This window comes from Quercus suber, unplaced genomic scaffold (genome assembly GCF_002906115.3).
Source record: "Quercus suber isolate HL8 unplaced genomic scaffold, Cork oak 2.0 scaffold_370, whole genome shotgun sequence".
Taxonomy (NCBI): Eukaryota; Viridiplantae; Streptophyta; class Magnoliopsida; order Fagales; family Fagaceae; genus Quercus; species Quercus suber.
In genome coordinates, this window is record NW_027069822.1 from 127,542 (window position 1) to 260,995 (window position 133,454).

General features: G+C 35.6%; 7 protein-coding genes and 1 long non-coding RNA gene across 10 annotated transcripts; 6 read left to right on the plus strand and 2 right to left on the minus strand.

Annotated features, from left to right (window-relative positions):
- Positions 1–7,217: 7,217 nt before the first annotated feature.
- Positions 7,218–22,131, plus strand: LOC112037212 (zinc transporter 8). Its single transcript, XM_065760496.1, has 6 exons — positions 7,218–7,846; positions 12,453–12,513; positions 14,548–14,814; positions 14,915–15,249; positions 16,353–16,502; positions 21,539–22,131. The coding sequence occupies exons 1-6, from the start codon at positions 7,238–7,240 to the stop codon at positions 21,620–21,622; spliced, it is 1,506 nt and encodes a 501-aa protein (XP_065616568.1). The 5' UTR covers positions 7,218–7,237; the 3' UTR covers positions 21,623–22,131.
- Positions 17,099–20,008, minus strand: LOC112037222 (zinc transporter 8). The gene is given in 5 exon segments (XM_024070035.2): positions 17,099–17,459; positions 18,167–18,204; positions 18,207–18,315; positions 19,366–19,682; positions 19,685–20,008. Coding segments are annotated over 5 exon segments (1,059 nt in total). The 5' UTR covers positions 19,974–20,008; the 3' UTR covers positions 17,099–17,153.
- Positions 22,132–25,659: 3,528 nt separating the features above from the next.
- On the plus strand, positions 25,660–26,259 carry LOC112037210 (uncharacterized). Its single transcript, XM_024070020.1, has one exon. It carries the CDS (start codon positions 25,660–25,662, stop codon positions 26,257–26,259), a length of 600 nt encoding a protein of 199 aa, XP_023925788.1.
- Positions 26,260–36,388: 10,129 nt separating this feature from the next.
- Positions 36,389–44,867, minus strand: LOC112037202 (uncharacterized). Of its 3 annotated transcripts, XR_010623832.1 has the most exons (9): positions 44,338–44,867; positions 43,001–43,093; positions 42,233–42,359; positions 40,505–40,615; positions 40,097–40,178; positions 39,852–39,917; positions 39,543–39,762; positions 39,273–39,327; positions 36,389–36,749 (listed from the first exon to the last, which is right to left on the minus strand). It is a non-coding gene; the product is annotated as an uncharacterized LOC112037202 (long non-coding RNA). The 3 variants fall into 3 exon arrangements; XR_010623833.1 differs by lacking the exon at positions 42,233–42,359 and having other exon boundaries at positions 43,001–43,105; positions 44,338–44,865; XR_010623831.1 differs by lacking the exon at positions 42,233–42,359 and having other exon boundaries at positions 44,338–44,863.
- A 4,338-nt stretch (positions 44,868–49,205) lies between these two features.
- LOC136061978 (zinc transporter 1-like) lies at positions 49,206–52,873 on the plus strand. The gene is made up of 3 exons (XM_065760497.1): positions 49,206–49,814; positions 50,919–51,068; positions 52,400–52,873. Exons 1-3 carry the CDS (start codon positions 49,209–49,211, stop codon positions 52,871–52,873), a joined length of 1,230 nt encoding a protein of 409 aa, XP_065616569.1. The 5' UTR covers positions 49,206–49,208.
- Positions 52,874–54,205: 1,332 nt separating this feature from the next.
- Positions 54,206–57,298, plus strand: LOC111992026 (zinc transporter 8). Its single transcript, XM_024023831.2, has 3 exons — positions 54,206–54,862; positions 55,279–55,428; positions 56,772–57,298. Exons 1-3 carry the CDS (start codon positions 54,257–54,259, stop codon positions 57,075–57,077), a joined length of 1,062 nt encoding a protein of 353 aa, XP_023879599.1. The 5' UTR covers positions 54,206–54,256; the 3' UTR covers positions 57,078–57,298.
- Positions 57,299–63,952: 6,654 nt separating this feature from the next.
- Positions 63,953–65,143, plus strand: LOC136061979 (uncharacterized). The gene has a single exon (XM_065760498.1). It carries the CDS (start codon positions 63,953–63,955, stop codon positions 65,141–65,143), a length of 1,191 nt encoding a protein of 396 aa, XP_065616570.1.
- A 7,018-nt stretch (positions 65,144–72,161) lies between these two features.
- Positions 72,162–74,868, plus strand: LOC111992025 (zinc transporter 8). Its single transcript, XM_024023830.2, has 3 exons — positions 72,162–72,890; positions 73,487–73,636; positions 74,326–74,868. The coding sequence occupies exons 1-3, from the start codon at positions 72,282–72,284 to the stop codon at positions 74,629–74,631; spliced, it is 1,065 nt and encodes a 354-aa protein (XP_023879598.1). The 5' UTR covers positions 72,162–72,281; the 3' UTR covers positions 74,632–74,868.
- The last annotated feature ends 58,586 nt before the right edge of the window (positions 74,869–133,454 follow it).

Consider the following 133,454-nt stretch of genomic DNA (forward strand, 5'->3'; position numbering starts at 1 on the left):
TTTGGTTTGATGCACACGTCATAAAATATACTTTCACTGACCAGAAACATTATAAGCACATTAATATAATAAAAACTCTATAATCAAAGCTTTAAGAGGTTTAAAATTGCTTTTCTTATTAGAATTATATTACAAAAAAATTCTATATATCTAAAAGAAATCGTTATTTATTTTAAATTATTTTGATCATTTATCATAATTTTTTGTAATAATAATAATAATTGGTCATTAAGCTTGTGCTATGCGACTTGACTTTTAGAATAAAAACTTTATTTTCAATTTTATTTTTACCTACAAATGAAGGATATGGGCTTGGTCCTCAAGGACCCCCTTTTTCATTGTGTTTTTTTTTTTTTTTTAAAGGGATATCATCAGATAATTCACATTTATATATAATTAAATTCATCCATTATTTGCATAATACTAAACAAGTCAACGAAAAACAAGAGTGAAGAGTGAGAGGGATGGTATACTAACCGGAATAGATCCATCGTTTCCAAAATACGAGCCGATTTCCACTTGGGAAGGCATCAGGCATACGACTCAGTGCATAAAAAGGGGAGTCACCATTTCTGTCTTTAGCAAGAACCAAACTTGGACAACGCTGGACTAAATGCAAAGCGATATCTATCGTGTTGGACCATGACCATGTGGATAAAGATATTAATCAATCGTACAAAATTATATTGCGAAAATTTTGAATAGGAAACAACACACAATGAATAGTTAAGACGAAGAGTTAATTCTTACCCCAAGCTTTGTATAATATAGCCTCGTAAATATTTGAAGCCCCCATGGTGCTATTTTCTCGCATTAGAATTTCTAGCGGAGTGTGCAAATAGAGATAACGAGCCAAAATTAAATGCCCATTGTAAAGTGCATTAAAAACTGAAATATCTTCTTCGTTGTCTTCAATTCTGATCAATCTCGCATTCCTTTCAAGCATGATTTCTGCCATACGGTAGTTTCCACGACAAGCTACACTAGCTAGAGCCGGGCAACCTCTATTATCTTTTATTTCCAAATTTTATTCAGACATTAGGTTCACCAACTCCGCCACAATATGCACCCGTCCAGCTTTAGCGGCAACATGAAGTGCGGTCTTCTCCTCAGATGTGATTTGTGCACTCATTGCAAGCGGATGACGATTAAGGAAACCCTGGGCAGCATCCCAGTCACCAATTAGCAAAGCTCTGTATAAGTCCAAATAAATCTCAACGCCGTCGTTGATGTTTCCCTCGTCATTTTCTCCTGCCAAGCTTTATTTTATTTTTATTTTTTTCAGAGAATTTTATTTTATTTTTATTTATTTTTTCAGAGAATGAAATGAAATGAAACCATTCTGACATCTACATGTCAACTATCAGTTGATATTTTTTGTTGATTCTGAATTTCATTAATTAAATACATAGAGACATTGATTAATCACAATTCTTATCAACACAATAATTATAAAGAGGAGTTACTGTTTAGGAATTTTAAAAAATCTAAATAAATGTGAAACGTTGAATCAGGAGAGAGAGAGAGAGAGAGAGAGAGAGTGTGCGGTGGTTACAGTCTAGAGAGGAAAATTGATAGGAAGAGAGTGCCAGAGGCACTGGCTGTTAGGGGTGGAGAAGGAGAAGAGAGAGGAAGAAGGTCCGGTACTCTAAGAGGTTGTACAAATTTCTTATTTTATTTTATTTGTTCGTAGAATAAAATTGGGTGTGAACCAAACTATTACTTAAGTTTGAAACATCTTATGTGGCATGCTATTATTGGTAGATGTATAAATATAATATATTCAACGTGTATCAAATTTAAACTCTTGAAAAAATATAATTTTTTTTTTATCGTTTGTATCTTTAGCCCATTCATTATTACTATCTCCCAAAAGTTTAAATTCCTTAAAATGTGAATAAGGCAATCTAACTAAAGTCAAGAGATTATCTTGAGGCTATCTTCGATGTGTGTGTGGGACGAGAGGACAAAACATACCTGGAGAAATGGTTTGATACTCGAAAAGATCTAGATATCCTGTTACCAAAAAAAAAAAACTAAGTTTAAGTGTGCTTACACAGCAATAATCCTATAGCAGTCTTCAAAGAGTTCAAATTTGATACTGATTGGGTTAAATGTTTACTATTAATTTTCCAATATTTAATGCACTTTCAAGAAATTTTACAAATCTTAGTGGAGAAAAATGCTCCTGTACTTTTTGTTTTCAAGGAAAATACTTTCATTCAATCATTCAAGATAATCTTGTGTTTATTAAATCATGCTGCAAGTTTGCTTGGAGTGCTGGTGGGCGTTAGCCTTAGCCATGCCGACTGGTTTTCTTTTCGATTCTATGCATGCCAAGCTAGGCAATGTGATATATTTTTTGCCTCTCTACGTAAAGCACTGAAGCTACACCTCTTAAACTGCATAAGCTCTAACGGCTATTTTGTCTTCAAATGTTCCATAAGCTCATCTACTATATGTTTCGCAATAAGTTAAAATTGAAAAAACAAATAGGGTTATTTTAATATATGTGAAAATTTAATAAGGTTATTTTTAATCTTTCAATTTGTTAAATTTTTACTTCAATAAATTTAATATATGTAATTAAATCACATAAATTACATCATTTAAAATGGATCGATTTCATGGTTTATATATTAAATATTACAAATTTTAGAGAATATCCAATAGCACATTCTCTAAAATTTTAAATGATGAAATAGTTTATAAAACACTGTCTGAAGAGTTACAAGATTACAAAGTAAACTGTCTGAGGAGAAAGGTTACAAGATTACAAAAAGGGAAGTTACAAAAGTCTTTCTGAGAGGGAACGGGTATTACAAAGGCTATCTAAAGGCTTTCTAAAAACTTGGACTTTGAAATTGGGACCTTAAACTATCTCTAGAAATTTTGGACCTTAGAACTGGACCTGTCTTCTGTCTTCGGAGTCTGTCCTTTTATAGATGAAGTGAACCATGGTAAGTCTTTAAAAGTAACCTGAGTCAAGTAAAGTGAACTCAAGTTAATTTGTCGGTAAAGTAAGTCTCTAAAAGTAACCTGAGTCAAGTAAAGTGAACTCAAGTTAATCTGTCGGTAGAGTAAATCTTGAATAGTAGTCTGTCTGATCTTGTGGAATCTGTAGAAAATCTGTCTGAGCACGCTTGTAATTAATATTCTGTCAAATATCTTTCTTGATCTTTTGTTTGGATCTTTCTGTCATGCCTGCTTGTGAATAGTTTTTTGTCTTTTTGTTTTTTCTATCACTTATCTGTCACATGTCTTTTTTGTCTTTTCTATCACTTATCTGTCACATATCATAGGGATCCTGAGAATCTTGAAATGCTTCTGGATGAGTCCTGTAATTTGGAGAGGATGATTCCATTATTGTGTCATCTTCATCATCTGATATCTGTGATGCCGCTTCAAGCAATTGCTTTTTAAGCTATCTTCTGTCTGAGACGGAGGCAAGCTGGCATTGGACTTGGCTTTTTTCTAAAAAGAAATTAGGATTTTCTGTCTGGGAAGGAGAGGTCCTTTCCGTAATTCTTGACAAATATGATCAAAATTAAACTTATTCCACCATTTTAATTTAAACTTCCTGGTGAGCATAGGAAAAGGATACTGAGGATGCTTTTCTATTTTGTATTCCCATCTGATGATCCATAGGAGATCCGAAAACCTGTAAAAGAATTGTAAAAGATGTGGAAAATCTTTAAGATGCTGTATGTTTGGTTCTTTCTTGAAACTTTCATAGGCTTTGAGGAGATCAGGAGGAAGAATCATAGCTTCAGGGCCATAAGAAGTCCCCCAGTCAATAAACCATTTGGGTATCATCATGTCTTTCTTTCTATACATATCAAATCGGAAAAACCAAGTGTGTCTGTTAATATTGTTTTGGAATAAAAGGAATCTGTCCCACGCTTCCATATAGTCATAATAATTATAGAACTGAGGCTTAAAGGGATGAGAAAATTTTCTGGGAATCCAGGGCTCTGCCCTCCACTGGGAAGGGGTGAGAATCTGTTTTATAACTACTTTAGAATAACCAATTCTGTTTGGGTCTTGGGAGCAAGGCATGTGTGACACTAGGATTGAGTCTGTGTCAACTAGAATAAACTCATAGAATGTCGGGTCTTTAATGTTTTTGTCTTAGGGTGCTCCCATCCTTGGGGTAGCAGCTGTCTAACTAGTGAGAGGGGGTCTGTAACATGCTGGTATTCTCTTTCAATCCATAAAATAAAATTCCAAGAATTTTTTGGGAGTTCAACACTGTGATCTTCTCTTGGGGTTTGGGTTTGAGTTTGAGAGGTAGAGGGTCTGTCTATTGATTGTTTAGAGAGAGAGGATAGTGGGGAGAAGGAAGAGGCAACTATATTAAATGGTGTTTTTAGGGGAGGAGGAGGAGGAGTTGAGGGCATGGCATAAGACTGTTTATATGTTGGATTGGAGCTTGGAGAAAGTGGTTGGAAAGGATTTGGGCTGCAGGTATTGGGGCTCTTTCTTGGGGTCTGTTTGAAGAGAAACTAGGTGAGTTGAGGGAGGGACAAGAGAGAAATATACTAAGGGGAGGAGGGATCGGTGGGGCAATATAAGACTGTCTAGATCTGGGTTTTAGGGAGTTGCTCTTTTCTGCAGGGGAGCTCATCTTCCCTATAGGAGTTCACAGGTTAAGAAATCAGGAATAGAATTAGATTCTCCTTTAATATATTCAATATCAAAATCAAAAACACTTAAAATAGCCTGCCATCTTGCAAAACTCTGTTTGGAAACAAGGTTTTGAACATCTTTCTGTAAAACTTCTTTAGCACTTTTACAGTCAACTCGAATTAAAAAACTTTTGGTTAAAAAGATCATTTTGGAATTTTGAAACACACAATATAATAGATAAAATTTCTTTTTTAATAGTACTGTAGTTTTGCTGGGTAGCTGTCCAGGAGCCAGAATGGAATCTAACAATCTGTTCTTTATCTTTTGTTACTTGTTTTAGGATTCCACCATAACCTATGTCTGAAGCATCTGTCTCAACAATCTTAAAAGCATGGGGTGAAGGACTAACAATGCAAGGAAGTTGTTTAACATATTTTTTAATCTGTCGAACTATCATAGTGTGTTTATCTGTCCATGCAGGGGGGTTCTTTTCTAGCCTCTTATATAAGGGTCTACAAATTTTTCTTAGTCCTTGAAAATAATCTGAAACATAATTTAGGCTACCAAGAAATCTTTGTAACTGATTTTTATCTTTTATTTCATCTGGGAATTTATCTGCAAATTGAATGGCTCTATCAATGGGGCTTAAGGTTCCCTTATAAATATTATGTCCTAGAATCGAATTTTATCCTGAAATAAGTTTATCTTAGTGGCTAAACAACTAGTCCATTGTGTTTAATTACTTTGACAAATATATCTAGATGTTTCCAATGGTCATCAATTGATTTAGAAAAATTAACACATCATCTATATAGACAATTGAGAATTCTGTAAAAGGTGTAAATATATCATTCATTATATTTTGGAATTCACTTGGTGCATTTTTTAATCCAAAAGGCATAACATTCCATTCATAATGACCAAAAGGAATGTAAAAGCAGTTTTATATCTGTCTTTCTCTCTATCTGTATCTGCCAAAATCCGCTTTTCATATCAAATTTAGAAAATATGGTTGCTTCATGAAGTCTGTCAAGTAAATCTTTCTTATTAGGAATAGGATATCTTATCCATTGTAATGCTGTATTTAAAGGTTTATAATTTATAACTAATCTTGGAACTCCTCGTTCCAATTCTGCCTGTTTATTAACATAAAAAGCAGCACAGCTCCAAGGAGACTTGCTTTTTCTAATTAAGCCCTTATTTAAAAGATCTTCAATTTCTTTTTTACAGTGTTCTAATAATTCATTATTCATTTGTATTGGTCTAGCCTTAGTAGGTATCTGTCTTTCATTGAAGTCTTTTTCATAAGGTAATTGTACTATATGTCGATGCCTATGCCAAAAGGCGGTGGGGAGATTAGAACAAATTTCTGCCTCAATTTGCTGTCTGAATGATTTTATTTTATAGTGTAGTATAGGGTCTGTTAATTGATCAGTAATTCTTTTGTATATTATTTCTGTCTTTAAAGATTCTAAATGTCTATTCTTTCTGTCAATTCTTTCTCTATCAATTTCCTTTATTATGGAAATGTTATCAAGGGAATAGATTTCTTTCGAGATAGGTGGCAAGATGAATTTAAAAAGTATGTCTTTTCCTAGCACATTGGTTTTAATTCCTTCTTCTGTCGTTAGAAAAGGGTAAAGAAAAGCCATGAAAGGATTTCCTAAAATGATTTTAGAAGAAAGATCTTTAATTAGAACAAAAACTATTTCAAAGCATACTCCATCATTACATATGTGGACATTAGGTATTTTATAATTAATTATTAGATTTTCTCCATTAGCTTGGGTTAATCTTTCTGATGTTTTTTCATAATACTTTAAAGGTACTACTCCTTCTTGTATACAGTTCATATCAGCACCTGAGTCTATTAAAGCAATTTCTGTCAAGGAAAATTCATTATTAATTACTAAAGTAATTTCTGTATACCATTTTTGGAAGATTACTCTATCAATTAAGCCCAAGAAATTTTGTTTATTACCATTGTCTTTTTCTAATAAAGGTGGAGGTTTAGATAATTCTTTTAAATTTATTATTTCTGCAATATTCCCTTCATTTATATATATATGATTGTCTTCTTTAATATCTTTAATTTCTTGTTTGAGTATTTTCGCTTCTGTCATTAAATCTTGTAAAGTTACTGATTTTATTTCTTCGTTATCTTTTTTCTTTTCTATCTTTTGTTGCTTATCTTTTTCTTTTTTGGCTCTTTCTTGTTTCCTACATTCTGTAACATGGTATCCATATTTCTTACATCTAATACAAGCAATAGGTATGTCTATAGATTCTTTCAGGCTCACTAAATAGTCTTTTTTGTCTTGATTAGGTAGCTCATTATTTCTTGACCATTAACAATCTTATTAGCTGAAATTTTTTTTTTTTTTTTTTTGAGAAGTGTTAATAACATTACTTTATGAATTTTCTTTTCCCAAAGCTATGAGAAGACAACAAACAAAACAAGACAAAGACAAAGTAGCCTAGTCAAATTATGGGACCTCAAATCGTTCTTTTCTTTTCAAGGAACTGTTTTTTTTTTACACATTCTCTGATTCACCCTCACACACAAACCCTCACACCCTTTTCATTCTCTCTCTAATTCCTTCACACAATGGCCAAGCTTCAACTTCTTCTCCTCACACTCTTTTGCGTTTTCCTCCTACTCCCTTCCTCAGCTTTTGGAGATTGCACATGTGACACTGAGGATGAAGGACGTGACAAAACCAAAGCTCTCAAATATAAACTAGCTGCTATTGCTTCCATTCTTGTAGCGGGTGCAATTGGGGTTTGTATTCCAATACTTGGAAAGGCCATACCAGCTTTGCGTCCCGAGAAAGACATCTTCTTCTTCATCAAGGCCTTTGCTGCCGGCGTGATATTATCGACCGGGTTCATCTATGTTCTCCCAGATGCTTTCGAGAGCTTGACATCGCTGTGTCTGAGTGAGAGCCCGTGGCAGGATTTTCCATTCATGGGGTTCGTGGTGATGGTATCCGCCATCGGGACTTTGATGGTTGATGCCTTTGCCACTTCGTATTATAGAAAGTCTCACTTCAACCAGGCTGCTCAAAATGGGGCTGGAGATGTGGAGATGGAAGGAGGGCATGAGGGCCACTTACACGTTCACACACATGCTACTCATGGTCATGCTCATGGTTCCACTTCCTTTGTTGATAACTTGGCTTTATCAGACTTTATTCAGCATCGCGTTATATCACAGGTGATTCGATTCTTCCTGTTTTTGGTTGATTTGTTATAATTTTGGTTAGAATTTTGGAATTAAATGTAAAAAATAAAATGATTAATTGTTTACTATTGATTTATTGTCTAATTGTATCTTGAGTGGGGCATGTGGGGCATGTGTGGGAGTGGGCAGTAATTATTAAAGGAAAAAAAAAATTAGAGTAACGCATTGAATTGTTAATAGAGTAGCACTAGTAACACAAACAAAATTAAAGTATTAAGAAAAATTCGTAATGATATACGATGAAGTGCAAATCGTCAATCTTTGTAAGTGCGTCCAGATGGAGTTGAGTCCTCGTCTGTGTCCTTGCAAATATGAAAAAATGGCTCCCTTAAGGTGGTCACTGGTGTGGTACCTGCTACAACGTCTCTGATGCCAAAGTTAGTATAAGAAAATCTTTTAAGAATATTAGAATAACTATGAGTAATTTTAGGTGTCTCTATTTCCCTTGTGTTGGTGCTGTGAGGTCTTTATATATGTTTCCACAGCTCCTAGCCATTGTGGTTGTTATTGTGATTTTTAATGCCTCTATTGGTAACGCCTCATGTTCAATAATGTGTGTTTTGATGGACTTCTAACAGTCTATACAGCTGGTTTTGTAACCGTTTGAGTCATCATTGACTGTATTGAATAGCTTTCTTACCTTCGTCAATGACGTGGATATACTGACGCAAATATTTGGTTTTCTCTTCTGTGAAAGAGAGATCGTTGGTCCTAACAGCTGCCCCCAAGCTCTGTGGTCGTTCGTGCAGTGACGATCACCAAGAGGCGAAAGGTTTTTTATTTATTTATTTATTTTTTATAATATGTCTCTTGGGATTTCCCTCCGTATTCAATGTGCAGTGGTGGCGCTGGGTATGTTGTGGCCACATGGCATAACTTGAGGGGTGATTTTAATGTGACACTCCGTGTGACTCTCAGTTTTCCTCCTTTGCTTCGTCAGCCTAAGGTATTTTTGCATTCTTTCCTCCTTTGCTTCATACTCCTCCTTTATTTGCCCTATTACCAACTTAGAATCGCTCTAGAGGAGCAAGTTTTTAGCTCCCAGTGCTTTTCTGACCCTTAGTCCCATCAATATTCCTTCGTACTCGGCTTTATTATTGGTGGCCGAGAATTTTAGTTGAACTCCATATTTAAGCATTTCTCCGTCTAGGGTGATGATGACGACCCGTACTCCGCACCTCCTTTGGGTTGATGAACCATCTGTTTGTATCATCCACCGTTTTGTCTCGTCGGTGGGGCTATCCCTGTCTAGAAGAGTGAACTCGACGATGAAGTCTGCCAAGGCCTACGCTTTGATGGCTGTCCTGGGATGGTACTCAATGTCGAACTGGCTAAGCTCGATTGCCCACTGGACCATCCTTCCTGCTGCCTCAGGCTTGTTCATGGACTTTTTGATGGGTTGGTTCGTCATTACCAAGATGGGGTTTGCCTGGAAATAAGGTCGCAGCTTGCGTGAAGCTACTATCAATGCAAACGCAATCTTCTCAGTCTTTGGGTACTTGGCTTCTGCCCGTTGGAAAGCTTGATTGACGTAGTAAACTGGGAGCTATTTCTTGTCCTCTTCTTAAATTAAGGCTGCACTCACGGTTGTGGTTGATACTGCTAGATAGAGATATAGGTTTTCCCCTTCCTTGAAACGGGCTTAGGAGAGGTGGATTGCTCAGGTAGTGCTTTAGTTCTTGAAATGCCGCCTCACATTCGTTATTCCAGGCAAAGGCTTGCTTCAACGTCTTGAAGAAGGGTAAGCATTTTTCCTTTGGTTTAGAGACGAACCTGTAAAGTGTTACTATCCTTCCTGTGAGCTTTTGGACTTCTTTAACGGTCTTTGGCGACATCATGCCGAGTATGGCTTGCACCTTCTCCGGGTTTGTCTCTATCACCATTTAGAACACCATAAACTCCAAGAACTTCCTCGAGGTTACTCCAAAGGCACACTTACTGGGGTTTAATTTCATCTGGTACTGTCTGAGTGTAGCAAATGTTTCCTTTAGGTTGTCTAGATGAGCAAGCTCTTCTTTACTTTTGATGAGCATGTCATCCACATATACCTCCATATTTCTCCCGATTTGCTTACTGAACATTTTGTTTACTAACCTCTGGTAGGTGGCTCCTGCATTTTTCAGTTCGAAGGGCATTACATTATAGCAATAGAGTCCTTGGCTTGTGATAAAGGTAGTCTTCTCTTGATCTTCTTCTGCCATTTTGATATGATTGTAACTCGAGAATGCATCTATGAACGTCAGTAGCTTATGCCCTATTGTAGAATCCACTAGCTGGTCTATCCTTGGTAGAGGAAAACTGTCTTTTGGGCAAGATTTATTCAGATCCGTGAAGTCCACGCACATTCTCCATTTCCCGTTTGTTTTCTTCACTAGGACGACATTGGTGAGCCAATCTAGATAGTAAACTTCTCGAATAAAGCCTGCTGACAACAACTTGCTAACTTCGTCCGTGATTACTTGATTCCGTTCTGGAGCGAAGGCCCATCATCTTTGCTGGATGGGTTTCTTTTCGGGGTCCACATTTAGCTTGTGTTCGATGACTCTTGGGGATATGCCTAGCATATCCTCGTGACTCCATGCAAAGACATCCAAGTTCTCTTTAAGGAACTGGACAAGTCTTGTCCTCATCTCGAGACTTAATGTCGTCCCTATCCTAGTCATCTTTGCTGTTTCTCCCTTGACCAACTCCACTGTCTCCAGGGCTTCCACTTTCTCTTATTCCTTCTCCTCAATCATCTATGTATGGTTTTCTTTGGCAGCTAGCACAGCCTGGTAGCATTCCCTGGCCAGTACTTGATCTCCTTTCACCTTGCTCACATTGTTCTCTATTGGGAACTTTACCTTCAAGCAATAGGAGGACGTGGCTACTTTCCAACGGTTAAGCATAGGTTTTCCGATGATCACATTGTAAGATGAAGGGTAATCTACCACCAAAAAATCCAACTGATGAGTCAACTGCCTCAGGTGAGTCCCCACTGTAACTATCAGCGTCACTATGCCTTTGGGATACATCCTGTCTCCACTGAAACTGACGAGGAGAAAGTTAAATGGGCGCAGCCTTCCTAGATCTAGTTTCAGCTACAGGAAGGCGGAGAGGTAGATGATGTCAGCGAAGCTACCATTATCCACTAGGATTCTCCTAGTATTGAATTATTCTATCACGAGCATTATGACCAAAGGATCATCATGAGGCTGCTTCACTCCCCTAACATCTTCTTCTGAGAAATACATGTCCTGGTCTATCCGTCTTTGCTTAAATGAGGGCATCCTGTGGACACTGTTCACTTGCCTGTGACACGTTTTCTTAAAGGATTTGAACAATCCACCTGTAGGTGGGCTACCTATGATCATCTTTATCTCCCCGATCACATTTGGCGGGCACTGGGACGTGCGATCCTCATCTCTAGGTGAAGATTTGTGTTGGTTTTTGCTATCGCCTATGAACCTGCTAGATTCTCCATTTTTCACATCTATAGTTTTCCTTTTCTTATAAGCTCCTTTATCTACTCATTTAGGTACCTGTAATCTTTTGTGTAGTGGCCGTGATCCTTGTAGAACCGGTAGTACTTCTTTTTGTCACGCACGTTGGGTGACGAATGTAATGGCCTTAGCCATTTGAGGTAGTGCTCATCCTTAATCTGCGCCAAAATTTTGTCAACAGGCATAACTAAAGGAGTGAATTTTATCGTTCGAGAATTTTTTTTTCATCTTTCCTTTTACTCCCGTCACTAGTTTGACGATCTGGGCGCTCCCTTTTTCGACCTCTACTGGCCTTTCTACATCCTTAATGGCGACTAAAGCATCTTCAGCATTCATGTACTTTTGTGCCTTCAATAGCATCTCTGCCATCGTCTTAGGAGGATTCTTCGTGAGTGAAACCACGAACTCTCTAGACTTCAATTCTGCTTTAAAGGTCGTCAATTGTACTTTGTCATCAGCTTCGTCCACTTTTGAAGTCTCCCAAGTAAAGCGTTTTACATGTGATCTCAGGATTTCTTTCTCCCCTTATTTAATGGTGAGTAAGTGGTCTGCTGGCCTCTTCGGGCATTGTCCCCCAGCGAAGTGGCGCAAAAAGGCATTGCTCAACTGCTCGAAGCTGTCGATAGACGACGTTGGTAACTTTGTGAACCACTCCCTTGCAACTCCTTTGAGAGTGGTGGGAAAAGAACGACACAATATTTCGTCAAGAGGCTGTTGAAGGCCTAGTGTCGTCTTGAAGGTGTTGAGGTGGTCTTAAAGGTCTTTAAGTCCATCAAATGGCTCAAGCTGAGTCAAGCGAAATTTCGACAGCACAGGGCATTTCAAGACTGTCATGGTGAAGGGCGAATATGTTGCCCTGACCATTCTATCTAGGCTTCGGTCTAGTTTTTTCCTAATAGTGTTCGTCAGCTCGTCAATCTCCTTTCTCATCTCCCAGAGAAGATCTGAATTTTGTTCATCTAGAGAAGTCGGCCCTCGACAGTCACTCCTTCTATGGTTATCTCCTTCATCCTCTTGATTGGCCCTAGACCGGTTCTCCCCCTGCTGAAGCCATAGCCTCATTTCCTGATTCTATCTAGTGAGCTTTTTGACGATAGTTGCAAGAGTCTGGACTTGTAGAGCTAATGTTGCAAAATCCTGGTTGGACTCCATCTGAATGTAGAAGTTAATTGGAAATTATGCTTTCGAACTTAAGTACGAAAATGTCGTCCCCACAGATGACGCCAAACTGATGAAGTGCAAATCGTCAATTTTTGTAAATGCGTCTAGATGGAGTTGAGTCCTTATTTGTGTCCCTGCAAATATGAAAAGATGGCTCCCTCAAGGTGGTCACCAGTGTAATGCCTGCCACAATGTCTCCGATGCCAAAGTTAGTATAAGAAAGCCTTTTAAGAATATCAGAATAACTATGAGTAATTTTAGGTGTCTCTATGTCCTTTGTGTTGGTGCTGTGAGGTCTTTACATATGTTTCCACAGCTCCTAGCCGTTGTAGTTGTTATTGTGATTTTAATGCCTTTATTAGTAACGCCTCATGTTCAGTAATGTGTGCTTTGATGGGCTTCCAACGGTCTGTACAACTGATTTTGTAACCATTTGAATCATCATGGACTGCATTGAATAGCTTTCCTACCTTCTTCAGTAACATCGACATATTGATGCAGATATTTGGTTTTCTCGTTTGTGAGAGAGAGATCGTCGGTCCTATCAATATGCATACAAAAAAAAATGCAACAACTAATATTAAGGTTGATTTGAATTCCCATCTTAATTGAGTAATGCTACAAACACAATATTGGATGAATGATTGCTAAATTTTGTATATTTAAGAGATGTAACTTATAGCATTAGTAATGAAACTATCATGTAACGAATTCAAAATATAAAAACTCATAAAATGAAATTATAAACTTTATTTATTTGCATGCATATTTTGTCATATTGATATATTCAAGTTTTTTTAATTAATTTTTTTTTATAATTTAAGTTTCTTAGTAACCATCGTAAAAAATTTCATAGAACCGCCACTACAAAGTTAGATTTAATAAATTTTTACTAAAACTTCAAAAATACTCCTATAAATCTAGCTATTCATTTTAAAATAGAGGTTTAATAGTAACATTGTCATAAAATAATTTTATTCATTTTCTTCTATATTATTTCCAAACAATAATCCTTAAATATATACAATTTCATTACATTCTTTTATAATAATTCTATTTCATTTTATTCCATTTTTTTTATAAGTCTTCGAAGAAAGTCTTTAAAAAAAAAAAAACTCATCTTACAAGAAGTCTAGTTTAATTAGCAGGTTGGCAAGAGAACTTAAGAAAATATTAACACATAATTTCATTTTCTTTTTTCTTTTTTTTTTTATGGTGAGAAATATTAACACATAATTGACAACAAATAGATGTGATGGACATTTATTCCTATGGCAGTTGTTCTTATGTCGACATTCTTTCAACACTTTTTTGACGTTTTGAAGGAACCTAGATTCATTTTTTCCAAGAAGATCTATCATCAGTACCATCTCCATAATTTTAGTATTTGTCAGTACATCAAAATTCAAAATTCGATTTCTCCGTTACCTTCATTATTTAAAAAAAAAAAAAAAAGACATATTCGGAAATTACAAATCTGCTTCTTGAACAATAGAGACGAATCTGCTTCTTAATTCTAGAAAGAAATGCTATAATTATAATATTTTTATAATTAATTTTATGTAATAAGTTATTAAGAATTGTTATTAATGAAAAAAAAATTTAGTAATAAATTTAAGTTAAAAATAACAATAACTAGTCACTCATACTTTATAATGAAAATGTTATAAAAATGATCTCAACGTATTATCTCTCTCAAATTGTGAGAGGAATTAGCTCATTATTTCTTGACCATTAAAAAGCTTATTAGCAGAAACTAATAACATTACTTTATGTAGTTTCTTTTCCCAATGTTATGAGAAGTCAACAAACGAAACAAGACAAAGACCAAGTAGCCTAGTCAAATCATGGGACCTCAAATCGTTCTTTTCTTTTCAAGGAACTGTATTTTTTTACACATTCACTGATTCACACTCGCACACAAACCCCTCACACCCTTTTCATTATCTCTCTAATTCCTTCACACAATGGCCAAGCTTCAACTTCTTCTCCTCACACTTGTTTGCGTTTTCCTCCTACTCCCTTCCTCAGCTTTTGGAGATTGCACATGTGACACCGAGGATGAAGGACGTGACAAAACCCAAGCTCTCAAATATAAACTAGCTGCTATTGCTTCCATTCTTGTAGCGGGTGCAATTGGGGTTTGCATTCCAATACTTGGAAAGACCATACCAGCTTTGCGTCCCGAGAAGGACATCTTCTTCTTCATCAAGGCCTTTGCTGCCGGCGTGATATTATCGACCGGGTTCATCCATGTTCTCCCCGATGCTTTCGAGAGCTTGACATCGCCGTGTCTGAGTGATAGCCCATGGCAGAATTTTCCATTCACGGGGTTCGTGGCGATGGTATCCGCCATCGGGACTTTGATGGTTGATGCCTTTGCCACTTCGTATTATAGAAAGTCTCACTCCAACCAGGCTGCTCAAAATGGGGCTGGAGATGTGGAGATGGAAGGAGAGCACGAGGGCCACCTACACGTTCACACACATGCTACTCATGGTCATGCTCATGGTTCCACTTCCTTTGTTGATAACTCGGCTTACTTCGTATTATAGAAAGTCTCACTCCAACCAGGCTGCTCAAAATGGGGCTGGAGATGTGGAGATGGAAGGAGAGCACGAGGGCCACCTACACGTTCACACACATGCTACTCATGGTCATGCTCATGGTTCCACTTCCTTTGTTGATAACTCGGCTTCATCAGACCTTATTCGGCATCGCGTTATATCACAGGTGATTCGATTCTTCCTGTTTTTGGTTGATTTGTTATAATTTTGGTTAGAATTATGGTTAACCCATATATTCTCTGTAATGAATTAATCATTTAAATATAGTACCAACAGTATTTTCAGCCTATTTAGTTTGTTTGGATAAATAAAAAATTTCATCAAATAGTAGGAAGCTTCAAATTTTTTAATTTTTTAATTTTAATTTTATTTTATTTTATTTTTTTTTTGGTGGGTGTTTCTGTATGTGTTTTTGGGTACCGTACTTGAGATATTTTTTGGCACAAAGCACAAAGTAAAAATAAATAACGTGTTCACCGATTTTCCTTGGAAATTATAGTATTATACTGATGGTCCACCGATTTTCTTCTCTCTTCATTTTTTCCATCCATACATTTTTTTTCCTTTTTCTTTTCTTTTTTTTTTTCTCCTCCACACTTCTCCTATTTATCTTCATTTTTGCTTTTCATTTTCTACCTCTTGGTCTCCCTCTATATGCTGATGTCTCTCTCTCTCTCTCTCACACTTGGACTAAAAACACTAAAACATGCCACCATTTTCTCAACACATAGAGGGGAAATCACTACTGTGCTCCACTAAGGAAAAAAAAAAAAATAGTCTTCGTCTTCTGTCCTCTCCAGATGTTGTGGGTCAGATTCTTTTAAAAAAAAAAAAAAAATTGTTCTAGTTTTGTTAGTTTTATGAGAAAGACTGTGTTCTGTGATTAAATTGCATTTTGTATTTTGCTTATATTGTGTTTTGGTGTCTTTGTAACCGATTAGCCGTTGAGGTTGAGGTAAATGCTGAAATTTTAATTTATTGTAGTAAATTTTTTATTCAGATTTATTTAAGTGTCGATTATTTTAAGTGAAGGAAATAGTTTGGAATTGCTACAGTATTCTCTAGATCAAGAGAACTACTGTAGCAACTTCAAACAAAATTTGGAAAAGTTTTGCTCTCAGAGAATATGTTGGAGCTGATTTTTTGGGTTGTTCTCCAAAAAAAAATGACTGGCTAATCTATAGGAGATTCTCTTATCATTTTATTCTATTAAGTATTGATTTTGATCATGGAAGAATTAGTGTTTAATTATGCTTCTGATTACATTAGGTTTTAGAGTTGGGGATTGTGGTACATTCAGTCATAATTGGAATTTCTCTGGGTGCTTCTGAGAGTCCCAAAACAATAAGGCCTCTTGTAGCTGCACTGACCTTTCATCAATTTTTTGAGGGCATGGGACTTGGTGGATGCATCTCTCAGGTAATATCACAGTGTATATATCCAATTATTCCTTTCCTAATTATAAAACTTAATCTAATTATTCGCTTTAAAGAAACAAAATTTTCAGTTTGGTTATTGGTTTTTGTTGACTTTCATCCAACTTTTGAATAACATTGAATAAGTTCGTTTGTCAAAGTTTTCAGCTCATATTTGGCAAGAAGCATTTTACAAGTGTCTTGCAAAATGCCTTGCTTTGATTTCACAGGACTCTTACTAAAACAAAGAGAGAGAGAAAAAAAATATTTCACACGACTTTGGTACAAGTCTATTTTATTTTGATTAGTATTGAATAAGTAATGATAGGGATTTATTTTATTAATTATATGATCAGTTTCATTGATAATTTTTAAGTAGTTGATTTTATCTTTGATCAAATTAGACTTTAGGAGTCCATGTTATATAAATTCAAATGTTGATAATGAATGATGAAGACCGATCAAGATTTCCTAAGTTGAAAATTATTAGCTATCCAACCTAAACAGAAATTATGTCCACAACAAACTATCAGATATTGCATGTAACCTGTGAACATTCTTAATGAATATTATTTTGCTTGTTAATCTGTTAATTGCACNTCAGGTCAGGGTGGTCCGGGGACCACCCTGTCATTAAGGTGGCGCTGCCCCTGGGTCAAGCCCATTTGGCCAAGAGAGACATAAGACCTGCCCCTAGAAGAAGTGATACGTTTACTCCTATCTGAAGACTTGCATTGGTTTGCACCCTCGGATTCATAAAATCAGCCGCAAGAAGATCTACAAGTGCCATATAGATTAAGATCCCAGCCGATGCCGCATTAAAAATCCCTTCTAAAATTAGAGCTTTGGGATCGTTCTCATTGTAAACACTAGATATTCCTATTCCAATTGCAATCCCAACTGGGGTTGTAAGAGAGAAGAACGTTGCCATAACTACAACAGCTCTGTTCTGAAATTTTGCCTATAAATGCACACGAGGAAAAGGACATGCATGTTATACGGATTAATTTAATACACCAACTACCATATTACTCTTTTTCTTCGAAAGATTCCACTAATGCACTCATTAATAGTGCAATTAATAGATTAACAAGCAAAATAATATTCATTAAGAACGTTCACAGGTTACATGCAATATCTGATAGTTTGTTGTGGACATAATTTCTGTTTAGGTTGGATAGCTAATAATTTTCAACTTAGGAAATCTTGATCGGTCTTCATCATTCATTATCAACATTTGAATTTATATAACATGGACTCCTAAAGTCTAATTTGATCAAAGATAAAATCAACTACTTAAAAATTATCAATGAAACTGATCATATAATTAATAAAATAAATCCCTATCATTACTTATTCAATACTAATCAAAATAAAATAGACTTGTACCAAAGTCGCGTGAAATATTTTTTTCTCTCTCTCTCTTTGTTTTAGTAAGAGTCCTGTGAAATCAAAGCAAGGCATTTTGCAAGACACTTGTAAAATGCTTCTTGCCAAATATGAGCTGAAAACTTTGACAAACGAACTTATTCAAGGTTATTCAAAAGTTGGATGAAAGTCAACAAAAACCAATAACCAAACAGAAAATTTTGTTTCTTTAAAGCGAATAATTAGATTAAGTTTTATAATTAGGAAAGGAATAATTGGATATATACACTGTGATATTACCTGAGAGATGCATCCACCAAGTCCCATGCCCTCAAAAATTGATGGAAGGTCAGTGCAGCTACAAGAGGCCTTATTGTTTTGGGACTCTCAGAAGCACCTAGAGAAATTCCAATTATGACTGAATGTACCACAATCCCCAACTCTAAAACCTAATGTAATCAGAAGCATAATTAAACACTAATTCTTCCATGATCAAAATCAGTACTTAATAGAATAAAATGATAAGAGAATCTCCTATAGATTAGCCAAAGTCATTTTTTTGGAGAACAAACCCAAAAAATCAGCTCCAATATATTCTCTGAGAGCAAAACTTTTCCAAATTTTGTTTGAAAGTTGCTACAGTAGTTCTCTTGATCTAGAGAATACTGTAGCAATTCCAAACTATTTTTTTCACTTAAAATAATCGACACTTAAATAAATCTGAATAAAAAATTTACTACAGTAAATTAAAATTTCAGCATTTACGTCAACCTCAACGCCTAGTCGGTTAGAAAGACACCAAAACACAATATAAGCAAAATACAAAATGCAATTTAATCACAGAACACAGTCTTTCTCATAAAACTAATAAAACTAGAACAATTTAAAAAAAAAAAAAAAAAAAAAAGAATCCGACCCACAACATCTAGAGAGGACAGAAGACGAAGACTATTTTTTTTTTCCCTTAGTGGAGCACAGTAGTGATTTCCCCTCTAAGTGTTGAGAAGATGATGGCATGTTTTAGTGATTTTAGTCCAAGTGACAGAGAGAGAGAGAGAGACATCAGGATATAGAGGTAGACCAAGAGGTAGAAAATGAAAAGCAAAAATGAAGATAAATAGGAGAAGTGTGGAGGAGAAAAAAAAAAAAAAAAAAAAGAAAAAAATGTATGGATGGAAAAAATGAAGAGAGAAGAAAATCGGTGGACCATCAGTATAATACTATAATTTCCAAGGAAAATCGGTGAACACATTATATATTTTTACTTTGTGCTTTGTGCCAAAAAATATCTCAAGTACGGTACCCAAAAACTCATACAGAAACCCACACAAAATTTTTTTTGAAGCTACCTACTATTTGATGAAATTTTTTATTTAAATAGGCTGAAAATACTGTTGGTACTATATTTAAATGATTAATTCATTACAGAGAATATATGGGTTAACCATAATTCTAACCAATTATAACAAATCAACCAAAAACAGGAAGAATCGAATCACCTGTGATATAACGCGATGCCGAATAAGGTCTGATAAAGCCGAGTTATCAACAAAGGAAGTGGAACCATGAGCATGACCATGAGTAGCATGTGTGTGAACGTGTAGGTGGCCCTCGTGCTCTCCTTCCATCTCCACATCTCCAGCCCCATTTTGAGCAGCCTGGTTGGAGTGAGACTTTCTATAATACGAAGTGGCAAAGGCATCAACCATCAAAGTCCCGATGGCGGATACCATCGCCACGAACCCCGTGAATGGAAAATTCTGCCATGGGCTATCACTCAGACACGGCGATGTCAAGCTCTCGAAAGCATCGGGAGAACATGGATGAACCCGGTCGATAATATCACGCCGGCAGCAAAGGCCTTGATGAAGAAGAAGATGTCCTTCTCGGGACGCAAAGCTGGTATGGTCTTTCCAAGTATTGGAATGCAAACCCCAATTGCACCCGCTACAAGAATGGAAGCAATAGCAGCTAGTTTATATTTGAGAGCTTGGGTTTTGTCACGTCCTTCATCCTCGGTGTCACATGTGCAATCTCCAAAAGCTGAGGAAGGGAGTAGGAGGAAAACGCAAACAAGTGTGAGGAGAAGAAGTTGAAGCTTGGCCATTGTGTGAAGGAATTAGAGAGATAATGAAAAGGGTGTGAGGGTTTGTGTGCGAGTGTGAATCAGTGAATGTGTAAAAAAATACAGTTCCTTGAAAAGAAAAGAACGATTTGAGGTCCCATGATTTGACTAGGCTACTTGGTCTTTGTCTTGTTTCGTTTGTTGACTTCTCATAACATTGGGAAAAGAAACTACATAAAGTAATGTTATTAGTTTCTGCTAATAAGCTTTTTAATGGTCAAGAAATAATGAGCTAATTCCTCTCACAATTTGAGAGAGATAATACGTTGAGATCATTTTTATAACATTTTCATTATAAAGTATGAGTGACTAGTTATTGTTATTTTTAACTTAAATTTATTACTAAATTTTTTTTCATTAATAACAATTCTTAATAACTTATTACATAAAATTAATTATAAAAATATTATAATTATAGCATTTCTTTCTAGAATTAAGAAGCAGATTCGTCTCTATTGTTCAAGAAGCAGATTTGTAATTTCCGAATATGTCTTTTTTTTTTTTTTTTAAATAATGAAGGTAACGGAGAAATCGAATTTTGAATTTTGATGTACTGACAAATACTAAAATTATGGAGATGGTACTGATGATAGATCTTCTTGGAAAAAATGAATCTAGGTTCCTTCAAAACGTCAAAAAAGTGTTGAAAGAATGTCGACATAAGAACAACTGCCATAGGAATAAATGTCCATCACATCTATTTGTTGTCAATTATGTGTTAATATTTCTCACCATAAAAAAAAAAAGAAAAAAGAAAATGAAATTATGTGTTAATATTTTCTTAAGTTCTCTTGCCAACCTGCTAATTAAACTAGACTTCTTGTAAGATGAGTTTTTTTTTTTTTAAAGACTTTTTTAAAAAAATATTTATATATATATATATATTTATATATAATAATTTTAAAAAATTTATGTCTATCCTTGAAAAAAAATTTGGGAACACACTCTTTTTTTTTATGTTTATGAAATTAAATTTTGCTCCATAATTTGTTCTATATTTAGTGAATAAATGATTGCTTGGTTATGAACATTGAAAAAGATATAACTTGTAGCATTGATAATGAGATTATCATGCAACGATTTCAAAATTTGAAAACTCATAGAAAGCAATTGTAAACTTTATGTATTTGCGTGTTATTATTATTATTGTCGTTGTCAATATTTAAATTTCTTTTTTTATTTTATTATATAATTTATGCTTCTTAAGAAACACCTGAGAAAAATTTCTAGACCGCCACTAGCTTGACCTTGTAATATTTTGTTCGAATATTTCTCTCTATTTTAGATTTTTTGTTGTGAAACAGTAAAAATGACATATATATATATATGCAACAGTTCGATAGAACCGGAACATTACCCTATGGGAAGTGCAGGTACATCAAAGGTAGAATTTATATCTCAGATGAAAAAAAGAAAAAGGATTGTTAAAAGTCCAAACAAAATTAAAAAGGCTGAAAATATTGAATAATATCTTTTTGAAATTTCAAGAACAAAATTAAACTTTTTGAAATTTCAGGCACTAAAATTAAATTTATACCAAATTTCAGGGACAAAACGTGCAGTTTACCCTAAGAAAAAGAAAAAGAACTCGAAAGATTCAAATCACTAGCAATGTGACTCGATGTAGCTGAATTAATGTCAACCAAAGAAGCCTGATCGAGCATGAGTTGCATGTGTATGAACGTGTAAATTACTTTCCTTCCTTCTCCATATCTCAAATCCCATGTTGAGCGCCTTGTGGAGGTGAGGTTTTTTGTAATACGAAGTAGCACGCAAAGACATCAACTATCAAAGTTCTAATTGTGGAAACCATTGCTAAAAACCTCAGAAAATTTCCCCACGGGTTCTCACTAAAGACAAAGCGACGTCAAGCTCTTGAGGAATGAACCCGGTTGATGATATCACACTAACAACAAAAGGCATTGATTGTAATTAAGATGTCCTTCTTGGGATGGAAAGTCGGTATAGTCTGAGAGATTGGTCCCAATTCACCAGGTTACTGGTCCAGCTGACCGGACGGATTGATGGAGCATGTGGAGGGCATAATGTTTAATTGTATTTTTCCCCTCTAAACAGTCTAATTTTGTGGTGCTACTACTTGTTGACGTTCTGAACACTTATTTTATGAATCCAAAGATGAAAGATGCGAAGTGTACGTCAATCATGTTCAATTGCTCTGCTGTCTTTTTTGGTAGAGCAATTGAACATGATTGACGTACAATTGCGCTGCTGTTAACCGAAAAAGACAGCAGAGCAATTGAACATGATTGCCGTACAATTGCTATGCTGTCAACATTGCTTTCCAGGACCATCCTATATCGAGTTTCCCTATCTCTTTTTTCTCGCTAGTTTTTTCTTTTTTTCATTTTTAACTCTCTTTCTACTCTTTGGCGTACGGAATGGAACTTTTTAACATAGCTAGTTCAAGACACGAAATAATGGAGCAAACATGTAGACTCTAAAATACTCTTACGATGGTATTAGTCTCTTGTGTACTTAAAAATACTTTTAAGATTGGTAATTGCCCTTGGCCCTTTGTGAAATTTTGTGTTAACTAGATACTCTATTATAGGAACGGATTGAGATCCTGTTGATGCAATATCATTCAAAAAATTAAGATTAAAAGTCAGCCATTGAATTAGAAAAAGTCAAGGTGCATCGAAAAGTAAACATCTACTTTATGCTGAATTTCAGTGAAGGGAAACTGTAAGAGTACGTTAAACTAGGAGGTCACCAAAATGGGGAATTCTAGCATTTTACTGTTATTTTTAAAAAAATTTAGCAATATGTCCCTATTTTGAAACTATATAGCTAAATGCCCCTATTTCGATCCTCGATTACCTTAAAATCGAGTTTCAATGAAATAGTCGATTTGTACAAAATCGAGTTATGCCCAAAAAAAAATAATAATAATAATTGCATAGAACTCGAGTTCCATTAAAAACGCCACTATAGGACAATCAAAACGTAACTATAGGTTATGCTTGAGTTCCATGCAAATTTTTTTTTTTTTTTTTTTTTTTGATCAGCTATAGCGGCGTTCATAACACCTATAGTGGCGTTCTGGAACTCGAGTTCCATGCAAATTTATTTATTTATTTATTTATTTATTTATTTATTTATAAGTTTGATCGGGCATAACTTGATTTTGTACAAATCAAGTACTTCAATGAAACTCGATTTTAAGGTAATCGAGTATCGAAATAGGGGCATAAACCTAAAAAGTTTGGAAACATGGGCATATTGCCAAATATTTTTTAAAATAGGGGTAAAAGGCTAGAATTCCCCACCTAAATGTTATTAACAACACTTTAAAACTTAAAATTCAAAGTTTTGTAAAAATAAATTTGACACTCAAAAGAAAAATATTTTGTCATATATTTTGCGATAAATCTCACCATACCTAAATAGAATAAACAAAGGAGATATCAATAAAATAGAAATTTTTGTTGATACTTGATACATTACACGCACTTTGCTACACACATCACTCACTATTTCTCTCTTACTTTTTCTCTTACACTTGTTGAATACTACTCTATGTAGAAATAACACTTATTGGACTATCACACACTTCTTGAATAGCTTATATGCATAACCGTAGAAGTTATATATAGCAAATTTATGAATTCCATTTCAATGATCATTCTAGTTTGCTTATTGGAATTGAATATTTGGTACAAGGCATTTCTAGTGTATTGTAACACGACGTCTCTCTCTCTCTCTCTCTCTCTCTCTCTCTCTCTCTCTCTCTCCTCCTCCTCTCTCTCTCTCTCTCTCTCTCTCTATATATATATATATATATATATATATATTGTACGGCATAAGGCTTCGAGCCCACTAGGCATTGGGCCTTGGCCCAAGCACATTACTAAGACATTCTCAAGCTGGAATCCAATAGTGGACTCATTCAGCTGATCGCAAGATAGATAGGCCCATACCGATTATGTATAGGTTGATCAAAGGTTGTATTTACCTGGAACAACCCATGACCTCAGCAGCCCGATATTGCCTTAGGGAATATTGCTACCAAGAAACCTTTTGGAGGCAAGAACTAGTTCCAAAGTGATCTCCACCATTTCCAAAGAAGCATATTCCATGTTAGGAATAATCAAATCGGACCCTACCCACACGAGTGAGACCAGAACGAAATCATGAACACTCCACCAACCTTAAGCTATAAATAAAGGAAGTGACTAAAGAGATGGGGTTGGTCATACAAAGCGAAAAGAGAGAGATAATACTAACCACAGAGAGGAGCTTAAAGGCAAGGGAGGGAGTTTCGTGAGGGCAAAGGAGTGCAATTAAGTGATCTGGTTGGGAGCGACCTGTAGTAGGAAACTCATAACCCACCACATAAATAAATTGTGAGCCCAACACTAGGCCCAATCCAGTGAGGAAAATTGGGCACGCACAATTGGTGCAGCCTGTGGAAATCTCCTATATAGTTGTAGTTCTGCCGGGGTTCGCGTAAGAAAGATGTCTAGGAGGCATTCGGAAAGTTATGCCGAAAGTGGCTCTGGAGGATCTTCTTGGGGCTTTAGTTGGTGAGAAAGGAGGCACAAGAGAGATGAAGACCGGAGATATGAGCAAGAAGAAGAACATTCTGGCTCAGGGGAGAGGTTGTTTCAAACGTACCGATCAATGAGAAGCACCTCCGGACACAAAAGTTTTGAAAAGAGGGATGAAGAACTCAAACGCTTTCGTAAATTGGTAAGAGATTTGGAGTTGAAGGCAAGAGGTAGGCGTTGGAGAAGAAACTACGAAGAGCACGCGAGGGGTCAACAAGTGTTAGGAGTAGTCATGGAGAGGCATCTCATCAATCCAGTTCCCATCGACACCGGGATCGGTCTTGGGAGTATGCAAATAGAGACTTGATTTCCCCAGAAGGGCGACAATCCAGGAATGCTGCAATGGATGCTATGAGCCGAGCATTGTGTAGAGCTGCTCGGTCACCGTTCTCGGGAGATATCGAATGGGCACTAATGCCGAGTAGATTTCCATTTAACTTTTATGACGAGAAGATGGATCTGGTAAAGCATGTAAACCATTATGTCCAGATGATGTCTTTGCACAGTCATAACGATGCGCGGATGTGTATGGTATTTCCTTCAAGTCTCAGGCCCATTACTCTAAGGTGGTTCAATGGGTTGAGGAAGGGCTCGATTCATAATTTTGCTGAGCTGATTCAAGAGTTTGGGGTCCGGTTTATGACCTGTAGCCGGGTACCACAACCAGTGGACGCGTTGCTATCTATGAAGATGGGAGCCGGCGAAATTCTTCGCAGTTACACTAGCACGTATTAGGAACTGTACAACAAGATCGGTGGGGGTAATGAAAAAATCACAACAAGCACTTTACGGTTAGGATTGCCCAAGGATTCTGAATTACAAGATTCACTAACGAGGAGGCCTCCTGAGGATATGAGGCAATTAATGAGGTGTATTGAGGAGTATAAGAGGTTAGAGGACGATTGGCAGTAGAGAAAAGGGAAGGAGCTTGTCATCAAAGAGTTCCAGCAAAGGGGTTTTCAGCCAAGACCCAAAAGGGACCTAAGGATCCAAGAACCCAGCACCAGGCAGGAGAAGTAAATGTGATGTTGAAGGAGTCGATGCACTGAATTTTGGATTGAATCAAGAACAAGCTGTACTTTCGGTGGCTAAACAAAATGGGGGGTGACCCTTCGAGAAGAAATCAGAATTTGTACTGCACTTATCACCGGGATAAAGGGTATATTACCAAACAATGCAGGGTGTTGAAATACCATTTGGAGCAGTTACTAAGGTCAGGTCATTCAAAGGAGTTTGTTGTAGAGCTAAGGAATCAAGAAGTTGCGCAAGGTACCCGACCCCAAGGGAATCCTCTCCCACCCCCTTTAGGTGTGATCGAAGTCATCCATTCTACTTCAACGGGAACCTTAGTGACCCAAAGAAAGAGGGTACTGACCATAGTCTCAGTGGAGAATGGTCGGGACGAGCAGCCCTCCGAGAAGAGACTGAAGTATACCCGTGAATCCATTACCTTCAATGGTGACAATTTGAAAGGAACAATCCAGCCACACGATGATGCGTTGGTGGTCACAGCTCGAATAAATGGTTTTATAGTGAAGAGAGTATTAGTGGACCAAGGGCGTGATGCCGAGGTGATGTATCTTGACTTTTTCAGAGGGCTTGGTTTGAAGAATGAAGATCTGTCTAAGTATGATACACCCTTAGTTGGATTTATGGTCAGATGGTGGTTCCTAAGGGTCAGATTTCGCTCCCCATAAACATGGAAGGAAAAAAAGTGATGGTGACTTTTATAGTGGTTAATTCGTTTTCCCCATATACGGCAATTCTTGGTAGACCATGGATTCATGCAATGGGAGCGGTTCCGTCCACATTACATGTCAAGGTCAAACTCCACACCGAACATGGTATCGCTACAGTAAGGGGAAACCAGCAAGTGGTAAGACAATGCCCGATGGTTGCTGTTATCCGAGAGATTGAACAAAAGGAGTCTGCCGAGGAGGTCCCATTATAGCAATTACAGGAACCCCCAAAGGAAAAAAGGGGCTAGTTGTGCCGAGCAGTTGATAAAGGTAAGTATATTGTCAGATGAGAATAGAGTTTTCAGGTAGGAGCAGGAATGTCTGACAAAGATAGGGTGGAGATGTTGTTGTTGCTTGTGCAAAATGTAGGCGTATTCGCTTAAAGCCCATACAAGGTGCCCGGGGTAGATCTAGAGTTTATAGTTCATAGGCTAAACATAGATCCACTATTTCCTCCCAAGAAGCAAAAGCCAATGAGGTCGGCTAAAGAGCACGTTGAGGCTATCAAGCAAGAGGTGAAAAGGTTAAAAGAAGCAGGGGCAATAAAGGAGGTTTTCTCCCTAGAGTGGTTAGTGAATACTGTGGTGGTGAAAAAGAAGAACAGGAAATAGAGGGTATGTGTAGACTTTACTGATCTGAATCAAGCATGCACAAAAGACCCCTTCCCTGTACCAAAGATTAATCAGCTGGTAGATGCAACATACGGACTCCTGAGGATGAGTTTCCTAGATGCTTTTCAGGGTTACCATCAGATTGCCCAAGCTGCTGAGGATCAAGAAAAGACAAGGTTCATTTCTCCTGATGCTAATTATCATTACACCGTGATGCCATTTGATCTAAAGAATGTTAGGGCTACTTATCAACAGATGATGACGAGGATGTTTAGATATAAGATTGGGCTTACAGTGTAGGTATATATTGACGATATGGTGGTGAAGAGTAAAAAGGAGTAAGGGCACATCGATGATCTTTAGGAAGTGTTTGAAGTACTCCAGCAACACAAGTTGCAACTCAACATCGAAAAGTATTCCTTTGGAGAAGGGGCTAGCAAGTTCCTCGGATATATGATTACTCATCGAGGAATAGAAGTTAATCCCAATCAAATCAGTGCTATAGAACGCCTCAAGTCACTTAGCAATCCAAAGGAAGTCTAAATGTTGACTAGAATGCGCTAAACCGGTTCATTTCTAAGTTTGTAGACAGGTGCCGCCCATTCTATCAGCTTCTGAAAAAATGAAAGGGATTCTAATGGACCGACGAATGTGAAAAGGCCTTCTAAGATTTAAAGAAGTATTTGATGTAGGCACCAATGTTGTCGGCTCCAAAACCCAGTGAGGATTTGTTCATATATCTTTCAATGTCCGAGCATGCTGTAAGTGCCATGTTGTTAAGGGATCAAGGGGTACAACGGCCAGTATATTATGTTAGAAAACCCCTGGTCGACACCGAGATAACATATTTTCCCCTAGAGAAGTTGGTGTTAGCCTTAGTGTATGCTGTAAAGAAGTTGTCCCATTATTTTCAAACTCATACCGTCTACATGCTGACCAAGTATCCCCTGTAGTCCTTGTTGAAGAGATCTGATTTTACGGGCAGGATAGCCAAGTGGGGAACCCGGTTGGGCTCTTTTTACATAAGGTATAGATATAGAAGTTCGATGAAAGGTCAAGTTTTAGCCGACTTTGTTACAAAATTTTCCTCGAGAAGTGAGGTGGAGATTGTTTGCCATGTGAAAGTCCAGCCGTGGAGAGTATTGGTGGACGATGTGTCTAGTGCACTAGGGGCTGGGGCAGGAATCGTTATTATCATGCCAGAGGGGATAAGGGTGGAACATTCCTGTAGGTTAGGCTTTAAGGCTTCCAACAATGAGACTGAGTATGAAGTCTTACTTGCCGAACTAAAAGCTATTTTGAATTTAGGTGCACAGGAAGTGGAGGTTTACTCGGATTCTTTGTTGGTTGTTAATCAGGTGCAAGGAAGCTTTGAAGCCAAAGATCCCTAGATGATCAATTATTTACGGTTGGTAAAGCATACTATGAATCGGTTTCAGAAGGTAAAAGTCGTTCAAATTGATAGGGGGCAAAACCGACATGCTGATTCTCTAGCCACCTTGGTGTCATCACTGACAGAGGAAGTACCTCGACTAATCAAAGTAGAGGTGGTGACAGAACCCAGTATTGATGCAAAGGTAAATGTTGCAATGGTAGCGATGTCTGAACCTTGCTGGATGGATCTAATCATTGACTTTTTGGTCGAGGATTGAGTGCTTACCGATGGAAAAGAAGCAGACACTATATGCTGGGTAATTGCTTGGAATTGGTTATCGGCAAATCGTAAATTGTACTGAAGGTCTTTTGGGGGACCGTATCTTTAATGCTTGCACCCTAGCAAGGTTGATGAGCTTTTCACTGAGCTTCATGAGGGGGTCTGTGGTAGTTATGTTAGAAGACGTTTATTGGCCCACCGAGTAATGACCTAGGGATTTTAGTGGCCACAAATGCACAAGGATGTTGTCGAATATGTCTGAAAGTGTGAGCAGTGTCAAAAGCATACCCTTTTGATACATCAGCTGGCAGGGTGTTTAAACCCTATCAGTAGCCCATGGCCCTTTGCACAGTAGAGGTTAAATATTATTGGTCCATTCCCTCAGGCTACAGGAAATCGAAGATTTGTTCTAGTAGCCGTGGACTACTTTACAAAATGGGCCGAGGCTAAGGTGCTAGCCAATATCCGAGATGTAGACGTTAAGAAGTTTGTGTGGAGAAACATAATAACAAGATTTGGGGTACCAAAATCCCTGGTATCTGACAATGGGTTGCAGTTTGACAATAAAGCCTTCCGAAAGTTTTGTAGTGATCTCAGTATGAAGAATAGATATTCCACTCTGGCATATCCATAGAGTAATGGCACAAAGGAAATGTGGGCCGAGGAGTTACCGAATGTCTTGTGGGCATACTAGACAACCCCCAAAAGATCCACGGGAGAAACTCCATTTTCACTGACATACGGAGGGGAGGTGGTGATAGCAACTAAAGTAAGATTATGCAGTGCTCGAGTCTCAGGATTTGTCCCTATTGAAAATGAAGAGCTAATGGTAAAGCAGTTAGACTCATTAGAAGAATACCGAGAATTAGCAACCATAACGTTGGCTGAGTATCAACAGATGCTTCCTCGTCGATATGACAAGGAGGTCAAGAGTAGAGAGTTCAATGTAGGAGATTTAGTGTTACGGAAAGCAATGGGGAATGCCTGAGATGCCAGTGCTGGAAAGTTAGCTCTAAATTGAAAGGGCCTATACAGGGTTATTGCCATTGCTGGAGCTAGGGCATATTACCTGGAGGATATGGATGAGAGGCCACTCCCCTATCCATGGAATGTTCAAAATTTATGAAGATTTTACCACTAATTGTAGGAGAAATTACAAGTTACATACAACTGCTGTGTAAAGAACAATGTTTATGCATGTAATACAGAGAAGTCGAATTACCGTCCTTATCTTTATTTTATCTAAGGATAGAAACCTGTGCTTGGTTCGATCCCGGTCACCGAACAGATGGAAACTTTATCTTTATTTTATCTAAGGACAAAAACTTGTGCTCGGTTTGATCCCAGTCACTAAAAAGATGGAAACCTTATCTTTATTTTTTCTTAAGGACAGATTCTGTTCAATTCAATCACGGTTTCCGACCAAGCAAGAGTATTACTTATTCAGGTTAGTTGAGAACGGAAGCCCAGTTAGGTTATATCCCGGCCATCAACCAGATGCACACCTTAACTCAGTTACATGATATATATAAATGAACATAGTAAAACTATAGCAGAAATAATTTAACTCCCACATAAAGCAATAGTGATAAAAAGAATTCGTAAATAAAAACGAATTTAATGTCTTGTCACCCCATCCCAGTGACTATAAGTAAATTAAGAAAAGCGAACAAAAAACCAAGGTAAAAAAAAATTAATTAAAAAAAAAAGAATGTCTTGTCACCACATCCCGGTGACCATAGGCAAACATACTAAAGCAAATAAAATAAAGAAAGAAAAAAGCAAAATTAAATATGAAGTAAAAAGATTTCTTTGTCTTCTTCAAGCCACCGGGCCTTCAGGTTAAGATGGAACAGTATCCATGGCAGGCTGAGCTAAAACATCCATGGTAGGTTGGGTAATAGGGCCTGGATGTGGTGATGGGGTTATGTGTGGCATAGCATCTTGGTTGCTGGTGATTTCAAGATTAACCAACTTCACATGAGAGTCAATTTCTTGCACCAGTTCCCTTATGCTGGGAGTATCTTCTTCTTCTTCAGAGCCAGTGGGATTTTGAATTGTGGGAAGAAGCTCTGGGAAGGGTATTTGCTCAAGTTCCTCAACGGTGAATCATCAGGCACTCCCATCACTTGTAGAGCAGTTATCCACGGTTCACCGAATCTATGTCGCTGTTATTGGTGACCAATTTGTTCAATGGAGTCCTCGACATCCGCAAAGCCTACGTTGTACCAATTGACCTCACAGGCTTCTAGGGCTGCCTTTAGCTCGGCAATTTCGTTGGCCTGTGCCAAATTCAAACTTTCTGCTTCAGCCAACTTGAGCATTGTTCCCTCTAGCTTCACATCCATCTCTATCAGCTTCTACTCTGCCAATACCTGGGCCCTCTCAACCTCCCGTGCTCTCTTTTTGGCATCCTCTATAGCCTTAGCCTTATCCTTCGCCATGGCCTTAGCAACATCCTTTAGGGCCTTTTCTCGGTCAGCCTCCTTAGCAGCTTCCTTCAATCGATCTTTAATTATGTAAGCCAATTGTGCTGCCTGTTACCACAATAATGATAAAAATGAAAAGGAAAAATACAAGTATATTCGTGCAACAGAAGAAGAATAAAATGTATTACTGTAATTGTGTGCCATTGCAACTGAGTAGCTAAGGATTCATCAGCGATGCCTGAGAAAAAGTGCACGTCCTCGGGAAGTTAAAGGCCTTACCCCAGACTTCAGGCGACCCGACCGCCCTCACCTTGAGCCCAGCTTCTAACACTGGTTGTCACTAGGAAAGGCTCATTCTCGAGCCTAAAGATTGTCTACCACCCTACAACTGGGTGAGAAGAGGAAGACACCACGTTGGACTCGACCTACATGGTTAGGCGGGTGCCACCAGTGGGCTCTCGGATAACTATGCCACCCAATGCCGGAGCTTGGGTAGTTCTCGAGGGAGCATCCCCTAATACTCTTGGTGGTTGGTCAGCGGTGCGCTGCCTTTTTCAAGTGTAGATGGCTAGAGGAGGCTGGTTCCTACCCTGAGTTTGTTGCTGTTGCGCAACCGGGCAAGCGCCGGGCAAAAACCGGTCAATAGTCATTGTCCTTTTTACTACCATCTCGCCTTCACCTTGTTTGGTTTCCACTTTAGAAGAGTTTACAGACTAAGCTGCTGCTTGATCGGCTAGCTGAACTTTAGCTCGGGGCTCCTCAACAGGTCTGTGAACGACACGACCTTTGAAGACAAAGTTAGCTAAGGCATCCCTCAAAGGTACCAGTGATTTTGCCCTAACTAACAGGGGGCCGAGATCCCAAGCTTCGCCCACTGTTATACTAGGAGGAAAGAAATTTGGATGTCGTACATCAATGTATGACAAAATGGGCCTGTCCAACAAAAAAGCTTGCCCGAAAAGTTGCTAGGTAGTGTAAACCGAAGTGCAACCGAGTATGAGATAGGATGCCCGGAGCTATCCGTCAAAATTAACAAAGATCTTTGACTGGAGCACAAAATTCAGATCCCTCACGTGTACAACTCTGATGTCCGACTTAAACCTCTTACCCTTTGCATCAAAGTAAAACGAAAATTGGTTAGTACATTTAAATAATAATAAAGATGAGAAGAGAACAATTACAAACAAAGTTAAATATGCACAGTATCGACCAACATCCCAAGGCAAAGTTTGGCAGGTGAGCTCATTGGCATGCCAATTGCCGCTCACCTGGACATATTATCTAGTAGAGTTTCTGTTAGAATTGAGAAGGCATGATATCAGCCATACCCGTACATCCCTAACCTTTAGGTAGTAGTCTGACTTAATATTACCACATAAACTATACATAAAATTTATATCATGATGGTCTAACTGTAGCCCGTACAATTGGTTTAATTGGTTGACATAACTCACTACTCGGTAAAAATTGAAGGGGAGTTGGTTGGGACATAAGCTATAAAATCTAAGAGTCCTAAGTATCAAAGGGTCCACGGGAAACCTAACCCCTCATTCTAAGATAGCCATTAAAGGAAAAAATACTACATGAGGGCGCCGCTGAAGAGCAATATCACCCTCATGACAATAAGCAACTTCTACATCCCCAAGGATATCATAAACTGCCTAAAGTTAGCTAAAGATGCCTTGGTGTTAAGAAGATGAGAGAAACCCATTCTTAACTCTAGAGTAAGAAAAAGAAATTGAAAAAACAGAAGGAATGGACAAAGAAACTTATTGTGGGCTCTAGGAATTGGTGGTCTTGGTTGGAGTATGCACGAGAAGAATATGCTCAGCAGAGAAGGAGTTAGAGGAGTAGGGACGTAAAAAATGATATGAAGAGTAAGAAGGTACTATTTATAGGGGGGAAGACATTTAATGAAAAATGAGTGGGAAAAATCTTTTTAGATTCCTTTTTTGTAACTTCCACATGCATGGCCTTGGTTCATGAACCGTTAGGTCATCATTATGAGTAGATTTAACAGGCTGTCATAACGCTTCTTTTAAGAAGGCATTAATAACTGTCTTATGCTTCATTTAATGACTGACGATTAAGCTTCCCGAGGAATCCCTTGAGTATCCTTGATTCGTTCCCGATGGCCGAACACGAATCAAAGGGAGGCTATTGTACGGCATAAGGCTTTGAGCCCGCTGGGCATTGGGCCTTGGCCCAAGCGCATTACTAAGACATTCTTGAGCCCAAATCAATAGTGGGCTCATTTAGCTAATCGCAAGATAGATAGGCCCATACCAATCATGTATGGGTTGATCGGGGGCTGTATTTACCTAGAACAACCCATGACCTTAGCAGCTCGATATTGCCTTGGGGAATATCGCTGTCGAGCAACCTTTTGGAGGCAGGAACCAGTTCCAAAGTCATCTCCACCATTTCCCAAAAAGCATATTCCATGTCAGGAATAATCAAATCGGACTCCACCCACACAAGTGAGACCAGAATGTAATCATGAACACTCCACCAACTTTAAGCTATAAATAGGGGAAGTGAGTAGAGAGATGGGGTTGGTCATGCTAAGTGAAAAGAGAGAGCTAAAGAGAGATAATACTAACCATAGAGAGGAGCTTAAAGGAGAAGGGGGAGTTTCGCGAGGGCAAAGGAGTGCAGCTAAGTAGTGCGGTTGGAAACTGCCTATAGTAGGAAAATTATAACCCACCATATAAATAAATTGTGAGCCCAACACTAGGCCCAGTCCAGTGAGGAAAATTAGGCGTGCACGCGTGCGCACACACACACACACACACACACACACACACACACATATATATATATATATGTGTGTTTTATATGTTATATCTCTAAAAGAGACCATAAAACTGATACACTCGTATAGCCCAAACTCACAAGATCAAACGTCACACAATAAAAGCCCTCAAGAAGAGCCCAAGATATTATATTCTTCATTTGTTTTTTAATTTCTTTGTACTTCTTCGTTCTTTTTCTCTCTATCCGGCCCCATTCCCTACTTCCCAATTTTTTTTTCTCATTCTTTTATGTATAAAGTTTAACTACAAAATTGGTTGTAACATCAGACTACAACCTTACTCAATAAAATAAACATTACTACATATTTTGAAAATCTAACCGTTGAATTATATGTTCTTTATGCTCTTAATGCACAATTCAAATTTTGTGTCAATCGGATATTATTTATTATATGATTTATAAGTTTATATTTTATGCATAATTTTAAATTATAAAAACTTGCAATTTAAACAATTTATTAACGACGTGGCTATTGATCTTCAATTTTTTAGAAATTTTATAAGCATAGAGAATATAAGAAAAATGACAAAGTTTAGCTATAAAATTGTTTATAGCTTACGGCTACAAACTCACTCGATAAAATAAATATTACAACATATTTTGAAAATCTAACCATTGAATTGCATATTCTTTACACTCTTAATACACATGCTAAATTTGTGTCAATCGGATATTATTTACTATATGATCTATAAGTTTATATTTTGTGCATAATTTTAAATTACAAAAACTTGCAATTTAAAAAATTTATTGATGACATAGCTATTGATCTTTAATTTTCTTGAAATTTTGCAAGTATGGAGGATATATGAAAAAAATGTAATCCAATAGTGAATTTGTCAAAATTCACCTCCAATGAAAAGATATTAAGTAAGTTTGTAGTCTAAAACTATAACTAATTTTGTAACTAAATTTTGTCCTGAGAAGAATAAGTCATCCAATGGTGGATTTGTCAAAATTCACCTCCAATAAAAAAATATTGAGTAAGGTTGTAATTTAAGACTACAACCAATTTTGTAACTAAACTTTGTCTTTCTTTTATCACTCTTACGTCTTCACCATTTTTCCTTTTTTTTTTTTTTAATTTATTCTCTCAAAACATATCAATTACCAAATCTCAATATTCCCATTTCCCATGTATCTAAAATCGCATCCCAACCGTTAATTCAAAATTATCTTTCGTTTTATCTTCTCTCTTCCTAAATAGTCAGACTCCACTCCTTTCCTCCCCCTCTCTCTCTCTCTCTCTCTCTCTCTCTCTCTCTCTCTCTTCATTTGGGTCAGCTCCAAGAGTGCCTGCAAATTTTTATTCAAAAAATGCATGATTTAGTTTTTATTCCATAAACTTACATGCCATTGTCACCTCTAGCTCTTCGACAACTTTTGATGTCATACTAGCCGGAATTTGGAATTTGGACAAAATTCACCAAAACGCCCTAGAATGCCTAAAACATAATGGAATGGGCTGAAATTTTGTCTAAAGTGGAACATAGGATTTACCTTTCCGATTTACATACCATACTAGTACAAAATTTTACAATTGTTTTAGCCAAAACGAAATAAAATTAATAACATTGATATATAAAACTTACAAAGGAGACAAGAAAACAAAGCATTAAATGCTTTCGCTTAAAGGCATTCTACAAAGTTGCAATTGTTAAAATCATGGAGAAGAAAAGTCAAAGAAATTAGATCTTTCCTTATTAGAACATAGCCTCCCACGTTATTGGCATTCTTCACAGTTTCTCCACACCTTGCTTGTAGTCATACATGCAAAACATTTGAAAATTTTTACTGCCGACCTAACGGTCTAGAGTCGGTGATGACATAAGTATAGTTGAAGCTTCTTGGGAAATGACTACAGACTTGGAATCAGTGTAATTTCATGGATAAATGGCAAAGTTAAATCTGGCAGTTCATTGTTCAATCAAGAGGGGGGTCTTCACAACGGGTGGCATGGGTTTGGTAATGAATCATCATTACATGATCAATTTATGAGTGTGATACAGAAGGATGCTTTGAATTTGAATTTTGTAATGTTGTCTTTAACTTAATGAAGGTCGCCTCGCCTTCATAACACCCCCCCCCCCCCCCCCCAAAAAAAAAAAAAGTTGAAAATATTGAAAGTTCAAAAATTCGAAACATTCCTGATTTATTTTAGATTTAATCTATGAATGCTAACTAATTTAAAATGTTAATCCGACAATGCACGGAAAAATTTTAAATGTATTGTTTTACAATTCTTCCCAATGCAATTATTGAAATAAAGTTGCAGCATTTTCACAGTGATAAAACATCTTTTCTATTTTAGCACTTTTGTTGTATCTGAATAGAGAATAACACTAAAATATAATTAAACCCACCCCAAGCCTATAATTCTCAAAGTTAAAAAGAGTCCTAAATTTCGTTTAATTCTAGCACATTGGTATGAATAAAAAAATGAATGGCGTCCATGTTTTTTTAATTATCAACCATATATTTGTTATAGCAATTAAGGTGATTTATAAATTTCAACCAGTTTGTTTTGTAACGCCATTTTTTCTTTTCTTTTTTTTTTCTTTTTTTTTTTTTTGAGATAATAGATAGAATGACTTTTATTCAGAAGTAAAAAAACCATATACAAACGTAAAGACCTGGGCACACAGCCCAAGCTAGTTCGTTAGCCATACAAATTAGGAAGAAAAAACATACAAGGCTTCCCCCCTGAACAAACAAAACAACGAAGACCCTTCTGCACCATAATCATGTGTTTGCTTGAGTGGCCGAGAGCATCTGATATGTCACCAGCAATGCTAGAGCTATATCCAAAATGACTATAGGTTGTGTTTGAACTTTCTCAAAGTAAGCTTTGTTTCTTACATTCCAAATTGCCCAAGTCGTTGTGGCCCACAGTTCCAGCTCCTTTGACAGTTCAGCTCCTTCTTTGTTTTGTAATACCTAATTTACTGTAATTAGTAAAAATCTTAACTCAAGAAAATTCAATAGAAAGTAGGAACACATTGATATCAATTTAGTTATTAAAAAAGGTCTCAAATGATGGCAATTATAAAACAACATTCTTCTCAATGAGTTTATAATCAGACATATCTATCGTAGAAGCAAGCATATATGATGTCTTGGAAATAAAATTGATAACTTTCTTCATGGAAATACAAGGCCCTAGATTTTTGGGTTTTACATGTTGCCAAAAAAATAAACATTCTTAAGGAAGATTACAGAGACAAATCATTATAATCTTTTGCAATTCAGAATCACTAGGAAGTTTTTTTTTTTTTTTACATTAAATTTAAAAATCATAAAATTATACATAGACAGATTGGATATTGTACTTCCATGCAAATATCTAACAATTTCACTAATACAAATCTGCAAAAAAAATAGCAGGACAATGTGTTATCATACAACCACAATTGAATTGAAGGATAGTCAAATTAGCAAGTTGTGTCCCAAGAGTCAAGATATCACATAATCATTTGGTATCTAAGAATTGTATAAATACTGGACTAATAGATGCATTCATATCAATCTTTGTCAAAAAAATATAAAGTATCTGGAATATGCAGTAGAAAAATGTAGTTATAATACATTTGAATTCAACAACAGTTATCATTTGAATAATAGCACTGACTTTATAGTTTTTATTTATTTTTATTACTACATGCATAGATGTCTAAAAAAACAGTAGGAGAGTAAATCAAAAACTAAAATGGAATGATGAAGCTCATTTGACAATCCCAACCCTTTTTTACAAATCAAATAGAAGCAGCAAATTAAAAGGAAGCAAATTGCATGATGCTGATCTTGCCTTCTTTATCCATCCTTGGGTGTTTAGAACTTTCTACACCTACACATCAATCATTATGATTCAACTATCACTGATTGTAATTGGTCAAAAATCTAACAGCCCAAGAGGATTTAACCATATGCTAAAAGAGTAACTTCAGTTCCACCCACGGGCAGCTTTACTTTGTTTAACCCAATTGTAGTGTTTTTTTTAATATCCTAGAACTTTTTAAGAACACCGGCTAATCCAATAAGTATTTCATATAACTTTAACCCAACATGAGATCAAAACTCTAACAATGCTTGCAAATCAAGAGGCATAAAACCAAAGTCTTTTGAGTTTAATTTATAGAACCAAAATCAGCAAAATTAAATCTCAATACAAACCATGACAGAGCAAACAATAAAAGACACAGTCCATTACAAAAACCTAAATTAAACACGCATTATGAACCCTTTCAAAGTGCAGTTTACATTTCACAATTACAATTTAAAAATTTTAAGATATTCTCACCCTAAAGTTAGGTACTAAGTAATTAGAGATGATCATTAAAAAATAAAGCTCCGTATGTCACACAACTATAAGCTACTACAAACGTACGTGATTGCAACTAATGAATTATGACAATTGCCTCAAGTAGAAGTGAAATCGTAAAAAGATGCTAATACTAAATGCAATAAGAGAGCAATTAACTAACAACACAAATATACATCAAAATTGGGTCTCACATCAAATATTCGTTTTTAAATTGCTACACTTTTCATTTACACAATATTTATTAAAAAATACTTAAACCTTGAATTAATACCCAGTTCAAACCGGATAGAAAATTCCTTTCAGAATAACCTCTGATTGAATCCCTTTTTAATGCCTGCCTCTCATGAATTCCCTCCCAAAGACTGGAGTTGATCAATGGATACTGCTCCACCCTTAGCCACTGGACCTATTCCTATCTATATTTTAGCCATTCAAATATTTTAGTTGACTGAAAACAAAGAAATTGTATTTGTAAAGAACCTGAGATTGGCTGCGAGTATCTTCAGAGGGAGATTTCTACGTAGTAGAAGATGAATAGTTTGTTGCGAGACGACACCATTTCAATCTCTTCTACCAAAAAACAATAATCCTAAACAAAATAAAATCTAACCCAAATACCCAAAACAAAATCAATTCTAATCCAAAGACCTTAGTTCAAACAAAATCTAACCCATATTCAGTTTTTATTACCAGATTTTTTATTTAAAAAAAATTACCAATAGCAGTTTAGGCAGCCTAATGTTGGTGAGTGACTAGCTTGCTAGTGGATGATGGTCTGACACTGCTACAATTCCTCTCTCAATCTCTTTTTGTCTGTCTCTTTATAGTTACCTACACTCATTTGTGTATTTTGTGACTAGATGATTCGGTTTCTTTGTGAAACAATGCCTTTCATTGAGTCATAAAGTTTAGTGTTGGGCAAACAAAACAAAAAAGAAAAAATCCTAGAGCAAATATTCAAAATCCCACAATTTCACTTCATCTCTACAAAGAAATTGAATGATTTAAATCTATTAACGAAAATATTTAATAAAAATAGATCATAAGTATTTGCATTAAGTGAATAAAAATCATATTATAACATAAAAAATAAAATTTACAAAATGGAAACATAAGAATAGAGTATTTTAGAAGACTACCTTTTGTGATCTACTCTCCACATCTTTGCAAAATTGAACCACCAAGTCAAGAGTCCTGCAGCGGGACAAATATAAAATATAAAACCATCCAGATTTGAAAATTTAAGAACTGCTTATTCAGATATACGTAAGACATTTGGACTTTATAGATCATTAGCTTTATATAAGGACATTACCTTCCTTTTATATATACAATCAAAATACATGAACGCACCAAGCAATAAGTTTTAATAGGTCTAAACTTTAAACAATGAAAAACCATAAACAAACCTTTTTTTTTTCTCATTCATCTCCCAAAGCGTAGCCGCCAAACGACGTAAACTTCCTCTTTTGTAGTTTGTAAGCCACTAAAAGCTTATCTACTGATTTAAATCCTACTTTGCCAATTGGATTTAAGAATGCTGACTGTGGCGTCTAAGAGTGTGTAGGAAATGGAATCCCTAGAGCCAAAGGATGAATTCTGTTGCCTTGTGAGTGATTTTTGAGAAATCTGAAAGCACAATAACTCATCAGAACAAAATAAATAAATAAATATCATAGATAAAAAAGAAAAAAAAGGTTGAAGTCATATGGACTTACCCCTCCATGTGCAAGAGCAATGGCCATGGAGACATATGAGACATAAAACTTTTCATTAAGCAATACCTATCAAGGTTTGCAGCAAATTCAAGAAATTTCATTCAAAATGAAGCAAGAACTATCCAAAATTACAATGAAAGAAGTCCATGACTTAGAGACAAACAGCAGTACAAAAATGAGAAACCCCAGTGAATGGGTAGAGATGAAAAAAATAAAAATAAAAAGGTAAGAGCAAAGTATCAAACCTTGGTCATGGCATTGATAAACATCAAAGATTGAGGAAGCGGACAACAGCACACGACAGAGGAAAAATGAGCAGCGAGCAATCTGACAATTTGTATGAATTTCAAGTAATATAATTTATTTAGCAATCTAACAACTCTGATTAGCTAAGTTTAACTATACTTTTTGGCAATATATAAAAGTATATCTTATCATTCGGAAATTTTGTAAATTATCAAATAAATTTAAATTGATTGAGAATGGTTTAGAATAATATTATACCGTGATGTTATATAGTCCATAATATAATATATTAAAATTGATAAGAAGTTTATGGTTATTGTAAATTTAATAATATTATAAACAACAAATTTATAAAATTATGAACTATCAAAATTTTCATAATTTATTCACCAATGAAGAATAATTACCTATCAAAGTGAGATGCTTATACACAAATTAGCTTTGCAATGCCTCAGCTCTCCTTTGCACTGTTCTTCCTCATTCATTGGGCTAATGATCTCTTCTTTTATTTATTTTCCCTATATCAATATTCATGTGTCAAAAGAAAAATCAAAGTTCATATAATATCCCAAAACAGTAACAGTGGAACTAAAAAAATTCCAAACATTTTATCAGACAGTAAAAAGGGGTTAAACTCGACACAGATCAAGCCAAACAAAGCACTGCAAGTACTTGCTTCATTCATAGCAGGTACTTGCAGTAGAAACAACATAAAGGAAACATTTATTAGAAAAAAAATTAACAACAAAACTCACAATTCACCAATGTATCTAAAAAGACCCTTCACAACTAATTGAGCTTCCATTTACTTGTGCTTCACTGTTTTTTTCTCCTCAACACCCAAATAGATGCTTAATTAAAATTTTGAGAATATAATCCAACATGCAAAACCCAGAAATGTTCCTAAAAAATCACAAACTTGGTCATCCATAAAAAAAATAAAAATAAATCTGGGTATCCATAAACTTGGCCGTCAAAAACACAAAATTTAAAGTCTAATCAACCACTAATCTATCCAAACCTACTATATCTGAAACTTCAACTAAAAATTTTCTCAAATTTGAATCACATACACAAACTAAAATTCAATAATATCAATCAAAAAAATCAATCGGTACATACAATTCAAAAAACCATGGTTAAAAGATCAAACATGCATGAATTTTGTGCTCTATTAGGATTTGAGCACAAGATGGTCATATAGTAGAACCATCATTTACATATTTATGATATCTAAACAAAGTCAACCAAAACCAAGTATCATACACAATAGAAATAAGTTTTGCTAGGGACTAAGACTGACCCGTGTTTTACAACATGCCCCTGACATACACAAGTGCACATGCATGCAAACACACATGCATCTGATTATACTCTTGTGGCAAAAGGGGTGATGCTCACCATAACGACTCAGTTCTCTGATAACCACACCAGTAGTTCAATTCTGGTTAGTCCAGTATATCACATAGCATTCCTAACTTGCAGCCAATGCAGCACTACTCTCATGATTGGTTCTCTATATTTTGAACTCCCTCTAAACAACAGTTTTCCATTTGGATAGCTTTGGGACTCTTTAAGTTATGGACTAAACAAATTGATGTATAAAAGGGACAACAAATCACCCATTCACTCTTGCTCAGGTGGTAAATTGAATGATATCATTAGAACGTCAAAATTGGTAGAGATTTATGGGAAATTTAGAATTTAATTTAGAAAAATCACCTGAGAAGGAACCTGAAAAAAAAAATCAAAAATTCAGAAAATACAAAACATCATAAAGAAGTAAACATTGAAAATCTTAGCTTTAAAATTTTCAAACTGAATCCATGCAAATTTGTACCAGCCAAAATTCGATTAACAACTTCAATTGGGTAATCAAAATTCTATGATGGAGTGAAGCAGAAGAATCAAAGTCAATGAAAAACTTCAATTGGTAAGTCAAAATTCTAAGGGGAGTGAAGCAGAAAATCTCAACCACAAATGAAAAGAAAAATAGCCTCAACTTAAAAAACAAAATTCCTATATCAAAACCAATAAATATGCAATCAGATTCCATTTTCAGATTCTTTCTAGAAACATATTAACAATAAATATGCAAGAAACAGTACAGAATAAAGGAGAAGACTGGTAAATACCTAGCTATTCTAGTCTTGCAGTCTCTGAATTGTTCAAGTAGTAGGATTTGTGTAACATATTAAGAGTTTTACACAGATACATAGAATCCACAGTTTCAAATAACCCAGATAATAAAATGCCGAATCCCTGTCGGCAAAACAATGAGAATCCAATTTTCAACCCACATTTAGGAAACATTAATAGAAGAGAACAGATTGAATAAACCTCAATGTAACTGCAACTGGAAAAGAACTACACGTGCAGTCATAAGCTTCATTCTAAAGAACAAAAATGCAAGCCTTATAGGAGCATTAAAAAAATTTTGCAACCTCATCAAAGAAAACATTACAATTATCCTTTCAAAACTAACAAATCCCAGGAAAAAAAAAAAACACACACACACACACACACACAAAGGCTTAAAAGAAAAAACTGGCTTCTTTACATAGAAATGGAGAGTGCCACCTAATTGAAAAATAAAAAAGTAACAAAACCCAGAAACTGAAAATTCCTAATAACAATTCAGGTAGAATTTGATCTTCTAGGTGTATAATTCTTTGACCCACATGAACCGCACTTGCACATAACTCGAAGATGGGGGAAAAATAAAATAATAAATAAGCATCTTATTGAATCCTTCAACAAAACAAACAAAAATTGAATGTAAGGAGTGCATAAGAAGGAAATGAATGTGGTGGTGAGAAAGGAGTGCATAAAGGTCCTACAAGAATATTAAAGAAAAATATGCCAACATACATGTAATATTTAGAAATGAGTTCAAGGCTTACATATGAAGGTTTGGAATATATGTTCCTTCCATGCCATTGCACACCACAGCTACCTTCTCAGGTAGAACATTTTGTCCACTATTTTCTAAGGTCCTGCCTCAAAAACTGTCACAAAATTAGCCCTAAAACCTGATGATAAACTCCTTATTCTATAAAGTCAAATATACAATTGCCCCAAAAATCAACTGGAGGGAAAAGAATTGCACACACGCACAAAAATAGGGCAGACAAACTTCACATTTGGCTGGCATTTTCTAAAGCTGATAATTCATAATTAGACTTTGCTTTACAATTTGGGCAATAGTAATCTACATTCTCCATATCCTTTAAACCATACACAAGTCAGTGAGTAAACACATATATGACAGGAACAAAAATTCACATCACAATTCATAAATCAAGTATATTAAGGACACCTTGAAAAGCCTGCTGGAAATATTTTAACACTCCGCATGCACCCAAACATTACAACCATCACAACACACTTGATCAACATCTCTGAATTCATTGAATTGCTTTTTTAATAGAAAAAGAATGGGAAAAATTATAAACCTATTTCAGATTTGCAGGTAATCTCAACCAATTACCAAAAAAGAACAGTCTGATATTGAGGCCAGGAAGGAGAATCTAAAAATTAGAAGAAGAGAGACAGAGACTGAAATTCCAATGTGTTCCAGAAATTTTCAATCAATGCAAACAAATAAAGAGAGGAATAAACTACAAATTTTTTACTAATATATAGCTGTGGCAAAGTTTCTGAGAAATAGTTTGGTACTAATCAGTTGATGAACAAAATGAAATCACTCACCATCTCTAAAAAATCAGAAAGTTATTTAAAAACAATGCAGAAAGTTATTCAAAACAGTGGGCAGTGCAGATTTTTGAGACATTTTATCAAACACACATCATGCATTATTGTTGCAACCATTCCCTGCATATAATGTGATCAAAGAACTACATTGCTGTCAAAAGAACTACCTAGAATTTCAACAATAATAGAATACCATAATAACTCCAAATTTCCAAAACATAGTCAAATAATAATTTCAACAATAACCGACTCTAATCAAGAGTATAGTCGAAACAGACAACACAATAGTTACAGTTCCAAAGCCCAAAAAAAAAAAAAAAAAAAAAAAAACGTCATTTCCAATTCTTGCAAAATCATCTATGTTTGTATATGCAAGCAATAAGGATACGTTTTGAAAAATTACATTACTTACACATACCAAAACAATAAACTGATCTAAAACTCATATCCAAGAGATGCATAGACATGGGGATAAACAATTAGACAGAGATTTTCCTACATGGGTATAGACAATTAAACCATTCACCTCAGAAACTTCATAAAAATCTGGGTTGAGCGTGACTTCGAGCAAATCCATCTGTGGGTTGGGTTGGACGTGCCTATCCGCCCATCTGATCGAGAATCTCGAATCTGTTTAGCCTTGCTATCATCTGCTGGTCATCCCTTTCATTCAATCTAATGGTAACTGGAATCATAAATATGATGGGGCAATGAGGAAAGATTTTGAGGGAGATGGTCAATTTTGGGGTGGCATCGGTCAGATTTTATGTTTATTTTTTTACTTTTTTATTATCGGGTTTTAGAAATAGAAAATCAAAATTTTTGCATATAAAATCAGAATTTTTGTTTTTTTTTTTGCTTTTTTCTGAGTTTTTCAACCAAATAGAGAGAAATTGTTTCAAAATTGAGCTTAGGAAATACATTTTAGAAGAGGGTGAGAGAGAGAGAGAGAAGGGGAGAGGAGCGTACAGGAAGAGAGAAATCTTTTTTCTTTTTCTGAGAAAGTACAGTTTTTTTTTATTTTTTTTTATTTTTAGTTCATGTTGTTGGAGAGAGACGTTAACAAGAGAATTAAGGGAAATATTAACACATAACAGCATTTTTTTTTTTTCAACTTTTTATTATCAAGAACACACACTATAAGTTAAAACTTATCATTAAAAGTAGATAGCATAAGTTAAAACTTGCTTAAAAAGAAAAAAAAATTCATCAAAAAATGACGCTATTATGTGTTAATACCCATACTATTATTTAAGGGTTTTCCCTGTTCAAACCAAAATTTTTTTGTTCCACAATACTCTTACAATCTACGTTTAAATAAGAGTAAAATTTGATAAAAATTCTACTTTGACACCCAAGTAAACACGGCCTACAAAACAGAATCACTCTCCTCAGGTTTTGAAATTACTTTATATATTTATTAAAAAAAATTAAATTAAAACAAACGCACATTCTTTGTAAAAACTCATACTACGTAATTACGTATTAATCAAAAAACCAAACACATCTGTAGTTATTACCCAAAAAAAATTTTTAAAAAAAAACAACAACAACAACCGTACACTCACATTTTATTCACTATAGACAAGTGATCACAATGTTCATTTACACTTGGAATGAATATCCGGACATTCAAGTTGACAAACACAAGGCAAATCACTTGAATGACCAACATTCAATCAATGCACAGTACATGAAGTATGTGCATCTAGGATAAACTTCTACCCAACAATTTGAAATTTTCCCATTATCACGTTCCTTTTTCTTTTTTTCTTTTTTCTTTTTTTTGTTAAACATATATCTCAAGTTTCTAAAGTCATCATCAAAATTAAAAACTCCTCAATTTTAGCTACAACTTTTTCTTTTCTTCTACTCTCTCAAGTTGTTTTTTTTTTTTTTTTCCACGTTTAAATATATATATATATATATAATAGCTTTTTTTTTTTCTCTCCCTTCCCCACTCATGTTATTATTATTATTTTTTTTAAAAGCTCATCTCTAACATATATGATATATCACGTTGTTTTTTTTTTTTTTTTTTTTAAATATATATCTCAAGTTTCTAAGAGTTTTTGGTAACTGGTTTTTTTCTCTTATTTTTTGTTTTCAAAAACAATTTTCATTTTTGAAACTAAAAAACTTGTTTGGCAACTAAAAAGGATAGAAAACAAAATTGTTCTCAAAACTCAATTTGTAAGGAAACTGAAAACATGTTAAAAGGTATTTTTAGTTTCTAATTTTCAAAAGTTAATGAAAATAGGCATTTAATTTAATGAGTTTGTCTCATTTAATGAGTTAGCATTAAATTTCAAATCCTAGTAACAACATATTTTAGTATTTTCCTTTTTTTTCTTCAAAAAATTTTTATTTTTTTAATTTTAACTAACCACACATGTTTTTGATTTCAAAATTACAAAAAAAATTGTTTTTTCTTTATATTCTCAAAAACAAAATTTTGAAAATAGAAAACAAAAACTATTACCAAACATAACCTGAATTTATCATCCAAATAAAAAACTCATCAATTTTAGCTACAACTTTTTCTTTTCTCCCACTCTCTCACGTGTTTTTTTTTCTCTCTCCATGTTTATATATATATATATATATATATATATATATAATAGCTTCTTCTTCTTCTTCTTCTTTTCCTCTCCCTCCCCCTCACAAGTTTCTAAGTTATCGCCCAAATTAAAAACTCCTCAAATATAGCTACAACCTTTTCTTTTCTCCCACTCTCTCACGTTATTTTTTTTTTTTTAATTAAATTTATAAACTCTATCTCACAAGTTATTAAACTGGGTTATCAGTTATCATCTAAATTCAAAATCATAAGCAACCACCTAATCACTTTTTGTAAATGTGTCACTTAGGGTATTTGACAAAAAGAATTTTATGACAGAGCCAACACAACCATTCATCTAGGAAAAAGGTATGTCAACCTAAAAATTTTGTAACATCATCCTTAGATATAAAACTCCTCTGTCCTTTTTCACATTTGGAATTTTTTTTTTCAACATATATAACAACATTGTCTTTTGGTAAATAGACTCACAAGTTTACAAGTTTTTGGCAGAAGGATTTTCTTATAAAGCCAGCATGATCATTCATATGAAGAAGGTATGTCAACCTAAAAATTTAAGGCTTTTTTAAAAAAATTATGTCATTGTTTACTTCTTTTTAATAACTCCAAAAAAAAAAAAGGATCATATAACATTTTTTTTTTTAATTTATAACATTACTTTTTTTTTTTCCAGTATATATAACAACACCATCTTTTAGTAAAGAGACTTATAGATTTACAAGTTTTTTGATAGAAGGATTTTCTTATAAAGCTGGCACGATCATTCATATGAAGAAGGTATGTCAACCTAAAAAGTTAAGGCTTAAAAAAAGAAAAAAAAATTATGTCATTGTTTGCTTCTTTTTAATAACTCCAAAAAAAGGATCATATAACGATTTTTTACAATTTATACCATTACTTTTTTTTTAATATATAAGACAACATTGTAGCTTCAATAAAAATTATGATATATAGGAATTTTTTTTCATGTTTTTTTCATTTTAAATTAATGCCACTGTTTACCATTATAGAAGACATTGTTTACATATTTTGTTGCATTAAATTTATTATTAAAAAAAATGTTCCAAAACAATGTTTGCAAGTCTTTGAATGTTCCTTTAATATTGTCTAATTGTTTTATTGAATTCTAGCATTGATTGTATATTAAATTGATAAATGTAAAAAATTATCCGGTCGATTTGGAGATGAATTTTGACATTATGAAAAAGTATAGTTTGTTTATTTGTTTGTACTTTTTCATTGCTTGATATTAAATTACTTAAAAAATAAAACCTTGATGTAATTTTTATTTGTGACTATTTTAACAATTACTTTAACTTAAAATTTAAAAAAAAAAAAAAAAACTTTAGTACTTCACCTTATAAAAGCTGCCAATTTTTTTCCAACCTCTATTTCCTTCTTAACAAGGTTGACCTATTCACAAGCTATCAGAGACTCTTTTATTTTTTTAGGTAAAATTTAATAATTTGTATAAATTATAATTTGAGATTATCACATTTTCTAATCATAAAATACAGAGTCTAAATCTTTTGTCCCACTTTTCCTCCTCCACTCTATACTCTACCAATAAATACTTGTCACGTATTCACCTAATTAATTAAATACTATCATTATTAACTTATTAATACTACAATTATTAATTAATAGTAGTATTTAATTAAATAGGTGAACACGTGTCAAGTATTTATTGGTAGAGTATAAAGTGGAGCACGAAAAGTGGGACAGAAAATTTGGACTCCAAAATACATGCGCGTGCTCAAAAGTTATTCTATTTTTTTAGGTATAATTTAATAATTTGTATCAATTATAATTTGAGATTACTACATTTTCCAATCACAAAATGCCTAGGAGTGTGATGTGTATTATGTGTTTGCAGGTGAAATAATTTTTCATTACATCCCTAGGTAATTTTGTGATTAGAAAATGTAATAATCTCAAATTATAATTGATGCAAAATTTTGAATTTTGCCTAAAAAAATAAAAAATCTTCTGAACACGCGTGTATTTTGTGATTGAAAAATGTAGTAATATCAAATTATAATTGATACAAATTATTAAATTTTATCTAAAAAAAATAAAATAGCCTCTGAGCACGCACATGAGCGTATGCTCGGAGGCTAGTTATCATTAAAATATGACACTAATCGATCTTAATTAGGCAACTCAGTAGCCTAATGTTGACATTCTTTCAACAATTTTTGACGTTTAATCTTAAGAATTCCAATTTCATTTTACCGATGAGATCATTAAATCTTATTTCCATAATTATATTTTGTTACTTCAAATGCGGATTCTTCGGAAATTACAAATCTGCTTCCTAATTCCCACATTGAATTGGATGACCTCATTATTTCTTCATCATTAGCGATGTTAATAGCAGAATCTTTTTTTTTTTGGTAAACATAGCAGAATCTAATACTACATATTCTACCAAGGCCATCAAAGGGATCCAAAGTCCAAACCATGAAAGTACGAATTGACCAATTTAACCCTGAAATTCTCATTAACACCCTCACCAGCATCGCCAAAAAAATGAAACAGGTGCACCCATTTTCGTAATTTAGCATCTAATCTAATTTCCCCACATTCCTTGCTGAGTTTTCTTTTCCCAGTGGCAACAGAAGTCAACACAAACTAAACAAAGTAGCATAGTCAAATTATGTGAACACAAATGCCAATTTTCTTTTCATGGTACTCTTTTTACGCTTTCTTTTCGCTCACAAACTCTCTTTTACTCATTCACACGCACACAAACACTACATATTAAATCCCCATACCCTTTTCAGTTTTCATTTTCTCTCTAATTCCTTCACACAATGGCCAAACTTCAACCGCTTCTCCTCACACTCTTTTGCGTTCTCCTCCTACTCCCTTCCTTAGCTTTTGGAGATTGCACTTGTGACACCGAGGATGAAGGACGTGACAAAACCCAAGCTCTCAAATATAAACTAGCTGCTATTGCTTCCATTCTTGTAGCGGGTGCAATTGGGGTTTGTATTCCAATCCTAGGAAAGACCATACCGGCTTTGCATCCCGAGAAGGACATCTTCTTCTTAATCAAGGCCTTTGCTGCCGGGGTGATATTATCGACTGGGTTCATCCATGTTCTTCCCGATGCTTTCGAGAGCTTGACGTCGCCGTGTCTGAGTGAGAGTCCATGGCAGGATTTTCCATTCACGGGGTTTGTGGCCATGGTGTCTGCCATCGGAACTTTGATGGTTGATTCCTTTGCCACTTCGTATTATAAAAAGTCTCACTTCAACCAGGCTCAAAATGGGATTGGAGATGTGGAGAAGGAAGGAGAACATGAGGGTCACTTACATGTTCATACACATGCAACTCATGGTCATGCTCATGGTTCCGCTTCTTTGGTTGACAATTCGGCTTCATCTGACCTTGTTCGTCATCGTGTTATATCACAGGTAATTTGAATCTTTTGAGTTCTTAATCAATTTATTTAATCTCACATGGTATTTTACAGCCTTTTAGCTTGTTTGGATAAAATCAAAATTTAATCAAACAGTTTGCATATAAGAGAAAGATTTGGAATTTTCCAGTTCTTTTTATAAGTTGATTTCTGTGTTTCTTTGGTATATATGTGTTTGTATGTTTCTGGTACGGTTCTTGGATGTGTTGTGATTTTTTTTTTTTTTTTTTTTTTTTTCATAAAAGTGTAAATCCTGTTTTCATCATTATTTTATACTCCAACTCACACACAGCTAGCAGATTTGTTGACAAAGGCACTTCATGCTCAACAATTGTTTTCTCTACTTGACAAAATGAACATTATCAACATCCATGGACCTGAAGCTAACCTTGAGGGGGGCTGTAAAGATTCTAAGATCAAGGTTAGAACAGCAGTGAAGCAAGAATTAGAAGCTGGACCAGTGGAATGAAATGGATGTGGTGCTTATAGAGTAAAATGGCACAAAACGACACTTGAATTTTGTATAGCTGTGCTACTTGTAGTTTTGTTCTTTTACATTAGTTAGGCTCACACGTGAGAATCACATGTTAAGTTTATAACTGCTTAATGGTAACTGATGTAACTGATTAGCGAGTAATTAGGAGAATTAGTTTTCATTCAGTTAGCTTACAGGTAGTATATAAGAAGGATTAATGTACAGTAAAATTCAATTGATTCATTTCTCTTTCAATCATAATAGAAAGCATTTCCAGAAGCTCTCTCTCTCTCTCCGTGTTCTCCATTTCTCTGAGTTTTGTGTAGCTTTCTGTTCAGCTCTCTATTTCTCCTTGGTTTTCATCTTTTACAATATATGTGTTGTATGTTTCTGGTACGGTTCTTGGATGTGTTGTGATTTTTTTTTTTTTTTTGTTTTTATTATTTCACAAAAGTGTAAATCCTGTTTTCATCAATTTGCATCGGAAATTTTATTATCGGAAATTATCTTAGTGACTCATTTAGTCATGTTTATTATTTACTATGGTAATCGTGAATTATTGATTTTGATTATGAACTAAATGAAGAGTTAGTACTCTTTAATTATGCTTCTGATTATATTTAGGTTTTGGAGTTGGGGATTGTGGTACATTCAGTCATAATTGGAATTTCACTGGGTGCTTCTGAGAGTCCCAAAACAATAAGGCCTCTTGTTGCTGCACTCACCTTCCATCAGTTTTTCGAAGGCATGGGACTTGGTGGATGCATCTCTCAGGTAATATCACCGCACATGCCATTTATTCTTTTCGCAAATATAAAATCTGTACTAATTATTCGTTTTGAAGAGACACGTTTTAAGTTAGGTTTTTGATTTTTTGGTTGACTTTCATCCAACTTTTGAATAACATTGAATTAATTTTTTTGTTAAATTTTTCTGCTCATATTTGGCAAGAGTATTTTTCATGTATTTTGCATATTTCCTTACTTTAATTTCACACTACTCTTATTTCTGATAGATGTTCGACTTTTATTTAAAAGCAAAAAATTATTGTGCACTTTAGCTTCACAAGTACAAAGGTTTTTTTGGAGAATGGTAAGAGTCGGGATTTAAATTTTCAAAAGAGAGTTTCATTCGCATATACATTTACCTTAACTTAGAGTAGAATTTATATAATGTATAGGGTAATAGTCAGGGTTTAAATATCCGAGAGGGAGTTTACACACATGTCTTAGCTTAGAGTAAAATTTCTATCATATATAAAACAAAAAACAAAATAAACAAAAAAAACTTTTTCACCCGACTCTGGTGCTTGTCTAATTCATTTTTGTTAGTATTGAATTAAAAAATAATGATAGGAATGTGTTTTACTAATATTAGGATTGCATATATTAATTTGGATTATGATGAATTATAATTAGTTTTGATTGATAAATTATAGGAAGTTAATATTTAACTTCAATCAAATTAGTAGTCTATCTTTTATACATTCAATTTCTTTTTTCTTTTTCTCTTTTTAATTGAGAAACATTTAAATTCAAATGTTGATAATGAATAATAAAGACCAATCATGATTTCCTAACTTGAAAAGTATTAGTATCTACTTAACGAGAAATTATTAGGTCCACCAGGACCACCGCTGACATGATCCTCCTTAACCTCCTAACTAATAAAATGCTCTTTTTTATGTAAATGTGACATCACTTGGTAATTTTTATTTTTATTCTTTGTGCTAATTAGGAAGTTCACTCACATATTTACATAATAACATTATCTCATCGATTGGGAGGACCACATCAGCAGTCCTCCTAACGGACCTAATAATTTCTTCTACTTAACCTAGAATGAAAAAACTCTATCAATAATAAATTTTGCATGTGTCCAGTGAATATGTTCGAAGAATAGTATGTGACCACTAGAATATGCTTCAAGAATTGAATGTATACTAGGGTAGCTTCCTACCCCAAATACATTAGTTTGATTGTTAATTTCTTTATCACTCTGTTTATGACTGCAGTAGTGGAATCCTTAGGGGAAAAAAAAAGTAGAAACACTATAGGAAAAATTAATCCGTATAACATGTTCTTGTACTTTTGTGCATTTTATAGGCAAAATTCAAGAATAGAGCTGTTGCAATTATGGCGACATTCTTCTCTCTTACAACCCCAATTGGAATTGCAATTGGAATAGGTATATCTAGTGTTTACAATGAGAACAGCCCCAATGCTCTAATTTTTGAAGGGATTTTTAATGCGGCATCAGCTGGGATCTTAATCTATATGGCGCTTGTGGATCTTCTTGCAGCTGATTTTATGAACCCAAGAGTGCAAAGCAATGGAAGGCTTCAAATAGGAACAAACATTTCACTTCTTCTTGGGGCTGGTCTTATGTCTTTCTTAGCCAATGGGCTTGACCTTGTCGTAATGTTTTCTGGAATATTTCTCTTTCTTTTCAAGGCTTTTTTTTTTTTTTTTTTTTTTGTGGTAAAAAAAAAAAAAAAAAAAAAAAAAAAAAAAAAAAACAACTTTAGTACTTCACCTTATAAAAGCTGCCAAATTTTTTTTCCTCCATTTCCTTCTTAACAAGGTTGACTTATTCACAAGCTATCAAAGACTCTTTTATTTTTTTAGGTAAAATTTAATAATTTGTATAAATTATAATTTGAGATTACTACATTTTCTAATCATAAAATATAGAGTCCAAATCTTTTGTCACATTTTTCTTACTCCACTCTATACTCTACTAATAAATACTTGTCATGTGTTCATCTAATTAATTAAATACTATCATTATTGACTTATTAATACTACAATTATTAATTAATAGTAGTATTTAATTAAATAGGTGAACACATGACAAATATTTATTGGTGGAGTATAAAGTGGAGCACGAAAAGTGGGACAGAAGATTTGGACTCCAAAATACATGCGCGTGCTTAAAAGTTATTCTATTTTTTTAGGTATAATTTAATAATTTGTATCAATTATAATTTGAGATTACTACATTTTCCAATCACAAAATACCTAGGGGTGTGATGTGTATTATGTGTTTGCAGTGAAATAATTTTTCATCACACCCTTAGGTATTTTTGTGATTAGAAAATGTAATAATCTCAAATTTTAATTGATGCAAATTTTTAAATTTACCTAAAAAAATAGAAAAACTTCTTGAGCACACGCATGTATTTTGTGATTGAAAAATGTAGAATAACAAATTATAATTAATACAAATTATTAAATTTTACCTAAAAAAATAAAATAGCCTCTAAGCACGCACGTGAGCGTGTGCTCAGAGGCTAATTATCATTAAAATATGACACTAATCGATCTTAATTAGGCAACTGAGTAGCCTAATGTCGACATTCTTTCAACAATTTTTGACGTTTAATCTTAAGAATTCCAATTTCATTTTACCGATGAGATCATTAAATCTTATTTCCATAATTATATTTTGTTACTTCAAATGCGGATTCTTCGGAAATTACAAATCTGCTTCCTAATTCCCACATTGAATTGGATGACCTCATTATTTCTTCATCATTAGCGATGTTAATAGCAGAATCTAATACTATATATTCTACCAACGCCATCAAAGGGATCCAAAGTCCAAACCAAGAAAGTACGAATTGACCAATTTAACCCTGAAATTCGCATTAACACCCTCACCCGCATCGCCAAAAAAATGAAACAGGTGCACCCATTTTCGTAATTTAGCATCTAATCTAATTTCCCCACATTCCTTGCTGAGTTTTCTTTTCCCAGTGGCAACAGAAGTCAACACAAGCTAAACAAAGTAGCATAGTCAAATTATGTGAACACAAATGCTAATTTTCTTTTCATGGTACTCTTTTTACGCTTTCTTTTCGCTCACAAACTCTCTTTTACTCATTCACACGCACACAAACACTACATATTAAATCCCCATACCCTTTTCAGTTTTCATGCTCTCTCTAATTCCTTCACACAATGGCCAAACCTCAACCGCTTCTCCTCACACTCTTTTGCGTTCTCCTCCTACTCCCTTCCTTAGCTTTTGGAGATTGCACTTGTGACACCGAGGATGAAGGACGTGACAAAACCCAAGCTCTCAAATATAAACTAGCTGCTATTGCTTCCATTCTTGTAGCGGGTGCAATTGGGGTTTGTATTCCAATCCTAGGAAAGACCATACCGGCTTTGCATCCCGAGAAGGACATCTTCTTCTTCATCAAGGCCTTTGCTGCCGGGGTGATATTATCGACCGGGTTCATCCATGTTCTTCCCGATGCTTTCGAGAGCTTGACGTCGCCGTGTCTGAGTGAGAGTCCATGGCAGGATTTTCCATTCACGGGGTTTGTGGCCATGGTGTCTGCCATCGGAACTTTGATGGTTGATTCCTTTGCCACTTCGTATTATAAAAAGTCTCACTTCAACCAGGCTCAAAATGGGGTTGGAGATGTGGAGAAGGAAGGAGAACATGAGGGTCACTTACATGTTCATACACACGCAACTCATGGTCATGCTCATGGTTCCGCTTCTTTGGTTGACAATTCGGCTTCATCTGACCTTGTTCGTCATCGTGTTATATCACAGGTAATTTGAATCTTTTGAGTTCTTAATCAATTTATTTAATCTCACATGGTATTTTCAGCCTTTTAGCTTGTTTGGATAAAATCAAAATTTAATCAAACAGTTTGCATATAAGAGAAAGATTTGGAATTTTCCAGTTCTTTTTGTAAGTTGATTTCTGTGTTTCTTTGGTATATATGTGTTTGCATGTTTCTGGTACGGTTCTTGGATGTGTTGTGATTTTTTTTTATTTTTATTTTTAATAAAAGTGTAAATCCTGTTTTCATCAATTTGCATCGGAAATTATATTATCAGAAATTATCTTAGTGACTTATTTAGTCATGTTTATTATTTTACTATGGTAATTGTGAATTATTGATTTTGATTATGAACTAAATGAAGAGTTAGTACTGTTTAATTATGCTTCTGATTACATTTAGGTTTTGGAGTTGGGGATTGTGGTACATTCAGTCATAATTGGAATTTCACTGGGTGCTTCTGAGAGTCCCAAAACAATAAGGCCTCTTGTTGCTGCACTCACCTTCCATCAGTTTTTCGAAGGCATGGGACTCGGTGGATGCATCTCTCAGGTAATATCACCGCACATGCCATTTTTTCTTTTCGCAAATATAAAATATGTACTAATTATTCGTTTTGAAGAGACACGTTTTAAGTTAGGTTTTTGATTTTTTTGGTTGACTTTCATCCAACTTTTGAATAACATTGAATTAATTTTTTTGTCAAATTTTTCTGCTCATATTTGGCAAGAGTATTTTTAATGTGTTTTGCAAAATTCCTTACTTTAATTTCACACTACTCTTATTTTTTATAGATGTTGGACTTTTATTTAAAAAAAAAAAATTACTGTGCACCTTGGCTCCACAAGTACAAAGATTTTTTGGAGGAGGGTAAGAGTTGGGATTAAATTTTCAGGAGAATGTTTCACACACATATACATTTACCTTAACTTAGAATAGAATTTATATTATGTATAGGGTAAGAGTTGGGGTTTAAATATCCGAGAGAGAGTTTTACACACATATACACTTAGTTTAGAGTAAAATTTCTATCATATATAAAACAAAAAACAAAATAAACAAAAAAAAAAAAAAATTTCACCCGACTTTGGTACTTGTCTAATTCATTTTTGTTAGTATTGAATTAAAAAATAATGATAGGAATGTGTTTTACTAATATTAGGATTGCATATATTAATTTGGATTATGATGAATTATAATTAGTTTTGATTGATAAATTATAGGTAGTTAATATTTAACTTTAATCAAATTAGTAGTCTATCTTTTATACATTCAATTTCTTTTTTCTTTTCCTCTTTTTGATTGAGAAACATTTAAATTCAAATGTTGATAATGAATAATAAAGACCAATCATGATTTCCTAACTTAATTGAAAAATATTAGTATCTACTTAATGGGAAATTATTAAGTCCACCAGGAGGACTGTTGACGTGGTCCTTCTTGACCTCTTAACTAATAAAATGCTCTTATCTATGCAAATGTGACATCACCTGGTAATTTTTATTTTTTATTTTTTGTACTGATTAGGAAGTTCACTCACATATTTACATAAATGACATTATCTCATCAATTAGGAGGATCACATCAGCAGCCCTGCTGACTGACCTAATAATTTCTCCTACTTAACCTACAATGAAAAAACTCTATTCATAATAAATTTTGCATGTGTCCAGTGAATATGTTCGAAGAATAGTATGTGACCACTAGAATATGCTTCAAGAATTGTATGTATACTAGAGTAGCGTCCTACCCCAAATACATTAGTTTGATTGTTAATTTGTTTATCACTCTGTTTATGACTGCAGTAGTGGAATCCTTAGGGGAAAAAAAGGTAGAAACACTATAGGAAAAATTAATCCGTATAACATGTTCTTGTTCTTGTGTGCATTTTATAGGCAAAATTCAAGAATAGAGCTGTTGCGATTATGGCGACATTCTTCTCTCTTACAACTCCAGTTGGAATTGCAATTGGAATAGGAATATCTAGTGTTTACAATGAGAACAGCCCCAATGCTCTAATTTTTGAAGGGATTTTTAATGCGGCATCAGCTGGGATCTTAATCTATATGGCGCTTGTGGATCTTCTTGCAGCTGATTTTATGAACCCAAGAGTGCAAAGCAATGGAAGGCTTCAAGTAGGAGCAAACATTTCACTTCTTCTTGGGGCTGGTCTTATGTCTCTCTTAGCCAAATGGGCCTGACCTTGTCGTAAGTAATGTTTTCTGGAATATTTCTTTTTCTTTTCAAGGCTTTTTTTTTTTTTTTGGTGGTACAGTAAAAATGGCACACACATATGCAAGATTTCGAACCCGGAATTTTAATTCTTTGCTGAAAATTTGAATTTATCCAAACAAAATTAAAATGGATGAAAATAGTGTGAAATATCTTTATGACATTTCAAGAATAAAATCAAACCTTTTGAAATTTCAGGTACTAAAATTAAACTTATACCAAATTTCAAGGAAAAAAATGTGCAGTTTACCCGATGTAGATGAATTGTTAACCAAAGAAGCAGAACCATGAGCATGACGATAAGTTGCATGTGTATGAATGACTTTCTATCCTTCTCCATATCTCCAATTTCATGTTGAGCCTTGTCGAGGTGAGATTTTTTGCAATACGAAGTTGCAAAGGCATCAATCAACGAGTTCTAAATTCTAATCTTGGACACCATCGACAAAAACTCAGAAAAAATTTTCTCTCGGGTTCTCACTATGACACAGTGATGTCAAACTCTTGAAAGCGTGTGAAAGTACACGGATGAATGAACCTGGTCGTTAAAATCAAAGCAACAACAAAGGCTTTGATTGTAATGAATATGTCCTTCACGGTAGGGTGGTCTTTCCAAGTATTGGAATACAAACATCAATTGCACCCGGTATGCGTAATAGAAGCCATAGCAAAATGTTTATATTTGAGAGCTTGGCCCTCAAGTGCCACTATGCAAAAATTTAGGCTGTATCTAAACTTTGTAATTTGCAATTTACCCAAAAAGAGTAGAGGAAATGAGAAGTGTTATTATATTTATATATTTTTACCATATTTTTACAATAAACCTTATATAAAAAGTTGTTATTGGCTTTAATCCGAACTCACCACTAAAATTATTTTTTTTCTCATTAATAAATAACAAATAATAACCTTATACCTAAGATTGTTGTAAAAATATTGTACAAATGTTGTAGATATTATTTCTCTAAGCCCTCATTTGGAGAAAAAAATATAAAAAAATAATTTTTTAATATTCTTTTAGTCCCTTATTTGGGAACGAAATGATAAGAGAAAATACTCACTCTTTTCTATTAACTCAAAACCTTTCAAAATTGGGAAGAATTAAAAGGAGTGAAATTCAGCAGTAGCGCCACTCTGACCTGAATATATATGTTAAAAATTTATGATTTGTAAGCCTGAAAGAAAAAAGTGACCACCCTAAAAAAAAAGAAAAAAAATGACCATCTTGATTGAGAAAAACCTTTAGACGAATATTTGGTTGGCTTCTTCTTCAATCCTTTATCATCGTCTTCTTGCTCAGTTCATGTGCTTTGTATTCTTCAGTTCTTTCTTTCCTGTTTTTTTTTTTTTCTTTTTTTTTTTTTTCTTTTCTTCTTGCTATTGTCCGGATCTCCCCCCACGTGAATGAAGTTATTAGAGTTTGACATTTCATAGGTGGTAGACCACTAGATAGTAGACTACTATTAGTCTATTAGGGAATAAGATGACGAAACAAGTTACTGACTTCACTCCCTCTATGGAATCTTGGGCCTCGTGTAGAGAAGGCTCTAAAGCCTAAATTTTAAAAGATTTTGTTAACGAGCATATATTATTTTTCATTTTTGAAAATTTTTTTTTTAAATTAAAAAAATATTAACAATTTTTTTAATTTTTAAAAAAATATTTCTAAAAATTGATGGCTTAAGGGTATACATTAACCGAATCTAATTTTAAATTATATGATATATTATTTACTAAATTAAGAGCAACCACATATGTGAGCATCTCTAATGTGCAGCTAAATGCATAAAAATCTTTATAATAGATAATAGTACCATAAAAATAGTCTCTAATAGGTTCTTTATATCTAGAATTTTTTTTGGCTCATGAACTGCTCATTAAGTTTGATGAGCTACTATTCATTCTTCAAATATTTTTTTTTAATTATAATAATCAAGTATTGAATAAAAAAAGGTTAGAAAATGTGTAGTTGTTAAAAAAAGAATAAAGAATGAATGAAGAAATAATATTTAAATGAGATAGAGAATGTGATAGAGAATTTGTTGGAAAGTGTATTTAAAAAAAGTAGATAACTAAAATGTAAAAGTTACTATTCATTCTCCAAACAGTACAAAAATTTGGAAAATCTGTTGGAGATGCTTTGTGATATTCAGATAAACTTAAGAAAAAGTTTTAGTCTATTTTAGCATAAGAATATATTGAAAAGTGTTATGTCTACAAAATTTTCATAATATTTTCATAACAAATCTTAGGTAATAATTTATTATTAGTTCTAATTTGAATTTACAACTTAAATTATTTTTTTTTCCCACTAGTACTAACTAACAATCTACCATATAGAATTTATTGTGAAAATGTAATGAACATAGCATTTCTCTTTCATTTTACACAATCATTTTTCAAAATACATCACATCATATTATTTATTTTATACTACATTTTTTTTAAATGTTATTTCTTTAACAATTTTTATTATTCTCCCAATTCATAAATATTTTTTCTTCTCATTTTTTATTATTTCTTTATCAATTTACGTAGTCATCGAAACAATGTAGCTCTTTTCTTTTTTTCTTTTTTCTTTTTTTTCTTTTTTAACACAAGTTTGGCAATCTACTGTAGGTGAATTTTGGAATTAAATGTAAAAAATAACATTTTATACTATTTTGCATTAACCTATGTGAGTACTCTTAATATGTTTAATTGTTTACTATTGATTTATTGTCTAATTGTCTCTTGAGTGGGGCATGTGGGGGAGTGGGCAGTAATTATTAAAGGGAAAAAAATTTAGAGTAACACATTGAATTGTTAATAGAGTAATACTAGTTACACAAACAAAATTAAAGGTATTAAGAAAAATTCGTAATGATATGTGTGGCGGGTAAAAACCCAGAGCTACTTAATGGGCCTGGGGCACCATGTTGAGGAGTATTATATTTCCGAAGAGTAATAATTAGTTGGGACAGTCCATCTGAAGGCAGGAAGCCCAGAAGTAGAGGGGGAGTACCGTCCGAAGAGGTCACTACTGGCCCGAAGATGTCTTACTCCTCGGTCACAAATAGCCTTGATTAATCAGACGTATGGAAGGTCCGAATGATCTTCTTAGCAATCCCAATGATAATGATAAGTTCTAGGTAGGTCTGGAGATGATCAGAACGAAGAAATATCTAGAGGAAAAGTTGCTACCACTGTATTTAATGCACTGCAACAGCTTTTCTGGCCGCATTTAAGTGGAGAAGACCCCTGAACAGTGTAACATCAGCTACCGCCACTCACAAAGAACTAAAGTAGACACATGACGTGACATGTACTTAAGTAGATACACAGATGAAGAACAAGTGAACGATGGAGATGATGGAAAAGGGTGCTATATAAAGAAAAAGGGTCCATGATAAGAAGGAGGAAGAGAAAGAAAAGTCTTACTATAGCTTTGAACGTTGTAATTACTGTTCACTCAATAAAACATCCCTTCGGACATTTACTCATGGAGTTGTTCAAGCATTATTTCATGTTATCACCATCTTAAGTACCTTAGTCAACCATTGTTTAATTCATAACCTGCCCAATTCTTTCACCCACTCTCTACAAATTTATTGTCCTGGGTTCGTTGGACCTTTAACCCATACCTTTTGGGCTTGGGAAACGAAAACTGACCCTACAATTGGCGCCGTCTATGGGGAGAGCTTGTGCAGGGGCGAAGACAACAGTAGGTGATGGCTGGACACGGTCAACAAGAAGCGGAGTCTAGGGCATCTCAGCACATGGACCCTTTTCTTAACCTAGAGCGAAGACAAGACCGCGAGGGTAGCGTACACACCGTGCCCCCTGATCAAAACCAATCACATGGCGGGAGTTGCATGTCCCATGCAGAGAAGAACCGAGATTTGCAGCGGGAGGTTGAAAAGCTAAAAAAAGAGTTACGCCATGCAAAGAGGAAACAGGCTTCCTCGTATTCTGATGAGGACCCTGATGACGAGCCGGACGTCACTTATCAACATAAATCCAGGACACCAGCCAGCGAGTCCTATACCTATGAAGAGGAATCTCATCGCAAGGGGCAACACAGGAGTCCATCACGTGGAGACGTGGGAAACGACGCCATGAGCAGGGCTCTAAATCAGATTTCTAGGTCACCCTTCACGCGCAGGATCGAAGAGGCGAGGCTTCCTCGGCGCTTTAACCAACCAACGCTCACCATCTACAACGGTAAAACAGACCCCGTGGAACACGTGAGTCATTTTAACCAAAGGATGGATGTCTACTCCAGGGATGAAGCTCTGATGTATAAGGTTTTCCCTTCCAGTCTTGGGCCAGTTACCATGAGGTGGTTCGATGGACTGAACCCAAATTCCATTAGCTCTGTCAAAGAGCTCACCCAAGCTTTTGGTTCACGTTTTGTCACCTGCCGAAGAGTGACCCGACCTTTGTCTTCTTTGTTATCTTTGAGCATGTAGGAAGGAGAAACCCTGAAGGTATATTCGGATAGATATTGGGAGATGTTTAATGACATGGAGGACAATTTTGATGCAATGGCCCTAGAAACGTTTAAGCTCAGTCTCCCTACTGATCATGGTTTAAGGACATCCTTGTCTGGTAAACCCGTTACTAGTATGCGTCAGCTAATGGACCGCATTGAGAAGTATAAAAGAGTTGAAGAAGACCAACAACAAGGAAAAGGCAAGGAGAAGGTTATCCCCCAAGAGAGGAGGGATTTCAGGTCAGATCGATACACCAACAACAAACCGGGGAGAGATTTTCCTGCGCAATCAGGAGCAGCCAATCCCCAGACTGTCAACACCGTATTCAGAGATCCAGTCCATCAAGTTTTAGAAAAGGTCAAGAACGAGCCGTTCTTCAAGCGGCCGAATAAGATGGTAGGGAATCCTGATAGACGTAATCGCAATCTCTACTGCCAATACCACCAGGATCATGGACACACGACTGAGGATTGCAGGAGTTTGTGGGATCATTTGGGCCAACTAGTCGGCAAAGGGAAATTGTGACATCTCTTACATCATACCAGTGGCCGAGGAGGTCCGACGAGTGAGGAGTCCCGGAGGGATGATCCTTTAAAACCCCTCTGGGAACTATCAATGTTATCTTTGCAGCCCCAGGGAGAACAGAATCCTTGCCATCCAAGGTCATGTCGGTAGATCGGTTATCTGCAGGGGAATCTGGCCAGGGTCCAAAGAGGTATAAACTGGATGATCAACTAGTTTTGGGTTTCTCGGCCGCGGACAAGGTAGGCACTGTCCAACCTCATGATGATGCGTTGATCGTCACCCTCAGAATTGGGGGGTATGATGTGAAACGGGTGATGGTTGACCAAGGTAGTGCTGCAGAAATAATGTACCCTGATCTCTATAGGGGGCTGAACCTCAAACTTAGTGACTTAGCACCATATAGTTCTCCGCTGATCAGTTTCGAAGGAAGAGTTGTTACCCTGAAGGGCCAAATACGACTACCTGTGCAGACTGGCTCAAAGGTGGTGGAGGTGGATTTCATAGTTGTGGACGTTTTTTCACCCTATACGGCAATTGTAGCCAGACCTTGGCTTTATGCGCTGGGGGCGGTTTCTTCCACCTTACATCAGAAAATCAAATACCCATCCGAAGGCCAGGTTTGCGAAATCCGGGGGGATCAATCCGTAGCTAGACAATGTTTGGTGGCTGCCATTCAGCACGAGCTAGAAGCCGAGTCATCAACCAAAGCTGAAAGGGGCTTATAGCAACCAAAGCATCGGTTATCGCCCACTGAAGATCCAGACAAGGGCGTAGGGTGCGAAGATTTGACAAAAGTCATCATTGGGGATAATCCCGAAAAATTCTTTCAAGTCGGATCCCAGTTACCTTTGCAGGAAAAAGAGGAGTTAGTGCAACTTCTTAAGGAAAACCTCGACGTATTCGCCTAGAACGCTTATGAAGCCCCTGGGGTGGATCCGGAATTTATATGCCACCATTTGAAAGTAAACCCCATGATCACCCCTAAGAAGCAACCTCCTCGGCGTCCATCTAGGGAACACGCTGAAGCAGTCAGAGAAGAAGTAGCAAAACTCAAACAAGCTGGAGCTATCAAAGAGGTTTTCTACCCAGAGTGGTTGGCAAATACTGTGGTGGTGAAGAAGAAGAGCGAGAAATGGCGAGTATGTGTGGACTTCACCGACTTAAATAAGGCATGCCCTAAAGATCCATTTCCTATGCCAAAAATCGATTAGCTAGTAGATGCCACTGTCGGACACCCTCGAATGAGTTTCTTGGACACATTCCAAGGCTATCATCAGATACCCTTAGCCCTGGATGACCAGGAGAAGACTGCTTTTGTAACTCCCATGGGTAACTACCACTATAAAGTGATGCCATTCGGCTTGAAAAATGCGGGTTCTACTTACCAAAGGATGATGACGAGAATGTTTGAACCACAACTGGGCAGAAATATTGAGATTTACATAGATGACATGGTGGTGAAGAGCAAAGTGGTGGCCGAGCATGTGAAGGACCTAGAAAGTACCTTTGAAGTTCTTAGGAAATACAAGCTATGCTTGAATGCTTCTAAGTGCTCGTTTGGTGTGGGATCAAGCAAGTTTCTAGGATATATGGTGACTCACAGAGGAATTGAGGTCAACCCTGATCAGATAAAGGCCATCAATGAGTTGCAAGCTCCTCGGAATCCCAAGGAGGTTCAGAAACTAATGGGGATGACGGCAGCCCTAAATCGATTTATTTCTCGATCAACGGATAGGTGTCGGCCTTTCTTTTCCTTGATTAACAAGTGGAAAGGGTTCTAGTGGACAGAAGAGTGTGCTGTGGCCTTCCAGCAATTAAAAGATTATCTAGCTCGACCACCAATCATGTACAGCCCTGAGCCTGACGAGGTCTTGTTTGTGTATATCATTGTAGCTCCCCATACTGTAAGCTTGGTACTGATCCGAGCAGATGGCGGTGTGCAGAGACCCGTTTATTGTGTAAGCAAGTCGCTGCATAAAGCCGAGATCCATTATTTACCATTGGAAAAGGCTATTTTAGCAGTGGTGCTCGGTATACGAAAGCTCCCACATTATTTCCAAGCCTATACAATCATTGTTCTCACCCAGCTTCCGCTCAGGGCTATACTCCGAAGTGCAGACTACACTGGAAGAATTGCAAAATGGGGGACGATCCTAGGGACTTTTGATATCAAGTACATGCCACGCACCTCAGTCAAGGGCCAGGTGCTTGCTGATTTGATAGCCGAGTTCACGGAGCCCCAATTAGAAGAGGTAAAGCCGACGTTGGACATGGATGAAAAATCGGTTGGTATGATTTCTCAACAAGGCCCTTCCCATTGGGAGGCATACGTGGATGGTACTGCGAACCAGAAAGGCTCTGGAGTGGGGCTAGTGCTGATATCCCCCGAGGGAATCATCATTGAAAAAGCATTGAGGCTGGGCTTCTCGGCAACAAATAATGAGGCGGAATACGAAGCCCTATTGATGGGGATGAGTATGGTCCAAAAGATAGGGGGAAAGGCAGTAAAGTTATTCTCGGATTCAAGGTTGATTGTGGGTCAAGTACAGGGGGAGTTTGAGGCAAAGGATGAAAGAATGCAGGGATACTTGAGCCGAGTTAAACATCTGCAGTCAGGGTTCGAATCTTTCAGCTTGCTGCATATTCCTAGGAATGGTAACACACACGCTGACTCCTTGGCCATTCTAGCCACCTCTTCGACACAAGATTTGTCGAGAGTTATCCTCATCGAGGACTTGCATAAGCCTACCAAAGTAAGAAAAGAAGTAGTTCAAGTACATCAAATCAGGGTTGGACTCAGTTGGATGGACCCTTTAGTTAAATTTCTAAAGGAAGATATCTTACCTGAAGAGAAAGGAGAAGCCGATAAAATTCGGAGGAAAGCAGCCATGTTCTGGTTATCTGAAGATCAGAAACTATACAAACGTTCCTATTCAGGACCGTACTTGTTGTGCATTCATCCTGAAAAGGCTAAGCTGTTACTAGAGGAACTGCATGAAGGAATCTGTGGAGGAGGTAGATCCTTGGCTCACTGAGCCATCACTCAAGGTTATTGATGGCCAAATATGCAAAAAAAAAGCCCTGGATTATGTTAAAAAATGTGATCAGTGTCAGCGATTTTCCCCACACATTCATTAGCCAGGGGGGACTCTCAACCCGCTATCCAGCCCATGGCCTTTCGTCCAATGGGGCTTGGATATCATGGGACCATTCCCTAAGGCTGCAGAAAATAAGAAATATCTACTGGTCGGCACTGACTACTTCACTAAGTGGGTCGAAGCAGAACCTTTTGCCAACATCCGAGACGTAGATGTGCAAAGGTTTGTGTGGAAGAGTATAGTTACTCGATTTGGAGTCCCATGTATTCTCATCTCAGACAATGGCCTGCAGTTTGACAGCAAAGCATTTAGGAGTTATTGTAGCGAACTGGGGATCATGAATAGATATTCCACCCTAGCTTATCCTCAGGGTAATGGCCAAGCAGAAGCTGCCAACAAGGTCATTGTGAATGGCTTGAAAAAGAGATTAGATGATGCGAAGGGAAAATGGGTAGAAGAGTTGCCACATGTGCTTTGGGCTTACAGAACTACTCCACGCAGGTCTACTGGAGAGACCCCTTTCTCAATGACCTACGAGGCTGAAGCTGTCATACCTTTGGAAACTGGATTCCCGACGTTGAGAACTAGCTCGTTTAGTCCGACAGGTAACAATGAGCAGCTAGAGAAGAGTTTGGACCTAATTGATGAAATGAGGGAAAATGCAATGGTCCGATTAGCACATTACCAACAAAAGACGCCAACGTAAGGCTCAGACCTCTGGAACCTGGTGATCTGGTATTAAGAAAGGTGGTTGGCACTGCAAAGAACCCAGCTTAGGAAAAATTAGGGCCAAATTGGGAAGGGCCATATCGTATTACTTCAGGAGCTGGCATTGGGGCGTATTTCCTTGAAGACCTGGATAGTCATGTGATACCACGACCATGGAATGTAAATAACCTCAAAAGGTATTATTATTAATTAAAATTTTCTTTTAATCAGCATATCAACCTGTTACGATTTCTATAAGTGTTTAAACTTAAATCCATTCATGCCTATAGTCCTCGGACCAGATGATATGGGTTAGTTAGCACTCTGTTACAATTTCTTTAAGTGTTTAAACTAAAATCCATTCATGCCTGTAGTCCTCAGACCAAATGATATGGGTTAGTTAGCACTCTGTTATGATTTCTTTAAGTGTTTAAACTTAAATCCATTCATGCCTGTAGTCATCGGACCAGATGATATGGGTTAGTTAGCACTCTGTTACGATTTCTTTAAGTGTTTAAACTTAAATCCATTCATGCCTGTAGTCCTTGGACCAGATGATATGGGTTAGTTAGTACTCTATTACGATTTCTTTAAGTGTTTAAACTTAAATCCATTCATACCTATAGTCCTCGGACCAGATGATATGGGTTAGTTAGCACTCTGTTACGATTTCTTTAAGTGTTTAAACTTAAACCCGTTCATGCCTGTAGTCCTCGGACCAGATGATTTGGGTTAGTTAGCACTCCGTTACAATTTTCCGAAGTGTTTAAACTTAAACCCATTCATGCCTGTAGTCCTCGGACCAGATGATTTGGGTTGGTTGGCACCCCCTTACAGTTTTCCTAAGCGTTACAACTTAAGCTCGTTCATAGCTTGTTAGTAAGTTTTATACTAGCGGTTTCTCTTAGTACTAATTTTTGCTTACATCTTCTACATGATATGATGAATGAGTTTGGCTATATTGTTATCTCAATTAAAAGGAACAGTCATTTACAGCAATAACGAGTCATAAAGAATGTAACAGGAGACACAAGAAATAAAAGCGAAAGAGTTTTCATTAATTAAAAAGGAGACAAGTTTACAAAATCCTCACCAAACAGAAGAAAATATAGTAAATACAAAATAAGAAGCCCCTAAGTCCCTAGGCTTTCCTCTAAGAGACCGAAGGATCAGCAACTTGGTCTTTGGACTCTAGGAGGGTCTTCTTCTCCGTCAAAGCTTTGCCCTTGCCCTGAGGAGCTTCAACAGGCTCGTTGGACCGACCAGATTCCTTTGCAACCTCGAGGCTAGCTGGGGGGAGTTGGCTGATTATGGGTTGCTCCGAAGCCTCAGGAAGCTATGTGGGAGGAGGATCAGACCCTGGGAGCACTTGGATTTTAGGGTCATAATAAACGCTCCCACGTAACCTCAAGTTGGAATCGAGGGGGACTCTAGCCGCGTCCAGCGCCTTTTGCCAAGTTACATCACAGTAATCTCGGGCAACTGTGGCAAATTGCTCTGTAAGCTGGTTCCCGACCTTTTCTACCCCCAGCTGATAGGCTGCCTTCCCTAGCTCCCTTTCGGTCGCCAGGTTGATCTCTGACATATTCAGCTGTTTGCGCTGCTCCTCGACCTGAGTCTCAGCGTTTTTAAGGCCGGCTTTGAGGCTGTTCCTCTTGTTGGTCATGTCTTTAAGTTGCTCTGGCGTGCGAGCATACTTCTCCTTCAGCTGACCCAGAGCTTTCTCCGCCTCGGATTGAGATTGGGCTGCTACTTGGGCTTCAAGGTAGGACTTCTTGTTCCATTCCTCGGCCACATAAATTTGCTGAGTAATCTGCATGACAACATTTTTAACAGAGGGTGAAGAAAGGAAGCAAAGCAAATTAAAAATAGAACCTGAATTAAGATAGTGAGTTTATTTACCATGACTATATCCCTCTTAAGGGATAAGAAGAGCTCCTGCTGGTTAAAGCGTCTGCAGGATTCCATATTGTGCGGGAGAAGGAGTGGCTGCTGCAGGGCCTCAGCAACATATCCTGCCCTTCCCCCATCATAATTTTGAGGGATGTATCCCAAGGAATGGAAGCGCCATCCAGCTTCAGCCTTGGGGACTAGATGCGAGGTCCCCCTCCTCGGCGGACCTCAACCCCGACAACCTTGTCACGGCTTTTAGTGGAAGAGGTCCTTTTGCTTCGATGGTCTCTCGCTGTCTTTTGTTGCTTATCTGTTTTTGGTGGCACCACCTCCTCCCTCTCTTCAGGCTCGAGGGGCCTCTTCTTCTGCAGGTTTGGCACGGGCTTCAGGCCGAGGTCAGGAACCTGGGAAGGCACTGGAGGCAGGGTCACTACTGGTTGAGAAGTCCCAGTGCCGTTCTGCTCGACCTTTTGGCCCCTATTCCTCATTAGACTTTTCAAGTCCATGTCTTCGTCCAAGGAATCTTCAGGATTAGCAACGATCAGAACAGGGTGAATGCTTAAATGCCTGTCGATCTCTTCTTCAGCATCCGAGACCTCTACTACTTGATTTGCCCCTGAAGCTTCCCCCTCGAAGTGGAACTTGTCTATTTGCTCCTCTAGCGAAGAGGTGGAGGAACCAACCTTTTCACCCTCAACCTCTGGTCCGAGGGGAACTTGCTGGAATGGCTGGACGAGAGGGGGTATACCCTGGAGGTTTGGGTGTGGTATGGGTGGAAGCTCGTACGGTGCCAAAAAACCCTTCCATGCGACGTCAATACGATTGAGGCGGCGATCTCCCTGAGTTATTGCGTTGCCGACCGGTTGGAAGTCTTTTGGCTTCGCTGTGTACCCTAGGATGAGGGGAGCTGATCGGAGTTGTCCGTCCTCGCTTACAAAGATCTCTGACCGTAATAAAAAGTTAAGTGCGGCAACGTTGGTGAGGCTGAGCCGAGGAGAAATGTTTCTTTTATCTGTTACAAGTCACAGCAGAGCTTTGTTAGAAACTCGAAAACAGCAACACAAGAAGAATCAAAAACTGTTAAAAGGTGAAGATCCTGAGCCTATGGTTAGTGTGCCTAAGTCTAATGTGTCCTACCTGGCTCTCCTGGCTTGGTCGGACAGTGAGGGCCGTCATGCCACGCGCTCGAGACGATCACATAGTCATCCTTCATCCCTTTATTGGATTTGGGGAGGCAGGAAATGAGCCTAACAATGTCGGACTGGAATTTTAAATAATATCCCGCCCCTTGCTGGCTGTGGAACTCGTACATGTGCACCACGTCGAGCCAAGTGAGTCCCAATCCTAGGTGACGGTTAAGGTCCTCAATTGCTCCTAAGATCCTAAACATATTAGGCGCGCACTGCCAAGGGGTAATCCTATCGTTTCGAAGGTAGCTAGTAGTGATAGGGCCCATAGGAATTGTCATTCCCCCTTCTAGGAAGGCGATAACAGGAATCACGACTTCTCCCGTTTTCCGATCAGTTAGTATTTTCTCTGGAGGGCAATACCTCACACCCACATTTGGAGGTATGCGGTATGTAGCCCTAAACTTCTCCAACTGGGCAGGACTGTCTACCAAATACTAGAGTTTACCCATCACTCTTTAACGAAAAAATGGAAGTACGATGTAGCAGTGAGGAAATGGTCGCTCAAAGGGAAAAAAGGACAGCCGAAGAGAAAACTGAAGGATTGAGATGGTGAAAACTTACAGGAATTGAACTAGAGACCGATCTTTGAACTCGCAGAAGGATTCTTGAAAAATCAGTGATTGGAAGAGCTCAGAGCGTTTGTGTGCTTGTTCTTGTGGGATGGTTTGAGAGTTGCAAAGTAAGGAAGAAATGTCTACCTCTGAGATTTTATACGAGGTCAAATGAAGGGGCAGAAGTTATTTCGCCCAAATCCCGAGGAAGAGCCTCGTCCATTGGATCAATAGCCCACCGTTGGATGCAAAGGACAAAACGCCACCTGGAGTAATTAATACAGCGCTTTGGGAATACGAAAAACAACGGCAGCAATGATGGAACGCGCGCATCTATACCTACACATGTGCCAGGTCGAATTTTTGTCTGTTTTCAAGCTTTTACTCCGTGACAAGTCAAAATCCCATTTTTTTCTCTTTGAATGCGAGGGAAAAATTAAGATTTTGAGGGGCTATTGTGGGGGGGTAAAAACCCAGAGTTACTTAATGGGTCTGGGGCACCATGTTGAGGAGTATTATATTTTCGAAGAGCAATAATTGGTTGGGACAGTCCATCTGAAGGTAGGAAGCCCAGAAGTAGAGGGGGAGTACCGTCCGAAGAGGTCACTACTGGCCCGAAGATGTCTTACTCCTCGGTCACAAATAGCCTTGATCAATCAGACGTATGGAAGGTCCAAATGATCTTCCTAGCAATCCCAATAATAATGATAAGTTCTGGGTAGGTCTGGAGATGATCAGAACGAAGAAATATCTGGAAGAAAAGCTGCTACCACCGTATTTAATGCACTGTAACAGCTTTTCTGGCCGCATTTATGTGGAGAAGACTCCTGAACAGTGTAATCTTAGCTGCCGCCACTCACAAAGAACTAAAGTAGACACATGACGTGACATGTACTTAAGTAGATACATAGATGAAGAACATGTGGACAATGGAGATGATGGGAAATGGTGCTATATAAAAAAGAAGGGTCCATGATAAGGAGGAGGAAGAGAAAGAAAAGCCTTACTGTAGCTCTGAACGTTGTAATTACTGTTCACTCAATAAAACATCTCTTCGGACATTCACTCATGGAGTTGTTCAAGCATTATTTCATATTATCACCATCTTAAGTACCTTAGCCAACCATTGTTTAATTCATAACCTGCCCAGTTCTTTCGCCCACTCTCTACAAATTCATTGTCCTGAGTTCGTTGGGCCTTTAACCCATACCTTTTGGGCTTGGGCAACGAAAAATGACCCTACAATATGCATACAACAAAAATAAAGCAACAACTAATATTAAGGTTGATTTGAATTCCCATCTTAATTAAATAATGCTACAAACACAATATTGGATGAACGATTGCTTAGTTATGTATATTTAGAAGATGTAACTTATAGCATTGATAATGAAACTATTATGTAATAAATTCAAAATATAAAAACTCGTAGAATGAAATTATAAAAATTTATGTATTTGCATGCATATTTTGTGAGGTCGATATATTCAACTTTTTTAATTAATTAATTTTTTTTATAATTTAAGTTTCTTAGTGACTATCCTAAAAATATTTCCTAAAACTGCCACTAAGAAGTTAGATTTAATAAATTTTTACTAAAATTTCAAAAATACTCCTATAAATTTAGCTATTTATTTTAAAATAAAGGTCTAATAATAATGTTGTCATAAAATAATTTTATTTATTTTCTTTTATGTTACTTCCAAACAATAATACTTAAATATAAACCATTTCATTACATTCTTTTATAATCATTCTATTTTTATTTTTTTATTTTTAATAAGCCTTCGAACGAAGTCTAAAAAAAAATCACTCATCTTCCAAGAAGTCAGTTTAGTTCACGTCGGTGGACAAAAAAGTACAAACCAATTAGCAGGGTGGCAAGAGAACTTAAGGAAATATTAACACATAATTTTTTTTTTTTTTTTAATGGTGGAAAATATTAACACATAATAGAGTCACTTTTGGGTGAACAGAGTCACTTTTGGGTGGACATAGCCAACTTAATTGACAACAATAGATGTGAATGGACATTTATTTCCAATGGCAGTCGTTCTTATGTCGACATTTTGTTAACACTTTTTTGACGCTTTGAAGGAATATAGATTTATTTTTTCCAAAGAGATCATCATTAGTACTATCTCCATATCCCATCCAAAAAAAATAAAATAAAATAAAATAGTATTATCTCCATAATTTTAGTATTTGTCAGTACATCAAAATTCAAAATTCAATTTCTTGGCTACCTTTAATTAAAAAAAAAAAAAACATTTAGAAATTACAAATCTACTACTTGAATGACAAATTTGCTACTTAATTCTGAAGAAAAATGTTATATTTACAATATTTTTACAATTAATTTTATATAACAGATTGTTATAAATTATTATTAATGAAATAAAAAAATAAATTTAATAATAAATTTAAATTAATAATAATTAATCACTTTTATCATTTATTATCTTTCTCGAGATGAATGAGCTCATTATTTCTTGACCATTAACAATCTTATTAGCAGAAACTAATAACATTACTTTATGAATTTTCTTTTCCCAATGCTATGAGAAGTCAACAAACTAAACAGAACAAAGACAAAGCAGCCTAGTCAAATTTTGGGACCTCAAATCGTTCTTTTCTTTTCAAGGAACTGTTTTTTTATTATACACATTCTCTGATTCACACTCGCACACAAACCCTCACACCCTTTCATTCTCTCTCTAATCCCTTCACACAATGGCCAAGCTTCAACTTCTTCTCCTCACACTCGTTTCCGTTTTCCTCCTACTCCCTTCCTCAGCTTTTGGAGATTGCACATGTGACACCGAGGATGAAGGACGTGACAAAACCCAAGCTCTCAAATATAAACTAGCTGCTATTGCTTCCATTCTTGTAGCGGGTGCAATTGGGGTTTGTATTCCAATACTTGGAAGGACCATACCAGCTTTGCGACCCGAGAAGGACATCTTCTTCTTCATCAAGGCCTTTGCTGCCGGCGTGATATTATCGACCGGGTTCATCCATGTTCTCCCGGATGCTTTCGAGAGCTTGACATCGCCGTGTCTGAGTGATAGCCCGTGGCAGGATTTTCCATTCACGGGGTTCGTGGCGATGGTATCCGCCATCGGGACTTTGATGGTTGATGCCTTTGCCACTTCGTATTATAGAAAGTCTCACTCCAACCAGGCTGCTCTAAATGGGGCTGGAGATGTGGAGATGGAAGGAGGGCATGAGGGCCACTTACACGTTCACACACATGCTACTCATGGTCATGCTCATGGTTCCACTTCCTTTGTTGATAACTCGGCTTCACCAGACCTTATTCGGCATCGCGTTATATCACAGGTGATTCGATTCTCCCTGTTTTTGGCTGATTTGTTATAATTTTGGTTAACCCATATATTCTCTGTAATGAATTATTCATGCCATCAACTTCTCATCACATAGAGGGGAAATCACCTGTGCTACAGATATTGTGGGTCAGATTTATTCTTTATTTTTTTAATTTGTTCTTATTTTATTAGTTTTACGAGAGAAACTGTGTTCTGTGATTAGATTGCGTTTTGTATTTTGTTAATACTGTGTTTTTGGTGTCTTTGTAGCCGACTAGCCATTGAGGATGAGATAAATGCGGAAATTTTAATTTACTGTGCTAAATTCTTTATTCGGATTTATTTCAAGTGTGGACTATTTTAAGTGAGAAAAATAGTTTAGAGTTGCTAGAGTGTTCTCTAGATCAAGGGAACTACTGGAGCATCTTCAAAAAATATTTGGAAAAGTTTTGCTTTTAGAGAATATGTTGGAGCTGATGTTTTGGGTTTGTTTTCCAAAAAATGACTTTGGCTAATCTATTGGAGATGCATTTATCATTTTATTCTATTAAATATTGATTTTGATCATGGAAGAATTAGTGTTTAATTATGCTTCTGATTACATTATAGGTTTTAGAGTTGGGGATTGTGGTACATTCAGTCATAATTGGAATTTCTCTGGGTGCTTCTGAGAGTCCCAAAACAATAAGGCCACTTGTAGCTGCGCTGACCTTTCATCAATTTTTTGAGGGCATGGGACTTGGTGGATGTATCTCTCAGGTAATATAATAGTGTATATATACCAATCATTCCTTTCCTAATTATATAACTTAATCTAATTATTCGCTTTAAAGAAACAAATTTTCAGTTTGGTTATTGGTTTTTGTTGACTTTCATCCAACTTTTGAATAACATTGAATAAGTTCGTTTGTCCAAGTTTTCAGCTCATATTTGGCAAGAAGTATTTTACAAGTGTCTTGCAAAATGCCTTACTTTGATTTTACATGACTCTTGCTTAAAAAAAAAAAAATTCACACGACTTTAGTACTAAGTCTATTTTATTTTTATAAGTATTGAATAAGTAATGATAGGGATGTATTTTATCAATTATATGATCAGTTTCATTGACAATTTTTAAGAAGTTGATTTTATCTTTGATCAAATTAGACTTTAGGAGTCCATGTTATATAAATTCAAATGTTGATAATGAATGATGAAGACCGATCATGATTTCCTTAGTTGAAAATTATTAGCTATCCAACCTAAACAGAAATTATGTCCACAACAAACTATCAATATTGCACGTAATCTGTGAACATTCTAAAAATATTATTTAGCTTGTTAATCTATTAATTGCACTATTAATGACTGCATTAGTGGAATCTTTTGAAGAAAAGAGTACTATGGTAGTTGGTGTATTAAATTAATCCGTATAACATGCATGTCCTTTTACTCGTGTGCATTTATAGGCAAAATTTCAGAACAGAGCTGTTGTAGTTATGGCAACGTTCTTCTCTCTTACAACCCCAGTTGGGATTGCAATTGGAATAGGAATATCTAGTGTTTACAATGAGAACAGCCCCAATGCTCTAATTTTTGAAGGGATTTTTAATGCGGCATCGGCTGGGATCTTAATCTATATGGCACTTGTAGATCTTCTAGCGGCTGATTTTATGAATCCAAGGGTGCAAACCAATGCAAGGCTTCAAATAGGAGTAAACGTATCACTTCTTCTAGGGGCTGGTCTTATGTCTCTCTTGGCCAAATGGGCCTGACCTTGCAATATTTTGTGGAATATTTCTCTCTATTTTAGGTTTTTTGTTGTGGTACAGTAAAAATGACACATACATATGCAACAGTTCGATTGAACCTGAACATTCCCCCATCGGGAAGTGCCAGAGGTACACCCAGGTCTTTGCTTCTCTTTTTGCTGCGCATCCCGAAATGGCATAGTATAATTATACTCATTTTACCTATGAAATATAGGGCAATTTGGTAAGGGATTTTAATAACGTTGTTGTTGTTGTTGTTGTAGTATTGTGGAAATATGTGTGGATAAAAAAAGGTGTAAAAATACGAATAATGTTGTTTAAATACTGAAAAATATTGTTTAAACAACAGCAGCAAGCACTCCCACACTATTTAAGATTCGTCAAATTGGAGTAAAATTTATATCTCAGATAATTAAAAAAAAAAGAATAGTTAAAACTTAAAAGTTGGTTGAAATTTTGAATTTAACTAAACAAAATTAGAATGGCTGAAAATACTGAATAATATATTTTTGAAATTTCAAGAACAAAACTGAACTTCTTGAAATTTCAAGCACTAAAATTAAAGTTATACCAAATTGAACTCCAAAGATTCAAATTACTTGCAATGTGACCCAATGCGGCTGAATTGTCAACCAAAGAAGCCTGATCAAGCATGAGCTGCATGTGTATGAACGTGTTAAATGACTTTCCCTCCTTCTCCATATCTCCAATCCCATGTTGAGCGCCTTGCGGAGGTGAGGTTCTTTGTAATACGAAGTTGCAAAGACATCTACTATCGAAGTTCTAATTGCGGACGCCATTGCTAAAAATGTAATAGTTGAAAAAAAGAAAAAAAGGAAAAAAGAGAGAGAGAGATTTTAAAGGTGGGGTATTGAAGTAAATCTCTTTGTGGGGTTAATTTTATAGTTAATATTATTAAGGGAGGGTAGTGGGCCTTTTTGTGATTTTGTACTGGATTGCTTCCTGTTGTACTGAGGTCCAAGTGTTCTGAATAAGAGAGTTGGGACCCGTTCAATTGCAATTCACCTTGGTCCGACCTGTGCACAAGTTATGCCCTGTTTACCGAAACTTTGGTTACATACCCATGGCAGACGAAGCTGTTACAAGAGGGTTACGACAAACACATACAATATAAGGCAATATGCTACCCATTAAATAGAATAAATTAGGAATTCTTAAACAAAGTAGGAAAAAGAACGGTATAAGAGACACGTTATAAGTAAGATTACAAAGGCGAGAAAGGAAATAATCTTGATAAACGGTGAAATCAAAAGGAAAATGTTAGTCTGCCGTATTCAATTGTGCTTCAGGACTAAGGCCAAGGAGGGGACCACTCTCTCAATGTGGATAACCTCGTCTGCTACAAAAATTATCTACTTTGAGGGAACGGCCTTAAATGGCTTGTGCCCAAATAAATCATTTATCCTTAATAGAGGGCAGGCTTTTAGAGGGAGAAAATGGATTAGCCTATTGGTGCATGCCTGCCATTCTACACTCTTTGTTTTTTTCTTCATGATTCTCTTTTTCTTCTCTATTTTTGTTATTTTTGATTCTTTCTCTCTTCCTTTCTTTCTTTCTCAGTGCTTACCCATGTAGTGATGTTGTGATTCTCTCCTAGTGGTTACTATTGCCGTGATGATGATACTATGCACGGCAAGGGTCCTTTATATACTGCTTGTTATGATTAGCTTTTACCATTTTAGCCTTTAACTACTTTTGTCTGGTTTGGGTGTCCTTGCCGACCACCACTGGTTTGTCAGCTATCCTGCCATCACTATTTACCTGTGCTAGCTGCGCCACTCCCTATCACCAGACAAAGAAGATTATTTTAGTTGCTTGCTCACCATGGCATTCTTATCCACCATAGCGTGGGTGTTCTTTCTCTATCCTTCATGGCATGCACCTAGTGTTTCAAACTCATCCTTATTTCTTTTGGATGGTAAGTCATCTCAACAGGACATTACCCCTAAAAGAATCTGAGCAAGAACCCCAGAATAGGTTTTCCTTTCTCCCTATCGCCAGACCATAACCCCTCTTACCTTTAACCCATGACCTACCTCTCCTATATTGGCTGGGTATAGGCTGGTAGTGTCTGGGTTTTACACGTGCTCCAATTTTGTGTACGTCCAAAACTTGTCCGTTACTCATGCATTTGCTGTGATTTGGAGGCTCGTCTGTGCATTCTACCGCTCATCTTTGACCTTTTTTGGCATGGACTATTTTTTGATTTCTTATTCCTTATGGCTAGCTGCTCTCAAGGGCTAGGCCTTGTTTAATTGTGGGCTTTTCTTTTTTCAGCCTACTCCTTTGCTCCTTCTGTTGTCTTGCTATCATTCCTACCCTACTACTTTGCTATTTCTGTTGTGGTGTTATTTGACCCTAGCTCGCTAGGCCTTTTTTAGGCCTGCTGCATATTCCTTTCTCAATTGGCTATAATGACCCAGTATGGTCATTGGATCTATACATATGCTACTTTAGGCTTTCTTGACCCATTACATTGCTTGTGGGTTTCTTTGTCCCATTCCTTTCCTTTTTGTGCATCCTTGGCCCATTTTCTTTCTTTGGGCATTCTTGACCCATTTTCTAATTCTGCATTCTCATAGGTTTTTACTAACTTTTTTGGGTTTCTCTGGCCCAATTACCTTATCCTTCATCCTTGGGGCTCATGAACTTTCCATCAACCCCTTACTTTCTTATTTCATTACTTCGAGTTTGCTGTGACCCATTCTTACTTTTTTACATCACATAATACCCATGAGTTTACTACTCTCTCAGGGCTCCTTTAGGCTCATTTGCTTTCCTCAAAACCCATTTATTTACTTTATGGGCCTATGATCCATTATTTCTGCTATTCGGGCTTAATGGTTTTTCTGTTAATCCACTAACTCTTCTCTACCCATATTGTTAGCTTCTTCCTACTACTAGGCTTCCAAAATGAGCATCAATAGGAAGTTTTTAGAAAATTATGTTAAAACCATAGTTATATATAAGCTAATTAATTCAGCGTATAACTACTCAGAATATTCAATAAAAAAAGACTAGCGACGTACTTGAGGTAAAAGTTAAGAACTCTCATCCTTCATCAAGTCTAAACTTTATATGAAATTAGAATATTTTTATGCAGGTATTTTTGGCCAATAGTGAGACTATCTAAATATCCAATGAGTTAATCAATGAAGGGTTTAGATTTATATTTTTTGTATTTTGAATGCTAAGCTGTGTCTATCTCAAAAATTTAAGGCCCATTAGGTAATATTATTCTAATAATATTGTTTGTATTTTTTAAAAATATGTATTGATGCAAAAATATGTAAAAACACATATAATATTATTTAAACACTAAAAACTATTATTTAAATAACAGTAATAAATTATTTAAATAACAGTAACGAATGACCCTAATCTTTTTTATGCCCTTTATTGCGTTAACTACGATAAAAATTACAGATGACTATGTTTGTGTCAAGATTTGCTGTGCTTGGTGTCAAAAAAGTCTAGTAGCTCGTGTGGGTTTGAAGTCTGACAAGTCATCAATTAAAAATATATATATAGAAAAAAGAGTGGTGTATATGTAAGTGTCGAGTGCTTTGATTTTTTTACGATACAGTACTTGTTTGTCCTCATCTCGAGAGAAATAACCGTGGCAGGGAAAAAAAATCGGTTTGTCCAGTGGAATGGAATATTTCGGTACCGGCCGATTTCGGCGTATCGTTTTAGGTTGTTTCGGGGTTCTTAAAAAATAATTTATATATATTTATATATATTCTTGTTGAACATAAAATTGTCAATTCTAATAAATAAATAACTAAATATCAAATAATACAAATCATTTAGTCTTAACTCTTAAGTCTTAAACATCAACATAACATCAATTTAACATCACACAATAAGAAGATTTACAAGACAATAACTAAATATCCAAAAATACAATATTTACTCCTCCTTCTTATCATCATCCATGAGAGAATGATCAAATTCATAATCAAAAGAACTCCCAAGAAGAACTACTAGCACTCATTGGACCTTTATTCTCTTTTTTTTTTTTTTTTTAATAATAGGCCAAATCTGGTACCGGCCGAAATTTGCATCTCGACCGGAATTGACCGGAATAACCGGAATGGCCCGGAATGGCCCGGAATTTGACCCGAGGTGAAACGTGGGTATTCCGGTACTGGTTTGCATACCGGTACGAAAAATTCCGGCCATTCCGATCAGAATGGAACGGAATCAATAACAATGGTTTGTCCTCGTCTCGAGAGAACTAATGGTGGCAGGGAAAAAAAAAAAAAAAAAAATACACGTATAGAGGAAGAAAGATGGATCCAGCTGGTTGTCCTTTACGAATTGACTTTTGACCCTATATGTGTTATGTATTCTATAGATTTCTAGGGAACTATTAGCGGCAGAAACTTATCAAAAAAAAATATATATATATATATATATAATATATTATTAGTAGCAGAGAGTAAAAATAATAATAATATTATGACTATGCGGATTTTTGATGTCTGAAGCAGTGGACTATTTGTGAAGCTCGGTGACGAGATAGAATTTAAATATATAAATGAATGATGGTTCTAAAATATACTATAAAGGTTTATTTGGATATAACTTATTTTACTAAAATTAAAAATTAAAAATTAAAAATATTGTAACAAAATAATTTTTAAATGTGTGAATAGTGCCGTAAGACCCATTTTTAATGAAAAAATTGCTGAAAAGTGAAGTTTGTAGGTCATGTGAATAGTACATAGGACCCAAAACTGATGAAAAGTGGCTAAAAAGTTAGAAATATACTACTACTCTTCATGAACATTAACCGTTCGTCTTCTTGAAACGCGTGCTACAGCAAAAAGGAAAAAAAAAAAAAAAAACGCAGGAAACGCTAGATGTAGTAAACGCAACGTGTATCCAAACAAATACTAAGTCTCCTGTGATACTATTTTTTTCATTTACTAGGAGAATTAATAATGAAAAATTATTGGGTATTTTTAACAGTTTCTTTTCTGGCTGAGTATTGTTATAAGTTTTTCTTAAATTATTTAATTATTGAGTAAATAGTACCTAAACAAAATTTTTAGGTGGTATCAAAGAATTTGAGAAGAAGTGTTAGGGAAAAATTCTTTTGTGATAAGCTAGTTGAGGTAAGTAATCTTATCATAATTTGTTTTATTTTGCTTATACTACTTTATTTTAGCTACTAAATATTGTCTTACAATTGTTACAATTTTATTTGATTCTTTTAGCTACATTGATTTAAAGTAAGGAATAAATATTTGTCATTAATATATTTGGTAATTGACTATATGATTTTATATATGTATTTGAATGAGATATATTTTTGTTTGAACTATGATTTTGGACAATCTGACTATGTTTTGACTTTGATGCCTAGTCAATGGGGGTTATTTCATTGGTAACGAAACTAGTTCTATATGGGTATCACGAGCTTATTGTGTTTTTGGACCCAACTAATAAGGGATATACGTTAGCTTGGAACTAGTTTCATATGAATCTGATGCCCAGTTACGAGGATATAGCGTGACCATAATCATAAAAGATTGTTAAGAATATGAATTATGTTTGAGCATTTGATCTGTTTTGAGTCCTTGAAATTGCTTACGTGTTTTTGGAAATTATTGTAAATTATAACTTTTGATATATGGCAAACTGATTATTTTGTAATCCATCTATGATATATTTATCAGATTAAAATATTCGATTTATGTATAACTTATTATTTTATCTATTTGCTTGATAGAACTTATTAGGACTTTGGTTATCTACTGAGTTGTTAACTCACCCCCTCCCCCCCCTCTTCCCCTCTAGTTTCAGATTATGAAGAATAGCAAGTTTTGAGACTTTTGTTGAAGGTTTATGCTTGAAAGGAGATTATGAATTTTTGAAATAAGATGATCTTGTAATAATTATTATATCTTTTGTTTAACAGTCTTGAGGTTTGGATTGTTGTTACTATTGGTATTTTGGAGATCTTTTGACGATTGCATTATTGAGGATGATTGTGGATTTATTGATGAAATTTTCTTTGAGGATAATTTTGAGTTGCTCAAATGCCTTGCATATTTGTAGAGTGAAAACTTTATAAGAATGCGGCTGTTGCCATGTGTCTATCTGTATTGTTGGGTTTGGAGTGTGACAAAAAGCCTTAGAAAATTTCCACACTGGTTCTCACTAAGACAAAAACGACATCAAGCTCTTGAGGAATGAACCTGGTTAATGATATCACACCAACAACAAAAGGCATTGATTGTAATTAAGATGTCCTTGCGATGAAAAGTTGGTATAGTCTGAGAGATTGGTCCCAATTCACCAGGTTACTGGTCCAACTGACTGGACGGATCGATGGAGCATGTGGAGGGCATAATGTTTAATTGTTTTTTTCTCCCTCTAAGGGTCTGTTTGAATATAGCTGAAAGCTGAAAACTAAAACTAAAAACTGAAAAATATTGTAGCAAAATAATTTTTAAATATGTAAATAGTACCGCAAGACCCATTTTTAATGAAAAGTTATTAAAAAGTGAAATTTATGGACTTATAAATAGTGCACATTATGCACTGTTCATGGAAAAAGTCAAATATTTTGACTTACAAGGATTAAAAAAAAAAAAAAAAAGCACCATATTGGCCAATACATAGGAGGTGCAGTTTCCCATTTCCTGATTATTTTATCAATATGGCTCATGGTGGGAACATGGCTTTTTGCTCCTTTCCTCTTCAATCCATCAGGGTTTGAGTGGTAAAAAATTGTTGATGATTGGGCAGATTGGAATAAATGGATAAGTAACAAGGAGTGATAGGTGTACCTCCAGAAAAAGTTGGAATCTTGGTGGGAAAATGAACATGAATATCTCCGTTATTCAGGAAGATTGGTGTTATTGTTGAGATATTGTTAGCATTGCTCTTTTTCATCTATCAGTATGGCTTCTATACCATTTAGACATTACCAAGAAAACCAAAAGCTTTCGGGTAATACTACGTTTTTCTTCAACAATAATATCAAAAAGAGTACTCATCAAAAATGTGTAGCAGGAGAGAGAGAGAGAGAGAGAGAGAGAGAGAGAGAGAGAGAAAGAGAAAGTTTAAGTATGAAATGTATTAATAAGGGATAATTAGATAATTAGAATATTAGCATTAATGAGGGTATTTTTTTTAACCGTTAAATCTACTTAAATCCAATGGTTAAAAAATGTGTAACTCTAAAGAGTTACACCAGGTGTAACTTGAACTCATCTCATAAAATATATTATTTAAATAAATTAGAGTGTATAATAGATATTCTAATGTGGGTGTTTTGAAAAAGTGAATCTTGTAAAAAGAAAAAGTAGGTTGTGTGGTATAAAATAGACGGAAAAATTTAGTCAGCACTGATGCGGTTGCTCTTAGTGTGCATTTGGGAGCGTGTTTTGCGCTTCCCAAACGCCGGTTTTGCATTTCTTAAGTTTTTTTTTTTTTAATCCTTGTAAGTCAAANGAAGAAAAACTCATCCCAAACCCAAACCAATATAAATAAAAACTTAATCCAACCCAAAAGAAAATCCATATGAAAATTCCAATAAAAACCCACATGAAAAACCCAACGGAAATCAGTTGGATCTGCTGCCATTGTTGTCGCTCTACTGCCGATTTACCTTACTGCTTCCGCCAAGTTGCTACTGGTCTGCCACTAGTTTGCCTTGCTGCCGCTGCCTAATCTTCTGCATGTATGAATTTTGGATTTGAGATATGAGTGAGGAAGAGAGTTTAGGGAGAAACAAAGGTAGAGAAGAATTAAGAGAGAGAGAGACGAGAGATGGTTGGGATGGGAAATAAATATATATTAATCATAGAGATATTTATTAATAAAATAATAATAATAAAATATGAGATGGATTCAAGTTACACCTGGTGTAACTTTACAAGAGTTACACTTTTTGTAAACCATTGATTATTATTAGATCTAAGGGTCAAAAAACATTCATATTAGTATCATTATTATTCCTTAAAATCTAGTGATTTAGGCATTAACTCTCCTTATTAAAGAAGAAAAAAAAAACCATAGCATTAACTTTTTTTTTCCTTCCATTTTATCGTCTTCTCCTCTCTCTTTCTTTTGCACTATACTTTCAGGCCTCCACCATTCAAAAAATGCTCAAGATTCAATTGTAAATATAAGCTATCATTATTTTGACAGCTGATTGTGCTCATAGTCTGTGTTTCTCTATGGCCGCCTTTATCTCATTCTCAGTGGACTTGAAAAGGAGTTGAGTACTGAGCAAGATCTTCAAGGGTTTGGGTTGATTATGAGTTGGGTTTTCCGGTGGGTTTAGCTTGATTTTTGTTTGGCTTGATTTGAGTTGGGTTTTCTGGTGGTTTGTTTGATTTGATGTTGATTTTGGGTCAATTTCATAGTGGATTATCAACTATTGAAATGGGTTGTGGTGGTGATGGTTGGATGGTGCTAAGTTGGTGGTTCGATGTTTATCATCTTCTTATTCTTTGCTGGGTTGCTATGGCTGTTGGGAAAGAGAGGGTTGTTGGGTTGTTGTGGCTGTTGGGAAAGAGAGGGAGAACCTGAAAGGTGAGAGAGAAAAAATAATAAATTATTGATATACATAGCTATAGTAACTGCACATATATAGCAATTTTGGATATATACAAACTTATGCAAGCACTAACGTGAGTGTGTTTTTGGTTAACATGTGTAAAACAAACATCTTTTTCTATTTTGCAAACTTATGCAAGCACTGATGCGGTTGCTCTATCAGTCTAATTTTGTGGTGCTATTGCTTGTTGACGTCCTGAACACTAATTTTTGTGAATCCAAAGATGAAAGATGCAAAGTATGTCAATGTATTGGACCAGGGTCTCTTTTCATAGGCTAGTTGTTGGTCAATCAAGTTTAATTGCTTTGCTGTCAACATTACTTTCCGGGACCGTACCATTCTATGTGTGTATTCTAAAATTACATAATAGATTGAGTTTGTGTGTATCTATTTTATGTACCGTAAAAAAAAATTAATGATATCTTTAAAAGCACTTATGTAATATTGGGTATAACTGTAAATTCATACAAATTATATTTTTTATCCTTTTATTTTTCTTCTTAACCAAACAAAGGTGAGTTGATTTTATTTTTTTGTCCTTCTATTTTTCCATTTCCAACCAAACACATAGGGTGGAAATAAAATCTCTTCTATCCTCCCACAATTTTTCATCCTCTCACTTTTCTATCACTCTAACTAAACGAGCCCTAACATAATGATTAGATGGTATTAGTCTCTTGTGTACTTAAAATACTTTTAAGATTGGTAATTGCCCTTGGTAGGGGTGTGCATGGGTCAGGTTGAGAGAATTTTTTGACCCAACCCACCATGGTGGGTCAAAAAAGATTTGACCCAACTCAACCCATCATATAAGTCCAACCCAACCCACATGGGTCGGGTTGAATCCATGGGTTTGACAAAATTTATTATTATTATTATTAAATTGAGTAGAAAAAAATATAAATATTAATATATTAAAAAAAACCCAAAGATTAGTATCAATGTAACTCATTAAAGGCAAACAACACTAATTAGTAAACAACAATAATAATTTACTAAGGTTTGTGTGAACTAATTGGCTTTTATATAGGATAGGAAGAGCTGGTTATTTAAAAAAAAATTAATTATATAATATATATATATCTATTATGCCCTACAACTAGTTTTTTTTTTTTAATTATTAAATATGTAATATATTTTAAATATATATTAAATATGGGTGGGTTGGTGGGTCGGGTCGGGTTCGGCGGGTTTGTAATTTTATGACCCATACCCAACCCGACTTGCTATAAAATTTTTTTTTTGTAACCCAACCCTAAAAACTGACCCAACCCGACAGGTCGGGTTTGGCGGGTCGGTGGGTTTTCTGCACATCCCTAACCCTTGGCTTTTGTGAAATTTTGTGTTAACTAGATACTATATACAAACGGACTGAGATCCTGTTGATGCAATATCATTCAAAAGGATGAGATTAAAAGTCAGCCATTGAGTTAGAAAAGGTCCAGGTGCATGGAAAAGTAAACATCTACTTTATGCTAAATTCCAGTGAAAGAAAACTCTAAGAGTACATTAGATTAAGAGGGCACCTAAATGGGTCTATTATAACTAGGCAGGTGCCTCAATGGCATGTTCCCATTTATGGGGTTTTCAAAATAAACTATTGCATGGACCAAGAAAAACAGATTGGCCCTGAGTTGTGTCAGGTCCGTCCAGTAGGGCAACCTTGGCCCAATTCAAGCCCATATAGTCGAGTAGTTTGGAGTTAGCCGAGCATATAGGGAATATCCCAAATATATTGTGAACGAGAGAATGCCTTAGGGGAAGTCTCCCACTAAGCAATCAACCCGGTGGCAGCACAATTTACTAAGGGGTCAATTCAATAGCAGGAGATAGGTCCCTCTTGACAGGTGATACAATATGAGGGACCCACTATCATGCCTAATATTCTCTTATCATGACTACCCCACTCATAAAGGGGTATAAATAAGAAAGGAAAGGTAAGAAGAAGGGGTTGAAAAATTTGGGGAGAGAGACATGGGAGAAGTAAGGAAAAACACATTCTTGAGAGAATGGAATCTTGTTCGGATTTCAGAAAGGGGGCTCGGCCGCTTGGTAGCCTTCACGACTGAGTTAAAATCAAGGTAGTTTAGTGCTGAGGTGGAACCAGTACCCCATCAGTGACATTACTAATCACTTTTTTGGACCTCCCATTTTGAGATAAGCCCAACCTAGAGTACAAGTAAATTGGGGGTTCAGGATCAACAACCCAAGATTATTGGAAACGGACCACCACAACTATGATGCTGCAGTTTCATATACATTCAAATGTAATGCTGTTATGGTTAAGGATTGGAAGGGCATGATAGCTACAGACACAATAATTGAAGGTAATACCACTATGATTGCAATTGAGGCCATATGACTTTTTGGGTAGTTTTTTTTAGTCAAGTAAATTTGGGGAAAGTAGTAATTGAAGGAGACTCAAAGATTTATAGCAATGCTGTTAACAAAACTTTAAAAGCGGAATGTAGAGATTTATCGTTGTGGAAATTTCGTCAAAATAAATTCAACACTCAAAAGAGAAGTATTTTGTCTAGTACTTTGTGATAAATCTCACCAAACTCAAATAGAACACACAAAAGAGCTATCAATAAAATAAAAACTTTTATTGATACTTAATACATTACACACACTTTGCTACACAGACGACTCACTATTTCTCACTTGCTATTTCCCTTACACTTGTTGAATACTACTCTTTGTAAAAACAACACTTATTGGACTATCACATGCTTCTTGAATAGCTTACATGCATAACCATAGAAGCTATATATAGCAACGTTATGAACAGTTTCAGTGACCGTTCTAGTGTACCGTTGTGCGGCGTTCATATATATATATATATATATATATATTTGTGTGTGTTTTATATGTTGTATCTCTAAAAGAGCCCATATATACTCACGTAACCGAAACTCACAAGATCCAACATCATACAATAAAAGCCCACAAGAAGTGTCCCAGGAAATATTTTATTCTTCATTTGTTTTTTAATTTCTTCATACTCGTCTTTGTCTTCGTTCTTTTTCTCTCTTTCCGGCCCCACTTCCCACTTCCAACATTCTAGTCTTTTTTTATTTTTTATTTTTTATTTTTTTAATAATTTTTTTTAGAGCATTAGCATCCATATGTGTAACTTTTTTTGTCTATTTTAGGGTCTATTTGGGATTCGTATATTTTACTAAAACTGAAAACTTTTTGATAAAAGTACTGTAGATAAATGTGAAAGTTAGTCGAAATAGTACTAAAAAGTGTAGTAGGGCCTATGAGTAATAGTAAAAATAAGCTGAATAGTAAAATAAGCTGACTTTTTAATTTTTGCCAAACACACACTTCGTATAAAAACCTACTTTTTCTATTTTATACGATTACTTTTACAAAACATCCACATTCGACTATCTATTATACACCTCTTTTTATTTAAACAATCATTTTTATACATTTTTATTATTATTTTATCTTTTTATTTTTTTCCTTATCTCTCTATCTTTTTTTATTTTATTTCTATCTCTCTAATCTCTCAAACTCAGATTCTCTCACGCTTTCTCTGTCCTTATCTCTCTGTCTCTTATGCTTCCTCTGTCTCTCATGCTCTCTCTCTCTCTCTCTCTCTCTCTCTCTCTCTCTCTCTCTCTCTCTCTCTCACGACAGATCTCCTCCACAAGCACTGATCTCCTCCACATGCACTGATCCACCGATCCAGTCGACATAGAAACACTGATCTGCACCACCAATCCACTTCCGTTGACCCATAAATGACATGTCTGCCACTGATCCATAAGCCATCAGCACTGATCAACCGATCCACAAGCCACCGGTGCCGATCTGTATGTGTTTGTGTGTTGCTATGTTGGTTTGTTCTTGTGGGTCTGTCTCTATGTTGGTTTGTTCTTGTGGGTGTCGATGTGTAACAGAGGAAAAAGAAGATGAGGGAGAAGAGAAGAAGTCTGAGTTAGAAGGAGAAGAGAGAGAAAAAAAAAGGAGCTAAATTGAAAATTAATAAAATAATAAGATGCAAAGCTATAGTAACTGTGCATATATGCACGGCTAGTGTAGCAAGTTTGGATATTTACAAAGTTTTTTACAGGGTCTGATGCATGTGTTTTTTATGCTATATTGTGTAAATTTTTGCACTTTTTGTATTTAAGACCCACTGATGCAATTACTCTTATGTCTTCACCTTTCTTCCTTTTTTTTTCTTCTCCCAAGACATATCAATTACCAAATCCCAATATTCCCATTTTCCAAATATCCAAAATTGCATGCCAACTATTAATTCAAAATTATCTTTCTCTTCTCTCTCTCAAAAAAAACAAAAAAAAACTTTTTTTCTATCTTCTCTCTTCCTAAGAGCACTAACATTTGGGGATGCAAAAAAAAAATGTCTATTTTACATCCTCAAAACCTACTTTATCTATTTTATTATCTCATTTTACAACTTACCCAACATCCTTATTTCTATTTTTATATACAATTCATTAAAAGAATATTATCTATACCAACAAATAATATAAACAAATCAATTCTCTATCTTCTCTCCAATCTTTATCTTTCCTCATTAAAATAATATATAGTTTTTACATCCTTGTGAATAGTTGGTTAAAAAAAGAAAGAAAAAGAAACCAACAACGGATGTGGCTAGATTTTGGTTTGTTAGTTGCTAAAATAGCAACTGGGGGTTTTTACACCCCCCAATGCTAGTGCCCTAAGAGCATTAGCGTTGGAGGCGCCGGGGAGGGGGGGGGGGGGGGGGGGGGGAGAAGGGTGTAAAACCCCCTAAGTTGCTATTTTAGCGACCCAACTGCTCAAAGCACTAGCATTAGGGGGTGTAAGAACCCCCAAGTTGCTATTTTAGCAGCCCACCCGCTCAAATTGAGCTCCATCCGAGTGTGGGTTGCTTAAAATTTTTAGCAACCATGAATAGTATTATAGTAAGGTTGTATATATACGACCTACTATTCATGGTTACTAAACATAAAAGCAAACATAAAAGTACATAAAAGCAAATAGTCAGACTCCTCTCTTTCTCTCTTTCTCTCTCTCTCTCTCTCCATTTGGGTCAGCTCCAAGAGTGCCTACAAATCTCTCTTCAAAAATGCATGATTTAATTTTTATTCCATAAACTCTCATGCCATTGTCACCTCTTTTAGATAGCTTTTGATATCGTACTGGCCGGATCTTGGATTTCGGTAGAAATTCACCAAAACACCTTTGAACGCCCAAAACACACTAAAGTGGGCCGAAATTTTGTCGAAGGTGGAACATGGGGGTTTACCTTTTCAGTTTACATACTGATAGAGATCTTTTGATTGTTCCAGCTAGAATGAAACAAAATTAATAATATTGATATGTAGAATTTTTTTTTTGAACGTAAAAGATAGAATTTTATTCAAGCTATTTGTATGGTTGTTACAAAAACACCTTCCAAGACATGCTAGTGGGATGTATGTGGGCCTATGCATGCAGCTGCATGTGACCCGACCAAAGCAAATACAACGTAGACATGTGCATCTTTTAAAGAAAAGCACTTTAGCCTTACAATACGAATAATAGACTTCAGCACGTTCTTATGGCCATGTTCCTCAGTTCAGTCCAATCATTAGCAGAGTCTCTAGTAATCTTGCAACAGTTTCATAGCTCCTCTCAAGATGTCACGAGGTTGAGTTTGCTTTTTGTCAAATAACCACCTGTTTCTTGCATTCCAAATGGACCATGATACCATAGCCCAAACCTCTAGTTCTTTAGTCGAGAGCACAACCATTAATTCTTGCACCAGTACATAAAAGTCCTCCACTTCTGAGCTACATTTCTGTTGTTTACCTGACACTAGCGCCCACACATTCCTAGCAATAGGATAGCTCCATAGTGCCTGGGCCACCGTCTCCTCATGTTGCTGGCATATTTCACAAGCTGGGTCCATTGGCACCTTTCTTCGGCAGAGGTTTACTTGGGTAGGGAGTATATCAGAGCATGCCTTCCAAGCGAAGTTCCGAACCTTCGGAGGTATGTACAACTGCCATAAACGGTTCCAGAATTTCCTATCACTCCGGGCTGATGAATGCTCCCCTTTTTCCTATTGTTGCTGATGGACCGCGACTTGATAAGCCATTTTAAACGAGAAAATGCCTTTTTTGTTTTCCTTCCAGATTAGCTCATCCTTGATGTGTGTGTCCCTGAGGTTGATTAGTTGAATATCCTCCACAGTAGAGTGCATGAAGGTTGTGTGGAGGATCTAAGTGTGCCATTGCTTTGTGCTAGGGTCAAAGAGATCACTCACTCTCAAGTTCATGTTTGCATTTGGTTGGAACTTTGGGGGGTGGGGTAGCCATCTATGATCATCCAGTTTTATGCTTCTCCCATCTCCCACCTTCCAAACTGTAGCTGCTCTAATCAACTCCCTTGCATCTAACAAACTACGCCATACAAAAGATGGGTTGGAGCCTAAACCAGCCTCCATGAACGAGCAAGTAGGAAAATAGCGGGCTTTGTATACTCTGAAGAAAAGTGAGTGGCTTCCTGGGATCAACCACCATGCTTGTTTGGCTAGCATAGCAAGATTAAAGGCATGAATATCTCTAAACCCCATTCCATCTCTACCTTTCGGATTGCACAACTTACTCCATTTGATCCAGTGAACTTTTTGCTCGTCTTGAGTCTAGCCCCACCAATATTTTGCTAGAACTGAATTAATATCGTCACAAACACTTTTTGGGATTTTAAACATGCTCATGGAGTATGTTGGGATAGCTTGTGCTACTGTCTTGATTAGGATCTCCCTCTGTGCCTTGGAAATATTTTTCTCCTTCCATCCCATCACTTTTTTTGTTACTTGCTCCTGCACTTCCCTAAAAGTGCTCACCTTGGATTTGCCTCCGCCATTGGTAATCCAAGATACTTCTCACAGTTTGTCATGATTTGAGCACCTAGCATGTTCTGAATAGCTAGCTTCATCGGTAGCTTTGTGTTTGGGCTGAAGAAGAGTGTTGTTTTTTGCCTATTGATAGCTTAACCTGATGCTCTCTCATACAGTGCTAGTAAATGCATCAGGTTTTGGCATTCCTCATTTGTTGCCTCACAAAATAGTAGGCTATCGTCGGCAAACAGTAAGTGTGAAACCTTTACCCCTCCATGGCATGACACCACTCCTTTCAAGAGATTTCTATCAATAGCTCGGCGTATGAGAGAGGAGAGCCCTTCTGCGCATATCAGGAATAGATAAGGACAAAAAGGGTCCCCTTGCTTGATTCCACGGGTCGGTGTGACAAGGCCTCTTGGTTCACCATTTATGAGGGTCGAGTATGATGCGGGGCACACAGTTTCCATAGCAAGGTTGACCCATTGGTCAGGTAGGCCAATATTTTGCATCATCCTTTGGAAGAACTTCCACTCCACTCTGTCATATGCCTTGCTGATGTCAAGTTTCACTGCCATGTGTCTCTTCTTTCCTTTGGCCTTGTTTCTCATACGGTGGAGCATTTCAAAAGCAACTATAGTATTATCTGTAATAATTCTACCAGGCACAAAAGCACTTTGTGAGTTAGAAATTACATTGGGTAGTATTGGTTTGAGGCGATTAGCCGGCACCTTAGATATAATCCGTGATACAACATTACCTAAGCTAATGGGACGGAAGTCCGTAATGTATTCTGGCTCATTTTTTTTTGGGATGAGTACAATATGTGTATAGTTCATTTTTCTTAGATATCTCCCTGAATGTAAAACAGATATTATAGCAATAGTTACATCATGCTCTACAATATACCAGAATTTTTGAAAAAAGATAGGTGGCATACCATCGGGACTTGGTGCTTTGGATGGGTGCATCTGGAAGAGTGCTGTTTTTACTTCATCTACTGTGTAAGGGCGAAGAGGGCCATATCCTCCGTCGCTACCTTGTCCATTGAATCAATCACCTCCTCCATGTCTAGTGAATTGGAAGAAGTGAATAGTTCTTTGTAGTATTCCTCTGCAAAGGAGACAAGAAAACAAAGCATTAAATGCTTTCACCTAAAGCTATTCTACAAAGTTGCAATTGTTGAAATCTTGGAAAAGAAAAGTCAAGGAAAGAAGATCTTTCCTTATTAGAACTTAGCCTCCCACATTATTAGCATTCTTTACAATTTCTCCACACCTTGCTTGTAGTTGCATATGCAAAACATTTGAAAAATTTTATTGCCGGCCTAATGGTCTAGACTCGGTGATGACATAAGTATAGTTTAAGATTCGTTGGAAATGGCTACAGAATTGGAATCGCTGTAATTTTCATGGATAAATGGCAAAGTTAAATCTGGCAGTTCATAGTTTAATCAAGTGGGGTCTTAACAACGGGTGGCATGAGTTTGGTAATGAATCATCATTACTTGATCAATTTGTGAGTGTGATCAAGAAGGATGCTTCGAATTTGAATTTTGTAATGTTGTCTTTTAACTTAATGAAGCTCGGCTCGCCTTTTCCCAAAAAAAAAAAAGAAAAAGAAAAAAAGAAGAAGAAGTTAACCATTCAAAGATTAAGATTAAAATGAATCAAGAATGTTTTGAGTTTTGAACTTTAAATCCATTCAAAGATTAAGATTAAAATGAATCGAAAATGTTTTGAGTTTTTGAACTTATAATTTTTATTTAATTTATTTATTAATTATTATTATTACTTTTTCCTTCTTGATACAAGGTAGAATTTCTACCCTTTGATCTATATCAACTATAGCCGACAAATCCAACCAGAACTTGACAATACTTCAACTACAGAAAAAACCAAATTATCTAGAACACAATGGCTGGAAGCCTGGAATAGAAAGACTTCAAAATTTTCATTCATGAAGCAAACTACTTTTTTTTGAGGAAAAGCAAACTACTTGATATGCATTTAGTTACATTTATCACTATTTCATTTATATAATTCACCACACAAAGCTACCCAAAATCATATCTTTCAATATGGATGTTGATTATAAATTGCAGAACAGCATCCTCAATTATTTTATAATCAATCAATGACGTATTATTTCCTCACATGGGGCACGATTTATATCTGCAGGTTTTTATTATTACTTATAGCTATATAAAATTGGTAGCTTGCTATGATTTTCGTTTTTTGTTACTTTGTGTATGGCTAATTGGTCACACACCCTTTATTAAATCTAAATGATATTTAGTCGTGCTCTAATTTGAAAATGTATGCAATATTTGGTTGGAATCTAATTTTATCCCCTAGAATCTTCAATCTAGTCTCACACAGAATGTCAAAGACCTTGTAGTTGAATTGGTACCTCCTCATGCACAAAGTGCTTGGGGTTTAGGAGGGAAAGGGTTCGAGTTGCAGAGTTATCAGCATGTTGTAATTATCTCTAAAAATAAAAAAAATAAATAAAAAGTCTCACACAGCCTATGGCCCTACATGGTATCTGCGAACGGTCTCCCTCTTCTTGAGTGGGAGGCGTCAATATTTCACTGGCTTATCAGAGCAGTGAGGATCTTTATTAACCACTCCAAGTCACGAGCTCCATTGGTCCTCAGCTTCACATCCCCACTACCATCTTTTGAGCAATACTAATTTGGTTATCCTTTCTCTATATTATTTTATTTTTGGCCCACATTTGAGTCTTGAAAATTTTGGATGATCAAGTGTTATTTTTGGGTTGTGTATCTTTACCTCTTCTTTTCACTCACAGGTGGAAAGCATTAATCCATTTGGCTAACACCAACACTATACTTGAAGAATTGGTTAGTTGTCCAGTAAGAAGTAAGATTAGCCGATAGTCTTCAATGAAAGAAAGAGAACAAAGAAGAACATAATCAATATTTGCGATGCACGCATTGTTGTATTAGAACCAGAAAGGCCGTTCTTGATCAAATTATAGTTATAAAAGGGCGGGGGGCTTTCTAATTTAAGATATGTAAAGAAGAAAATTTAGAAGTTTCGCACGATTAGATCATGTGAAACTCATTTTCTTCTCATTAGAGATATTATGAGAATGAACCTACTACTGATCAAATTAATAAGCATTCACATTTAGGTTTGCATAGCAATTTTTATTTTACCATTTAAAAAATTACTTTACCTATAATATCAATCCACTTTATAATACATCCAACATCTCAATCTCTATTCTTTTACTATTTCATTTAAATATTTGTTTTTATTCTTTATTTACTATTTCTTCATTCTTTTTTATTATTTGTTTTTAGTGGTCATGATTGAAGAGAGAAGAGTAGGAGATAGTTATTAAAAAAACCAGCCTCATCACACGCGCATGTGATGAGGCTTTTTTTGTGTCATAATTTTTCATTCATTCTAAGTTAAGGTTTACAGGTTTTCTCATTAAAATTACGCATTTAGAATTTATAAGTGGATAAAGTAATTTAAAAATTAATAGAAGAGTGACCATATTTTTTAGGCAATGTTTTAGTAAAAGTTAGAATTGTATTTTTACCGGATTATTTTTTAGTTTTGTCTTTACTTAAACATGGGGGTGTATGACGCATTTTTGAACCAAAAAATGAAGATCCTAAATAGTGGAAGCCCCTTAAGTAGTAGTATAGATAATAACAAATTTCATTTTGAATTAAAAAAGATAACTCCTAAAATTTAGGATTTTTTTTCCTTCACGTTCATTTTTTTATTCCCTAAAATTTAGCATTTTTTATTCTTTTCTCATTCGAATAAATGTAAAACACCTCCAATTTAAAAAAAAAATTAAAAAATAAAAAAACTAAGAGAATTCCTAAAATTTAGCATTCTTTCCCGTCACGTTTATCTTATTTTTCCTATCCAAACACCACTTTCAAACATACGTTCAAAAAAGAAATTACAGTTATTGCTTATTTTTAAAGTTTATCCTTTTTTTTTGTTTGAAAAATAAAAATATATATTTCCAAATTATAAACCTTTACCCAAAAAATAGAAGAGTTTTTAAGCACATGTAATACGTGTGTTTAAAGGCTAGTATAATATAACTTGTTTTATTTTCTTAGGAGAATCACGATATATTCGTATGTGTATATATATATATATAGCTTTCTTTTTCTCAGCAAATTATATGTTGTTTCAAAATAGAAAGTTAGAAACATTATCAACGAAGAACTTGGCTTTGGTTCAGAGTCGCTAGTGCATTGACTCATCAGGATGATGAAATATTGATACAGAATCAAAAGTAGATATGTATCACAATTGTGACAGGTCTAGTACATTGGACATTTGGACCAAGCTCTTGCCCATTAACCAATAATGTCTTTGCTTTCATTCTTCAGGCTCGGTACATGATACTAACAACGAGATAACCCACAAGACACGTCCAGTGGGGCTTATTGAGTTGACTTAATTGTTCATATTAGATTTCCTTTCTCAAACTTAGTAAAATGGGAATATATTATTTTTGTTTTTTTGTAAAACATCCATGTCCAAAGTCCTAGCACGTGAAATGGGAATATCTATTCAAGAAAATGCTCTACTGTCAATACTGATAGTGTGGGTGTGGAGAAGTTTATGGGCCGGACTGGGCTTGGAAAAGAGAAGCAAGTGCCCAAGCCCAACCGGAGTGCGCCTAACCAGAGTGATTCTTTTTTTTTTTTGAGAATCAACCAACCAAAGTGATTCAGTTAAAGGGAAAAAAGTTCTTGCGTGTGCTAGGGCTCTCAAAGTCAACTCCCCTGGCACTATTAGAGCAGCTGAGGAAAAAAAAATACCCTCATTGAATCACCACACTCAATGCCGATCTACTCAAAACTGTGATGGCGACTAGCGGCCACGGATTTCATCAGACTCCCATTTCACAACTGCGACATGCTTGGAAGTGGGCCTTAAGGTTGAAGGGAGAGATCGCCGATCTGAATCCGAGTTGAAGCAGGGGCGGCTTGGTATGGATGTCTCTAACACAGAGCTCATCGGTTCCGATACCATGCAAAATGAACCCACCAGAGGTTGTACAAGTCTTCCAATTGGCTATACTAGGCAATCTTCAAGTGGCTGCGTAGGAGATGGAATGAGGGGTGATGCAGGAGTTATAGAAGCAGATAAGATGGATTTTGAGGGAGAAGGTGAAGTTGTTGCTGGCCTTTGTGTTTTTGCTTCCCCCTAGACCATATTTAATCATGAATATTACTGTCTGGAATTGTTGAGGGGCTTTGTAGCCCTTCTTTCAAAAACATGTTGGCGAGTTGGTTTGGAATCATAATCCAGCAATGTTGGTAATTATGGAGACCCGCGTTGGGGGTGACAGGGCAAAAGGGATCATTGACAGATTGCTGTTTAATGGCTCAGTGTATACAGACACCATTGCGTATGCGAGTGGACTCTGGATGCTGTGGGATTTAGATAGGGTGGATGTCACTCTGTTGGCTAGTACTGAGCAGAAAATTCATGCTACAGTTAAGGTACGAAATGCTAACTCTAGCTGGCTTTTTACCGCAGTGTATGCTAGTCCTAGCACTGCTGAAAGACATATCTTATGGAATAATCTTATTAAAACTGTTGAGTTACATAATTTGTCACGAGTGATTTTAATGAACCTTTGTTGGGGGAAGATAAATTCGGGGGAAGAGCAATGAGTGTCAGTAGATCGCTGTTATTTAAGGAGTGTTTGGATAAATGCAATATGATTGATATCGGGTTTTCGGGTCCTCAATTTACTTGAATTAATAAAAGAGAAATTCAAGCACTAATACACGAAAGAGTAGATAGGGTTTTTGTTAACCCTAGCTGGTGTTTATTATACTTGGAAGCTCGGGTAGTCCATCTTACCAGATGCCATTCTGACCATTGCCCTATTCTTTTGGAGATGCAATCGATAATTAATATGGGGAGAAAGAGGTCGTTTAGATTCAAGACTTGCTGGCTGTTTGAACCATCTTTCCCCTTTATTTTGTCAAGAGCGTGGAGTGATTCACTCGCTCTAGGAGAGGCAGTTAACAGATTTATCCAGCTAGCAATTAGGTGGAATGTCTCTCATTTTGGCAATATCTTTACTAGAAAAAAAGAACATTATGGCTAGGATCAATGGTATTCAATGGGCATTATCTGTGAGACCTTCTGTTTTCCTTGTAAATTTGGAGAATGACCTCCTCAAGGAGCTAGACAGAGTGTTGAGCCAAGAAGAAGAGCTTTGGGCTTTAAAGTCCCGTGTTAACTGGATGATCCAAGGTGACCGTAACACTACTTTTTTCCATGTGTCCACCCTTGTTCGAAGGAAAAGGAACTAGATCTTAGCTATCAAGGATTCTATGGGGGAGTAGGTACATGAGGAGAGTGCTATAAAGGAGGTTGTTAGAAGCAGTTTCAATGGTATTTATACCTCTTCCTTTGTTTTGGGCTCTTGGGTTGCTCCCAGTATATCCCAATGGCAGGCTAGCTTAACGAATGAGGAAAGGGAAAGTATTGGTGGTGTTGCATCAGAGGAAGAGATAAAATCTGCCCTATGGTCTCGAAAAGCTTTCAAAGCCCCAAGGCCAGATGGGCTGTATGTTGGTTTTTTCCATAGATTTTGGTTGATTGTGGGTAACTCAGTGGTTGATGTAGTAAAGAAGGTGTTTGCGGAAAAGGCTATGCTGGAATACTTGCATAGAACTCTTATTGCGTTAATCCCTAAGATACAAAGCCCTAAGACGTTGAATAACTATAGGCCCATTAGTTTGTATAACATCGTATATAAGATTATTACAAAGATTATTGTTGCTAGACTTAGACCTTTCTTGGACAAGCTTATTTCTCCCCTCCAAACAGCTTTTGTCCTGAGAAGGAAAGGCATTGATAATGTGATTATAGTGCAGGAAATCATTCACACTCTCAGTAGAAAGAGAGGAAAGGCGGGGTACATGGCCATTAAGATTGATCTTGACAAGGCATATGACAAACTTGAGTGGAGTTTCATAAGAGATATGCTCATTAGGGAAAATTTGCTGGTTGATTTGATTGACATTATTATGAGTTGCATATCCACGGTTTTGACCTCTATTTTATTTAATGGAGAAGCACTTGACCCGATCTATCCATCGAGAGGCATAAGGTAGGGAGACCCACTATCTCCGTATTTATTCATTCTATGCATGGAATTTCTAGGACAACTCATTGAAGAGAAATGTAATGCTAAACTTTGGCAACCTGTGAAGGCATCGTGTGGCGGGCTGGCTTTTTCACATCTATTTTTTGCAGATGATTTGGTCTTATTCACCAAAGCTAACCACATCAATTGCTCGGCTGTGAGGGATGTCATTGGCGCTTTCTGCAATGCCTCGGGTCAATCAGTGAATGCCGCCAAGTCTAGAGTTTATTTCTCGCCAAATGTGGAGAGGGACTCAAGGGAGTCATTCTGTGATATCCTTGGATTTGCCTCAACTCCGTCGCTTGGCAAGTACCTTGGAATTCCTATTAAGCACCCTGGTTCTTCTCCTTGAGATTTCAATTACATTCTTGATAGGGTAAAGAACAAGTTAGTAGGTTAGAAAGCTAACTTGCTCTCCTTGGCTGGTTGGGCAGTCCTTATTCAAGCATCTTTGGCGGCTATTCTAGCATATGTCATGCAATGCACATATATTCCGAATAAAATCCTAGAGGGAGTTGATTGGTTGAATAGAAATTTTCTTTGGGGGTCGATGGAGTCGTCCATGAAAATTCACTGGGTTAGGTGGCAAAAGGTAACAAAACCGAAGGAGGAAGGTGGCCTTGGTTTGCAATTTGCTAAGGGCAGAAACACCGCCTTACTGGCCAAGCTTAACTAGAGGTTGAATGTTGAAAAAGAAGCCTTATGGGCCCGAGTATTAAGGCAAAAATACTGCAGCCAAAGGAGGATCAGTTCAGCCAATGCGGATAAGTTGCCATGTTCCCAGATTTGGAAAGCAGTTAAGAAAGGGAAGGGTACTTTCAAGGAGGGTAGCATGTGGACGATTGGAAGGGATAGTAATCTTCGTTTTTGGTGGGATAATTGGATGGGTAAAGGGCCTTTCCACTGTATGGGATAACCTGAGGAGCCGATCAATGGAAGGTATGTGAGATACTTTCAGATTTTAGTTGGGATTGGAGGCAGATTCCTTTTCATCTCCCTTTCAAGGTCAAGTCCATAATCCAAGCCATCCCCATTCCAATTACGAGTAGAGGGCAGGATAAGCTAGCATGGTCAGGCAACTTGAGGGGTACTTTTGACCTCAAGAGTGCCTACTCTATTGCCACGGCTGAGGAAGCTATTCCTCCCGTTAGTTTTGGGTGGATTTGGAAGCTTGAAACGCTGCCTAAGATCAAAACTTTCCTATGGAGATGCCAGCATAACAGCATAGGTGTAATGAGTTGCCTTGCTAGGAGAGGGGTGGAAGTTGATGAGTTATGCCCAATCTACCATAGAGAACCTGAATCAATCATTCATGCCATTACAGATTGTGCTTGGGTTGAGGGAGTTTGGATGCAGTTAGGTGTGATCATATCTAATCAGGAATTTTGGATGAGTAATCTCCAAGATTGGATCAACCTTAATGGGAAAGCCAAGTGTGGCCGTGCCTAAGGAAAACCTCCTTGGAAAATTATCTTTTCATTTGTTGTGTGGTGTATATGGATAAACCAGAATATGGCTGTTTTTAAGGGGAAAAGGGTGAACCAAAATCTGTCAAAGGATATTATGAACAAAGTCTTGGAATTTATATACTGTGAGCACTCTCCAAGGAACCTGAATCAGAAAATCAATAGGAGTCTTCGATGGGAAAGGCCTTCGTTGGGTTGGAAGAAACTTAATACGAATGGATCATGGTTGGGAGGGGCAGATAGGGCTGGTTGTGGCAGCATAGTAAGGGATGATCAGGGGGAGTGGATTGTGGGTTTTACTAGACATATTGGTTCAACAAATAGCTTCACAGCAAAGTTATGGGGGCTGTGAGAGGGTCTTCCTCTTTGCTGCAATTTAAACATTGAAGCCCTTGTTGAATTGGATGCTCAAGCCGTGGTGGAAGTCTTGAAGAACAATGCTTATCTAAATAATGTTGTCTCTCCCATATTGGATGATTGCAGGCACTTGGCAGCGTGCTTCTAGCGAATCCAGTTTAAACATTGCTATTGTTAAGCCAATCGGTGTGCAGATTTGCTTGCTAGAATGTGTGCTGTTCAGGAAAGTGATTTTATTTCATTTGTAAGTCCACCTATGGACATTTGCAATGTTTTTGAGGATGATTTGATTGGTGTATATTTTAATAGGATGTGCACTGAACCTTTTGTAATTGCCTAGTTGTTTAATTAAATCGTCTGTTTACCAAAAAAAAAAAAAAAAGGTTTTTGACCTTATGGTTGATGAAAATAAGGGTATTTATAGGGAAAATAAGAGTTTAGGGTTAGGTTAGAGGTTTGAACAGCCAGTTGATCAAATTGGTTGCTCTAAAATCTCACAAAAAAGAAAAAAAAAAAGAAAAAAAAGAAATAGAGTGATTTAATGTTTTGTCTAGAGAGTGTGAGACCATGAAATTCTGCCATGTGATGCACTCTTTGAAAAGATAATTGAAATACTCTTAAGTTATATCAAAGATAAGAACAAATTAAAAAATTAGGACTTTTTGTTTCTTTGATTGAATGTTTTAAAACTTTTGCAATTAAAGAATAATAATTATTTGCAAAACTCTTTGTTTCTTTTGGCTCGATGTTTCAAAAATTTTCTAATTAAAAAATAAGGACTCTTCCCTTTTCACCTCTTGTTGTTCTACTCATTTATGATTGTTAGAAATATTTGATTAAATGATTAAATTTATCGATTATCAAAAACACGCTATCTTCTATTAAAAATTTCAAGTGTTGGGTCTCACCTATTAAAAGAGATTTTGACCTCACACGTGAGGGAAAAATATTAGAATTATAAATGATTAAATTTATCATCTTCTGATAAATTAAATTTTTATGAGAATTTGTAATTTAACAATAAAGTACTATGGAAGTTTCCAAATTTTCTTTTTATGCCCTCTAAACCTTGAAAAAATACACCATATTTCAGGTGTATGTTTCTTTCCACTCATAGCCGTGTGGGTCCCATGACTGATGGGACCCACCAACTGTGAGGGGGAGGAAGCATACACCTGAAATAGAGTATACTTCCTCCCAAATCAGGTCTTCCTTATCTTTCCCAAGAAAGTATAAATTAGCTTGCATTGTTTCATGCCAATGGATTTCGTCTATTTATTTTTTGTTATAAGTATTTTGATAGATGCATATTTGTGAAAAAGTGTCAACAACACGTTGCATTGAAAATTTGCAAATTGCAATCCTTGTTGGTTTTCTAAAGCAAGGGGAAAATAATAAACAAAGAAACGAATACAAGATCTTATAACTTTGTCCATCTCCCGTATCAACTCCGGCAACGACTTGACTTTAAAAAATTGTTTCATGAGTTTGTCTATCTTCTGTCATTTTCCTGAGGAAACAACACTGACACTAGTGCCTTCAGTCACCTCATATTTCTTGCTTTTTTAACTGTTGGCTTCCTTCTTTTCCATGGCTTTGTCTCCATTTTACGTATACGGTATATCCCACAAGCTAGCAAATCAAATTCCGACATTTGAGCGTTTTATTTTTATGCCTCATTACTGTGAAACTGTGTTGATTGTTATAGATCGATCTGGCCCCCCTTCTGTTACGTAGTTGACGTCTAGTGCCTTAATGCGTCCCTTCAAATTCAATTACGCACTTGGATTCTCTAAAAGGCAATTACGCACTTAGATATGCTGTTGCGACATCAGCGCCGGCCCCATCTGCCCATGTAGGCTTGATGTCGCATGCATGCACTGTGATACAGAGGTCTAGAAATATAAAAATTTTCACAATGTTTTTCATTAATATTGAGAAAGACAAAATGTTCGTAGAAGCTGTATCAATATTATATCTAAACCAGAAATGATATAATTGTATAAAAGAAATGTTACATTTACAACATTTTCTCAACACTTTTTTCATAATAAATTTTATATGACAATATCACCACGCATCTTTGGTGCGGTGGTCACTTCACAAGTACAATTGCTTGTGGGGTGGGAGACAAGGGTCGGAGAGTTGAATATCTATCTTGTATAAAAAATAAATAAAAAATTTATGTGACAATAAGTCCTCTATAGTGTTGTTTTTTTTTTTTTTTTTTTTTTTTTTTTTTTTTTTATGATCAAATTAGAATTGATTTTCCATAATAAATTTTAAGTAAATTAGGTAATTAATTTTTACAAGTAATCCAATTTCACAACTAGCCCGTGCATTGCACGGGTTAGCGACTAGTTAAAATAATAAAGATATATAATAGACATTTGGGATTTTATGGTACAGGATGTAAGCCAAAACGACGCACAAAGTTAGTCTGTTGTGTTATTTCTCTATCTTGGTTTTAATCTTTGTTTAATATTTCTCTTTCATCTTCTCTTTTATAGATAATAATCATAATATAGAATTTCAAATTATATGGTTTGCTATATAATGACTGTGTTTTATTTTAGGCCAAGACACCAACTCATTTTTAGAATACTCTTATTCGATAACAAAAGATTGTACGAGTTTTTTTTTTTTTTTTTTTTTTTTTTTTTTTTTTGAGAAACAAACACATGCACACATATACAATATAGAGGAAAATGAGTTTTAATACGAAGGCACACCACAAACTCCATTCAGAATATTAAATAATTATGGCAATAGATTGTTTTCAATAATTAGTATTATATACAAATAAAAGGCATCCAAATTTCAAAGTCAAATTAAGAGAGAGTATTAATAGACAAAATCCAAAGTCTCATGTATTAATATCACACTAATAGTAATGTTATAGATACAAAATTTTTACAACAACAATGAAGGGTAATGAGTTGGATAAGTCCAATCAGCCTCCACACCGTGCCATTTGGAACCACCTCCATGGCCAATCTTGAAGGTGAACTCTAATGATGCTAATTTCGGGAACAAAATTATGTGGGTGTTGTTTTGAATATGGGAGGTGGATTAGTGTTGTTTTGGAGATCGACTATTGATGAAATTGTGAAGGGTTCCAGCACATGAGAAATAAGATAGGGCAAGGATTGGAATGATCATCTGAGATTGCCAAGGAAAAGGCTTGGTACACATGGTCGGAATCATCCCTCTCCCCCTAACTGTCATAGAGCTTGAAACTTTGACTATATCGTAGGCTTTACAGTTTGATCTGATCTGAGTTTGAAAGATGTCGTCCCAGAGAAAGATTCAAAGATTGCTATGAGCTTTGAATGCATATTTGCATTCTTTGGATTCCTTTGGTTTACTTAGTCGAGATGTTAAATGTTTTGCAAGTCTATTTCATTGTATTAGGTTTTCACATGTGCGTAGAGAAGGAAATAGTGTAGCTCAAATCTAGCTTGACATGCACGACATGTCACTGGTTTTCAAGTGTGGATGGAAGATTCCCATCGTACACCATTGCTACTTATCAGGCAATTTGCCTACTATTTAATAAAGTTCAATGTCTTGATTCTCAGTTGAAGCAAGGAAGAGTGGGATTAAACATTGTGTTTGAACCCGGCCTTACTCTGAGAAATCCGTAAGGAGGAGGAGAGGGCAGTGTGTGGATCTAGTTGGTAGAGGTTGAGAAAGGAGGAGACATGGGATGACGATATGGAATTAGGAGGAGATGATGTTTTACTTTTATAGTCTTTCTCGTTGGACTCCTTGGTTCTGGTTGAAGGATTAGAAGAGCTCTAGACTCTATTCAAATCACCCATAAAAGTGTGCAGGTGAGATGTTTTTGCTTAAGCCAATGAGTATTATCATTGTTGTTTTCTTGGCTTCCGTGTTAAATGTTAATGCATCATTTATTTGGGTACAAAAATTAGAAAATTTAGATAAGATACATGACACAAAATTGGAGTCAAATTTATAATCTAATTGGATATTTTTTTGAGTTTTGGTTAGGACAAGTGACGCAAAATTGAGAATCTAATTGAAATCTAATTGGATTTTCTCTGAGCTTCACCTATTATTATATATATAGATTAGAAAGAATACAGAAATTAAGCATATTCAGATCAGGGTTGGGTTTTTCACTTTGTTGTGTAGGCAATAATATAAATCTAAATCCATGTAAAAGGCAAAAGATAGCTAAAGCTAAAGAATTGCCAGAGGATATCCTCTTCCAAACCCTAAAACACACAAAGGCTGACGTATTAGAGGGCTTTATATACACAAATGTTCTTTGTTAACTTAAATTTGTTAAGAGTTTCATCATCTTCATCATCTTTTTATTATTCTTTGAGCCATATTGTAAATAGAAGGTGAAACATATCCTTTTAATTTGGAGTATGTACATGAAATCTTTTAACTTCATAACCAAACTTAATGTGGTATCAAAAATATATAGGTACCTACAAAAACATCATTCCATGTGTTCAATTTTTAGGCACAAAGGAGCTTGCACAGGCCTTGAGAGAGAAAAAACAACCCGTGGTTATATTGAAGCTGGTGTTGCTGCAACATGGTACTCTATTTTCTTTTTAAAATTCTCTCTTTTATAGTCTTTTGGAAGTTTTGCAATGATTCAAGACTATTGTCCTACTATTTTAAAGTAGAGTAAAAGATCATTCTCATTGATGTCCACTTTCATCAAGTGTTGTTTCTTTTACACGTACACCAGTTGTTTGATAAAATTTCTAAGTGATTTTTTGTTGTTGTTCTAGAAGTCATAATACATGGGGAGTGGTAAAGAGGAAGATAAGTAGGGAATGTGATGTTGTGTTGTTGATTTAATCAGGGTAAGATGTTTTGTTGGCCTTATTTTCTCAATGTCATATAATTGATATTGGGATTGGTATTTGATGGTGAGATTTTGATATGATTCCCTTTGAGAAGTAGGTTTGATTTTTTTAATGATATATTTCATGGTGGGTTTGTGCATTAAGATTAGAGTTTGTTACCCTTAATAACTTCAAAGGAATCAAAGCTTTTAGAAAGTTTTATTGGCATTGATGGTGAGATGGGTTTATATAGTAGAAAACAACATTTAGATAGTTTTGGTAATAGTTGATAGTATTGTACAAATGTTTTTTGTTTTTGGCTGCACTATTGTAACAATGATTTACCATATTGATTATTAGTCTGTGGATTGGTGTCCCTTTGAAGCTTTAGGGGCCTTTGTTGGGCTGCTATTGTTGTGGACTAGAAGAGTAGTAAAGAAAGTTGATGGAGCTATGGGAAATTATTCAATTTATGTAAGTTCAGATTTGTGGGTGATCAATACAAGTCGGTGTTTTAGGTGCCTATGGTCCCAATTCTGAGCATGATTAGATCATACGAATTAGACCTTGATGGAAAGGTTTAGTGACTTCTACAAAGCAACAAAGGAAGAAGATACAAAGAACACTTTAAAGTTGTCTTTCAATTTATTTGAAATATTGATTGAGTAGTTCTTTAAATTTGTGTTTCATACATTTAATGGATAATTGAGGATGTTAAAGATTTGATTCTTCATTTTAATTTAAACTTAATTTTGATTTCTATTTTTCATTACATAATTTAATGTTTCATATCAACAATTAAAGAGAAAGAGAAAAAGAATATTTTACATTCATATACAATAGCTTTCCCATGCATCGCACGGGTTAGCGACTAGTATATATATATATATATATCTGAAACTCCCACAATTTTCCACATCAGCATTTTTTATTTATATTTTTTAATTTGATTTAGGACTTTTAAGATTTATTCAAAGGCAAACACCTCCTCTCTCATATAGTTTTCTATTTTGTTTTGGACTCTTTCTTATCTCCTCTAATTCTCTAGTCACTACATGATCACTATTAGGGTTTATTAAGAATTAAATTGAATACTACCACACGGTCCACACGATAGACTCACACTCACTCCTCAACTTGTCAATCGCCAAACCAAACCACAGTCACTAGATCACATCGATGGTATCATGCTAACATGAATATGTGTGTCATAATATATGAGATATATGATCTGCTGCCGTGTTCAGTCCTTTATTTTTACGTCGGTGTTAATTTGTGTTTTAGTACAATCCTGATTCAGAGGCACTGTGATTATTTTTATATGAGTTTGTTCTAAATATTTATATCATATCTGATTGGATATGCGTGCTATCAATCCTTTTGAGTAATGTGGGCTAGATCTGTTTCGGTGTTTCTTTTCTGCTTGATTTCATAGTGGTGTGGCGATAAGTCTTTACTCTTTCGTTTGATTTCCACATGACGTGATTGTTAGAGTGATGATTCTATGTTGATACAAAATTATAAAAAATAAAAATAAAATAAAAATTGTTTGTTTTGTTAAATCTAATGGACAATTGATGCTATGAGTAAAATTGTCAAAACAAAAATCAATTGACTTTATGAAGTTTAAACTTTAAACTACAATATGTAACCGATTAGATATTTAGAACTATGAATTTATGATTGCTAAGAAGTGTTTTTGTTAATAAGAATTGTCAATTTTTCCTGTTATGTAGTCATTTTTTTTTTACTTTTTACTTTTGTTTTTATTTGCTGCTTTCTGGGGCATTGCACAAACGGCATGAAAATAGCTATCAATGCATTGTAATATGAAACAAAACGATCTACGGATTTGTTGAGATGGTATGGAATAATCAATAAAGTTCATATCTACCACGCTTGAATATAAGATTGCTTTGTTTTTGCACTTTCTTATGGTGTTTTTCTTAGCTTTTACTTTTTTGTATGGTGTGGCAAAAGAAATCAAGATGGTATTTTTGCACTGATTCTTTACTCTTTCTTTTGGCTTTTTAGAAGTTTTAACGTCTAAATTTTGGGTTCATGTTTTGCAATATATGAAATTGTCTTGACAAATTTCAATTGCTACAGTCATGCATTGTTCTTTTGAGGTAACCTATTTTTCTCTTATATTTTTTCTAATATTAGGAGCATTCCAAATGCTTCTTAGATTGATCGTCTTCTATCTCGATTAAAACTCTATGACCTTTCAACTGATACATCCTTCTTTTTATTACATTCATATATTCTGAAATCTATTCTTTCCAATGCATTTATTTGACTTCATTCTCTAACGAAGTCAATTTATTCATATGATACTCCTTTTTGATGTTGTTCTTTTACATGTTAAACTATTATAACTATTGCCTATAACACTAAATTAGCTTTTCCAATTCTCAAAAAAAAAAAAAAAAAAAAAAAAAAAAAAATCTTTTCCAAAACCTATTGCTCTAATGACTTTTTTTGAGTGTCAATTTCATTTTTTAGTGTAAACAATTTCTATTTTCTATATATAAACTTCTATAGTTTTTATTTTCTTATTTTTGGGTTTTTTGGTTGCATTTTATATGACAAGAAAAAACCTAGGATTTTGCAAACAAATTGAGCAATGGGAGGGATTACATTATATTAAAAAAATGATCAAGACTGTAATTTTCATTAAAGAAAGGATGTCATTGATAATAGACATGGCATACTTAATATTATTGGTGTTAGTATTTTTTTTTTTCCTCTTAAATTGTAACTTCTTTTTTCAAGTGATCATAACTTTAAGCTAATTTAAAATTTAAAATTTTTGTTCAACTAATCCGTGCATCGCAGGGGTTAGGAATTAGTTTATTATAATAATAATTATTTTCTCAAACCTTGTAATCCTAATCCTACCACCCCGATCATAAGAAACCATCTTCGGTGCCAAAAATAGTTAAGAAACTCTATACTTATTATTAATGCCCATGTTCGTCTCTTTGTGGGCTTGGACATTTTGGCCCAGTATATCTTCTTGTTATTTCTCATGGATGGGCCTACAGGATGACTTGGACAGTCCAGAATTTGGATTCAATCAATAATACGCAAGTGTAGTTACCCACAAGAAGAAATAGATCTAATAGGAACAATTTAAAAAACTAAACTAAACAAAAACCATGATTCATGAATGCTATTTTCTTTCAGTTCTATATGGCAATCACATTTTGGATTATTGAATTATTTATGAGAGAGAGGATAATTAAGAAAATAAACCAATTGCTTAAGTGAAATTGACTAATATTTAATTATTTTCACTAATTTAAGCATATTTCAAATTAAATCAATTGTTTCTTACATAAATCAGTTAAAAATAATCATAAAAATTCATTTTACATAACTAATAAATGCATCACCTACAAATATTAGTACATAAAAACAAATGTTTTTACAATTTTACACTAATAATATTGAGTCTAATTACATAGGACAAATTTAGACTACTACGATGTTCATTCCCCACGCACATATATCAATATAATATTTTTTATCGGATGTTTTTACTTTTTTTTTTTTAATTTTTTTTTCTACCTTTCTGATGATTTTGTTTTAATGAGGAAGAATTTCATATTGTTATTTTTAGGCTAAAATGCAAAACTTACCCTTAAAGTTTAACCATTTTTCATTTCAATCCTATAAATTTGGGTTTTGTCATTTCAGTCCTTTAAGTTTCATTCCTTCCCAATTAAGTCCTTTGTTAATGTGCTATTAGTTTTGGCTGTTAACTTTTTTTTTTCTTAATTCTAGAAAAAACATTAATTGAAATTTAAAAAAGAAAAAGAAAAAAAAATAGAAATCTGTTGGAATGCAGCCTTAGAACCATTCATATCTAGTACAAAGTAATTGTGGTTCTCCATGGTTACTACTTACTACTACTTTTATTTTTTTGACTGAAAGGTAGATTCTTACTACCACTGGGATTACCCTTCTTTTTAACTCCTTTTTTGGCTAACTACAAAAATCTATTAATGGAGCCATGTTTACCTCTCAAGCGTACATAATTCAACCACTAGTACACAAACAACTTCATTAAAACAAAGCACACAAAGTGCACTATACAAGAACCAGTCCCTTAACATTTTTTACAATTCTACAAAACCTAGATTCATTATTGAGAAACTCAAGTACACGATTCCAACCTAACCACAAAGAAATATAATTTTAATTCAAAATTTGAATTTTTCAAAACCTAGAAGCCAAAATGGGAGAGCTCACAAAACTCATATGAGGACCAGCCACAAAGAATTAAGATCTACTTTGAAGAAGTAGTTTGAATTTTTCAAAACCCAAAAGCCAAAATGGGAGAGCTCACAAAACTCATATGAGGACCGGCCACAAAGAATCAAGATCTACTTTGAAGAAGTAGTCGCATCTCTCTCTCTCTCTCTCTCTCTCAGTAAAATTTTCCCACACTTTCTCTCACTTTCTTATTCTCTCTCTATATTCACTGTTATTTTTTTTTTTCTCCCTCTTTCCCCCTCTTTCTATTTCTCATTCTTGATTTCTCAGATCGGGGTGGGGTTTCATTTTTGTTGTTCAGGCGTGGGAGGAATGTTCCTCTAATTGGTTTTCTCTATTTTTTTAATTAACGTTTTTTGTAAAATTAAGAAATAAATATAAAAATAAAAATTAAATATAAAAAATTAAGTTAACGGTAGAAACTAACGGCACATTAACAGAGGACTTAATTGGGAAGAAATGAAACTTAGAAAACTGAAATGACAAAACCCAAATGTATAGGACTGAAATGAAAAATGATAAAACTTAAAGGATAAGTTTTACATTTTGGCCTTATTTTTATATAAATTTTATGAACATAACCATATAAATTCATTTTTTATAAATAATTTGTACACCATCTATCTATAATTAATATATAAAAATCAATGCACTTAACTTATTAATTAATGCATTAATGTAAATAAATTTTTTATGAGATGGAAGCTTAAATAAAACGAATTCTCCCTTAAATAATACCCTACTGGACCGAACCTTAGACTAGCTGAGAGATTCATACGAGCACATAGCATGCTTGGGCTTTGACCTTTGGATTCGCACAAGCAAGTTGTTAAACAATACAAAGGCCTTTGTATTGGTCTCCTTCCCAACAATTAAGAGACTTTTTGGCCCAAAAACGAACTCTAAGAATTTTAATATTTATTATGGAAAGGAATTTCAACACTAAAATTTGGCAGTAAACTTGATTGTAGTCTTAGGCCTACAACTTTAATTGATATATTTTTAGTAGATATAAATTTTGATAAATTCACTATTAAATTACATTTTCTTCATTACATCCTCCATATTTCTAAAAATTTTAGAAGATAAAAATTCAATAATTATGTCATCGATTAAATGTTTAAATTTTAAGTTAATGTAGGTCAACATTATGCATAAAAAAAAATTTGTGGATTGAATAGTAGATAATATTTGATTGGAAAAAAATTTCACATATGTGTTAAGAACATTAAAAATATACAATCTAACAATTAAAATTTTAAAATATGTAGTCATATTAATTATTGGACAAAGTTTAGTTACAAAATTAGTTATAGGGCTAGAATTTTTATTTTGACAAAAAAATATTATTTTATTTATTGGATAATATTTAGGCTTACTTATACTATTGCAATGAAAGAAATAACTCATTAGGGGGCCTTTTACTACTTAGCAGGTTTTAGGTGACAACTTCGTTTGCTTATACAATAAAGCCTACTATGATCACATATAGTTGACTACTTAAATAAATTGTGGTAAAAGTTATGTTAGCAAAAGAAGTTTTTTTCCTTTATTATCTTTTAATTTTTAGGAAAAAAAATGGAAAAGAAAAAAAAAATGAGTGCAGAACTTCGATTGTCCATAGGCAAAAAACTGTCATCTAAAAGACTAAAACCCAAATCTCATTTGCATATCAATTTGTTAGCCAGGCCTTCACATTGGATTTCTTGGGAGGGAGGAATTTCAACACTCGACATAGGATTCATAGGCAAAAACGCTAAAAAAGACCGCTTTTTCACTATAGACGAAAGAAAGAGCAAAATCAGTTTGGCAAATGCTTACGTCACAGTTCCATATGGTCTCCGCCCATTTACTCTCTCGCAGAACAACTCTAACGAAAAATGCTAAATCCTTAACTACAGGGGCGGAGCCACATAGTGGCTTGGGGGGGTGCAGCTCAAAACCTCAGTAAGTGTGCTTGATGGTTAGCATTCCAAGCTTGTGCTTTTAGAGGTCATGATGAAAGCCTTGATTCAAAAAATAGAGGTAATTTTATTGAATTGATAAAATTCAATCAACTTTCAATACAAAGTAGCTAGTGTTGTCTTGAAAATGCACCAGGAAATGCCAAATATACATCACCCACAATTCAAAAGGAGATTTTGCATATTCTTGCTAGTAATGTGGAAATGCTATTCGTGAAGAAATTGGATGCAAAATTTTGCATTCTTGTTGATGAAGCTGGGATGAGTAAGAGAGAGCAAATGGCCATCATTTTGAGGTTTGTTGATAAAGAAGGTTTCATTAAAGAGCTTTCTTTCATGTTGTGCATGTTAGAGAACTACTGCATTGACTTTAAAAAATGAGATATGTTGTCCTTTCTCAATTAACCTCCACATTGAAAATATTGAGGTCAAGGATATGTGGGGCTAGTAACATGCGTGGTGAATGGATGGATTACAAGTTTTTTCTTAAAGATGCCCATATGCTTATTATGTACACTGTATGGCTCATAGGTTGCAATTAGCTTTAGTTACAGCATCTAGAGAAGTAAAAGATGTTCATAGTTCTTTGATCATTTGGTAATATTATCAATATTGTTGTTGGTTCNGCGGAGCCACATAGTGGCTTGGGGAGGTCGTGGCCCCTGCAAAAAAAAAAAAAATTCCCATTAGACTAGGAAGAAAAAATAACTAGGCCCCCCAACATCACACAGCCGGCCCCTCTACCCATTTCTCTCCCATTTTCCCAGCCTTCAATCAAAAATTAAGAACACCTCAAATTAATATATATATATATATATATCTTTGTTCTACTTTCAAGCAAAAAAAAAAAAAAAAAAGCCCATAAAAAATTTGAACTTAAATCTGAAAAAAAAAAAAAAAAAAAAAGAACAACAAACAATCGTAACACGAAAAAAAAAAAATACAGATAGAAACGAACCCATCACGTCGCGGCAAAGAGTTGAAACCCATCACGTCGCTGGCAGTCTGCAGAGGAGAGAAATCAAACCCCAATACTAAAGCACATCAACTCCAGCAAACCACACACAAACTCCAGCAAACACAAACTCCACAAACCAAAAAACAGAGTGTTTATCAAAAAAAAAAAAAAAACCCACCAATACACAAACAAACCAAACCCGGAACCCCAGCAAACCAAACCCAGTAACCCACGGTCAGTCGCCTCGTCGTCACCGCGGCTTGCTCATCGTCGTTGTCGTGCTCTCCTGGTCGCCCCTCGTCGCAGATCGCCTCATCGCAGATCGCCCCCATCTCGCTCCGGCAGATCGCCTCGTCGAGTCTTCGAGTGTCGTCGTTGGCAGTTGCTCCCTCGGCTCCGGCGGCCGGCCCTCAAGGTTTCTCTCTGACTCTCTCTCATCTCAGTCTCTCTCTGACTCTCTCTTTATCTCACTCTCACTTAACTAAAAAAATGAAATAAATTTTTATGAAGGCTGAACGTGAAGGAGGCTCTTTATTTTTTCCTTTAATAGCTGATCCACATCTCGGTAAGTCCCTCTCTCTCTCTTTTGAACTGTAACTCTCTCATTGGCTGAATGGCTGGGTTTTTTTTTTCCATTTTTTATCTTGTGGCTTTTATCTTATCCGGTTGACTCTCTTTCCTGTTTTGTCTTTTTTTTGTCTTCTTTTTTTTTTTTTTTTTGTTGGTCAGTGACTCAGTGTTGGTATTTGATGAATATTATTATTTTGTTTATAAAGTAACCAAACACCAACAAATAAAAGAAGATGTTTCAAAAGAATATGTACATAGATTGAAAAGAGAAAGGGATCAGGCGCAAAGCCACCTTATTGCAAAATTTTAAATTGATTCTCTGAAAAAATATTAGTGCCCAAATGTCCTCTTAAAAAGAAAAATAAAGTACTTATTTATAACAAAAATAAACTATGAAATTTTTAACCCATAAAAATAAAAAATAGTATGGCTAGAATAATAGAATTTTCTTTTATTTTCTTATCCCATGAATATAAGTTTGATTAAGAGCGTGTAATTAATGTATAGAATTAATTTTATAAAAGACAAATTAATTAAATCATTCATAAAAGACAAATTAATTAAATCATTTTTGTTTTTTTAGGGTTATTATTAATTAAAGTTGTATTAAAAATAGGCTGACTGTTTAAATTATAGTGAAAATTTTGTTTTTTCTTGAGTATGAATAACATTCATATAACTAAGTAAAAATTTCTAATTAAATTTTTTTTTTTAAATTCTTTTCAGGTTAATTTTTGAGTCATATTCTTAAAGCTAAAAGAATTATGAGCAAATGAAAAACAATTGATGCATTCTTTAAGAAAAAAGATGCTAGCAGTTCAGAAATTAGGACACCTGTGGCTGTAGAAACAAATCTTAATACTTCAATACCTGATGAACACCCCTCCAAATGTCCAAAACTTCAATTTGAAGAGATAGATCGTGATCCAGGATCACGTAAACAAATATGTGAATTTCCTATCAACCAACAAGATGAAATCTGACGAGCTTATCTCAAAGAAGGTCCATATCAACCTAAAATATAGACTATCCATACAATGATGATACTCATCTCGTCGATTTCAACCTTCATGGTTTGTTCACATAGGATTGGTTGGAATACTCACTTCAATGGATGCGATATATTGTCTACCTTGTACCTTTTTAGTAAGAAACCAATAGGTCTCCGATTAGATGTATTCATTTCAGAGGTTTTAATAATTGGAAAAAGTGAAAGATGGAATGAATTGTCCTTTAATTCGTCATGAAGGGAAAGAACCAAACTCCCCACATAAAATTGCTATGAAATGTTGCGAGGATTTAAAGAATATTCACGGCATATTGACAAGCTGATTGAGAAAAAACGTCAAAAGAATTAGAGAATAATCGTTGCAGCTCAAAACCTCAGTAAGTGTGCTTGATGGTTAGCATTCCAAGCTTGTGCTTTTAGAGGTCATGATGAAAGCCTTGATTCAAAAAATAGAGGTAATTTTATTGAATTGATAAAATTCAATCAACTTTCAATACAAAGTAGCTAGTGTTGTCTTGAAAATGCACCAGGAAATGCCAAATATACATCACCCACAATTCAAAAGGAGATTTTGCATATTCTTGCTAGTAATGTGTGGAAATGCTATTCGTGAAGAAATTGGATGCAAAATTTTGCATTCTTGTTGATGAAGCTGGGATGAGTAAGAGAGAGCAAATGGCCATCATTTTGAGTTTGTTAGTAAGCGTAATGATGAATTGCAACATGCTCAAGCAGAACAAGTTGAAAATATGATTGCTTCTAATGAAATTGAGACTGGAAGAGGTGCAAACCAGATTGGTACTTTGCAACGAGCTGGAGATACTAGGTGGGGATCTCATTTTCAATCTATTTGTAGTTTGATTAACATGTTTGATGCTACTTGCAAAGTTATCAACACTATCTCTGAGGAAGGGGCTAACTATAAACAACGCGGTGATGCCGAGGGAGCTTATCAGGTATTAACATCATTTGAATTTATTTTAATCTTACATTTGATGAAAGAGATAATGGGAATTACTAATGTTCTTTGTCAAGCTTTGCAATAACGTTCTCAAGACCTTTTAAATGCCATGCATTTAGTTTCAACTACAAAATCACTTATTCAAAAGTTGAGAGATGATGGATGGGAGCCTTTACTTGCTAGTGTTATAGCATTTTGTGAGCAACATGAAATTGATATTCCTGATATGAATGCTCGTTACACTAAAGGTCAAGGTAGATATCGTCGTCAAGATGAAGATGTAACAATGGAACATCATTTTAAAATTTGCATATTTACAATTGCAATAGACTTTCAATTGCAAGAATTGAAAAGTAGATTTTGTGAGCTAACAACAGAACTTGTCATTCTCAGTTCAGCTTTAAATCCCAAGGATGCTTTTAGATTATTCAAAATTGTTCACATATGCAATTTAGTTAAGAAATATTATCCTCAAGATTTTACTGAACATGAACAAGAACTTTTGGAGTCTCAATTGCAACATTATGAGCTTGATGTGATAAAACATCCAGATTTTCAGAATATGAGTACAATTTCCAAGCTATGTAGGGGATTAAAAATTTCAGGAAAGTCTAATGTCTATTTTTTAATTGATAGACTTATTCGTCTTGTTTTGACCCTTCCAGTTTCTACAGCAACTACAGAACGAGCTTTCTCAGCTATGAAGTTGTTAAAACCAAGACTTCGCAATAGAACGGAGGATGAGTTTTTGGCAGATAATATGATAGTTTATATAGAGAAGGAAATTGCAGGGAATTTCACTATAGAGATGATAATGGAAGAATTTTATTCCATGAAAAATCGTCGTCAGGCATGATTTGATCCGACCTGACTTGAATAATGTTGCGTGGTTTTTAATGGGAGATTTACTGAGGCTTAGTCCATGGAGCGGAGGCTTGGGCAGACAAAATTTTTTTGGCCCGTTTTGTAGCCCATTGTGAATTCTATGCGCAAGATATAAAAGCCTTTTTTTTGGTGATTATGGTTGTCTTATTGTTTTTGAGAAAGAAAAACACTGTAGCCGCACATTGTAATTTTTTTTGATAATAGTGAAATCCCTGCAACACCGTGGACGTAGGCAAATTGCCGAACCACGTAAATACTGTCTTGTGCGTGTGATTGTTTTTTTTTTTGGCATTTTGTTTTCTCTATTTTCTTGTTTCTCACAGGTTTGGAATTTCAGTTGAATTCCTAACATGTTCAAGTATATGATGATATATGAAAGTTGATAATTTTGTATCCAATAGACTTAAGAATTATATTTAGTACATTTATGTTACAACCCGGCCCCCCCATGTATTTATTCCTGGCTACGCCCCTGCTTAACTACACCACTGATGTCTCTCTCATACACTTATTAATAGTGTTACATTTCTCTATAATTTTCTTAGAGTAATTAATGCCCTTTTAATCGTCAGAGTCAAAGGTGCGCGTCCCTTCCAGACTGTTTCATATGTAGTTGAATTTCAATTTATTTTGATTTGACCCTTATCACTTTTTTAAGATTTATTTTAATTTGTTTAGCAAAAAAAGATTTTTTTTTTTTTAAATTTTTTTTAAATTGTAATATAAGGCTGCATTTGTTTCGGTGATAAAGAAAATCAAGAAAACGTTTTCCGGAAAATGAGGGTGTTTGGGTGCGCAAGGAAAATTGGGTCAAACGAAAAATCATTTCCGTTGACCGTAAAATATGCTTACTGACCTGTAAAACCATTTTCGTTTGTATTTTACCTTTAAATCAATTCCGCCCAAGGAAAACAAAAGAGAGAGAGAAACATGAGCTCCAATCGCACACCACCATGAGCTCCGACGAGATCGCACCCCAGCACTGGCGAGATCGCACTCCGCTATGAGCTCCAATCCACATCCAAGCTACCCAGAGAAACATAACCCCATCTCCATTTTGGCAAACCCACACCCACCTTGCCCGATCCACACCCATGCGATCTTGCGCCACTTAAAGCACCACTGAGATCGCGCCGCCTGAAGCACCACCAAGATCGCACCCATGACCCACCCATGCCCAATCTCTCTCTTTCTCGATCTACCTCTCCCTTTCCCTCACTTGTCAATCACTCTCTCTTCTTGCTTCAAACCATTTCCATTTATATTTTGTTCTGATTTTTGTTTGGTTTTGTTTGATTTTTGTTTGTTTTTAGTTTATATATTGAAATTTTCTATTATGAAATTTGTTTGGTAGCTGAAAAAATAGATGAAAAAATGTGAAAAACTAGAATTTTCAGAACACAACCAAACACTAGAAAATATTTTCCAAAGCATTTTTTTGAAATGCAACCAAACACTTGAAAATATTTTCCTTTCCCGAAAATAGCATTTCCGGAAAATATTTATTTTTCGGAAAATATTTTACATGAACCAAACACAGCCTAAATGGCAAGAAATGAGGTTTTTTTTTTTTTTTTTTTTTTTTTTTTTTTTTAAAAAAAAAAAAAAAAAAAAAAAAAAACACTCAGGATAATTTAACGTGTTGAAATATTTTGATTGACAAGTAACTATTAAAAAATAAAAAATAAAAAAAACTCTGAAGCATTCAGTATGGAGGAAAATAAAATCCAACCGGCAAAGTCACAACAAATTGGAGGTCTCCAGATTAACAAACCAGGATTGCAGATTCTTCTACTGATAACAGGACATAACAGAAACAAGTAGCAAAGAGGAGGCATGACATATCTAGCAAAAGACACAGGGGAATGGATTGTTCAAAGGTTGTCAATCCATAAAAGGTCCAATCTGGTGCAAGCAACAATTTTGGCAGCAAGGGAGGCAGTACGACAGGCTTCACTAACATGATCATTCTAACCAGGGATAAGCAACTCACTAAAATTTGGTAAGAAAGTACACTATAGGATGGAAAGACTTTGTAAAAGTTGAACAGGAGCAATGGAATTTTGAAGGACTATCATTTATTTATTTATTTTTTGTGTTAGCGGCTTCATATTAGGCGCTGTTAGAGATTGGGCTAAGCATACCTCTACGTTTTGTGTAAGCCTTACGGAACCTTAATGTGCTTCTGTTTCCTTTGAGGTACCAAAAATATTCTTAAATTCTTTATTTGTCTTTTAAAAATTTTTGAATTCAGAATAAACACCATGTAATATAACGAACGAGTATTCTGCAGTAATCGCCAGCCCTACTTTCATGAAAAACAAAACTCCCTTGGCATTGAGGTCTGCATAATGAACCCCAGTTATTCCAATGATTCCTTCACTCGTGATTTTCTTACCGCTACCAAAAGTTTCTCATCATCTTATTAACACATTACATAATGCAGTGGACAATTTAAAGTAGCTCCAACTATAGGTTGGGATCAATTGTATGACTCCTTTAATGATCACATCTCTACCCGCTTTTGATGGCAACTTTCCTTCAATTCATGCCTCCAAAAATGGTCTTTAGTAGTCCAAAAAGTATCTTGCTAGATCCTTTCCAAAAGATGGTAACCCCACATATTTGTCATGTCATATCAAATTCCATATTCATAGTGAAGAAAATATCAGTTACTCCTTATTAACCTATTGGCCCATAGATTGTTCATAAATCTAGAGCACCTTGCAAAGATTGTTACAATTCTCCACATTAATCTAGCCAAATAAAAGGCTATCACCTGCAAATAAATAAATTAATTAAATAGGGTTAACTTTACTTGGAGTTACTCCCTGTTAGCTCATTCTCGTTCTCAACTTGTCTCAAGAGGATTGTGAGCCCTCCGCACATAATAAGAACATATATGGACACAACGGGCCATCCTATTAAATTCCCCTTTAGGAAGGAAACAGATTTTGGGCTCCCAATTCAATACTACAGAATAAGACAAAATGATATCATAATCAATCTGATCCAATATAAATTATAATCAATAACTCACACAAGAATCAATAATTCTTCTCATTGTTTATATAAAGAAGAAAGATGATCTCAATCAAGTATAGGCTTACACCCCTTATTAATTCAAAAAAATAAAAAATTTAACAAAAGACTACACATTTGTAGTCAAAATCGGGTTAGCCTTACCAAATAGGCATGTATATAAATACTAAATTGATACAAAATTAGTGTATTTTAGTATTTATCTGGCTTCCATCTCTGAAATCGTGACATTATTTATGGAACACTTTCTTGGCTTAATTTTAGAAACATCTGACGATTCTTCCTGAACTGTGTTGATAAAAAATGCAGGTTGTTTTGGAGGAAATAGTTGGTGAGTTTCATTTGAAAGCATAGTAACAACATCTAGCATGGTAGGTCTATCAGATGCCTGGTCTTGTACTCATAAAAGACCAACATGAATGCATCTCAATACTTCTGAAGGAGGGCATGATTCATCTAATATTGTTGGGTCTATCAGCTCTAAACCCCTACCTTCATTCCATAATTGCCATGCCTGATACAAGTCCAGTGGTACACAAAATGTTAACTATTAAGTTCGAAATCCTGTGTATAAATAAAGAGGATTTAAGTGAGAAACTTACATATCCTATAACGTTAAGTGGAGACTCAAAGTGACAAAGACTATTATTTTCTTGCTGCTCACAATTTCTAATAGTAGGACTCCATAGCTGAATACATCAGTTTTTATTGAAACAACACCATTCATGGTATACTCTGGAGATATATAACCACTGCAGTAATAATTGACCAATAGACTTTAATTTATGAACAACACATATTCAAACACATACACTCACAAATAGAATTGTATTATGCTTACTTAAAATGCAATGAATACTTACTATGTTCCGACAATTCTATTTGTGTTTTCTTCTGATCCTTTCAACCCAAATATTCTAGCCATGCCAAAGTCAGAAATTTTTGGATTCATCTCCTTATCAAGCAAAATGTTGCTTGCTTTTAAGTCTCTGTGAATTACTCTTAGTCTTGAATATTTGTGAAGATAAACAAGTCCTTGAGCAATGCCTTCAATGATGTTGAAGCGTTTTTTCCAATTCAATAAAGATTTTTTAGTAGAATCTGACTCAGAAGAGAAAATAATGGTAAGCAAATGATAAGTATTGATTGATTTCATTCAAAAGAAAAAAAAAATTGTCACATAAGAAAATTTTCCTCGTAATGAACATAAGCCCTACCAAATAGGAAGAAGTCTAAACTTTTGTTAGGCATGTACTCATAGATTTATATTTTTTCTTCTTGTTGAATGCAAAACCCTAAAAGTCTCACAAGATTAGTGTGTTGAAGTTTAGAAATGAGAATAGCTTCATTCTTGAACTCTACCAATCCTTGTCCAGAACTTCTCGAGAGTCTCTTTATTGCCATTTCTTGCCCATCAGATATTTTACCTTGAAATTATATTTTGTTAGTTAATTTTTACTCACTTTATCTTAAATCAGTTTCAACTTTCATTATTTAAATTTCTATCAAGATTCCACCTAGCCCTTGGGCAGAGCTCAAGTGATGATTTGACTAATTGGATTAGCAAGCTACGCTAGGTCTTAAGTTCAACTTTTGAACCACAAATATAATAAATAAATAAAGAGAGAATTGGATTAAGGTGGTATATTTGGTTAGAATAGTAGTTAAGTGGTTAAAGTCACCATTTTTGAGCTTTATGTAGGTAATTTGTTTGTACTATTAGATTAGGTGTTCATGGTTTTAAACCCTATTTCCACTATCCACCACAACATTTATTTAAAAAACTTAAAAATTCCATGTATTAGTGAATTTAATCATTTAACAATTATTATTCTAACATTATTAAAATTATATCACATACACAGTGTAATTCTCCAGGAAAGTTTTAATTATGTCTACACTTACACCTTAAAAGAAATAGTCAAGTTATAATTGGGGATTCTCATAATCTTTTACAAACTTAAGATCAATTTTTTAAACACCTGATTAGCAACTCAGCACTTACCCACACGACACACATGTGAACGATCCAATCCAATTAAATCTGCACAGTTTGGGGTATCACAATATCTCACACTAAAATTAATTTTTGGCAACCCTGTGAAGGCTCATTTTGTATTGTATCACCCTTAAGCACATTGTGTTATCAGGTTTTCTTTGATATCAATTGTATGACTCAACGAAAGAGCTAGCCATATTTATTGTGCATTTGGCAACACTTATTTTACTAACTTATTTTACTATTCAGCTTATTTTTACTATTATTCATGGACCCTAATGCACTTTTTGGTACTATTCATGAATTCTACTATACTATTTCAGTTAATTTTTATCTTTATCTACAGTTCTTTTAGCAATAAGTTTTAATTTCAGCCAAATAAGTGGATCTCAAATAGACCTTTATGCTAATACTCCAAAAGGATAAATCAAGTTGCAATAGAGGCTATTATAAAACCAAAATCCTTTCTGTAAATAGCTTATATGCAACTCATCACACACCCACAAAACACACAATCAAATAATTCAATCAAATCAAATGAACACAATTTAGGGTATCAGAGAGAGAGAGAACCTTATAAACTGGTCCAAAACCACCCTCTCCTAATTTATTTTTAGCTGAAAAGTTACTTGTAGCAAGAGAAATGCTTTCAAAGCTAAAGATTCGCAAGTCAGGGTTTGCCGGCCTCTCATTATTTTGTTTCTTCACTTTGTCATGGATAATGGAAGGTATTGCACTACCTCCAAGTTCTTGTAAGAGCATCTTTTGTTTCTTCTTTCTCTCCCCTAAAATTTGAAAATTTGTTACTGCTTTATAATCAATAGTATATCTAAACAATCTATAGTACTAATATCAATTACCTTCTGCTTTGTGTTTTTTCACTTTTTCATAGCATAATAAGCACGACAAGGTGATAATAATTCCTCCTACTGCCGCTGTGAGCCATATCCACCACCTATTTGCTCGAGGCTTGTTTTTCCATGTGAGTGCATAGTGAACCCCCTCAGAAGTAATTTGATCAGGTAGCTCTATTTTATCTTGAGTTGTTCCAAAATAGAATCCCATTGTCAATATTATGTATAAGCAATGAACGGCATAGTCGAAAATCATATATAATCTAAAATAATAAGCTGTTCACTTTATTGTATTTATAATTAGTCACGTTGCAAAATTATGTTGTATAACCTGCAACTACCCTTATATAGAACTATGTAATGAAAGAATGACTTGTACAACTAAAATTTAAAATTAAAACAAATGATTGTAGTAGATTATTAAAACAATATAAAATAAAATAGTGAATCAAATTTATAAAAAAAAAAAAAAAAATCTTAGTAGTAAAATTTTTACCTGAGTAGTATTTTTTAAACATTTGAAACTTGGACAATAAAGTTTCACTTAGTGCAACCATGTTAATTATTTTAATGTATATATATTGCACTAATTGACAAAAGGAAAAAAAAAAAAAAAAAAAGAAGTGAAAATCAATATTATAAAAATAAGAGAGCATTCACTTGGTGCAACTGCAATATGTATGACAACTTTTATTATATAGTGTATGATAAAATATGATTTTCTACATGAATTTATATAATGTTAATTTTATTTTCTAATATTAAGATAACAATTACTAGATAATTTATTATTATATATTTTCACAATTCTCATATAGTAAAATATTGGTCTTATAATTTAAAATTGAATGATTTTTTCCCTTTCTTTTAGATAGGTTTCAATTTATGCGAATTGTGGTTTTTTTAGTTAATAGTGACTAATTGTGGGAGTGGATTTAAATGATTTAAAATTTTAATTTAATATGTTTAAAATTTTATTATTTAATTAGAAACCATTCCAAAATTAACTTTAAAAGAATCATATTATTTACCAAATTATTTAATAAAGGCTAGGGTATCCAATTGGCACAAAGAAAATCTAACCACTTGGTGTAGAGGAATTTAATCACTTTGCACAACTAGCTAGACTTCTAGGACGCAACTTTTATCAAAATTTTTAGTTAATAAGCAGGCTAATTGAGTCCTTCAAGTTTCAAATTTATTTAATTTAAGCCTTTCATCTAATTCTACTTAAAAATTGCCGTTAAAAATGCAATTAACTAATGAAAAAAATATTTTTTGAAAAAAAACTATCACATAAAAAATATTTTTATTAATTTTATAGATCTTTTAATGTGAGAAAAATATTTTTTTAGTGACAAATTTTTAATGAAATTAAGCATGAAACATGAAATGAATTTCTGTCAAACTTAAATGATGTAATTTGTATTTTAATCTAATAAGTATTAATAAATATAAAGTCAACAGATAATTTAGGGGGGAAAATTACTTAGTTTATTTAAAATTTACTTAGAAAAGGTAAAAAAAAAAAAAAATTGGTTGGTATTGGGTGCTTTATTCAAAATGATGGTGAGTTTTAATTAGTTTTAACTAAAATAGTTTAACACTATTGGTAACACTACACCACACACGCACACACAAATATATATATATATATATTAACAAAAAAAATCAGAGGTTTCCATTTTATAGTTTAAATAAAATAGTTGAGCAAGGTCGACAAAAAATGTTTATATATAATAAAATAATAAATGTTTAAATAATAAGCATTAATAACTAGAAATTCAAATTAGAGATTTTTTTTAAAGAAAAAAAGACCTTACCCAATCTATTCAGAATTTTTTACATCATAACAAATCTATTTATTTAGTGCCGGCATGCTTTATTCTAAACCAACAATAAGTTCTAATTAGTTCGAAGTATATAACATAGTTTGGCACTATTTATTTAGTGCCGGGATGCTTCATTCTAAACCAACAATTAGTTCTAATTAGTTGGAAGTATATAACATAGTTTGGTACTATTTCAAATCTAAAACTAAATTGAAAATATAAGCATGAAGTAATTAGACTTACCTTCTGAATCAAGGAAGTATATTGTCCGTGGAATACTAACATCCGACAGAGGAATCGTTGTGCTCCAAATCTCACAGCCAGTTTGGGCATCCGGATTCGTAGATGCATAGGCAACACAAGAACAATTGTTCAAACACTTGGCCTCACAATCCATAAGGGTCAGGTTGTCACCTTCGTCAAACATCAACCCCTCGATGTTGTCCCAAGTATCGTAATTTGGAGAAAATGTATCATTAGGACTCCTGCACACAGGAAGCTCTTGCGCCACGCATCCTTCACTGAAATAAGAGAAAGCAGAAGTACAATTAACTAGGGTACTGCCGCTATCAACAGAAAGTGCTCCCAAGTAATCTATCGTCAACTGTGGGGAATTTGTTTGCACAGTAGAGTAGCTGAAGAATGTTTCATTCTCATTCGATATGTAGCTAAAATTACAGTAGGAATTTGTTAGGCGCCGTAATGGAGATGAGTTAAAATACGCGTTGTTCCAAGACCCACTAGTCCAATAAGTGTTCCCACGCCACGAGATGACCAATTGATTTGTATGATTAGGGTCTAGGCCAAAGGTAAAGGCGCCTGTGTCAGGTACCGCCACACCTCTCCATGAAGTTAGAGATCGTGTATGACCTGTTTTCCAGTTAACTCCAAGTTTCATTCCTGGCACAAGTGTGTGTGTAGGATAATCAAAGCTTTGCCACAACTCCCGTTTCACAAATCCCTCTGAATTCAGTTCGCGCAGTACAAAATTACCAGTATCAAGTAGAACAGCACTTGTATTACTTCCTTCTTGTCCGGCATATATTATGATAGAAAGACTCACATTGTATGAAATTTTCAAGTTTCCGTGGTCATCAATGATAAGACTTGCAGATTTGTTAAAGATTGGAGTGTCCCGATTGGCAATCCACACTAAATTCTCCAGGCGTGCACGGTTGTCGTTGTACCATATTCCTAAGTAGTAATTGTTATTTCTAAGGCTGAAGAATCCTAGTATAAAGATTCCTTGATCTGAAACTAATTCATCCCCATTCTTCGAGACCGTTTGGGCAGCCCATTTATTTTTTGCGTTTGTGTTTTTTCCTTTTTTTTTTTTTTTTTTTTTTTTTGGCTTTCAAAATTAGACTTACCTTCTGAATCAAGGAAGTATATTGTCCGTGGAATACTAACATCCGACAGAGGAATCGTTGTGCTCCAAATCTCACAGCCAGTTTGGGCATCCGGATTCGTAGATGCATAGGCAACACAAGAACAATTGTTCAAACACTTGGCCTCACAATCCATAAGGGTCAGGTTGTCACCTTCGTCAAACATCAACCCCTCGATGTTGTCCCAAGTATCGTAATTTGGAGAAAATGTATCATTAGGACTCCTGCACACAGGAAGCTCTTGCGCCACGCATCCTTCACTGAAATAAGAGAAAGCGGAAGTACAATTAACTAGGGTACTGCCGCTATCAACAGAAAGTGCTCCCAAGTAATCTATCGTCAACTGTGGGGAATTTGTTTGCACAGTAGAGTAGCTGAAGTATGTTTCATTCTCATTCGATATGTAGCTAAAATTACAGTAGAAATTTGTTAGGCGCCGTAATGGAGATGAGTTAAAATACGCGTTGTTCCAAGACCCACTAGTCCAATAAGTGTTCCCACGCCACGAGATGACCAATTGATATGTATGATTAGGGTCTAGGCCAAAGGTAAAGGCGCCTGTGTCAGGTACCGCCACACCTCTCCATGAAGTTAGAGATCGTGTATGACCTGTTTTCCAGTTAACTCCAAGTTTCATTCCTGGCACAAGTGTGTGTGTAGGATAATCAAAGCTTTGCCACAACTCCCGTTTAACAAATCCCTCTGAATTCAGTTCGCGCAGTACAAAATAACCAGTATCAAGTAGAACAGCACTTGTATTACTTCCTTCTTGTCCGGAATATATTATGATAGAAAGACTCACATTGTATGAACTTTTCAAGTTTCCGTGGTCATCAATGATAAGACTTGCAGATTTGTTAAAGATTGGAGTGTCCCGATTGGCAATCCACACTAGATTCTCCAGGCGTGCACGGTTGTCGTTGTACCATATTCCTAAGTAGTAATTGTTATTTGTAAGGCTGAAGAATCCTAGTATAAAGATTCCTTGATCTGAAACTAATTCATCCCCATTCTTCATCTCCTGTCCTTGCAATAATCTGTCTAGCTGGGAAGATGGCCCCAGGAAGAGTAGCAAACACAATAAACCAAGCACAAGTTTTCGAAGAGTAGCCATAACAGACAGTACGTGTTTGAATTTTTTTTTTGTTAGCAGAGGTGTGTAGGAAGCAAAAAACTCAGCTGGATGATGTAATGTAAGATCAAGATCCACCAACTTTTTTCAAAATGGAAGGAAATTTTTGAAGAAAAGAGCTCGAGAAATGAAGGTATAGAAGACAGAAATGAAGTGTGCCGTGTACCGTGTTGTGTTCCCAAAAGTCTACACTCTGGAGGAAAGTCCATAGGGGGGAAGAAGCAGAGGTCTTATCACGGCCCCACGGTTCACCCCTTGTCATGGAGTGGGCCATCCATACGTTATGGGACGTATAGGTACCTGGGATCCACGATTTTTGTGAGTGGCCCTCTAATGTCCATGGACTGAGAAATCTGTGACCCAAGCCAAGTCATTCATAACTTAAAAACCAACCCAACCCAAATTTGGCAATTGGCATTGTTTCGTATATCTTCACTTTGTTTCGTATATCTTCACTTACTAGTACAGTATCATCTCTCCAAAGTCCCTGATCTTCATGCCCTAAACATATGCTTACTTGAATGTTAGTCATTGAAAATGGTGTCTCTCTTTTCTAAGAGCATCCTTATCAAGGATTGCAAAAAATTTAACATTTACCATCTCAAAACCCAATTTTATAACATATAACATACCACTTTACAATATCTCTTTCATCAAAACTTCTATTTTTTTTAACATTCCATTTAAATATTCTTTCTGTCATTTTTTATTTTTCCTTCTCTCTCCTCTGTCTCTCTCTTTCTCAACCCAATTATTCTCAGCATCGCCAGCCACCGCATCCACCCACGCATACCACAACCACCGCATCCACCCACCATCACCGCCACCAGCCACCAGCTAGATCCACCGCAACCACAAAGAACAGCAGAGAAAAAAGAAGAAGAAAAACCTCCACATCCACCCACCACACCCACCACATCCACATCCACCGTTGGACCAAAAAAAAATCAACAACAATCGGACCAAATCACCACCAACCACAACAAGAAAAAAAGGAAAAAAACACACAAACCACGGCCAAATCAAACCACAACCCACAGCCAAAAACAAATCAAATCAACCAAATCGGACCACGACTCCTTCAATCCACACTCCGACCCGTGCTCCATGGTTGACCACCAAGCTCCGTCGCACAATCGGAGCCCAATCGAACCCAAGAAGAACCACGCAAAAAAAAAAAAAAAACAAAAAAAAAAAACAAAACCTCCATCGCCGCCACCGGACCACAACCATCGGACCCACAATCCATGACAACAATCACCGGACCATAGCCATCAGCATCCCACAATCGCCGGAGCACAATCATCCGCGGAGCCCACTCATCGGCGAACCACATCGGTGAAGCACAGAGAGAGAAGAGAGAAGAAAGAAGCGAGAAAGGAAAGAGAAAGATAGAGCAGAGAGAGAGCATTGAGTGAATTAAAAAAAAAAATCGGCTTGGCTTGATACTCCAGCCTGGGTTTCGTCGGAGAGGGAGGCGTCGAGCAGAGGGAGAGAGAGAGAGAGTAGAGAAATGGTGAGAAGGAAGAAATGGGAAATGAGAAAGACAAAGACAGAAGAAAAGAAAGTGGGCCCCACTTGAACAAAAAAATAATATAAATTTTACAATTGATGGAGCAAGCTTTTGGGTCAAAAATGCTAAAAAAAAAAAAAAGCATCTTTTAGCATTTAAAACCCTTAATGAGAATGCTCTAAGGATATTACATACATAAGGACTGTTTTGGTTTTGAAGAATATTTCTAGGTTTTTAGATCAGAGAGGCCAAGAGGGAACATTTTGTTGCATAATTTTCTTGTACGTAATTATTTCTTGTTAAACCTTTGGATGCTTAATTATTCCAGTTGTCTAATGTAATGTGAGGTATGTGCTGTTGTGCATTGTCTGTAGGAAGTTCAACTTTAAGTAAAAAATTTGTTTTACATGGTGTTTATGTAATTTAAAGTTGCATTTTCAAGTTATAACATTGTATGTGTAAAACACACCATGAAAATAATTATCGCACTATAAACTATGGTAGAAATTTTATAATTTTATGTACAACCTTAAAGTATCTTTCCTTTCATAAAAAAATATAAATTGCTCCATTTGTTTTGAAATAAAATATTTGCCATAAAAGTATTCACATTTTTATGTGTTTGTTTGCATATGAAATCTGGTTAAATTTGTAAAATATATAAAAAATTGTAAAACTTTTACTTCTAAAAACTTGGTAAAATATTTTACAAAAAAACATGAAAGCTCGAAAATATGTTAAAAAAACACGAGCTGTTTAGACCTCCAAATAAAAGTTACGGCTCAATAGATTTTACACTAACTTAATACTAAGTGCAATTGGTGTAAATACGAGCGGATAAACAAACAAACTACTCTAATCCATAATCATAGCAACACAGCAGTAAAATGAAATGTAAAAGAGTAGGAAAGAAAGATACAAACACAAGATAACACGCAGATGTGTAATCAAAAAGGAAACCGAAGAACTTAGTGAAAAACCTCTCCACCGCCCTTTAAGCAATAATAGATCCACTAAACAATCAGTTGGGATACATGGGTGAGCAAGAGACCCTCCAAGTCTAATCTACCCAATGTACCTAAGCCCTCCAAACTTCTACTCCAACAAGACTTCTCGGAACCGTGTCTTGTCTAGCTCTCCAGATCCCACAACAAGCTCCATGTTGCATCTGCCATCCTTGGCTTCTTCTAATACTTCCCAGCAGCACCAAAACCTCACTTGACACTCTGAAAGGGTATGGTAAGTGTTTGGGCTATCAACCTCTCAATGGTATGGAAATGGAGAGGTAGGAGTTGAGTAAATTCCACAAGCAAATGTATAGAGGATTGTGGGTATAACAATCTCTAACTCTCGAGGTGTTTGGTTAGGGTTTTCTCTTAGAAGCACTCCTCAACATTTGTGGGTAATATCGGTATATATAGTGTGGGCACAAAAAGTGTGTATCAAATAGTACAGTTTGGCAGAACAGAATGTCTCGCGAGTGTCTCACATGAAGGCCTTACCCTCGAGATACTCGCGAAACACAGTTGTCGCCATCTGTCTTGAGTCTTTGCATTCCAATCATGTGCAGGGAACATGGCTCACTTCGCGGGAGGCTTAGTCGCGAGATACCCACGAGAGCTCCTTAGTCTTCAATTGCTTGAGTCTTCACACACTCTCTCTCTCTATCACACAACCCTTACAATCAAATCCCATAATAAATACAAGGTACAAAAGATTGAATAAAATTATAATCAATTTTGGCACAGGCTAAAAGCCAATAAAACATATAATTGTAAATCACAACTTTATAATCTCCCCATTTTGTTATTCCGTGACAAAACCCATAAAATAGACTCTAGACTTAAACGTGAGTTTGAGAACAGTGGCAAAACTCACTCACACCTAATCTAGAAGCTGTGAAGCACTTGCACGTATATACCTGTAACCTGAAACACTTGCACACAAACAAAACTTTCATTAAGCTTATGACAAGTTGAAGACAAGGTACGTACATGAGCAAGTAAAGTGCGATCAAGTTTGAAAACACTATAAAACATGTAAGCATATCTTGATCATGCAAAAAAGTCATTAACGAATGACTACAATGAATATTTAGCAAGTAAATGCTCATCCGAACACTCAATGCAATTAAGAACAATCTCAAGGATCAATTGCATGTCCAACACTCAACCAATGCAAAATATGCGAAGTATTTGCATTTAGGATACAAAATCCTACTAGGGTACAAGAGTGAGGTACTTAAGACATATTGACAATATCTTAAAATTACAAAAAAATGCTACAAAGTAGTAAGGTAAACATAACTGAATATTAAACTAAAATATAAAAACAGAGTATTAAAGCATTAAACAAAAGCAATAAAAACTGTAAACAAAACCACTTTTAACTTCTCCTCCCCCTATCACTACACTCCCCTTGTCAACTACACCTACCAGCGACACCATCTCCCCCTTTTTGTCATGGAATAGCTAATCTCCATATTCTTCTAGCTTCCTTTGAATTTGGTCTATCTGAGTTTGGAGAGAAGTGAACTTAGTGTTGAAGCGAATGTGCTGGGAGTGCATGATGATAGCTAACCCAAATATTTTGGTATTAATTTCTTGAAGTGCAGTCATGATGTTGTCTAGCTGTTCATCATAGGCATGGGAGGTAGAGGTTGAACTTCCCGGAGCAGCATGACTTTCTTGCTTGGTACTCTTCTTGGTGTGACTTATACTTGCATGAAGAGTACGAATGTTAATCGGACTTGGCCTTGGATATGGACGCTCATTTTTCGAGGGATGGACACCTTTGAGCTTTAAAATCCTTGAGATAAGGCGACAAAAAGGAATACAATTCCTTAAGGCAATCTGGTCAATCGTCTTTGCCAGAATGTGAAAGATATGAGCGCACACATCAATCTCTTTGTCAGTGATTAAATCATGTAAGAATAATGCTCGACCGAGATTCATGTACCCAGTGCTTGACAAAGGATAGAGATTGCTACACATGATCATTGTGAGTAGTCTCAATTCAGGAGAAAGAGATGTCACACTAATTGACTTCCTATCGGAGGAAAATTCCAAATTAGCTCCTAAAGCTTCTTTAAGAACCTCTTCATTTGGATTCAGCTCATCATATACTGGTGGTATGGGGAGTATTGGCCGATAAATGTGTATGATTTTCACCAAATAAGCCGGTGTTACTGAGAAACTCTTTCCTCTAACCCAACATTTTAGCTCCTCTCCATCAACAATGGCATTGGCATAGAACTCTTTCACCAAGTTCTCATATGTGTCATCAAGATTGGAAAGGAGAAAGTCTAGTCCTTGGTGGCAAACCATTGTGGAATATTGGTGTCAAGGAGAGATGGCTGGTCAACAGCTCTTTCAACCAACAATGGAGCTTCCATAAAGTAGTTCTCAAAGTTCTGAGATGCAGCATAGGATCTGAAATAGTTCTGATAAAAAATTCCTATCGGTGATCGAGTCCTCTTTGGCCTTGGTGAAAGATTATCAACATCAATCACAGGCTCCTCTCCTTTGTTGCTGCCTCCTTTCACTGCTGAAGTCTTGAATGGAGACATCTACATAAGGAAACACAGAACAGAAAAGAAACAAGTGTAAAAACAAAAAACATATAGTTGTAAATCACAACTTTACAATAAGAAATAGAAAGCAAGCAAAAAATGGGCCGAAGAAGCCCAAAGAAAGGAATTAGTAAATGGTTTGGTAATTGGGTTGGGGAAACCCGAAAGATTTAGCAAAAATCCATGGGAATGTAGTAATGGAATGGACCAAGGATGCCCAAAGAAGTGAAGCGGGCTGTGGATGCCCAAAGGGATGAAATGGGCCAAGGAAGCCCAAGATAGTATGAAAATAAGTGCAACAGAAGTACTTGGCGATGCAAACTGAGTAAAGGAAAAGTATATGGTGAGCCCAAATGAGGCCCAACAAGCACAAGTTAAATGATAACATGGTAGAAGCAATGGAATGACATGACAGAAGTGTCAGCTAACCCATAAAGATGGCAGGGGCCAGATTGAAGAAGGAAAAACCCATACCCAAGCAAAGCGTAGCTTAAGGAAGAAACGAGATGTAGATAATTAAGACCCAGTGACTCCTCCATGCCATAAAGGGTTAAAAAAATAAGCAGCAAGATGCATAGAGGAGTCATTGGGTCTATCCATGCCATAGGCCAGTGACTCCTCCATGACAAACACATGAATGGAAAACAAGCCTCGGATTCACATGGGAGTAGAGCACGCACAAGGCTCAGGCACCACCCACTTGTACCCAGCCACTACAGTTGCAGTAGGCCATGGGTCAGAGGTAAGAGAGGGTATCTTCTGTTGGTGGGGAGAAGGGGAAAGTCTATTATGAGATTCCTGCTTAAAGCTCTTTTAGGGGAAATGTCTTGCTGAGATGACATACCATCCAAAAGGGGAAAGATGAGCTGAAATCACTAGGTGCATGCCATAGGAATTAGTAAGAGAGAATACCCAATCCTTATCCAGATGGGAACGCCATGGAAGGCAAGAAAATAAAAACAAAAACTCTTTTTGTTTGGGAATGGGACGTGGTGCAGCCAGTGCAGGTTAATGGTGCTGGTTGAACTGCCGGCAAACCAGTGGGTGGCCCGAGAAGGACACCCACACCAAGCCAAGAGCAATTAAGGGGTAAAACAGGAAAACCCATCACGGCAAGCAATATAAAAAGGCCTTAGCTGTGCACAGCGTAGGGGGAAGAAAGAAGGATTAAAAAAAAAATGAGGAAGTAAAGGAAACGAGTGAGAAAATAGCAAAAAGAAAAATAACACAAAAACATAGAGGGTAAGAAAAGAAAAGTGAGAAAACAAAAGTGTGATAAGGCATGCACCAATAGACTATTCCCTTCTCTCCCTCTCAATAGCCTACTCTCTAGCAAGTTAGAAGACTTGGGATTAATCCATTTAGGTCCATTTCTTCAAAGTAAGCAATTTCTATGGCAGCACTTCCCTGTAAGATTGCTCACATTGAAAGCTAGTTCCCATCTTGGACTTGATCTGTCGAGGAACTAAATACAGCAGGCTAATCCCCCCTTCCATTCCTTTGTTGTAATTAATTGAGCATTAACCGTACTTTTGTCATATTCACATAGTCATGTTTTCTTTTTAAGAAAATGATTTAAGTGTTATCTTTTATTGGAAGTAGACATACCCTTTTCATATTATGTGCATCCTACCATAACATTTTTTTTTTTTTTGGGTAATAGTGTCCTCTGCTGTAAGCGAGTGATCAAGATCTTGGTGAAGGGATCCTAGCTTGCACACAAGCTGACTTGAGGTGGTTTCAATCAAGCTAGTCCTGAATCTCCTACCCCCATAATTATTGGGCCATAGTGCAACAGGAAGCAGTCTAGTCCAAAAGATACAAAAAAGGCCCAGCATACCGATCATGAAGGATAAAAACAAGTATGAGTACTTGAATTTGTGAAAAATAGGTCAACCCAAATCCATCTTGCTATAAGAGCACTAGTATCAACACCTCTAAAAATATGTCAATTTAACACATAAAAAAGCTACTTTATTCTTTTAGTGCATCATTTTACAGTATATCTTACATCAGATCTTCTATCTTACTATTACAATACAAAAAATATCAGTTAAAAAAACCATCGTTCACAGCCAACCACCACCGCCCTACAACCCACCACTACTAGAAAAATGCAAACCCACCACCACAAATAACCACCAAAATCACCCAAAATGAACCCNCCACAAGATAATACCAAAATCCACAGAGAGAAATTGACTTTATTGAGGTTACTGAAGCGTTTAAAATAGTAAAAATAAAACCTAAGACAACTAGAAACCCTAAGGCGACTACGAAAGCGTATAAAACCCTAATTTGACTAAACAACATTAAAAGCACCTAAAAAGAAGGAAATAAATAGCCTAAACCTAAACAAAAAAATAACGAATTTAACATAAAAATACCAAAATTAATAAATTACAAAAATTAAATAGTAAATTCTATTCTATATCAGAATTAGATAAGTAAAATTGGATTTTTTCCCCTCTTCGTCAAAAAATGAATTGTCATGCTTTAACTTTTGGGTCACTCTGACCCAACCCTCTATTAGAGCGTTGGCATTAGGTGTGCCAAATGCTAAATTTTTAGCATTTAGCACACCAAACACCAAAATTATTATTTCATGAAGTGTGCCAAATTGCAAAAAAAATTGCATGGAACTACAGTACCCTTCTAATAGTAGAAGGGTTACTGTAGATTCATGTTATTTTTTTACTTAATTTTTTATTATATTTTCTCTTTCTATCTTCTAGTTGGCCACTCTTCCTCTACTCTCTTTTTCCTCTACTTGTCATTCTTTCTTTCCTTTTGTTTGGAAATATAGACCCCAGTTGATAGAATAAACAAGTTTTAAACCCAAGTTGTTAATTAGATTTATTGTGAATAAAACTTGTTAAAACAAATAAACATCAATATCATGTCAAAATCATGCAGCAGAAAAATAAATAAGACTAAATATGATGACCCATGAAAAGTAATGAAACAAACTAGTTTCACAGTAAAAAACTTGGGGGAAACCTTCCCAAAAAGCAATCCACTATAGTAAAGAGAAGTTTTAGATCTAGTACAAAACTTTTGTCCCTAGATTCTACAATTCTCGTAAATGAACTCATAGCAAAAACCTTTTACCGCTTCAGAACTTTTGAACTCTTCAATATATGAACGCCACCCTTTGATAATGCATAAATCCTAGTACATGACTAACCAATTGCGCAGATCCCAGTACGCGACTTGATCACCAACTAGAAGAAGATTGTTGGCTATAAAGTTCTTCACTTCATCAATAGTGAAGATCAAAAAGCACTTGGTTACAAAACCCTAAGGTGCAAAGACGCAGTAGCTTCTTTCAGAGAGGCATCGATCACCTTTTGCATATGTTCTTCTTGGATTCTCTTATGTGATGGCCTCTAAAATAAGCTTTATATAGGTCTAAAGTTGTGAAAAAGAAACCCTACACATACATGTCATCATGGGCCGAAAATCAAATTTGAAATTTTGAAGTCCCATAATCTCGACAAATAGCAGGTGTCGAGAAGGTGTCGAGATTTAAACGTCAATAGATACAGCTATCGAGGAGGTGTCGAACAGGTGTCGAG

Coding starts and splice junctions, on each gene's coding strand:
- LOC112037212 (XM_065760496.1), top strand. CDS start 7,238: ATGGCCAAGCTTCAACTTCTTCTCCTCACACTCTTTTGCGTTTTCCTC. Junction 12,514..14,547: donor TGGTTGGACTCCATCTGAAT/GTAGAAGTTAAT, acceptor TCCCTTCCTCAG/CTTTTGGAGATTGCACATGT. Junction 14,815..14,914: donor CTTGACATCGCCGTGTCTGA/GTGATAGCCCAT, acceptor TTCGTATTATAG/AAAGTCTCACTCCAACCAGG.
- LOC112037210 (XM_024070020.1), top strand. CDS start 25,660: ATGGGGGGTGACCCTTCGAGAAGAAATCAGAATTTGTACTGCACTTAT.
- LOC136061978 (XM_065760497.1), top strand. CDS start 49,209: ATGGCCAAACTTCAACCGCTTCTCCTCACACTCTTTTGCGTTCTCCTC. Junction 49,815..50,918: donor GTCATCGTGTTATATCACAG/GTAATTTGAATC, acceptor GATTATATTTAG/GTTTTGGAGTTGGGGATTGT. Junction 51,069..52,399: donor TTGGTGGATGCATCTCTCAG/GTAATATCACCG, acceptor TGCATTTTATAG/GCAAAATTCAAGAATAGAGC.
- LOC111992026 (XM_024023831.2), top strand. CDS start 54,257: ATGGCCAAACCTCAACCGCTTCTCCTCACACTCTTTTGCGTTCTCCTC. Junction 54,863..55,278: donor GTCATCGTGTTATATCACAG/GTAATTTGAATC, acceptor GATTACATTTAG/GTTTTGGAGTTGGGGATTGT. Junction 55,429..56,771: donor TCGGTGGATGCATCTCTCAG/GTAATATCACCG, acceptor TGCATTTTATAG/GCAAAATTCAAGAATAGAGC.
- LOC136061979 (XM_065760498.1), top strand. CDS start 63,953: ATGTACAGCCCTGAGCCTGACGAGGTCTTGTTTGTGTATATCATTGTA.
- LOC111992025 (XM_024023830.2), top strand. CDS start 72,282: ATGGCCAAGCTTCAACTTCTTCTCCTCACACTCGTTTCCGTTTTCCTC. Junction 72,891..73,486: donor GGCATCGCGTTATATCACAG/GTGATTCGATTC, acceptor ATTACATTATAG/GTTTTAGAGTTGGGGATTGT. Junction 73,637..74,325: donor TTGGTGGATGTATCTCTCAG/GTAATATAATAG, acceptor GTGCATTTATAG/GCAAAATTTCAGAACAGAGC.